The sequence below is a fragment of the Equus przewalskii genome, chromosome 13 (assembly GCF_037783145.1).
Source record: "Equus przewalskii isolate Varuska chromosome 13, EquPr2, whole genome shotgun sequence".
Classification (NCBI taxonomy): domain Eukaryota; kingdom Metazoa; phylum Chordata; class Mammalia; order Perissodactyla; family Equidae; genus Equus; species Equus przewalskii.
Genome location: NC_091843.1, coordinates 91,780,101 through 91,923,544, shown reverse-complemented (window position 1 = coordinate 91,923,544; position 143,444 = coordinate 91,780,101). Strand labels below are relative to the sequence as shown.

The 143,444-nt window shown below is 42.7% G+C and overlaps 7 protein-coding genes across 34 annotated transcripts in view; 4 read left to right on the top strand and 3 right to left on the bottom strand.

The window, feature by feature from the left end:
• LOC139075202 (olfactory receptor 2G2-like) overlaps window positions 1-965 on the top strand; it is a 1,176-nt gene extending 211 nt beyond the window's left edge. Inside the window, exon 1 of the mRNA XM_070569960.1 lies at window positions 1-965. This exon is cut by the window's left edge and continues 211 nt beyond it. Within this exon, the coding sequence (XP_070426061.1) occupies window positions 1-855 (855 nt within the window). The 3' untranslated portion in view covers window positions 856-965.
• A 566-nt stretch (window positions 966-1,531) lies between these two features.
• LOC103543782 (olfactory receptor 5AP2-like) lies at window positions 1,532-4,705 on the bottom strand. The gene has a single exon (XM_070569961.1). It carries the CDS (start codon window positions 2,962-2,964, stop codon window positions 2,029-2,031), a length of 936 nt encoding a protein of 311 aa, XP_070426062.1. The 5' UTR covers window positions 2,965-4,705; the 3' UTR covers window positions 1,532-2,028.
• A 15,400-nt stretch (window positions 4,706-20,105) lies between these two features.
• On the top strand, window positions 20,106-23,478 carry LOC103543781 (olfactory receptor 5AR1-like). The gene has a single exon (XM_070569959.1). It carries the CDS (start codon window positions 22,428-22,430, stop codon window positions 23,442-23,444), a length of 1,017 nt encoding a protein of 338 aa, XP_070426060.1. The 5' UTR covers window positions 20,106-22,427; the 3' UTR covers window positions 23,445-23,478.
• An 18,817-nt stretch (window positions 23,479-42,295) lies between these two features.
• Window positions 42,296-57,347, bottom strand: AK6 (adenylate kinase 6). 4 transcript variants are annotated; one of them, XM_008539822.2, is made up of 5 exons: window positions 56,551-56,709; window positions 53,818-53,910; window positions 45,846-45,904; window positions 45,597-45,742; window positions 42,296-42,795 (listed from the first exon to the last, which is right to left on the bottom strand). In XM_008539822.2, the coding sequence occupies exons 1-5, from the start codon at window positions 56,612-56,614 to the stop codon at window positions 42,603-42,605; spliced, it is 555 nt and encodes a 184-aa protein (XP_008538044.1). In that variant the 5' UTR covers window positions 56,615-56,709; the 3' UTR covers window positions 42,296-42,602. The 4 variants fall into 4 exon arrangements, with proteins under 4 accessions (XP_008538044.1, XP_008538043.1, XP_070426059.1 ...); XM_008539821.2 differs by lacking the exon at window positions 56,551-56,709 and adding an exon at window positions 56,231-56,544; XM_070569958.1 differs by lacking the exons at window positions 53,818-53,910; window positions 56,551-56,709 and having other exon boundaries at window positions 45,846-52,010.
• On the bottom strand, window positions 52,019-53,035 carry TAF9 (TATA-box binding protein associated factor 9). The gene has a single exon (XM_070569956.1). It carries the CDS (start codon window positions 53,033-53,035, stop codon window positions 52,238-52,240), a length of 798 nt encoding a protein of 265 aa, XP_070426057.1. The 3' UTR covers window positions 52,019-52,237.
• Window positions 56,898-89,231, top strand: RAD17 (RAD17 checkpoint clamp loader component). Of its 4 annotated transcripts, none has more exons than XM_070569955.1 (17): window positions 56,898-57,031; window positions 58,290-58,393; window positions 60,265-60,522; window positions 61,039-61,122; window positions 64,631-64,787; window positions 66,176-66,312; window positions 66,813-66,865; window positions 66,947-67,072; window positions 67,167-67,236; window positions 72,591-72,699; window positions 74,401-74,586; window positions 76,400-76,485; window positions 76,660-76,749; window positions 78,299-78,448; window positions 79,694-79,814; window positions 85,391-85,448; window positions 88,451-89,231. In XM_070569955.1, the coding sequence occupies exons 2-17, from the start codon at window positions 58,352-58,354 to the stop codon at window positions 88,713-88,715; spliced, it is 1,992 nt and encodes a 663-aa protein (XP_070426056.1). In that variant the 5' UTR covers window positions 56,898-57,031; window positions 58,290-58,351; the 3' UTR covers window positions 88,716-89,231. The 4 variants fall into 4 exon arrangements, with proteins under 4 accessions (XP_070426056.1, XP_070426055.1, XP_070426054.1 ...); XM_070569954.1 differs by having other exon boundaries at window positions 56,900-57,031; window positions 76,603-76,749; XM_070569953.1 differs by having other exon boundaries at window positions 56,903-57,035.
• Window positions 89,232-89,469: 238 nt separating this feature from the next.
• Window positions 89,470-113,075, top strand: MARVELD2 (MARVEL domain containing 2). 22 transcript variants are annotated; one of them, XM_070569908.1, is made up of 9 exons: window positions 89,492-89,540; window positions 92,382-92,463; window positions 92,606-92,709; window positions 93,331-94,494; window positions 96,623-96,658; window positions 104,649-104,797; window positions 105,042-105,213; window positions 108,606-108,656; window positions 109,240-113,075. In XM_070569908.1, the coding sequence occupies exons 4-9, from the start codon at window positions 93,346-93,348 to the stop codon at window positions 109,360-109,362; spliced, it is 1,680 nt and encodes a 559-aa protein (XP_070426009.1). In that variant the 5' UTR covers window positions 89,492-89,540; window positions 92,382-92,463; window positions 92,606-92,709; window positions 93,331-93,345; the 3' UTR covers window positions 109,363-113,075. The 22 variants fall into 22 exon arrangements, with proteins under 22 accessions (XP_070425991.1, XP_070425993.1, XP_070426009.1 ...); XM_070569905.1 differs by having other exon boundaries at window positions 89,512-89,619; XM_070569900.1 differs by having other exon boundaries at window positions 89,513-89,619; window positions 92,545-92,709.
• Window positions 113,076-143,444: the final 30,369 nt, after the last annotated feature.

The window sequence follows — 143,444 nt, the reverse complement described above, 5'->3', positions numbered from 1 at the left end:
ATCTTGATCTTGTATTTACTAACCATTGTGGGGAACACCACCATCATTCTGGTATCTCATGTGGAGCCCAAGCTTCATACACCAATGTATTTCTTCCTTTCTCATCTCTCCTTCCTGGACCTCTGCTTTACCAGCAGTGTTATTCCCCAGCTTCTGGTAAACTTGTGGGATCCCATGAAAGCCATCACCTATGGTGGTTGCGTGGTTCAGCTCTATGTCTCCCTTGCCCTAGGCTCTACTGAGTGTGTCCTCCTGGCTGTGATGTCCTACGATCGCTATGTCGCCATCTGCCGCCCCCTCCAGTACACTGCCTTGATGCATCCGTGTCTCTGCATAGCTCTGGCAACTTTGGCATGGCTCAGTGGAGTGGCCACCACCCTCATACAATCCACTTTCACCCTGCAGCTCCCCTTCTGTGGGCATCGCCAAGTGGATCACTTCATCTGTGAAGTCCCTGTGCTCATCAAGTTGGCCTGTGTGGACACCACTTTCAATGAGGCTGAGCTCTTTGTGGCTAGTGTTCTGTTCCTTATAGTGCCTGTCTCCTTAATCTTGGTCTCCTATGGCTACATTGCCCAGGCAGTTTTGAAGATCAAGTCAACCACTGGAAGAAGGAAAGCATTTGGGACCTGTTCCTCCCACCTGATGGTTGTCACCATCTTCTATGGAACCATCACCTTCATGTATCTGCAGCCGGCCAAGAGTAGATCCAAGGACCAGGGGAAGTTTGTCTCCCTCTGCTACACTGTGGTCACCCCCATGCTCAACCCTCTTATCTATACTCTGAGGAACAAAGAGGTTAAGGGGGCACTGAGGAAAGTTCTTGGGAAGATTCTGGGAGAAAATTTTACATGACTACAGGAAAAAATTTTGAAGTTCTAGCGCGATGAACATCTCTTATTTTGTGGTTAAAAAAACCAAATAACATCTTTTGATAGGAGCCCGTTTGGGTAATTTTCTTCTGATTACTTATTTATACAACATTCTGTAACATACTAGCTTTGCTATTACCCAGTAGTAACATAAAGTAAATCCTTTGGTTATCTATTTTTCAATGTTTTTTTTCTCCAAAATATGTTATATATGCATCAGATCTGAGACTCCTTTAAATAAATGCTTTCCCAGATTAAGACAAACATGAAAATATTCCAGGAATGTTTGAAAACAGTCATCTTCTTTTTCCCTCATTTGTGAACAACACATTCAGTCCCTCAGCCTTCCTGCATCTCTAGGTTGACTTATGGCTGACTTCTCTGTAAGGATGTGCCTGAGATGGAGGAAACTTAGGCAAGCTGTCATGAGGCAAATTCTTCCATTTCATCCTACACTCTATCCACATAGAATGTGGTAGACCTGTGGAGAGCTGCATAAACCACATGGGGACAAAAGCCACACGTTAACGGTGGAGGATTACGCAGAAGGAAAGAGCCTCATTCTACTATTTTGTAATTGAACAGATGAGCCAGTTGAACTGCCTAACACTGGAGTCTGATTCCAAAGACAAAGCACAGCTACGGAATATTCTGTGGATTTCAAGGACATATAAAGAAAAACATTTATTGTTGTTAGTATAACCCTACATTTCTACAGATAAAAACATATTTTCCTACTTCAAGATTTATTTACCAGATGAATACCTAATCAAACTCACTTCATTGTTTGTGCTTTAATACTGATTTATTTCCCATGACTTCACTCTAATGGCCTTGACCTATAATGTCCTCCTTCTGGAAATGAGGAACTTTCGCGTTTTTAGATTATTTTCTAATGGTTTGAATGGTAGTTTAAAAACCACAATAGATCTCTCTACATTGAAAAAAATGTATGTGATACCACATTGGTGAATGTACTTGATAGTAAAGTATAAGTGTATCTAGATGTTACTAGCAAACCTATATTAAAATATCTCAAAAAACCTGCATCCCTTCAACAAATATGTATACTTCAAATCTATCAAGTATTTGTATTTTTACTTCTCAAGCGGATTGATTTTAGACACTGTGGAAGAAGGTACCTTAACATAAGCTCTTACGCTTTTCTTCTCTGTAGTTGAAGGAACACTTTCTCAAGAGCTACTTTCATTTCTTTGTTCCTCAGACAATAGATGAGAGGATTCAAGGTGGGTGTGATGATGGAGTAAAACACAGCAGCCAGCCGCGCTTGGATGGGAGAATAGTCAGAGGTAGGTCTCAGGTACAGGGAACTCCCAGTTCCATAAAACAGGAGAACAGTGGTCAGGTGAGAAGAGCAAGTGGAGAAGGCTTTCCAGCGGCCCTGCACCTGCTGCATCTTGGCGATGGTGGAGATGATGCGAAGGTATGAGAGCAGGGTGAGAACACAGGCTCCCAGGATGATGCAGCTGGTATAAATGAAACTCACTTCTTCATTTGTGTGATAGTCAACACAGGAGAGCCTCATGACAGGAGGTATGTCACAGAAAAAGTGATCGATGACATTTGGTCCACAGAAAGGCAGGGAGAAGGTGTTGATGGCATGGAAGATGGAATAGAGAGCCCCACAAATCCAGGCGGTGGAAACCAGCTCCCAGCAGAGCTTCCTGCTCATTGTGACCCCATAGACAAGGGGCCTATAGATGGCCATGCAGCGGTCATAGGCCATGGTCGTGAGCAGGAAGCACTCGGTGGCTGCCAGGGTGAAAAAGGAGTAGAGCTGAACAGCGCACTCTAGGAAGGAAATCTCCTGAGAACCCAGGATGGCATTGACAATGGCCTTGGGCATGGTGACCGAGGTGTAGCACACATCCAGAAAGGACAGACTCTTTAGGAAGAAATACATGGGTGTATGGAGGTGGCCGTCCTTGGTAATCACTGTGATGACAGCAATATTCGCCAGGACCCCAAAGGCGTAGGTGACCAGGAGACAGCCGGTGCAGACAGCATTCACAGTGGGGTCATCTGAGAAACTCTTTAGGATAAATCGTGCCACGGTGCTCTGATTCCCCATCTCAGCAACATGGGCAGAAATGAAAAAGGGAAGGTGTGTTTAGCTTACATGGCGTGAGGTCTGATGCATCAAGCTGGCAATTCTTGGGAACTGTAATTCTTTCCTTCAAAAATACATTTCAGCCACTTTTCAGCAGTCTATATGCATATTTAAATAGAATCATTTATTAATGAATAGAGAAAAAGTCTAGCCCAGATGTAAATAAGCACAATTTGAACTAATTAGAACTGCTAGCTCTATTTAGTATTAATAAGTTCACTCTTGAAACATTTTGATTATTTTTCTAACTACAGTCCATCTGATACTTAAATTGCTACAGAGGATAGGCATTGTAAGACACAATATAGCTGGTGTCCTTTTTCATGACAATTCCTTGTTTTCATTTGGGCCAGTCACACCTACAATCTTCTTCCTTTCTTCAAATTCCATGCCATTTTTTTAGTCTTTTCTTTCTTAACTGACAGATAGAAATTCTAACCTTGGCTAGCCATTGGCATATGTGGATAGATGAATTTAGAGCTATACCCCAAGTTCAATTTTAAATTCCTAAAAATTCAATGTCTGTTAATTTGAACATTTATTGTTTCATGCCATTTAGGCAGATAAGTGTATTTCAATAAGTTATACAACTGAGTTTGTGTATACGTATTTATGAATACACATACAAGTATATAAACATGTACGTATATATAAATGCTTAAATATGTATAAATGCATAAATTTATGTATATGCACTCTTCACTGCTCATTTGCCCCTCTAGCCAAATATTCAATTAAGGAGTTATGGAACATTTTCACCTCTCTTCTCTTTCCCATATCAGCATAGATACAAACCCCAATTCTTTGAGACATCAGACCTAACAAGAATCTCTTTTATGATTAAAAGAGAGAGAGATGATATCTCAGTAAACTAGGAATAGAGAGGAACTTCCTTAACTTGATAAAGAATATCTACAAAAAACCTGCAGTTAAAGTCATTCTTAATGCTGAGAGTCTTGAACTTTTCCCCGTCAGATCAGGAACATGGCAAGCATGTCCTATCCCACCACTGCTTTCCGACACCACACTGGAAGTCCTAGCCAATGCAATAAGACAAGAAATACAAGACATACAGATTGTGAGGGAAGAAATAAAACTGTGTTTGTTTGCTGATGACATAATCATCTATGTGGAAAGTCAAAAAGAAGTAACAAAAAACTGTTACTAACAAGTGATTATGACGAGGATAAATGCAGGATAAATGATAATATACAACATCAATCACTTTCCTACATGCCAGAAATGAGCAAGGGGATTTGAAATTAAAATCAAGGTACCATTAAAATTAGCACCCCAGAAGTGAAAGACTTGGAGATAAATGAAACAAAATATGTATAAGATCTATATGAGAAAAACTGCAAAATTCTGATGAAGGAAATCAGAGAACCACACAATTGAAGAGATTTGTCATATTCATGGATAGGAAGATTCAATATTGTCAAGATGTTAGTTTTTTCCAAATTGATCTGTAGATTCAATGCAATCCCGATCAAAAGCCAAGCAAGTTATTTTATGGGTTTTTCCAATGGTCCTAAAGTTAATTGGAGAGGCAAAACACCCAGAACAGCCAACCAATATTGAAGGAGGAAGAATAAAATTAGAGGACCAAAACTACCTGACTCTGAGACTTGATGCAAAGCTACCATAATTAAGACAGCATGGCCAATGAATTGGCAAATAGATCAATGGAAAAGAATAGAGTACCCAGAAATAGATCCACATAAATATAGTCAATCCTTTGACAAAGGAGCAAAAACAATACAATGGAGAAGAGAAAGTCTTTTCAACAGATAGTGCTGGAACAATTGGACATCCACAAGCAAAAAGTGAATCTAAAAACACTGACCTTATACCATTCAAAACAATGAACTCAAAATGGATCATAGACCTAAATATGAAACACAAAAGTGTAAATCTCCTAGAAGATAATCTAGGAGAGAACCTAGATGACTTTGAGTTTGGCAATGCCTTTTTTAGACATAAAACCAAAGGCATGACCAATGAAAAAAGTAATTGACCAGATGGACCTCACCAAGACTAAAAACATCTACTCTGCAAAAGACACAGTCAAGAAAATGAAAAAATAGGGCTTACAGACTGAATGTCGCTCTCCTCCTAAAATTCATATGTTGAAACCTAATCCCCAATAGGATGATGTTTGGAGCTGGGGCCTTTGGGAGGTGCTTAGGTCATGAGAACACAGGCCTCATTAAAGGAATTAGAGTCCTTATAAAGAGACCCCTCACCAGGGACTGAATCTGCCAGGTCCTTGATCTTGGACTTGCCACCTTCCCAAACTGTGAGAAATAAATGTTTGTTACTTAAGCCACCCAGTTTATGGTATGTTTGTTATAGCAACTAGAATGAAGTAAGACAAAAAACCAGAAGCTGGGAGAAAATACTTCCAAAAGACACATCTAATAAAGGATTGCTATCCAAAATATACAAAGAATGACTAAAACTCAACAATAAGAAAAGAAACAACCTTATTATAAAATGAGCCAAGGACTTCAAAAACACCTCACCAAAGAAGATGTACAGATGACCAAAAAGCACATGAAAAAATCCTCCACATCGTAAGTCATCAGAAAAATGTAAATATAAACAGTGAAATACCACTACAAACCTATCAGAATGGCCAAAATCCAGAACACTGACAACACCAAATGCTGCTGGGGATGTGGAGCAACAGGAACTCTCATTCATTGCTGGTGAGAATGTAAAATGGTGCAGCCACTTTGGAAGACAGTTTGATGGTTTCTTTAAAAACTAAATATATTCTTAGCATACAATTCAGTAATCACACTCCTTGGTATTTACCCAAAGGAGTTGAAAACATGTCCAAACAAAACCTGCACACAGATGTTTATAGCAACTTAATTCATGATTGCCCAAAGTTGAAAGCAACCAGGGTGTCCTTCAGTAGATGAGTGACAAACTATGGCACACTCAGGCAATGGACTAGCATCCAGCACGAAAAAGAAATGAGCTGTCAAACCACGAAAAAACATGCAGCCAACTTACATGCATATTGCTAAGAGAAAGAAGTCAATCTGAAAAGGCTCCATAGTGTATGATTGCAACTGCATCACATTCTGGAAAAGCCAGATCTATGGAGACAGTAAAAAGCTCTGCAGGAGCCAGGGGTCTTGGTTGGAGTGATGGATAGGTAGAGCACAGGGGATGAGGGGCTGTAAAAATACTCTGTATCATGCTATCATGTGAATACAGGACGTTATACATTGGTCTAAACCCATAAAATATAGAACATCAAGAGTGAACCATAGTGTAAACGTGGACACTGACAGGTGATAATGTTTCAGTGCAGCTTCATTGCTTGTAACAAATGTACCACTGTGGTGTGGGATATTAATAGAGGGAGGAGGTTGTGCATGATGTGGGGGCAAGGGGAACATGGGAACTCCCTGTAGCTTCTTTTCAATATTGATGTCAATCCTACTGATCTAAAAAGTAAAGTTTATTAACTAAAAAAGGACAAAATTTTAAATGAGAGAAAATGTCTTGGGGTTGTTTTTTCACTGACAACTGGTCTGAACCTCAGGATTCAGGTGCCTTAGTTATTCTCTGAGTTTTTCTCTGCCTCTTGGTTAGGGGAGGGAGTCATGACATCAATGGAGTCACACATCCAAGCAAGAGTGGGTTCAACTCTGTACTGCAACACTTACATCGGCACCTCAGAGGTATTCCTTCTAAGCAGAAGTCATTATTAAGCAATGCTATTATCATACTTCGGGGGGAAATGCTATTATTGTACTTCTGGGGGAAATTGTCGTTACTACTGGACTTGTACAGCCGTATTGATGGAACAGTCACACTCAGCCCAGGCGTCTCCTTGTCTTCCCTGCTAATTATGTCAGAGATGCTGCCACTTTCTCAACCTGAAGGTTTCTGGAGCTGGCAATAATCAGCTTTCTAGTTATATCTGGTCGTCTTCTTTTTGACCCTGAAAATCATTCTGAAAACTTATCAGTTTTTCTCGTCCCAGCCCCACCCATCACCCCCAGTTTGGTTCCAGGTGCTCAGTATCTTTTCCCGAAACTTGAACCCTCTGGAATCTGCAGACATGCCTCATGCCTGTTCCTCAACCATCACACTCCACTCTTACCATGATATCAGGAATCAGCTCTCTTCCAGGAGCCATTGTCCCCTGGCGACCACATCTCCAGTCCCTACAAATGGGACAGTATTGATGACAGAACGTTAAAGGCTCATCTTGAGCCTTCACCTCCATGTGATCATGTAATTTAACATTGTCTCCTTCTGGAACGTCTGGCTCATCAGAGGGTGCAGAGCCATCATGAGGGAGTGGGGCGGGAGTGGGGCTGGAGGAGTCTCAAACTGTAAGCTGTGCAGGGTCACTACATTCTTCCACTCACTGGACTCACACATTGCATAAATTATTTTATCTTCAATTCATTCTATGAGTTAAATGGTACTGCTCCCATTTTACAATAAGAAAATAAAAGTTCCCAAAGTTTGAGAACTTCCCATGGTCAAAATCAAGTTTAATGATCTATAAAGTTTCAGTAACGCTAGAAGAACAAATTCTAGGGCTCTGCCGTGCACCACAGCTGACAGCAGAGTGCTGTGCATTCATAGTCCTGTCCACCATAGCTAACAGCAGAGTACTGTGCATTCATAGTGCTGTCCACCACAGCTGACAGCAGAGTGCTGTGCATTCATAGTCCTGTCCACCACAGCTGACAGCAGAGTACTGTGCATTCTTAGTCCTGTCCACCACAGCTGACAGCAGAGTACTGTGCATTCATAGTGCTGTCCACCACAGCTGACAGCAGAGTACCGTGCATTCATAGTCCTGTCCACCACAGCTGACAGCAGAGTGCTGTGCACTCATAGTCCTGTCCACCACAGCTGACAGCAGAGTGCTGTGCACTCATAGTCCTGTCCACTGGCAGATCCCAAGTGCTGTGGGCACACACAACACAAGGACACAAGGAATCTTTTGCAGCTGATGGGTATATGTATTACCTTGATCGTGGCGATGGTGTTACGGGTACTTGTATGTGTCTAAATCCATCAAGTTGTGTACATTAAACCTGAAATTTTTGGCATATAAATTATACTTCAATAAAGATCTTTAAAAAATTTAATGAAATTATATATGCCCTCAACAGTCCACAAGCTTTAAGACCTCTGAACAATTCCTAGTGTTGCCTGAATGTTCTGTCCCCTTCCTGGCATCTGTTTTCTTAGAGGGATACTTTTAAAAATTTTTTTAGGTGAAACCCCTTGCAAAGGCAGGGCTGTGTGTATCCTTGAACCCTTGTTGGATCCAATCCTCCATCTTTCTCACTTCTGACGTAAGTGACTGTGGATGTGTAACTCATACATCTTCCCATCTCCTTCCTGGAAGTCAGCACCACTTCTCCCGGTCTTAAAATCAAGGATGTTTGTGTGTCGATTTGTGTCTGAGCTTCCTCTGGTAAAGGTATGACTGTTGCTTTTGTTGTTTAAAATTGTAATTTACCATTATTTTGTGTAACATATTTCCCCAAACCTGACTTACTCTGGGGAAAATATCCCCTCTGAACTATTTCTACTTAAAACTCTCAGCATTGAAATTACATTTTATCTTATGTTCTTTCCTCATAGCCAAAACTGTGTCTAATGAGGAATAGGTGATGTATACCTAACTGTTGACTTAGGGAATATTAGGATCACCAGTTTATTGTTTTAAAAGCAAGTTTAAATCAACAAAACTTTTCACAGCTTGACATCAATATATCATCTTATTTCTTCCATATAACTTGTAAGATACTGGCATCTCATTGTTATATTATAGAGCTATTCATTTTCGTTGCATATGTACATTTTACCTAACTCTTGACAATTGGAGCAGCACACAGTCCATCAAAAACACATCATACCTGAAGGAAAGCGTTTGAACCGGATTCAGGAGAGCCTTTGTAGTCAACCTGAAGGAACTGACCTACCATGTATTCGAGGCAAGATCATGAAGAGTTCTGGGAATCAAGTATTGATGAGACTGGTCTTATCTTGAGTGGCTCCAGAATTTAAGTGATAAAGTAAAGGAGATGTGGGAGGAGAATGGATTTTGCATATGTGTCCAGGCCCCCTGGGCACCAGCACCAGTCCTCATGCTCCCGAGGACGATGCAGAGCTCCCTGCTGCAGACAGTCTGCTGGGAACCAACTGGAACATATTCCCAAGGTGAAATTTCAAGGGATGCATGCATGCTCCATATTAGGTGGTTTGACATGTAAATATGGTGCTCTTTGCTGAACTTTCCTAATCATGCACACCATGTAACCATAGAAATGGAAGTGTACCAGACTCTAACATGTTGATGACTCACCGGGGAGCTTGTTCAAATGCGGCTTCTCTTTAGTAGGTCAGGGTGTGCCCTGAGACACTACTTTTCTAAAAGTCCCACTGGACGCAGATGCTGCTGGTCTGAGGACTCACAAAGTTATGGGCAACAGAGCACAGCTTGCTTTCTAGAGACGGGCGTCAGTGTCCTTATTAACACGGTGTGTTTTCCATGTATCCATGCTTTCAAAACTGAAGACAAACCTCTTTTAGGACATGAAATACATCTCATACTCTGAAAGACACACCAAATTCCAGCATTTAGCTTTGTAGCAGACTAAGTAAACAAACTCAGATTTATCAAGTGTGGGAATACAATGCCTGCAATATATTTCAATGTGATTCAGTGTGGCTTTTAATCCGTCAGCCTAAAATAAGAAGGCAATGGGAGATGAAAAGTGACCCGATGATGCCATGCAGGAGTGTGGTCCCTAAACGACATTGTACAGAAAGATGTCTAACGTAATGCATAGTTAGCAATCCTGTATTATATACTTGAAAGTTCCTAAGAGAGTTGATCCCAAATGTCTCACCACAAAAAAGCAATGGTAATTCGGCGATGTGAGGGAGGTCTTAGCTAAACTTATGGTGGTAATCATATTGCAATGCATACCTGTATCAAGTCATCACGTCATATACTGTAAAGTTACATGATGATATATTTCAATTATATCTTAATAAAGCTAGGGAAATAAGAAACACAAATTAAATCAAGAGAATTGGTTGGGTTGAGTTGGTTTGTGTCTTTTTTAAAGTTTTTTAGTGGCAAAGAATGCGGAAACATATCACCATAGAGTCAGCTCTGCAACAGACGAACACAGCAGAATAGTGGGTTACAGGTGCCGCCTCGGCTCTCCCACAGTTCTCACAGAATGATGATTGCTCAGTGATGACACCCATTTGGTGACATTTCAAGTCTTTATTAGTAACATTGTTTTGCCTTTCTAATTATTTTAGTATACCTCTTGACACTCGAGTATTTGAGAGACTGCTCCATGGTTTCCTGATCATCAAGCAAGAGTGATCAGGTAGAAAATAAATTGAAGCACATTCCTGACCTTTGACTATGAGGTTGGTTGAATCCAAGGTCAGTTCTCTGGGGTCCCCAGTTTTATCCTGTATCAGAGTAGGATGAATCTCCACATTTGCCAAAATGTTAATCTACACTCTCCCCGTGAACTGAGTATTCAAGCAGGTTTAATCTTCTCTACTGATCTTTCAACATGAACTGCTTGATCTAACATCACCACACACCTATTTCTTAGCAAAGATATGCAGGATCAATTCATCGAATGTCATCTGAGCATAAATATTTTTGAGGGAAACTGAGCACAAAGCACTTGATTCCTACAGGTGGCAAGATGTACCTCAGGAGTCATTCCACCATTTTACTTTTGAGCATCATCCCGGAAGCTCGTAACTGCAACATCTCTACTTCTCTTCAGAAACAACCAATATTCTTTCCAATGTGCAAACATTTACAGTTTACAGAACCACTGGATATCCTCTAATTTATTTTGAGCTCTCTGAGTTCTTTTTCGTTTTTTTTCTTTAATTATTTTATTGAGGTCATGTTGGCTTATAACATTGTATAAATTTCAGGTATCCTTTGTATTAATTTACACATGTGACCACTTCCTTACTCTCAGCAACCACCTTGAGGAAAAGAATGTCTCCTCACTATGCACCAAAACTGAGCAGATGTATATCACGTGACCAATGAATTCCACTCTTTGTTCTATATGCCTCAGAAATGCACATCTGTTCACAAAAAAGGATGTGAAAGAATGCTCATAATGACACACTCTTATAGCCTCAAAGTGGAATTCCCAACTGACCCTCAAGAGTAGAATGGATGAATAAATTAAGGTGTTTGGGTTTTTTGCATTAGAATACCACACAGTGATTAAAAAAAAAAAAAAAGAGCCACCACACTGGACTTTTATAGGAAAGCGCATCTTACAAATAGAGGCCACAACAGGGATGAATCTCACATACAAAGTAAGGCAGATACGGATGAGGACATAAGGACATAAGGATGGATTTATCAGTCAGGAAAGTGGTTACTCTTGGGAGCATAATGACTAGAAGGAGTCAGGAGGGACATCTGAGTCTCTGTTCATGTTCTTTTCCTTTTTTTCTTTAGTTATTTTATTGAGGTCATACGGGCTTATAACATTGTATACATTTCAGGTGTACATTATTATATTTCAGTTTCTGTGTAGACCGCATCATATTCACCACCAGTAGTCTAGTTTTTATCTGTCACCATACACCTGTGCCCCTGTTGTCCGCAGCCACAAAGGGCAAGGAATGACAGGTACCGCCAAGGCTACTTGGTTGTTTAAGAAATCAGAGTTTATTGATAAAGGGAAACAGAACGAGGAGAACAACAAATCGGTACTTACAACATCCACACCACAATCAGCCAGGGACGTCCCAATAGTTTGTATGGCGCGTGGGAGTGCCAATTGTCTGGGTCTGAGGCAAAGTGTCCTTTCCTCAGTGAGACTTCCAATTGTTCTATGCTGTGACTCCCTTTTATCCTAAGGTTTCTCTAGGTTCTGACTCAGGGTTTCAGACATTTGGATACTTTGAGTTATTTCTTCTTGTTCCCACGGATGGGGTGCTTCTATCTTTTTTGCTCCCACGGATAGGATGTTTCTAAAGTCTAGTCAGGTACCCGTCGGGGTGGCCAGCCCAGACAAGGAACATGACGCAGGACATATTCTTTGTAACTTGTGCCTTAGAGTAAGGGCAGAAGTGGCCATCTTTGGCCCCGAGCCCAGACACATTCCTTCGTGTAGGGCCCAGGCCCAGTGTCCTTGGAAGGCGGGGAGGTCAATGAACTCTGTACAGCCCCTTTACCCCTTTTGCCTTCTCCCTACCCCCTTTCATTCTGATAACCATTAATCCGTTCTCTTTATCCATATGTTTGATTGTTTGTTTAGCTTCCACATATGAGAGAAATCATATGGTATTTACTTTCTCCATATGACTTATTTCGCTTAGCATAATACTCTCAAGATCCATCCATGTTGTCACAAATCACACCATTTTGTCTTTTTTATGGCTGAGTAGTATTCCATTCATATATATATATATACATACCACATCTTCTTTATCCATTCATCCAGTGATGGGCATTTGGGTTGTTTCCACATCTTGGCTACTGTCAGTTATGCTGAGATGAACATAGGGGTGCATATATCTTTTTGAGTTATTGATTTCATGTTCTTTGGATAAATATCCAGTAGTAGAATAGCTGGATCCTATGGTAGCTCTATTTTTAATTTTTTGAGGAATCTCCATACTGTTTTCCATAATGGCTGCACAAGTGTACACTCCCACTAGCAGTGTATGAGGGTTCTCTTTTCTCCACATCCTCTCCAACACTTGCTATTTCTTGTCTTGTTAATTACAGCCATTCTAACAGGTGTGAGATGATATCTCAATAGTTTTGATTTGCATTTCTCTCATAATTAGTAATGTTGAACATCTTTTCATGTGCCTGTTGGCCATCTCTATAATTCTTTGTTTCCCAACATGTGACCTATTTTTGATAATGTTCCAATGCACTTGAGAAGAATGTGTATTCTGCTGGTTTTGGATGGAGTGTTCTCTCTATGTATCTATTAAGTCCATGTGGTCTAGAGTTTCATTTAAGGCCAAAGTTTCCTTCTTGACTCTCTGTCTGGGTGATCTATCCATTGATGTAAGTGGGGTGTTAAAGTCTCCTACTGCTATTGTGTTCTGTCAATTTCTCCCTGGAGGTCTGTTAATAGATGTTTTATATACTTTGGTGCTCTTGTGCTAGGCACATATATATTCATAAGTGTTTAATCATTGCACATTGACCATTTTTGTCTCTTATTATCTTTTTTCTCTTGAAGTCCACTTTGTCTGATATAAGTATGCCTGTACTTGCTTTCTTTTGCTTCCCATCTGTGTGGAGTATAATCTTCCATCCGTTCATTCTGAGCATGTGTTTGTCTTTCAAGCTGAGCTGTATCTCCTGGAGGTACCATATTGTTGGGTCATCCAGCCACTCTGTGTCTTCTGATTGGCGATTTCAATCCAGTAACATTTAGAGTGAATATTGATACCTGAGGGCTTAATACTGTCATTTTATCTTTTGTTCTCTGGTTGTTCTATATTTCCATTGTTTCTAATTTCCTGTATTTCTGACTGCCATTTCAGTTTACCGGTTTTCTGTGATGTTTTCTCAGTTTTCTCTTTATTTATGATTTGTGACTCTTCTCTGATTGTTTGTATTGTGATTACAATGAGGTTTGTATAAAAGATCTCATGGATGAGATCGTCTTTTTTCTGATAGCCTCTTATCTCCATTAGCCTATGCAGGTTCCATCATTTTCCTCTTCCCCTTCTACATTATTGTTGTCACAAATTATTCTTTTTTGTGTTGTGAGCTTCTGACCAAATTGATGTGGTTGTAGTTATTTTTGATGCCTTTTTTTCCCTTTATCCTTTACGTTTCAATTAAGTGTCTGCTAACCTATTCTGATAGAGAGCTGCAGTGTTCTGATTCTGTCTGTCTATTTATCTCCTTGCTCAAAGCTTTGGAAACCTTTGCCTTTTTGTTTCAGGTATGAGGGCTCCTTTCAACATTTCTTGTAAGTCAGGTCTAGGGCCAATGAACTCCCTCAGCTTTTGTTTGTCTGGGGAAGCTTTTGTTCTCCATCATATCTGAAGGATAAATTTGCTGGATAGAGTATTCTTGGCTTAAACTTTTTGTCTCTCAGTGTTTTTAAAATATCATTCCACTGTCTCCTAGCCTGTAGGGTCTCTGCTGAGAAATCCACTGATAGCCTGATGGAGATTCCTTTATAGGTTATTTTCTTCTCCCTGGCTGCATTTAATATTCCTTCTTTGTCATTGACTTTTGATAGTTCTAATATTACATGCCTTGGAGCAGGTCTTTTTGCATTGATGTAACTAGGAGCTCTATTAGCTTCATCTATTTGTAAGTCCAGTTCCTTCTCTAGATTTGGGAAATTCTCAGCTATTATTTCTTTGAATAAGCTCTCTGCTCCTTTCTCCCTCTTGCATACCTATAATCCTTATGTTACTTTTCCTAATTGAGTCAGATATTTCTTGTAGTAGTTCTTGAATTTTAAAAAATCTTTTTAAAATCTTAGTTCTTGCTCCTCCACTGGAAGCATTTCTAGGTCTTTATCTTCTAGCTCACTAATTCTCTCTTCTAAATAGTCTGCTCCATTTTTAGTACTTTCTACTTTATTTTTCATCTCATTAATTGTGTTCTTCATTTCCATTAATTTTTTAGAGTTTCAATCTCTTTGGTGAAGTACTCCTTGTGTTCATTAATTTTATTCCTGAGCTCATTGAACTGTCTTTCTGAGCTTTCTTGTAACTTGTTGAATTTCTTCATGACAGCCATTTTGATTTCTCTGTCAGATTGTAATCTTAGGTGACTTCAAGTGTGGTTTTGGGAGAGTTACCACTGTCTTTCTGCTCTGCTGTGTTACTGTACTTCTTCCTGGTACTTGACAAACTGCTCCTCTGCATATGCATTTGTAGTTAACGACCTTTCTTATTTGGGTACAGCTTTGGTGACATTAGCTCAGAGCTGATTCTGGTTGAATTTGAGAGCCTGCACATCCCACCCTCCATTTCCTCAGCTAGAGGCAGCATCAATGCCCTCCTTGTGCCACTTGTGCCTCTGAGGTTGCTGGTGCCTTGCTGCTTATGATGTCATGGCAGGTGTTGCCACTGGGGTCACAGGCTGCGAGCAGTTGTACTGCCTCCAGGGTTTCCTGGGTCTCATGTTCCTCCACTGGCTCTCCACAGGCTCTGCATAGGTTTAGGTGCTGCTCCCTCATGCACCACCTGTGCTGCTACCTCTGGTCATCTGGAGGTGTTGGCATCACCACTACTAGGGCACTCGGTTCACAGGAGTCACTGTCACCCTTGGGGGCCTGGGTTCTTGTATACAGCCCCCAATGCTGGTAGGGCCAGTGTTGGGGACGCTGCCTCTGGGGGCTGAGTCACAAGTTCTGCTGTGGTTCCCAAAGCCTCAAGACACAGGTGCCACCTGCCACTGCTGGGGGAGGGGCAGATGCCAAGCCGCCAATGCTGTTGCTGGTCCTGCAGCCTCTGGTCACTGGTGCCCACTGGTGCCCACTGGTGTGCTTTTTGACCTCAGCTCAGGGTGCCCTCTTTCTGCCAGGGAAGTCCATGTTTTGGTTGCTGTCCTCGCTGCTGGAGAGACCAGCACCACTGCCAGGAGAGGGGTAGGAGCTGGTTCACCAGCACTGCTCTGAGTCCTGAATCCTCAGGATGTGTGCACTGTCTGCCACCACTGGTGGGGCAAGGGCTAAGACACAAACAAGTGTCATTCTTGCTCGTACAGCCTCTGGTTGCTGGTATGAGCAGATGTGCTCCAAAACCTCTGACAAGGAAACCCCACCCCTAATGGAAATTCACGCTTTGGATGTTGTCTCCACTGCTGGAAAGTCCTGCGCCACTGCTGATGGAGGGGGATGGGACAGGTCACAATCTCTGCTCTGTGTCTTGAAGCCTCAGGTCATGTGTGTCACCTGCCACTGCTTGGGGGAGCTGGGCTAAGTCGTGAGTCTCCTGTTTGCCCAGTCTGTGGTTGCTGGCATGGCACCCACGTTAGGATCCTCATTTTGAATTGCCACCTCTGGGGACAGGGGAGGTAGCTGTTCCCCTAGTTCCACTGCCTCCCAGAGGTCTTGTGCACCCACCTTCAGATTTATAGATGCATGCATTGCTGAAGCATTCTGGTGTGCTGTCCAGGGAGTCCTTTGTTGATCAATGGATGTCTGACTGGTTGTAACTTAGACGAGAGAGACAAAGGGAACAACTCACTCTGCCGTGATGCTGACATCACTTCCTCATGCTGTTTTTCTCAATCACACTTTTGGCTACATGAACATATTCATATAGTAAAACTAAATACAGCTTCAGGCTTCTAACTGGTGTACTCTATTTTTTTAACTAATATTTCCATTAAAAACTTTAACAGTATTCAAGAAACAAATTAGGTAGCAGATCAGACACAACTAAAAAAAGGAATCAATAAGTCAGGCTAGAGAGGTACATAGAGAGACAGATAGATAGAAGATAGGTAGGTAGATAAATGGATAGATAGATAGACAGATGTGTATGTATATCTCCAAAACACCTCCATTTCTGAAATCTACTAGACTCTTCATTCCATGCTCATGAGCTCTTATTCTGCCATCATCTGAATCTCCTATACTGTCAACCTCTTTCGTGGATATTATTTTCATTTCCTCGCACTAATTGGTATTCCCATGTCCCTCAGGAACTACTCTTATTCAAGATCCTTCAAATAATCCCTGAATGAGGCCCTGGGAAGTCTTAGACATTGGCACCTGGAAATAAAACTCTCCAGTGACAGGTAGCAGCAATACTCCAAGGGCAAACTCTCTGGGGAGCTGAAGCACATTGCCTCATTCCTCTAAATGGTCTTCCAGGTTCCACAATGCACATTATTTAGTTGACAGGCAAGAGGAAGCAGCTAGTTGTCCACACCTCCAGCCCTGGACTCACTAAGACCTGCTGACCGTTGTGACTGAGGAGGTTCTGCTCTCCATTTGACCACCTGCATAGACTTGGATGCAAAAAGCAAGCCTTGGTCCCTCAGGTAAGACCTGATTAATACAGATAATACTCATCTGGACCAATTGTAAGTTATGTACTTATTATGTCCTGGACTCCATTCCTTTAGAAAAGATGCAGAGCTAGAAATTAGGTAGAGACTTTGACAAAACAGGTTGAGTATTTCTACATCACACTGTTTGTGAGCTTAATTTCCTCACAGCCTCTCTGTTTTCAGTCAGTTATGTTTAAAAACAAGATATCTACTTCTTCCTTAACAGTCCTATTGATGTACAGGAATAGGAATCCCTGCCAATTCTTAGTTCTACAGCTATTCAAACATCTCCAAAATCTCAGAATATTGACAGAATAAGTCGGCTTATTCAACTGACGTTCATCTTATTTTCCCCAGTAACAATGCAAATGAAGAATCAGCAGCATATCACTATCATAATCAACTTGATTGTATCTACAAATGATATCCTGTTACCTTTCTGAGTTCCAAGGGGTTGTGAGTCAAGGTGTATTTCCTTTGATGACTATCTGTCAGAAGTAGAGGGTCTGAGGTACTTTCCATGCAACACAGTCTACTGTTTCTGTGGCAGCGAGAAGTAGATCTGTCTTCAGAAAATACGCAATTGACAGAGAAGAGAGAAAACAATTGCTCAAAGGTATTGTGCACGCATAGTGCATCAGCTGCCTAGAAGAAATGCCCACTAAACCCTCATAGCATTTCCTGGTTGTAGGAACTTAGTTATATCCATGATTAACATTAGAGAACTGAGGGCTTGGATCCTTAATTAACCGGCTGTGGCTCATGCAATGAGAAGAGGCAGAGATCGCCCTCCTATGAAGCCTGTGGTCAGGGTGTAGTCTTTGTGGGGACATTTGAGAAGAAAGAGTGAGAAAGAAAAACTGAGTGTGTCTGCCAATCAAGAATGTAAGCCTGATGTGGGAACAAAGGGCAGGACAAAGCCTGAGGAGTCTGAACGAGACTCAATCAGTTATCAAAGGTCCAGATCATTTGTCAAAGAAGAGTTCAGGCAAAACAGTGGTAGCTCAGACACCAGGGACAACTTCCTCCGCCAGAAGAGTCCATCTCTGCTCAGGGCCATCCACTTGGTCCTCCTCAAGCCCTAACAATACCCCAAAGGAAGGCGCACAGAGATGCTAGGGGCCCCAAGATCGTGAGTTCTACACTGTAAGTTCACAAGACTGCGAGTTTTATACATATTTATATATATAAATATATACACACTCACTATGATTTTATTTTCTTTTTCTGATTATAAAAGCAACACATTCTCTTTTTGAAATCATACACATCCAAGTTCAAAGGCCAGTGAATCTGTTGTTGATCTCTTGGGATGTGTGTTCACGCTTGAAAGCCACATCACACTCTATCAGGGCATTTCTATTGTTGGTTAGCACCCTATTTAAAAGTGTGGTATATGAGGAAACTGGGTTGAGGACCATAAAGACTTAGATTTAAAAAGAAATGTCTTCCTTCTCCTTTGATTTTAATTCTCTGCTGTGGCCTCTCTTTCCCAAGAAAGCCCTTTTTGACCCCAAGTTAATATATGGTCCCCTCTTCCTGACCTACAGGCATCTTTTGCTGCTTCTTTCTGTTCATTGACCATATTAAGCAGTATCCTCAGCTCAAATGATGGTTTCTCACACTACACAGTGACCTCTAGAAGGCACAGGCACTGAGTCTGTGAAACAGAAATCCTTAACACGGGCCAGATATACTAGTGTATTCTCAACACGCCCTTGCTAAGAAATTGTTGAAATCATCAGTGCAACCCAGAGAAGTTAGAATGTCATGTAAAATCCTGAAGGCAAAAGTACACCAAAATCTTGTGTGCTGAGTGCTTCCATGTCGTGAGCCTCCCGGGTCGGCCTTCATGGCTCCAGAGCACACGCAGCCCTCAGGTGACCTCAGCTCCATGGAGACATCTCCTGCGGACACGTCTAAGGTGCACCATCTCTCTGCAAGTCAGTGTCACCATGTCCAGAATCCCAACCAGTGAGTGATCATAGGAGAGCACTGCAGTAAAGGAAGTGATGTGAATGGTCGTGGAATTCACAGGATGCAGTCAACATCACCTTGGAGGGAGAAAGGTGGGTTCCAATTTCAGAGAGAATGCCTGTTGGGAGTTAAACTGTAAGAGTGAAATTCAGAAGATGAGAGCAGTGAGTCCAGTGTCTTTGAGTAACAAGCAGTGGCTCCTTGAAGTAAAACTCATATTTCACTATACTTTCTGGTTTTTTCTGAACATAAGGCCAGTCCTCCTCACACAGCCTCCAGGTGCTGAATTCCATACTCATAGACAATGAATATAAAATACTCGAAATCTGCCTTTTTAAAACACATCCTCTGAGAATTCAGATGATACATCAATTTGGAGGAAGCTAGTTCCCTAATCCCCCAAAGCTTAGGGTAAACCAAGTGGGGCAAAATCTGGAAACTCATGCACAGTCGAGCCACCCCCCAGGCCACAGCAGAAAGCGTCGCTAGAGGACTTTTTTTTCTCTGTTAAGAGTTTCACCATCCTCTCGGTAAGTGGATCCCCGACGTGCCCAGAAAAGCTTCAAGTAGCCAGCCTGCATGTCAAAACACCTGGTGGAAAATAAAAGAGCAGTCCACATTCTCACTGTCTTTCAAGGTTTTGATCTGGATGAGGTTGAACTGCTCCTCTTCACGTGTGCATTGCCCATTTCCGATCATTCAGTGAGCTGCCCGATTGCCTTTCTTCCTAATTTTATTAAGTAATTAGAATAAAACTATTCAATAATTTTATTGAATTTATATTTATTAGATAGACTAAATACAATTACATTGAATGTATTTGATGTATTATATTGAACATGCACTTATTAAACATATGTCTTCATGGGAGAGTTTTTTGAGGAAAATAATTTTTCTATTAGAGAGTGATTTCAATCATTTTAGTTAGTTACTGTTATTTAAAACCTTTAAATTCTACATAATCAAATTTTTTTCCTATGCTGTCTTCCCTTATATGTAGATTGCATTTACCCCTTCTGAGATGAATGAAATATCCTCTATATGTTTTAATGCTTTTTTATTTAATTTAATTATTTAACCCAGTTATACATTTTTGTACAGGAAGCCATCAAAGATCTAACTTGATCTTTTACACAAATTCAAATTAGGACAACAGCATTTTAATAACACTTTACCTATTGGCTTCAGGTTTTTTGAAGAACTCACACGTGGTTTCCCTACAATCTAAAAAGTAATTTAGAATCACTTAATCTGCTCAGTGTGTGTTAGCACCAGTGGTATCAATATTGAGGCACTTTGGTTTGTGTCTACATTCTTCCAAGAAGTTTCAGAATTATTTGTTCAGTATAACAAATTTGTTAGAGATCTTAACTGTGATTGCGTTAAACTATGATGTAACGAGAGAAGAGATTATACTTCGAAAACAATTATCTTTTCGCGGGGACGCAGGACATGACGTCAACTGATTGAGGTCTTCTGTAAGAGATCCTTGAATCTCTCACGCAGCTGTGTGGTGTCCTTGCACTTTTCTTAATAGAAGGTTTCAAATATGTTTTTGGTGTTTTTACTACTGTGAGTTGTAGATTTCAACATCTTCAAATGTTGGACAGTTATTAATTGTTTCGATTAAATATGTACACAACCCATGTTAATAATACACTTTATGGACTTTTAAGATGTAGGAATGTGAACATAGTCTGTTTATATCAAAAAGTTGATTTATTTTGCTTTTGCTTTCCTATATTCATATATTTGTTTAATTTCCAGTGCATTGGCCAGGGCAGATTTGAATGATAATAATGAACATCTTTATTTATTCCTAATTTTAATGGGGACCCCACTATTGGAAGCCTAATTGTGTTAACAAAAATTTTTTATTGTTTAAGTCAAGTTTTCACAAGCCAGAAATGCAAAAGTTGATAAATATACCTTTAGCTTTCCACAAAGAATCTTAGCCAATATCTTCAAATTCAGTTACTCCTGATGGGACAAACCGTATTCCATCCACTGCCAGGAATGCTTGGTGATGATGGGTCTTGTCAGTTGTTTAAACATAGATGGAAGCCCATCAGCATTTGACACGTGCTTCTTCCAAAACCCAGGCCCGGGGTCTATTGGGCCTTCCTGGACAAGGGGCCGATTGGGGAAGGGGAGGGAGAGGGAGGAGACGTCAGCCCGCAGCCACCCGGGCTTAGCTTCAGTCAAGGAGCACAATCACCTCCTGGCCTTTGCACCAGGAACCGGTAGCCACAGGCTTGTCTGTGTCTCGCTGGCTCCCTCCATCGTGCATGTCCTGTTGACCACTGTCACCTCGGTGACCACCTGGGAGCCTCTTCTATTGAGAATGAGGAGGCTCCTTCCTAGTTCCATCCGCTTCCTTTCTCCAGGGGAACGAGATTGTGCTGGTGGCGTTTCTGTGATATTTTATTTTCAGAGCTGCACACAACTTGGGGTTTTCACCAGGCCCTCTTTGCCCACTCCCCCAACACCATCCCTTCTGCCACCCCTTCCATTTGACAGGAGCCATATCTGGTGGGCCAGATCAGGACTGCCAGGTGGGAAAAGACCCAAAGTCCCTTCTACACCACTGAAAGAATTCCACATGGTAAGCTTTCTACAAACCTTGCCATTTCCCGGGACATGGCACAGATCTCGCTGTTCCCAGGAAATCCTAACACTGCCCCAACAGCTGCCCAGGGACGTGCCTGCAGCACCACCCAGCCTGCCTCCTATGCTCTGGATCATCCTGCGAGCCTGGGTTCCACTTCCCCACCTGGTTGGCACAGAGTTAGTGAGAGGACAGTCTCAGCCAATGACACTCTTTCCAATTTTCATTAACCCTTAATATAGACAGAAGCTTTGAGAATCAAAGATGAGCATGCAATGCCCAGGCTCTCCAGTTCCGTATTCCCTCTTCCCTGGCACATCGTAGATGCTCTAATCATAGCTGAGACAGACAGGAAACAATTGCGAGTATACGCCTAGGAATCAAGTATTTTAGATTCAATATATTCATTTAAAAGAAGACATTTTTCCGTGGGTCTTACTCATTTTAAAGTTGATCAGAGGAAGATCCCTCAAAAGATCAGTATTTTAGGAAGGTGAGAGGAATGGGCACCAGTGGAGGAGAGGCTGAGAGAGAAGGTGATGTGGAGGAGAGAAAGAGTCGTCCTCTCTTTGCCAGTCGTCCTCTCTCTCAATCTCTCTCTCTGTTTTCTGTACAAGATAATTATCAAGCAATGCAGTCAGACTCGGCCACTTGGAGCAAATACAAATTGGTTCATCAGCATAATCACGTGATTCATTGAAATAGTATCATTTCAATAAGCTGCTCATAGGTCTGATGTTTCCACTGTTAGAAGACAGAGCTGTGTAGACAAAGTGGATCTGCATGGATGTGGTTCAAGCTGGTTTCCTATGTGCTTCCTCACTCAGCGCGATGCAGCCACCACATCTGAATAAAGCTTCAAGAACAGTGGGAATGTCCAATCAGACAAGAGTGACTCAATTCATCCTCAGAGGCTTCTCAGATGTCCCTGAACTGAGATCTGTGTTCATCTTATTCTTCTCGTTTGTCTACCTGTTTGGCCTCCTGGGGAACTTCTCCATCATCACAGCTGTGATTAGGGAATGCCAGCTCCACTGCCCCATGTACTATTTCCTGAAGAACCTGTCTTTTCTGGACATATGCTACACCTCGGTCACGATCCCCAAGGCCCTGGCCACCTCCCTCACGGGGTCAGGGGTCATTTCCTACCTTGAGTGTGTAGCTCAGCTTTACATGTTTATTACGCTCTGTACCACCGAGTGCTTCCTGCTCACAGCCATGGCCTATGACCGGTGCTTGGCCATCTACAGGCCCCTGCTCTATGGGGCCATCATGAGCGAGAAGCTTTGCTCTGTGCTGGTTGTCACAGCCTGGGGGAGCGGGGCCATCTACTCAGCCTTCCACACACTCAACACCTTCTCCCTCCCCTTCTGTGGGCCCAACCTCATTGAACATTTCTTCTGTGACATTCCTCCTGTCATGAGACTTGCCTGCACTGATTACCGCCTCAGTGAGGAAGTGGGCTTTGCTGTGAGCAGCTGCATTGTCATGAGTTCCTTCGCCCTAACAGCCCTCTCCTACGTCTGGATCATCTCCACGATTGCCCGGATCCCCTCTGTGGACGGGAGGTGGAAATCCTTCTCCACCTGCTCCTCTCATCTGACCACAGTTGTTTTGTTTTATGGAACCGGAAGCCTCGTGTACTTGAGGCCTGCCTCCCAATACTCCCCAACCCAGGGTCGCCTGGCATCTGTGTTTTACTCCATTCTCACACCCACTTTGAATCCTGTCATCTACTGTCTGAGGAACAAAGATATGAAGGTTGCCCTGCAGAAACTGTACTGTCGAAGAAAGCACTGAGTCCTGGAAGCGACACTTGGTGGCATTTTTAGAAGTTCTGTGACTGGTAGTTAAAGTCAAATATCGCTCCGTCCCTCATCTCCCTTCTGCCTCCTCTGACACCATCTACTGTTGGCCTGGCCAATGGCAGGTGTCTTCCCACATCACAATGGAGCTGTGTCTCTTCTCTCTCCAAAGAAGGTCCACCAGCCTTTGCTGGACTCTTCTAACTCAGCACCACGTAAATTTTGATATTTCTCCAGGTTTTATCATGAGAGTCTTCTTGTAAAAGGACAACCTTCCCATCCACTATACCTGGAAGAATCCGTGTATTTCCTGAGCTTTCATTATGACTCTCATGTTTGTCATCATCCTCATGTAACGACCCTACTCTTGAATTTCCAACTTTCTCTTGACCACATTGACCTGATGTGCCACAAGCCCTTCCTTTCTAACATTTCTAAAATCTGCTTCTTCCTTCTCAACCATCAAACTGTTCTTTCTATTGCTCCTACTTCACATATTTGTGCCATCTTCCGCTCAGCTCCCCAGGCTGAAACTTTTGAAGTTGTTCTTATTTCATCTTTGATCTTTGTCTTTCGAAACGTGATTAATCCCAGGTTCTCATTTTTTCCCTACGTGTATCATTGATCCCTTACATGCCTTCTCTTCTTAGCCCAGGGTTTCACGATCTCTTTCCTGGAATCAAATCTACTTATTCAATTCAGTGGTTTTCCAAGTTTCCTTTTTTTTTTTGAAGGAAGAACACTTTCTTCAAACAACATTTTACATGGTAGCCCTCCAGATACAATCCAAGTGGTGATGAACGAGGCGTGGAGGGTGGTCTCGGTGCCGAAGCATACGCCCTCCTCCTCCCCCACCACCGGCATTTTCCGTGGGTAAAGTCGTCAGAATCCACGGTGCTCTGTTGAATACTGTTTGCTTCCATATCCTACCTCCGCTGCTCCTTGAATTCTTGTCAACAAAGTAGCAGTTTATCTTTCCAATATATAGATCTTGATATGATCTTACAAGAAAGAAAATCCTACAGTGACTCGCGCCACTTCTGTAATAAAGACCAAGGTTTGTAGAGTCGCTTGCGTTACCTTTTATCACAGGAAACTCGGTTATACGTATCCTCACCGTTAGCTACCCCCTCAAGCCATTTGACATTTCAGACGTCCAGGACCTTTCCTTCATTTTCATGCTTTGTAATGAACACTCCCCACTACTGTCTGCAAGTTCAATGCCACTTCCTCTGTGACATACAAAGACTTATCTGCACCGATCAGCAGATCATTACTCTGCTTTCCAGATATTATTTTGTCTCCCTGTTCTGAAACTTTCTCTGTCATATATTTCATATTGAATGTATTTTTGTGCATTAAAAGATCACAAAATGTTGACAGGTCGGTATCTTCATCCAAGTGTCCTGCTACACCATTGCCACGTTTCCTGACTCTGTATTTTCTTGTGTCTAAATACTTGACACCTTTGTATGTATTTCTAGCTACCCCATAACATGGTCAAACTTGGTAGCCCTTTTCAGTTTCTTCCACTTTCAGAAGCCACCTTCTGCTCTCTTTATGTTGACTCTCGAGCTGCCCCTCGAGCCACCTTTGTGTTTGCACCCCCGTCTCAAATACCCTTCTCCCGTCTCCTTCACTCGCTCCACATCCACCAGGGTTCTACTCAACTGTGAGCTCTGGCACAGATTCCCTACGCAATCATGGGGCGTAGTTTCACTCCTGACGTCATGCCTTATCTCACTCATGTCTGATTGGACTGAGGATCAAATTCCCCAAGATATTTAAACCCTAGATACTACTGCTGAAAGTCCTGTAAAAGGGCAGGACTTCCCCAATGCTTGTCCTGTCTTCTTTCTGATTAGGATTAACTTCCCTATTCACTCTCCATGAGGCCTGCGGGAAGATTTCTTTCCTGTATCTGAATATTAATTCCATCACTCCCACAGGGGTGAAGCTCCATATGGATGCTTGTCCCCCTGCAACATTTTTTGGATATTGAGGATACTCTAAATCTCCAACTACGGGTCTTCCTACCTGACTGCATAAACTTCAGAGTACCAAAACACAAAAAAAGGAAGAAAGACCAACATTGAATTTCTTCTGAGGCAAGAAAGTAAATGAAAACCAAGACCAGCAGTGTTTCTGCAAACTAAACTAGAATACATTTGCCGTCAATCACTGGGTGCACGATCAGACACAGTCACATAAACACTCGATTTCCTCATCTGGGAAGTGAACTTAGTCATTACTACCTCACAAAATTTCATAAAATCATTGTGATTGTACATATGAAAGACTTAGGCAGTGCATGCCACGTAGTATGGTTCCTCATCACATACTTTTCTTATGGTTGTTAACATTATTAGATCATGAGGAGTCAGTTTAAAGGGTGTAGACGATGGCTATCTCAGTTTTATAAGTGTTTTGCAAGCGTCAATTGAATATCAAAGAGAGATAAATAGAACATCAATAGAATAGAAATGGAATTAGCGGATTCGCTATTGGGATGTGAATCCAGTCTGAGTTTATCAGAGAATCATTTCCTTGGATGTGATAATACATGTATTCCAGCACCATCGACTGTGGAAAGATAAAACGACTCAATGACTATTTCCTAAGTGAAGGAATGAAGGGCTAACAGAGAAAACAAATAAATGGTCGGACAAACAAAAGAACAAAGGAGCCCCAGATTCAGAGAAGAGAAAGGAGGGAGTTGAAAGATGGTGCAAATGAAAATAATCTCACTCATCAGCTGTGGTCCCTCATTCACAGCGCATCGAGCGTCTCGGGAAAGATGCAATAATCAGACAGTTACAAAATCTGAAAATCCGAACTACAAAACAAAAATGAAACCCAGGACCTTCCAATCAAGAACCTAAAAATAATTCCTGTTTATTTGGAGTCCATATTTATACTAGTAAGGGTTTTTTCCCATGATCTCTTGCTCAGTAACAACATGTTATGGAGCTTAGAGTGTTCTGTCTACATCTAAGCAACTAAAAACTGAGTCCTTTCAGTCACGTGAAACACAAAACCAAGAGCTTTATGCCTTGTTAGACTCTGGGGCTAGACAGACAAACGTAGAAATGTTTCAGGCCACAAGGTACTTAGAGACCATGATGTATAGCCAATTAACACACATTATGTCTGCTCATTAATGTGAAATTATAAGGTGACCTCTATCATTTTTGCCCAATTTGAATTTTGCTATCCTGACTCGTGTTGACTGGACCATTCCCTCTGACTCTCACCTGCATTTATAGAACCTGAATTTCACATCGAAGGACATGGCCAACTAGACAGGGCTGCCTGAATCCCTTTTCTCAGGCTCTAGAGCTGCGACAGGTTTAGAACTCTTACAAACACTGTTGTTGTAGTGATTGATTGGCAGCCTCACGTGGAATGTTCTTCTTGACCAGGTCCTTCATGTCTCCATCCATTTCATTGTGAAGAACGTACGGTTTGTAGATTTCTGCTTAAGGATTCCCATTGATCACAGAAATAATTTTAAGACATCAATCCAAAGGATCTCTGTCTTCATGCTGAAATGTCCCTTTGGGGTTTGACATAATTTCAGAGCAGCTACTCTTATCGCTAATGACACAGTCACCGCCAACCCTGCGATCGGATTTCAGCACGGACCATTGTCTCTAGGCCCAGAGCTTCCCGTTCTATTTATTTTCTTCTTCTGGTCCAACTTTGTTCATCTCTTTTCAGTGAAGTATTTCAATCCCTTTCCACATATGAATTTGTTCAGATCAACTTATCAGAGACATGTCTTCATCCTACATATTCCCGGGTTTACTCCTCAGTAAAAAGTTCGTATTCCATTTCTTGCTTAGTAACACAATCATGGCACCCTGGTTCAACATCTGGGAGTAATTATTAACTTTTCTTCTTCAAAAATTATATATAATGCAATCAGAACTTTTCACCCACTTTGTGCAGTGTTTCTCACACATACCTTCATATTTCAACTCCATTATCCTTATTTTTTACAGCTCGTGTCCTCTTTATCTCACAACTGGATCATCTCTCGTTGCATCTCAGTTTGAGTTCCTGACGCCCTTCTTGTTCCCTTCCCTGCTGACCTACCTAACTCCAACTAGAATGATTTTATTGAATACGACTCAAAATGCTGTACGTCTAAGTGAAAACCTTTCTATTATTCATTTTTATGTGTAGAATAAATCAAAACTACTTCCTTTACCAATAAAAGACGTGTCCACAATTTTTTAGTTCAAACATTTCCTGGTTTTTGGCATTTCCCTCTTGTTAAGCATCATTGAAGTAAATGGAAACAACAATGTTTCTGTGTGATCTGATGACACAATCAAATGGAATTTATAAGTACACAATTTGATGTATAAATAATTTACAACTTTTTAAAAGCCAAAAAATAGAGAGAGTTACCATTTTCTGTACAAGTAACCACTCGTCAGCCACCAGGAAAATGAAGTGAAGGTAAATAGTCTCCTATCAACTGCCTCCACTACACGAGTGGTTACTGCTCTTTGAAGGTGACTGAGATCAGTTAGAAATGTGTTTCAGAGACTTAAAGGCAAAGAGTAAATACTTATAAAAATAAGCATAATTGATATACTGAGAGAAGGAAAAATGAAATCATATAAAACTCTCAACAAAAAAACAGAGAAGGGAGAAAAAGGAGGAAATTTAGAAAAGAAAAATTGCGACAAATAGACAACAGTAACAAACATGATAGATATAATCTATGTCAATAATCACTTTAAATGCGAACGGTCAGACCAACTGAATTACAGAAATTGTCAGAGTGGGTTTAGAAACATCAACATCTGTATGTTGTCTACGTATAGTTACAAGAAACCAACTTTAAATATAAAACATTGATAGATTAAAAATAAATAAATGGGGGAAATATATCATGTCAAAACTAAGCAAAAGAAAGCTAGACTAGCTCTATTAATTTCAAAGAAGACTTTAGAACAAGGAAATTAATCAGGAATAAAGAAGGACATTATCTAATATTAAAGGGGTCAATTCTCCAAGAAGAAACAAAATCACTCAACATGTATGCACTGGATCACAGAGCATCAAAATATTGGAGGCAAAAATTGACAGAACTGCAAGGAGAAACAGACAAACCCACAGTTAGAGTTGGAGAGTTCAACACCTTACTACCAGTTATTGACAGAGATTGCAGGGAAAAAAATCAGTAAGACCTGAAACTCGCTATCACTCACTTTGGTCTAATTGACATGTACAGAAAACGTTGGCCGGTAAGAGGAGAATACACTTTCTACAGAAGATGACATGGAATATTCTTTGAGACAGTCCATGGTGTGGACCATAAAAGAAAAATGAAAAAAAAATTTTAAATTAAAAATTATGCAAAGTATGTTCTCACATGACAATGACATTAAAAAAGAAATCAATGATAGAATGATAGTTTGAAAATGCTCAATATTTGGAAATTAAACAATGTTCTTCTTTGGGGTGAATATGATGTAGTCTATACAGAAGTTGAAATATAATGATGTACACCTGAAATTTTAATGATGTTTTAACAAATGTTACCTCAATTTTAAAAAGTTAAAAATAAAAATCTAAAAAAAAAAGAATTTTTAAAAAAGTTTATATAGAGGCCCTAACTGAGTTCAGTCACGCACACAGGGGGCCTTAACTGGGTTTAGTCAGTACCCATCCAGATGGCATCATCACCACATTACTACCTTAAGGCTGTATCCTCGGGGCAGCTTCTGGCAGTGGGGAAAGAAGCAGAACCCACATTCCAAAGATGGGGGTGGCCAGCTCCAATGATCTGGGGTCAAACCTGTGGTTGTGTCTTCTGGATGGCCTTTCCCAACAGACTCCAAATAGCCAAAGCAATCTTGAGACAAAAGAACAAAGATGGAAGCCAACAGGCAGCCATCATGCCCACGCAGGACCTGGGGCTCATGACCACCTCGTAGTGCAGGGGTGGCAGGTGACAGCAAAGCAGTCATCGGACATGGCAGCGAGGAGGAAGAGCTCCATGGCTGCGACAAACTCATGGAAGATATCTGTGAGGCACAACCTGGCAACAGCATGGAGATGCCCTGAGGCAGAGCATTGTGGATGGTTTTACAGATGGTAGCGGAGAGGAGGGAGAGCCAAGAGACAGGTTCTTCAGGAAGAAATACCTGGGAGGGCAGACAGGCTGGTCCAGGGCAGGCTGGGTGAGGAGAAGGAGGTTTCCCAGCACAGTGGCCAGATACATGAGTAAAAGAGACCCCCTGAGGTTTCCTAGGGACTTAAGTCAAAACAGATGTGTGCCCATCAGCCAGAAAACAGGTTTTCTGTGCTCAGTTTTAATTTTTCCATTGCTTGTGAACTACTGTTTTATAAATACAGGTTTTTTCCTCCACATTTATTTTGGCCCCGTGTTGTGTTTTCCTCTCTCCCTCTCTTGCTCTCCTCCTTTTTTCATTCATTCTTTACTTTCTTCATACATTCATGAAAGAAGCACTTAAATATAGCCTGCTTATTCACTTATCGAGCCACTCTTAAAATGCTTATGATCCCTCAGAAGCAACTTATTGAATAGGTAAAATTTACACTCCTATCTTTTATTAATATTTGTGTTACATTGATCTAATAGGTAGATAAAAATGCTAAGCTATTAATATAGCTTCCAAATGCAGAAGTCTTAAATATTATAAGATAGAGCATGAGGATTTAAGTCGAAAATAGCACATTAGGCCCCATCTCTATTTTATAGCCAATAAATAGAACATTATATTTAATATTGTGGAGAGGTATTAACTTTGATCAATGGTATCTCAGCGTGGACAGAGATTCTTACATTTTTTTTTTCCATCACGGTGTTCACCCAAAGAATCCTCACATTTAGGCACTACCTGTCAGACCCATGCATGTGTATCCTGTACTAACCAGACTTCTCAGTGCAATGCCTGCAGAAGCAGCTGAGACCATCCACTGCTCCACCAGGGGTAGGATGTGTGTGTCATGCAAGTGTATTCTGTACACTCTGGATTTTTGAAGGTCAGAGGTTAACAGGAAAAATAAGCTGATTATTCTCAGAATCTATCAGCAGGAAGGACCTCTGGAGAGATGTCCTCTGAGGCATGGGCACCTCCCATTGGGACAACATCCCATGCCATTACCATGCAGAGAAACACGAGGACCCAGGACATGGTTTTATAATTATTGCATACTGAATACATCTACTGGAGACAGCGAAGAAGCTGAGCGAAGATTAATTAATCCAACAAATGTTTATTGAGCTTCCTCTCCTTGCCAGATTTTACCCTGGATAAGAGCTGTGGATTGAGACATGAACAAATTAGCCATGTTCTCTGGACTCAGAGAGATTAAAACAGACAGTTACTCAAAAGCTGTAATTAAAGGAGGATCCAAGATGGCGCCGTGAGTAGTCCTCTTTGCTCTCCCCCTTCGAGTTTACAATTATTTGGACACTCATCGCTTAACAAAGGATATCCAGACAGCATCTGAGGACGTCTGAGAGACCCACACGACTATACATCGGAAGGCGGACAGACTTCCCTCCAGGAGGATGTGGAGATAGGTGAAAACTCTCCGAGCCTGACTGAACAGGCTCGTACCTGCAAGCGGCTTTCTTCCAATGGACACCCCCAGAAGATCAACACACACCTAGGGCAGGAGCGAGCACATACCAGAGGAGCGACATTGGAAACAGGTGACCAGAACCCTTCCTAAACCCCCCGCAATTACTCCTAAATGCAGAGGGAAACTCTAGAGTTATACACCTGAGCCCGCGGGGAGAGTCTCGCCCCACCATTGGCAGGGAGATCCCGCCTAGTGTTCACGGCGCCCGGAGGGTCCCAGAGAGAATCACTGAGGGTACGGAGGTCCCCCAGCTGCCACTGCCTGCACGGTGGGGCTAGGGATTGCTGGAGATCTCGGAGCGGACTGGAGCTGGGTGAAGCTCCAGAGGCTGGCTCCGCGCCCCGGAGGGGAAGCTCCAGAGTTCCACCCGGGCAGCAGACAAAACTCTCTGTCTGCCATTAGCGGAGGGGCCATGCCCAGCATTCACAATTCCGGGAAAGTCCCGGAGAGAATCCCAGAGGGCGAGGTGACCCCCAGCTGCCGTTGCCCGCCCCGTGGGGCAAGGGATTGCGGGAGATCTCGGAGAGGACTGGGGCTGAGTGAAGCTCCAGAGGCCCGCTCCGCGCCCCAGAGGGGAAGCTCCAGAGTTCTGCCCAGGCAGCAGACAGAACTCTCTGTCTGCTATTAGCGGAGGGGCCACGCCCAGCATCCACAACACCGGGAGGGTCCCGGAGAGGAGAATATCAGGCAGGGCAGCAGCTGACCAGCTACCACTGAAATCAGGATCTCCAGCTATCCCCCAGACAGGGCAAAGCACTCCCCGAGTTCCTGGAGAACAGGACTGGGGCTGGGTGATGTTCCAGTGACCCAGCTCCGTAGCCTAGGGGAAAACCCTACAGGCTCACAGCAGCCTCAGGGAAAGCCTCTGCACAGCACTAGTAGAGAGCACCCATCTGGCAGCCACAAGGCTGGAAGATCCCGGGACAAAAGTAGCATAGCTAGGTGAGCTAACCACAGACTGTAGAAGATGCCAATAGCTCTGCTGCGACCCATAGTGGACAAGTGAGATTTTGTGGGTACCGACAGTGACCGAGCGGCAAATATAAGTGATCCTACCCCTGGCCGCTGGAAAAGCCCATAACACCGTTGCAGACCCCAAGGAGGGAGAACGTCTAGGTGGGCTGCAACAGTAGGCACCAGCAGCCTGAAGCCCCCCCGTGACGGCCCCCACGGCAGAAGAGGGAATCAAAAGGACCACTGTGACTATGAGGAGGGGCCCAGGCCCAGTTAGCAACTGCGGATAGGGTTCCTGGTTGGTGCAGTATAAACAGCTGCTCCCCCACCACACCAGCAGGAACAAGTGGAAGGAGCAACTAAACTCTATCTCTATGTGGAGGCACAAATCAACAACATCAAGCAATATGAAAAAATACATTAAATCTCCAGAACAGAAGGAAAATAACAAATACACAGAGAACAATCCCAAAGAAAATGAGATATATAACCTAAATGACGATGACTTCAAAACAGCCATCATTGAAATACTCAATGAGTTAAGAGAGAATTCAGATAGACAACTCAACGAGTTCAGGAGCTATGTCACAAAAGAGTTTGACATGATAAAGAAGAACCAAACAGAAATACTGGAAATGAAGAACGCAATAGAGGAGATTAAGAAAAATCTAGAGGCACTGAACAGTAGGGCCGATAATATGGAGGAAAGAATTAGCAACTTGGAAGATGGGAATATAGAAATGCTGCAGGCAGAGGAGGAGAGAGAAGCAAGACTAAAAAGAAATGAAGAAACTCTCCGAGAATTATCAGATACAATTAGGAGATGCAACGTAAGGATTATAGGTATACCAGAGGGAGAAGAGAAGGAGAAAGGGGCAGAAAGCCTACTCAAAGAAATAATGGCTGAGAACTTCCCAAATCTGGTGAGAGAGATGGATCTTCAGGTGACAGAAGCCAATAGATCTCCAAACTTTATCAATGCAAGAAGACCAACCCCACGGCATATAGTAGTGAAGCTAGCAAAAGTCAACGACAAGGAGAAAATACTAAGGACAGCCAGGCAAAAGAAACTAACCTACAAAGGAACCCCCATCAGGCTATCAGCAGATTTCTCAGTAGAAACTTTACAGGCTAGAAGAGAGTAGAATGATATATTCAAAAATCTGAAGGACAAAAACCTACAGCCGAGAATTCTCTACCCAGCGAAAATATCCTTCAAATATGATGGAGAAATAAAAACTTTCCCAGATAAACAAAAATTAAGGGAGTTCATTGCCACAAAACCCCCTCTTCAGGAAATCCTCAGGAAAACCCTCATTCCTGAAAAATCCAAAAAAGGAAAGGGACTACAAAACCAAGAGCAGAGGAGATAAGTAGAAGGACAACAACAGAGAGTAGCAGCTCTTCATCAGAACAGATTAAACCATGGGACGAGAAACAAAGGAAATTGAAGAAAACCGGAAAACAAGACATAAAATAACAGTGGTAGGCCCCCACATCTCAATAATCACTCTAAATGTAAATGGATTGAACTCCCCAATCAAAAGACACAGAGTGGCAGGATGGATCAAAGAACAAGACCCAACAATATGCTGCCTCCAGGAAACACACCTCAGCCCCAAAGACAAACACAGACTCAGAGTGAAGGGATGGAGAACAATACTCCAAGCTAATAATGAACAAAAGAAAGCGGGTGTCGCTATACTAATATCAGACAAGGCAGACTTCAAAGCAAAACAGATAAAGAAAGACAAAGAGGGACAGTATATAATGATAAAAGGGACTCTCCACCAAGAACACATAACACTTATAAATATATACGCACCCAACACAGGAGCACCAAAATTTGTAAAGCAACTCTTAACAGAACTAAAAGAAGACATCAACAACAATACAATAATAGTAGGGGACTTCAACACACCATTAACACCAATGGACAGAACATCCAGACAGAAAATCAACAAGGAAATAACAGAATTAAATGAAAAATTAGACCAGATGGACTTAATAAATATATATAGAACACTTCATCCAAAAACAGCAGGTTACACATTCTTCTCAAGTGCACATGGAACATTCTCAAGGATTGACCATATTTTGGGAAACAAAGCAAACATCAATAAATACAAGAGAGTTGAAATAATATCAAGCATCTTTTCTGATCATAATGCTATGAAACTAGAAATCAACTACAAGAAAAAAGCAGAGAAAGGTGCAAAAATGTGGAGGCTAAACAACACGCTTCTGAACAAACAATGGATCATTGAAGAAATTAAAGAAGAAATCAAATATTATCTGGAGACAAATGAAAATGAGAATATGACATACCAAATCATCTGGGACGCAGCAAAAGCAGTCCTAAGAGGGAAATTCATCGCAATACAGGCTCACCTCACTAAACAAGAAAAAGCTCACATAAGCAACCTCAAACGACACCTAACAGACTAGAAAAAGAAGAACAAACAAAGCCCAGAGTCAGTAGAAGGAGGGAAATAATAAAAATAAGAGCAGAAATAAACGATATTGAAACAAAAAAGACAATAGAAAGGATCAATGAAACAAAGAGTTGGTTCTTCGAAAAAATTAACAAAATCGACAAACCTTTAGCCAGACTCACCAAGAAAAGAAGAGAGAAATCGCAAATCAATAAAATTAGGAATGAGAGAGGAGAAATCACAACAGATACCAATGAAATACAAGGGATCATAAGAGAATACTATGAAAAACTATATGCCAACAAATTGAACAACCTGGAAGAAATGGACAAATTCCTAGACTCCTACAATCTCCCCAAACTGAATCAGGAAGAAATGGAGAATCTGAATAGGCCAATCACAAGTAAGGAAATAGAAATGGTAATCAAAAACCTCCCCAAAAATAAGAGTCCAGGACCAGACGGCTTCTCTGGAGAATTCTACCAAACATTCAAAGAAGACTTAATACCTATTCTTCTCAAACTATTCCAGAAAATAGAGGAAGATGGAGTACTCCCTAACACATTCTATGAAGCCAACATCACTCTGATCCCCAAACCTGACAAGGACAACACAAAGAAGGAGAACTACAGGCCAATATCACTGATGAACATAGATGCAAAAATCCTCAACAAAATTTTGGCAAACCGAATACAGCAATACATCAAAAAGATTATACACCATGATCAAGTGGGATTTATACCAGGGACACAGGGATGGTTCAACATCTGCAAGTCAATCAACGTGACACACTACATCAACAAAATGAAAAACAAAAACCACATGATCATCTCAATAGATGCAGAGAAAGCATTCGACAAGATCCAACACCCATTTATGATAAAAACCCTCAATAAAATGGGTATAGAAGGAAAGTACCTCAACATAATAAAGGCCATATATGACAGACCCATGGCCAACATCATACTCAATGGACAAAAACTGAAAGCCATCCCTCTGAGGACAGGAACAAGACAAGGGTGCCCACTTTCACCACTCCTATTCAACATAGTACTGGAGGTGTTGGCCAGAGCAATTTGGCAGGAAAAAGAAATAAAAGGAATCCAAATAGGCAATGAAGAAGTAAAACTCTCGCTGTTTGCAGACGACATGATCTTCTATATAGAAAACCCCAAAGAATCCATAGAAAACTATTAGAAATAATCAACAACTACAGCAAAGTAGCAGGGTATAAAATCAACATATATAAATCAGTAGCATTTCTATACACTAACAATGAACTAACAGAAAAAGAACTCAAGAACTCAATCCCATTCACAATCGCAATGAAAAGAATAAAATACCTTGGGATAAACTTAACCCAGGAAGTGAAGGATCTATACAATGAAAACTACAAGACTTTCTTGAAAGAAATTGATGACGACATAAAAAGATGGAAAGACATTCCATGCACATGGATTGGAAGAATAAACATAGTTAAAATGTCCATACTACCTAAAGCAATCTACAGATTCAACGCTATCCCAATCAGAATCCCAAGAACATTCTTCACAGAAATTGAACAAAGAATCCTAAAATTCATATGGGGCAACAAAAGACTGTGAATTGCTAAGGCAATCCTGAGCAAGAAAAACAAAGCCGGCGGAATCACAATCCCCGATTTCAAAACATACTACAAAGCTACAGTGATCAAAACAGCTTGGTACTGGTACAAAAACAGGTCCACAGATCAATGGAACAGAATTGAAAGCCCAGAGATAAAACCACACATCTATGGACAGCTAATCTTCGACAAAGGAGCAGAGGGCCTACAATGGAGAAAAGAAAGTCTCTTCAACAAATGGTGCTGGAAAACTGGACAGCCACATGCAAAAGATTGAAAATTGACCATCCTTTTTCACCACACACCAAAATAAACTCAAAATGGATCAAAGACCTAAAGATTAGGCCTGAAACAATAAGTCTTCTGGAAGAGAATATAGGCAGTACACTCTTTGACATCAGTTCAAAAGAATCTTTTCGGACACTATAACTCCTCAGCTGAGGGAAACAATAGAAAGAATAAACAAATGGGACTTCATCAGACTAAAGAGCTTCTTTAAGGCAAGGGAAAACAGTATTGAAACAAGAAAACAGCTCACTAATTGGGAAAAAATATTTACAAGCCACTTATCCGGCAAAGGGTTAATCTCCATAATATACAAAGAACTCACACGGCTTAACAACAAAAAAACAAACAACCCGATCAAAAAATGGGCAGAGGACATGAACAGACATTTCTCAAAAGAAGATATGAATATGGCCAATAGACACATGAAAAGATGTTCATCATCGCTAATCATCAGGGAAATGCAAATCAAAACTACACTAAGATATCACCTTACACCCGTTAGATTGGCAAAAACATCCAAAACCAAGAGTGACAAATGTTGGAGAGGTTGTGGAGAAAAAGGAACCCTCATACACTGTTGGTGGGAATGCAAACTGGTACAGCCACTATGGAAAACAGTATGGAGATTTCTCAAAAAGTTAAAAATAGAAATACCCTATGACCCAGCCATCCCATTACTGGGTATCTATCCTAAGAACCTGAAATCAGAAATCCCAAGAGTCCCTTACACCCCTATGTTCATCGCAGCATTATTTACAATAGCCAAGACGTGGAACCAGCCTACATGCCCAGAAACTAATGATTGGATAAAGAAGATGTGGTATATATACACAATGGAATACTACTCAGCCATAAAAAAAGACAAAATTGGCCCATTCACAGCAACGTGGATGGACCGCGAGGGTATTATGTTAAGCGAAATAAGCCAGTCAGAGAAAGACGAACTCTATATGACTCCACTCATAGGTGGAAGTTAATATACTGACAAGGAGATCTGATCGGTGGTTAGCAGGGAAAAGGGGGGGGTTGGGGGGAGGGCACAAAGGGGGAAGTGGTGTACCCACAACATGACTAACAAAAATGTACAACTGAAATCTCACAAGGTTGTAATCTATCATAACATTAATAAAAAAAAAAAAGCTGTAATTAAAATAACAAGAAGTGTAAAAAGGAAAAGGTGCAGAATTTGACATTTTGTAACAGGAAAAAAAATCTATTCTGGTTTCAGGAGAGGCTTCCAAGAAGAAATCATATTTAATCTAAGCCCTGAGGGTAAAGCCTGGTGAATAGGATCAGGAAGGATGGCAGCCCTGACTGAGATTCCATCTAAGCAACAGCACATGCAAATGCCCCGGGGCTGTGATAAGCTAGTTTAAGAGAACTTGGGAAAAGAAGGAAAGCACACAGCACACGGGTAGGAAAGGTGGGCAGATTATGCATGGCATTAAACCATGTCACTGTGTTTTCCCTCTCCTTCCTTAGTCTTTGTATACACACTTCCATTCATACTCTAAGTATGTTACCAAAGTTCTCTAAGATCCAGAAGACAAAATAGTATCTTAAAGTGTTATACTTTCCAATTTAATGTCCTGACAATTCCTGGATTTGAAAATCAGTTTCCCTATTGTCAAATAGTGTATCTGAATTGACTCGTGTATTGACAAAATTAATGTCATCAATAAATAACACTTTAAGAATAATAGTGTTTTATCTGATTATATGACACAGCTCCATGATCCAGACATACCATAAAAATGATAACTAGTAAATCAGTTATTCTAAAGATATATAGACTTCTCTGTGTGTGCACATATAAAAATTTTAGAGAAGTGATGCCAGCAATGTGGCAGAGTGAGCTGTTGCCTTTATGTCTCCCCTTCTGAATTATAACTAAACAGACATTCATTGACCAACAGAGGATACCCACAGAGCTCAGCAGGGCACCTGAGAGACTCATGCAGCTACGCATCTGAAGGTGGATGGACTGGGTCCCTGGGAAGCAGTGGAGATAGGTGAGCACTCCCCTACCTCCCCAGCAGCAGTGAGCCAGGTCGTGGGTCTTCACACAGTGGCCAGTGCTACTCTAAGAGGAGGCAGGGACAGCCCAGACTGCAGGTGAACGCCATCCTGGCCAGCAGGAGCGCCTGCCATGGCACCAAGGCCCTGCCAGCGGGAACACAGCTTGGCGTGACTGTGAGAAGAGGTGGCAGCAGCCCTGCACGAAAGCACAAACACTTTCCTGGCTGGTGGGAGCCCCCACTGTGCCACCACGGCCCCACAAGAGGGAACGCACCTCGGCATGACTGTAAGAAGAGGAGGCAGCAGCCGTGTGCATGTGCGTGAATACTTTCCTGGCTGGCAGGAGCACCCACCATGCCACTAGGGCCCTGACAAGTGGCCCCAGCTTAGACCATGTGAAGAAGCCCGCTCAACAAGCACGGCAACTGGCACAAGTGTAAGCGGAGGCAGTGGCAATACGGTATGTGTGGGAACACCACCCCAGCTTATGGGAGCACCCACCATACTCACACAACTTCCAGTAGACAGAGTGGGATCAGAAACACAGCTCCTGCTTCCCCCCAGTGGTAGCAGGAGGAATCTGTGACCTGATACTACCACAAATGCAATAGCAAAGGATAGCTTGATCAAAAACCGTGAAAAACAACAGTAACACTTCAGAGGAGAAGAAAAAAGACAAGTCTCCAGAAACCAACCCTGAACTCCCAGAAATTAACAATCTAAGTGACAGAGAATTCAAAATAGCTGTCAAAAAGAAACTCAATGAGTTATGAGAAAACTCAGAAAGACAGTTCAATGAAATCAGGAATGAAATTAATGAGCAGAAGGAATACTTCACCAAAGAGACTGAAACTCTATAAAGAAACAAACAAATTCTGGAGGTGAAGAACACAATCACAGAGATAAAAATAATCTAGAATCCTTAAAAAATAGAGCTAAATTATGGAGTACAGAACTAGTGATTTAGAGGATAGAAATATAGAAATGCTTCAGGTGGAGAAGAGACAACTAAGATTTTTTTAAAATGAAGGAGTTCTTCGAGAAACATCTAACTCAATTAGGACATGAAAAATAAGGATTATAGATATTCCAGAGGGAAAAGTGAGGGAGAAAGGAGCAGAGTTTTTTCAAAAACAATAGCTCAGAACTTCCCAAACCTGGGGAAGAAATTGGACATAAAAATACATGAAGCAAATAGAACTCCTAATTACATCAATGCAAAAAGACCTTCTCCAAGGCATATATCAGCAAAATTGGCAAAGTAAATGACAAAGAAAAAATACTAAGAGCAGCAAGGTGGAAGAAGAAAATCTACAAAGGAACCCCTATCAGGCTTTCAGTGGATTTCTTGACATAAACCTTACAGGCTAGGAGAGAGTGGAAAGATACGTTCAAAATACTGAAAGACAAAAACTTTCAGTCAGGAATACTCTATCCAGCTAAACTATCCTTCAGATATGATGGAGAAATAAAAGCTTTCCCAGATAAACAAAAACTGAGGGAGTTCATCGCCCCACCTCCCCTATAAGAAGTGACCAAGGATGCCCTCATATCTGAAACAAAAAGGCAAAGGTCTACAAAGCTTTGAGCAAGAAGATAACTAGACAGACAAAATCAGAATACTGCAGCTCTCTTTCAGAACACGGTGGCAAACACTTAATTATGACTTAAAAGATAAAGAGAAGGATAGCATCAAAAATAACCATAAACACTTCATTTTACTCACAAACTCACAACACAAAACAGCATTGTTTGCAAAAACAATATCTCAGAAGGGAAAGAGGAAAGGGGTGGAACCTGCTTAGGCTAATAGAGATAAGAGGCTATCAGAAAATGGGCTATCTCATCTACAAGATCTTTTATACAAACCTCATGGTAACCATTAAACAACAACAAAAAAAAAATCAGAGCAAAGCCACAATTTGCAAATAAAGAGAAAAGTGAGAAAACCACCACAGAAAACCACCAAACTGAAATGGCAGTCAGAAATACAAGGGAAGAGAAACAGTGGAAACATAGAAAAACTACTAAACGAGACAGAATGGCAGCATTAAGCCCTCATATATCAGTAATCACTCTAAATGTAAATGGATTTAATTCTCCAATCAAAAGACACAGAGAAGCTGGTGGATTAAAGAACAAGACCCAACAGTATGCTGCCTCCAGGAAACACATCTGAGATCTAAAGACAGACACAGGCTCAGAATGCAGGAATGGAAGATGATATTCCTCTTGGTCAAACTAGATAAAGCTTTCCTAATTTTGTTGATCTTTTTAAATCAAGTTTTTGGTTTTCTCGTTGTTTTGAGAGTTCCTTATATATTCTAGATACAAGTCTGTTTCATATATGCATTTTGCATTTCTCCCAATCTGTGGCTTTTGCTTTTATTTTCTCAATGTCTTTTGGAGAGAAGAAGAGCCTGCTAGGATGGAATCCTGATGCTGATGCTTCCTAGCTGTGATCCTGGGTAAGTCACTTAACCCTTCTGTGCCTTAATTCCATCGCCTGTAATGGAAATAATAATAACACCTACCTCAGACAGTAGTCATGTGGATTAAGAGAGTTCACTTTTGAAGTGTGTTTAAAAGAGTGCCTGGCACATAGTAAAATACGTGTTATTCTTTCCTGTCATTCTTGCATCATTGTTTGTAATAGTAGAAAGCTGGAAACAACCTAAATGTCCATCAATAGGGGACCGAGATGAGATAAAACCAATCACAGCACATGCTTAATGGAATTCTACACAAATATTAACAAGGTTAGGGATCCAAAGATGTACAAATGACTAATAGGCACATGAAAAGAGGCTCAACATCATTAGTCATTAGGGAAATGTAAATTAAAACAAAATGAACATGGCTGTGCATCCACAGGATGACTATTAGATGAATGGCATTGGCAAGGATGTGGAGAAATTAGATCCCAATACATGGGTGGTGGGGATGCAACATAATGCAACCACTTTGGAAAACAGTTTGGTATTTCCTCAAAAACTTAAACTCAGTTGCAATATATACCCTTGTGGGTATATACCGAAGAGAAGTGAAAACATACATCCACACAAAAACTTGTATTCATATCATGAATATAAACACACATAGTCATAGCAGAATTCATAATACCCAAAGTGGATACAACCCAATTGTGCAACTGATGGAATGGATAGACAAAATGTGGTAGAGCCATACAGTGGAATTTTAGCCATAAAAAGGAATGAAGCACTGACACATGCTACAACATAGATGAACCTTGAAAACATTATTCTGAGAGAAAGAAGCCAGACACAGAAGGCCACATATTGTATGATCCAATTTATATGAAATGTCCAGAATATGCAAATCCATAGAGACAAAGTAGATTAGTGATTGCCAGGGGCTGGGAGAAGGGACGAATGGGAAGGGGCTGCTAATGGGTACGGACTGCTTTTGGGTGGGGTGATGAAAATCTTACAGAACTAGATACTGGCGATGGCTGCACAATCTTGAGAATATGATAAAAACTAGTAGATTGTATACTTTAAAATGGTGAATTTTATGATACATGAATTCTACCTTAATTTAAAAAAAAAAGAATAGGGAGGTATGTATTACCTGACATGGTATAATCTCCAAAACACATTAAATGGAAAAAGAAAACACAGAACAGTGCACATGGTATGCTACCATATGCATAAAAAAATAATGTACACACACACACACACACTTTGCAGGCACAAAATCTCTGAAAAGGTACACAGGACCCAGTACACTACTCCCCAGAGCGGGGCATCGGGTGGCTGAGGCACAGGCAGCTGGGAGGGAAGCCCACCTTCCCAGCGCACCTTTGTACCTGTTGAATTTTATACAGAGAGCAAGTACTACTCCTTCCTTTTTGTTCAATTTAAAGGAGGAAATAAAAATGGAAAACTCTGATGCTTTATCTTTAGTCAAGCTTTATTTTAAGAGATCATCTTCATATTCTTCTGTAATAAACTTAAAAGATATCCACCCATTTGGTCAGATTTATTTATTTTTTAGCAATTGAAGCATTAAACGATGAGCTTTTACTCTCAATCCTTAGCAACATTATATTCATTATACTTGAGATTGTTAGAAACCTTTATACCGTCCACCTAACAGACCTGCAGTGCTGCTTAATAGGAAAGCTTTACTGATAATCGGACAATGCATACGACGTGGGCAGAGACATCAAGAGCGACTGCAAAGTGGCCAGTCCTGGAAGTCAAGAGCTATGATCTTTGACCCACTGCTCGATCCATTTCAATATCTGATTGATATTATCTTCCAGATCTTCTGGGGTATTGCTGGGCAGCTGATGCACTATTTCTTCCTTGTAAGATGCTAATGCTTCTTCATGAAGAACTTGAAAAATTTCACACTGAATATTGTCTTTCAGCTTCTTCTCATTATAACCCCTAGAAGGCAAAGAGAAGATGGGCAAACCAAACGGCATGAACAGGAGTGTCAGGAACAGACCAGAAACTGGACACTTTTGAATACATGAAAAACCATGCAAAAAGACTTCTTGTGGTCTCTTTACCTGGAGAAAATAGACGGGCCCCTGTAAATATAAGAGACGTCTTTGACAAGAGGGTTAAACTTAGGACCAATGTATCGATTTGTCTGAATTTTTCCACCTATAATTTGTCAGCCACTCAATGAACAAATATGTCTAGCTACTTCGAGCCAGATTCTAAGCTGAGATGGTAAGAGATCTATAGCATGGTCTTAGATTTCAAAAGAGGCAGAGAGTTAAGATACAGACAGAGGAACAAACAGATGGCGGGTAATACGACAAGATGCATGCGACAGGAGTACTACAGACTAACCAGGCACTTGATCACACAGATGGATCCACACTTTACCAATCCCAAAGACACTGAAAATAATTTATGTAATCTTTAGGGAGATATGTAAACTAGCCAACTAATTAGCTAGTGAAAAAATAAAGAAAATCCAAACTCAAATTAGTTAAACCTTGTAACAATCAAAATTAAATTGAACTACTTAAAAAGTGATTACTTTATAAAAAGACAACCCACAGAATAGGAGAAAATGTTTGCAAATCATGTATCTGATAAGGGACTTGTACCTAAAATACACAAAGAACTTTTGTATCTTAATAAAAAAGGATGCATAACCCAATTAAAAACTGTGCAAAGGATATGAATAGATATTTCTCTAAAGGAGATATACAAATGGCCAATACGCACATGAAAAGATGCTCAACATCATTAGCCATCAGGGAAATGCAAATCAAAACCACAATGGGATCCCACTTCACACCCACTAGGATGGCTACAATCAAAAAGACAGACAATAACAAGTGTTGGCGACGATATGGAGATAAATAGAGCCTTCACACACTACTCTGGGGAATGTAAAATGGTGCAGCCACCTTGGAAAACAGTCTGACAGTTCCTCAAAAGGTTACACATAGAGTTACCATATCAGCCAGCAATCCCATTCCTAGAGAAATTCCATACCCAAGATAAATGAATATACAATGTCCACACAAAAACATGTGCACAAATGTTCCTAACAGCATTATTTATACCAGCCAAAAAGCAGAAACAACTCAAGTGTGTATAAGCTGATAAATGGATAAATAAAATACGGTAAAGCCATACAATGGGAATATTATTTGACAATAAAAAGAAATGACATACTGGTACATGCTAAAACACAGGTGAACCTTGAAAGCATTATGCAAGTGAAAGAAGCCAGACACAAAATACCACATATTATATGATTTCACTAATATGAAATGTCCAGAACAGGCAAATCCACAGAGACAGAAAGTAAATCACTGGTTGCCCAGGACTGGAGACTGAGGGAAAATGGGGAGTGGCTACTAATGGGAATGGGGTTTTTTGGGGGAGTGATGAACATTTTCTAAAATTGGCTGTAGTATGCACAACTCTGTGAATATACTAAAAACCATTGAACAGTATAGTTCAAATGGATGAATTGTATAGTATATGAATTTACCTCAATAAAGCTTTCCTTTTTTTTAAAGGTGATTACTTTGTAACTTTTTCCATGGCTAAAAACAAAAAGGACTAGCTCTCTCCTAGTTTTTTCATACCTTAGTCAATCTTTGGCTATTTACATAAAAGAGTAATTTTTTTTTATTTTTTTTTTTTGCTGAGGAAGATTTGCCCTGAATTAACATCTGTGCCAATCTTCCTCTATTTTCTATGTGGGTCACTGCCTCAGCAGGTCACTCCTTGCAGGTCCACACCTGCAAACTGAACCCGAGCCACTAAAGTGGAGCACACCAAACTTAACAACTAGGCCACGGGGCTGGCCCCAAACAGCAATTTTTAACAAAAATTTTAAATTGTCTTGTTTGAGAAGAGGCATACGTACCATATGGTCTCTATGACTTCAAATTACTGTTCAAATACTTTTAATGGCTTTCACTGCCTAAAGAAAGATAGTGAACGTTTTAGGTCTAGCTCCAACCTAACTTTCCCTACATATATGCTATTTTCCTTTAGTGCACGGATTTTGTGAGTATCCCTTCCAATGGTGGTTAGCCAGAGATAACCAGTCAGTGAGAAGCACAAAATTCCAAACCTGACCTTAAGCAAACTTCTGGAGCTTTCCTTCCTGAGACTGCCCTCAAAATTCCTCTAGAACCCCCATCTTCCCACACTTTGAATCAAAAGACAGTGGGAAAACGTTTTCCATAAATTCTTTTTTTTTTTTTTTTTTTTTGGTTATTCTGGATTAAATCTGATACTCTCTCAGAGGGACTAACTCAAATAAGTTTGAAAGGTTGTGAAAGGTTGATTTATCTTGTTGGTTTCTCATAGGCTTTCCCATTCCTGTTGTGAGGATCATTTCAGTGGGCAATGTTCATTCAATAGCAAAGAACATGTTACTGGCGTGTCTGTTTTCCTAGCAAGGTCTTACACTAAGAAAAAAGCATGACCACATAGGGCGGCCATATAGTACACTGCACTGGGCCCACCTGTCAGTCGAGGCATTCATCACTCAGTCACAAACCACTGCCTGTGTTTTACAAATGCATCTTTTTCTCTCAGATGCAGAATGTTGGTACCATATAGACTTGGTTTATAACAGAAGACCAAATAAAGTAGTCACATTTTCAAATAGAACCCTTTATCATGGTAGTATTGGCCAATTTCAGGAATCTGAATGAAAGTTTATATTAAACTTTAAGAATTCAATGTTTCCCCTTTCTTACCTTGTTTCAAGTCTTTTGTACAATACACTGTTATCTGTTTTCAGCACAAAAACTATATGAAACCAGCGTTCAGGGAAGAAATCACAACCATGGTAGTCAACAATAACTCCACCTTCACTCATTTGGTTTTCTAACTCATCAACCACCTGTAAGAAAGCGGGGGAAAAAAGATATTCCGTAAAAAAAACTGGGGTCAACTTTCCTATTAAATTAAAAAAAAATGTATACTTTATAAGAAATTGCACTTACTCTATCTTCATCTAAAATGGGACAATCATACTCCTCATCATAGCCATCATACAGCTCTCCTAGAAGAGATTTATGTGCCTTGTGAAAGCAGTATTTTCTAAGTAATTGATTTTCAATTAATTCTAGACTGTAGGATAGGAAATACACCATCAAGTACTCTTCAGAGACAGAGGGCAATAACACAATAGATGTCACACGGACACCAAACATAAAGAACAATGCGGGTAAATCTGAGTTTTGTCTAGAGGGAAACTTGGATCGCAATGTACCTGAGACTGTCTTAGCTGTCAAAATTGAGGCCGAGTAGAAAGAATGAGTAACAGCCAAATGCAGAATTTGTGGGCTATTAGCAGAAGAGGACTGCATTATTCCAGTAAGCTACAGATTGGTGGGAAGAGGGGACACATGGATAGAAACCCTCTCAGGCACATTAACAGCAGAGTAAGTTCCAAATTTATTAGGCCAAGGTATGAAACCTATTCAAGGCAACAATGGGTTCTCAATTCCAGAAATGAACGCTCTGCCACTGAGGTCACACCCCCATGGGGTTTGGGGAAGGAGAGTCAGTACCCAGATGCTCCTGAACAATATCTTTACTTGTATTTTTCCAGCATCCCAAAAAGCCAAGAGTTAACTATCTTATTTCAGAAGGCAAAACAAGAACAATGGGCAGTTATAAAGAAGGCAGACTTAAATCTAACATGAGAACTTTCCAACAAATCGGAGCTGGCTTTCAGAGGAAGTCTTACTTCAGAAGGCGCGCATGTCAATCCCACCCTCCCCTGAATCCCCAGGAGGCTGTAGTGAGGCAGGCTTAGGTCATCCTTGTAGCCATCTCTAAAGGCACCTCTTTTCCCCTAATATTTCAACATAAGTTGAAACTAGGTTAAAGTGAGCTTGAGTTCTGAAGTGACAAAGGGCAGTCCTGAGGGCTAGTGGACGGCACAGAGGCAGGTGTACCTGTCCCACCTGGGGGTCTGTGGACTGATCGCGGGCACGTGTGCCACCTCTCCAGCCCTGCAGTGTGGCCTCCGCCTCCTTGGGCTCCTGCTCAGCTACCAGAAACCCTATCAGCCTAAGAAAGTAAACGGTCTTGGTGTGGGGACAACTGGTCAACAATTTAGAAAGCAATCTAAATCCTTACTTCGTATCACAAACTCTAGGTGGAGAAGGGCTAATTTCTTAATTCCAAAGATAACCAGTGAAAAATTTATCTAATCTATAAAGCAGTGATTCATTTGAGCTTGAAGAAATAAAATGACTAAAACAAACAAAATGTAAATCTCCGTTCCATGAAAAATACTACGACTTTAATAAAAAAAAAAAAGAACAGACTGGGAGAAATATTTCATAGTAGGACAAAGAATTGAAATGTAGATTATATAAAGGCCTTAAAAATCAAAATAAAAATAAGTAGTTTAACAAAGAATAAGAATTCACACAGGACGGAAAAGATAATTCATAAACAAACATGAAAAGAAGTTGGACTTTCCCAGCTATTAAAGAGATGCAAATGAAAATGAGCCTTTTTACGCCTGTTATATTAGTTATATATGTAAATAGTAAATTGCCTCTGGAAATTTATCATAAAAATAATTTTTAAAATGTTATACCCATTCAGAGATTTCCTCTACCATTTAATTTCCAATCAGAAAAAAATTATAAGTGATAAAATGATAAAAAAAAGTTCAACAATAGGGAAAAAGTTAAATCTTGGTTTACTAACTTGATGAAATATTACGTGAGTAAAGTTAAGGAAAATAAGGATTAGGTAGTTTAAAAACACTACGTAGTACAGACTAGGTAGCAACATGATAAATGCTCATGATACAAGCAGTAAAACATAAAAAGCAGAATTCAAAGTTATCTGCAACAGGGACAAAGATTAGAAGAAAAATGAAAGATGGAACTAAGTTAGTAGGATGTGAAGTACTTTTCCTTTGTATTATTTTTAAAATATTGAGTTTTTTTACAATGCCACAAAATCCAAGACTACCTATAGCTGATTCTGTACATGCGGCAGTCTGGGGTAGATTATGTTGAATCCCTTCATCTTTTACATCCTGGACTTAAAAGAGTAGTGAAATCTTTAAAAACATACACTGTCTAAAATCTAACTATTGCAATATTAACTTTCAGAACTAAGTCTTTATACTGCAATGCTGAAATGCAGCATTTCTTGAATCATGTTACTACGTTTTAACATAATACTGTAATGCAAGCTTTCAAACTTTTATCAAACACCATGTGACTGCAGGGTAATGAGGACATCACAGAGAACAAATGAACGGAAGACACACACAGTCCTTCCCTCAGAGCCTACAACAGGATGAGAGAGGAAACTACACTATGGCAATACTGTAATGTCACGCTCCGTGCTGCCATAGGAGCAACAGGATGGGCAGCTAGTACGTTAGGAACATAAACCTGGGCTATGATGGGAGGCTTCCTGGAGGAAATGGCTTCTAAGTGGAGACCTGAAGCAGTTAACAGGGGAAAAAAGGTAGGGAAGACTATTCTCGACAGAGAAAACACGCTATTCAAAGGTAGAGGGACTTCCATGGGAGGGAAGTCTTTCAGAACAACTAGAAAATAGGTGGTAAGGGGTCAGGTAAACTGAGGCCAGATCAAAAAGGGCCTTGAAGGCTGCATGGAGTTGAGACTTTTCCTAAGGCAAAGAAAAATCATTAAAGTATTTTTAGCAGGAAATGACATGATGAGTTTCAAATTTTTAAAAATCATTTTGGTTTCTGTGGGAGAATGAGTCAGAAGAAAGCAAATCCAGAAGCCTGAATATGGTATCAAGGTAGCAGAATTGTAGCTCGGCGAGGACCCTAACCTGTGCTGAAGGGAATGGAGAGAAATGGATGGATTCTAAACTTCGCTTCAAATTTCCAAAGAAAGAGGAAAAAGTTACGCAACTTCAGAAAGTTCCCATTGGAATTCAAATTTATAGTTGTCTACACATAGAATCTTAATCTAGCAAAGATGAAAGGGCTTGATTTAATTACCAAAAGCTTAGAAAACTTAATCAATTTTCTAAGCAGTTTCAGGATTTCTTTAAGGATGTATTACTTGCAGGAAAAAACCAATTGTGGTGCCAGAGTTGAAAGGCTAAGTTGTTACCTCAAAAGACCTGTCCAGCTACTCAGTCAAGCTATAAAACTGCGACGTTTTCTTTAACTGCTATCCTAGAAGTTATTACACACTCACGTGAAAGCTGTTCTTTAATGATACTAGGGTGCTGGTTATCTATTTTGATGCCGTTCCAATACTTATAACGTTTTCAGATTCCTTCCTTTGGAAACTCATTTGCCACATTTACCTCAATCCAACAAGAAGCTTATAACCATAATGCAATTAGTACAAGACGTTAATTGGTTTAGTATTGAGGGCTTTGACACCAGCCTTTTACGTAGAGAGAACAGCAATGAATTCTGCTCAGACACATTAGAGGGCACCAGAGATGGGACAGCTGAGCTGGGCCTTTCAGAGTTGTTTGTAAGGCAGACAAAGAAGGGCATCTACAGGTGAAGGGAACAGCATGCCCAAAGGCGGGGAAGTGGGAAATCCAGCATTTGAGGAACAGTGCACTGTGGGTGGGCTGAAGGGACACAGGGCAGAGGGGCTGCAGGTAAGGCTGAAGGTAAACTGAGGTCAGTTCGTAGTCTCCTATGCGTACGGAGGGTGGACTTACCAGCAGAGTTCAAGTCAGGCAGTCCGTCTCCTCCTTTTTAAAGGACATAATGATGATGCAGGAGGGAAGAGACACTGAAGAACAGGAAATTCAGCCCCAGTAGTCTTAGGAAAAGGATGGGGCACCACAGGGACACAGCCCCAGTGGTCTCAGGAACGGGATGGAGCACCACGGGGATTCTTCAGACAAACGATCAAGATTTAGAGAAAGTGGATCTGTGCATTATGTGAATGTGTTTGTACATGGAGGGGTAGGAATCAGGAGTGGGGTAGTCAGAGATGACTTCAGAGCATGTACTTTCTAAACATATTAATTTGGAGGCGTCTGGGAACTACCCAAATGGTTATGGTTAGTAGGTGTCTAGAAACCGGGCTAAGTTTTAACTACAAATTTTAAGAGTCATCAGCATAGGGAGTGACTAGTCCTGAATGAGTGAGATTACTAGAGGGAGGGGCAGAATTACAAAACGGCTGCAGTGAAATCATGGGGAACAAGGTATATGGTGGGAGACACCCATGGGGAAGTTAGTTTCAACGGCTTCCAGAGATAGCTTCCAGTTGAAGGGAAAAAATGGGATACAGCAGTTAGGGCGGGGAGAGCAAACTTCTCCTGTGAAGGGCCAGACAGTAAACACTTCAGGCTTTGTGGGCTAGTCCTAGTTAGTGGTTCCTATAAGAAGAACAGATGTAAACCCCTGGGTTAGAAACAGATCCAAGATTCTAAGTGTTGAGGGCCAGCAACGCTTTGCAACCTCTATTGAATGGATCCAACATCAATATAGTTATATTACTTGTCTAGACCTACGGGCATCCTGGAGTAGGATCAGAGGCTGAAGATGATAAACTGGAGGCAGGAAAGTTAAGAACGCTGGTGAAGTGTAATTGACACCTGCACAGGGGAAGGGCAGCAGTGAGGAGGAATCTGAGACTGCACGAACAGGGACAGAAAAGGCATTCTTAGTCACACCCCTTAGGACTCCCAACAGTTTTATTAAGCTAATTCCCCACCTAATTTTTCCTGCCTTGGTCCCAAATGGCATAGGATAGCCTCTTACAAATACAGCAATTCAACATGATTACTAGGATGGCAATAAACTCCACTTAGGCTTATTTGTTTAAAACCAGTTTCGGTTTTTTTCAGTCTCATTTCTGTAGAGCAGGGTTTCTCAATGGAAACCACTACTGACATTGTGAACCTGGTAATTCTGTTATGGGATGGAGGGCTGTCCTGGGAATTGTAGGGTATTCAGCAGAATCCCTGGACTCCATCCATTAGATGTCAGCAGTAACTCCCCTAAACGCAGTCATGACAACCAAAAATGTCTTCACAAGTTGCCAAATGTCCCTGAAAGGCAACCCCCCCCCAGTTGAAACCCACTGCCTTACAGATGATTGCATGCTTTCCCTCAAAATATATCACCACTGACAAAAAGGAGGCTGGATGTCTCAGAATCTTTCCTAGTAAGATCTTCAGATATTCAAATAGCATCTGGGAAAAAAATCTGGTACATTGTGAGAAACCTTATAAAGTACCTCATCTAACACCATGTCAAATCAGACCACAAATCTTTCATCTGGCATTATGGGAAGGGAAGAAACTAATACTTTTCCTTTAAGGCTTACATTCCATCTCATGAAATCATCTCATCAATAAAACACAAAAAGGACGGTTGGGACTAAACACCATTAGGTGGACATACGACTGGCTCAAACGGTGTGAGTACAGGCAGGAGAGGACCCAGCTGTCTAGTGCTGCTGTTCCTCTCAAGGCTGCTCATGACATATTAGACAGCAACTTCGCTTAGAAGCATTAAATCGAGTGGGAGATATCAGAACTGGGACACATGATGGAAACCGACTACAGCATGTGACTCTGAAATCACTTGTCAAAATGGTAAAGTTCAACAGGCAAAGGAACACCAGATTTCATAAAGGTATAAGGTGGAGACTGACTAGCTATGTACAATAGCAACAAAGATCTAAGATTTATGAACTATAACTTAAATGCCAGACCCAAATTAAAAATAGGAGCATGATACTGACTTACATAGTATCAAGAATACAACAACAAAGATGCACAAAACTGACCTGCAAAAAGGGATATAGGAAAAAAATTTTTAATTTCTTAAAGTGGGGAGATACTGGAAGACACATTAAGGGTCCTTAAATATAACCAAAGGGATAGAAACTCGGAGCTGGGAAGAAGGTGGGCAACTGAGGAAGATAAATCCAAACAGATGAGGATTCACTACGAATAGAAATCCTGACTGAGTGACTACCCAAAAAGGAGACACGGTTAGAACTTAAAACTTGCAGTCTGAGAGAACGGACCAGAAGAGAGACTCGGCCGAAGACAGCTGATGACACTGAAGGTGATGAATTGACGGCAACAACTTCAAGTCGTTGCAACTGTTACTCCTGTTGTAATAATGAGGGGGACAGTGCTTCCAAAAATATAAATGCCAAAGTACCAACAATGAAATTGATGAATGACAACTTTATTTTTTACACTTAAAGGCTCATGAAAAACCATTACTAATCCTATTAAAGAAAATCCAACATCTCAATTGAAAAGTATGGTAACTATATTTACTCATTAAATACTACTTAAGTTTTCTAACACATCAGCATGCGTGTTTAATCTCAGTACAGTGGATTCAAGACCAAGTATCCACATTACAAGCATCAAGGCTAGATTACAAATTATCATAGTCATCATCGTCGTCATCATCGTCATCATCATCATCTTCACGCTTTCTTTTCGATGTATTTGATGATTCACTGGCAGTATTCTGTGATGACACCATGTTAGTGGTAATAAGAATGTTTTTGGACCCGATTAATGACGGATTAATCAGAACATTCTGAACTGCTGATGTTGCAGGAATGGACGCTTTTACAGCTGGGGACTGCGAGGTGGGCATCTGCACCGTAAACCTCTGCCCTGTGAGGGATACTGGAGTCCCTACCTTGGTTGAAACAGACACGGTCTGTGGGGTTGGTGTGCCAAGAGTGGGAGTACTTGGTCTGCTAGTAACTGAACCAACACTTAACCGCGGAACTGTTATTCTTCCCGCAGAAGTAGATGCCTTTTTCTGTAAAGACTTAAGTCTATAATTTGGAGCAGTCAAACAATATCTATCAGGTGGCAACCTAGGGCCCGAATAGGGCTTGATCAATGGCAAAGGGGTTTGATTTCTTTGCCGTGCAATATCCAATAAAAAATCTCTTGGGGGAGGAGAGGTAAAAGACTGGTCAGCACGACACTGGATTGCCAATCGCACATCATCGGCATCAACAGTAGCTTTCTTAGCATGGCTTGAATAAATTTTTGCATCATCTAGAATTGTGGTCACATATCGGAAGGCAAACTCCAACATCTGATTTATAACTCTTGGCTCGTACTCTGTAATGCCCATATCCTTCAGGATCTGTGCCATCATCTGTGCATCTTTCGGCATGCTCTTGGGAGAAGCCATCTTGCCAGACTCCATGCTATCCGTTGATCAGACTTCAGATCATTTGAAAGAAATATGTATATTAGATCAAACCTGAAATTATTACTTTAGTAGCAACTGTCAGGAATTTAAAAAATTTTTCAAACATATTAAATTTTTTAAGTACATTTCAATTCTTTAAACGTATATTAAGTCTTTTAAATTTTAATGAGGCTCATAAAGTTCCCTTTAAATCTACTGAGTTTCTGCCCCATACAAATCATTATAGAATAGAAAAAGATGAAGACACAAACAAGGGAGTGATAAAAGATTGGGGGAAAACAGGGTAAAATCACTTTAGAATACGTGCAGTTGCGTGCAGGCATGCAACTATCAAACTAATCTAAGAAAACACCACAGGACAGTCATGTCCTACTGCGTGAGTTCAAAATAACCAGTCCTTCCAGCGAGACCAGTATCCTGTCTCCACAGATAAGCTGAGCACCAGCCGAACCTTCACGTGTTCACCCATCCCAAAACATGCTCCCTCTTCCTCAGACTCAGATTCTATCTACCCTAAGTCCGGTCTCCTCACAGGAGCCTTCCCAATTACTACTGTCCACAGCAACTGCTAACCAATTTGGGGGGCGGGGGTAGCAATCTAGTGGTCAACATAACTAGGACGTAGCATTCAGACACACACTTTCTCTTTCTATTGGTCCCCAACAGAGCATAAATTCCTTCATGGCCACCTTTCTCTGCTTTTGTCCCCTCCAGCAAGTATAGTACTAATACTCCATTCTTTTTTTTTTTAAACAAATCTAACAAGTGTCCCTTACCTTCTCGAGCTAAATCACCCACATTAATGTATTTCAGTCCTGATCTTGATGCAAGTTCTTTGCCTAGCGTGGTTTTTCCAACCCCTGGCGTACCTGTAAGACAAGCCACAGAAAAATACTGTTTATGAAATACTTATTAGACTTTAGCCACCTATCTACCCTTCTCAAGGTTCCTAACAACTGAAATGAAAAGTTTCCTAATTAGTAATCCTTTGTGAATTAATATACACTATGACCTAATGAAAACTACCCAAAGCATGTTCAAGGTCAGACTCTCGCCCAGTGTATCTGACTCCACCAGGAGTGGGGCTGCGGGTGATTCCGATGCCACTTCAGACTGCCTGCCACCACCATGGAAATTCCCAGAATAAAACAGCCATCTCAAATAAATTACCGTCATTTATGTCAATTTCTAAAAAAAAATTACGAAATCGTTCATAGAAAAATTTAAGCAGCATGAAAGATAAATATCATTTCCACTACAGACCCCCATGCTCTTCCTTAGAGGCAACCAATGTAAACCAACTTCTTATATATATTTCCAAAGAACTCCTAAGCATGTGTTTGTGTACACACACGTATATGCACATGTATAATAGCATACAATTTATGTATATATACACACATATAGGAGCATATGTTTGTGTGCACACGCGTATATGCACATGTATAATAGCATACAATTTATGTATATATACACACACATATAGGAGCATACGTTTGTGTACACACGCGTATATGCACATGTATAATAGCACACAATTTATGTATATATACACACACATATAGGAGCATATGTGTTTGTGTACACACACGTATATGCACATGTATAATAGCATACAATTTATGTATATATACACACACATATAGGAGCATATGTGTTTGTGTACACACACGTATATGCACATGTATAATAGCATACAATTTATGTATATATACACACACATATAGGAGCATATGTTTGTGTACACACGCGTATATGCACATGTATAATAGCATACAATTTATGTATATATACACACACATATAGGAGCATATGTGTTTGTGTACACACACGTATATGCACATGTATAATAGCATACAATTTATGTATATATACACACACATATAGGAGCATATGTGTTTGTGTACACACGCGTATATGCACATGTATAATAGCATACAATTTATGTATATATACACACACATATAGGAGCATATGTGTTTGTGTACACACACGTATATGCACATGTATAATAGCATACAATTTACGTATATATATACACACACATATAGGAGCATATGTTTGTGTACACACGCGTATATGCACATGTATAATGGCACACAATTTATGTATATATACACACACATATAGGAGCATATGTTTGTGTACACACGCGTATATGCACATGTATAATAGCATACAATTTATGTATATATACACACATATATAGGAGCATATATACATAAACACACTGTATATCCTTTTACACAAACAGCAATACAATACGCTGTTCTTCACTTTCCCTTTTTTACATCTATTATATTTCAAAATAATCAAACGCATAACTTTCAGCCATTCAGGTTTAATACCACTGATATTATAAAAGTTAACCATTATAATTAAAGACAAGAGGGATAAATCAAGTCTCCATATAAAAGACAACAACATTTACCTCAAATCCACTATAATGCGCTAAGTTTGAACCTTGGACTCACCAAGTTTTCAATAAAATGCTCATATTTAGATTTTTTACAATATGGCCTAATATTAAATAACCAGACCCAAACAAGTCGGATGTTGTAAAATCTTCCCCTAAAGGAATTTTAAAGGCTAAACATTAATTTGTTGAGAGGCTGATCTGCAGCTCTCAGAAACAGACGAGACTTGTGCGCTGTCAACGAGCTTACGTTTTGCTAAGTGATAAAACTTTATTGCTTCGTTTCCACAAAGAATGTCTCATTTTTTCTGTGTTGCAATAACATCTACACCTATTAGATCTGATTAGATTTCTAACCAGATAAATTAGAAAAACCCATCAGATTTTCCTATGATGCTATGAGCTGCTACAACTCAATAAACATTTCCAGAGTCACACGACCAGCAATAAGATTCTTTAAAGCCGTTAGGCGGTATTTTAGTGCCCCTCACATACACCAAGCGCCCTGAGGATGGATCCAAAGACCCAGACGGGCCCCCACGGTCAGCCCGGGAGCTTCACAGCATCTCTACACGACAAACGACCAGAGGTGCTCAATAGATGCCTTTTCTTCTCGAGAAAAAAGCTTCGGATGCTAACTCAACACACGTACACAGTAAATTAACCACCCTCCGCCACAAACACGCGAACCCTTTCACCGACGCCTGATTCTCAGCACGGAGAGCAGACGGACGGCCGGGAAGGCCGAGGGCCTGCGCCACGAACAGACCCACCGGGGCCAGCCGCCCGACAGGATCTCGCGGAAACCCCAAAGGCCACCCCGCCCGCTGGAGAATCGGCAGCCATTTCAGGAGCAGGAGCCGGATTCAGAGGCCCAGCCGCTCTCCGGCCGGCGGACGTGGACTGGTCTGCCGGCCCTCCCTCAGCGGGCGGCCTCGGCCCACCGAAGCGACGCGCCGGCCCTGTCCCGTATCCCGCCGCGGGCGCCAGCCCGTCCCAAGGCCGCACAACCGCCAGGCCGCGCGAAGCGCTCCGAGCCCGAGGCCCGCGCTCCCAGCACCCCCCGCCCGCCCCTCCGGCCGCGCGCCCTGACCCGTGAGCAGGATGTTGGGAAGCAACATGGTCCTCGCGCGACGAGTCCGGGCGCCTCGACCCATGCGCCTGCGCACAACAGGAGGAGTCGGAAGGGCGCCCTGCCGCGAGTGCCTGTGGCAACAAGGTCTTCGAGGCCCCGCGCGGCTCTGCCCGCCCATCCCCACCTCCTAGTCACAAACCATTGGTTAACGTGGCCTTCTCTGACACGCCTCCATCGCAGGGTCCGAGGCAGGGGCAGAGGTCGGGTTCGCGCTGTGAGTCGGGCAGGGCGCTGGACGCCTAAGTCACTCGCGCCGTTGGCGGCCCCTGCCTTTCGGGCTGCGTCGCGGAAGCGCCCACCGGTCTGGAAGGTCCCCGGGAGGCGGGTCCTTCGAGAGGCTCGGCGCTGAGTCTGGGTAGGGCCAGGTGGTTGCCCGTCCACCTGGAGCGGGACTTGGGCTCCTCCGCTCATCTCCGCCCGTGAGGGGATGCAGCTCCTGGCAAGTAAGACCGCCGCGGCTGTGGCTGTGGTGTCTCTGTGTCCTAGAGGCGCGAGTCCATCTCTGCCTGCACGCCTTCCCGGACCTTGTCGCTCCTCCCCCCGACCTGCCCATCCCATTTGGGGACGAGACGGGTGGGGGTGTAGATCGCCGGCCTGGAACCGGGCCCGCAAACTCATCGCGGTGCTCTGCTGATTAGCAGCCTTACGTTGGACGAATGTCTGAGCTTAGTGTCCCCTGTGCAGTGCGTAGGGTGGTGGTGGGTCTGCTGGAAGTATTCTTGAGGTCTTTTCGACCTCTGACGTCTCATTTTGGGAACCTGGCATCATCGGGGACAGTTACGTGCTTTTTAAAGGAGGTGACTGTCAGTCTTGCTTTCAAAGAGCGACTGGAGTCCTGACCTTAACAGTCTGCGCCTTCTGTTTCGACCTGCCAACTGTGTTTACTCAAATCCGTGTTTTTTCCACCTGTGTACGTCTTTGAAACTCCAAAGCAAAAGCGCTCCCTAATCGTACACGATTTGTATGTGTGTGTGTGTACGACCTGTTTTCTAGTGTGTGGAAGTATTTACATATTGTAAACTATGTGTGCCTCCAAATAAAAAAGTTCGATACACCTTCTAATTTATGTTTGTAGACCTTAAAAAACTTCCCTTCTGGATAACTTAAAATTGGTGAATTCATTAGTTTGTATAAACATTGAAGAATTATGAAAGTCGGAAAACACACTGTTGCCAAAAAAATTCTAATATATTCAAATAAGAAAAGCATCTTATAGGAAAAATTTACAGTAAGATTTAAAGTCTTTGACCAAAGTAAGTGATAAGTCTGAATTCATTGTATGGTGGAGGGTTTTTTTGAAATTTTGGTAATGAAAAACTGCAACTAATTTGAGATGAGAGAGATCTTAATTTTTGGTATAAAAACTGCACAAATAGAATGTAATTTTTTTAAATCAGAAAAGGTACGTACACACAAATATGTGGTTTTTCTATTTTCTCTAATATGTTATTGAGTTCATATGAAAAACTTTACATTTATAACACCACAAATAGATTGACACAGTTATAGTCGTTAAAAGTAAAGTTTACTTTGGCATTTTGGCTTCTTGCTTCACCTATGTTTGCTATGTTCTCTTTCACTAATTCTTGAGCTTTAATTTATTATGCTATTGATTATATCGGTATGTGTTAATTACTGTACTCCTGGTTTACAGTCTTTCTTAATTTGAGATTTTTTTTCTCTCTTGTTCTGCCTAGGTGAATTATACTTTAGTGTACTACAGGTTGTATACTACGGATGGGAGCTGTCAAAGTTTATAATGTCAAAAACTTTTCTTAGACCAAAGGTATCTTCCACAAAGGTATGACACACCAAAATGGCCGTGTAATAATTGCCCAAAAGAATTATGATTTTTGTATGTGTTCTTAATGACATGACTGCTGTCAAAGCAGTGGTGCCCAGTATCTGTTGTAATTATTGATCTAAAAAGCCTGACAATAAGTTGTGAAACGATGGTATGCTAAAAGCACAACCTTAATTTTGAAAAAGCGTTTACAATCCCAGTCACAAAGAAAAGGCTGAAAACTCTTGATGAAAAGAGCATTAGAAGAAAGAGAAATCTATGAGTTGTAGCTGGTGTTAAAGCTTAACAACAGGCCCTGCCTCCTAGAAACCATGTGGTTCAGTGTGCCAGCTGCTCAGCAAGGCTAGGGGTGGAGTGCGATGGGGGTCAGATAGTATCACTCTTAGATGCAAGGGAGCTGTTTTCCTAGTGGTGGATCCAATTTTTCTCTGATCTTAAGTAAATTATTTAACTTTGCTGTTTCTCTTTTTTTTAGTAAATGGGAGACCACATTTATGTAAGAAATGACACTATAAAATATATAAGTAACATGCAGATTAGAATTACCAAAAGTTTTACTATAACAGATAATATTTTTATGTACTTTTAAAAATAGAGGAAAGGAGCCGAAATTACAGCACTAGTGACAGTCTTTTGAAGAGAGAAAATGAATTGGGTGTCTATGCCTGAAACTTTGTCCCGGAAGTCTCCATTTTTTTACCCACTGCTGATAATATTCCTAACCCTCTCCTTAAAAGAGGAGTGAAGTGTGACTTTCCATTCATAAAATACTTATACACCCCAACGTGCTTCTTCTGAGCCGCCTTTCAGCTCCAACTTCTGGTTCTTTTTCTCCCAGAAAGGAGCATTGGCTAATAAATGGCTCACAACTGTGGCTGAGTCTTCTTCAAGGAAAATATAATCTCGGTTCCCTCTTATTAGCCAGTCAGGGAATTTCAAAAGCCAGGTACTAAGCTAGACTTTTCTAGATTTATTCTGTTGGAAAGTAAAGAAAATCCGTCTTAAAATTTTTAATTATTAAAAAAATTTTTTAATACTCCTAGATATTTTTAGGTTAAAATTGCTCAATTCATCATCTTTCTCTGTGTATACTTACCAAGGATTTGAAAGAAAAGGAAATGGTGGAGGGAAATGTAGAGAGGTGAGCACGCTCTACAGACCAGAAGAGGATGAAATAGAACTCACTGATTGCCCAGCTTGGTTGTCCAGTACTCTTTCTCCTAGACAAAGCTGACAAATCTTCCTTCCTGGAAAGCCTGCCTCCCTTTTATAAAAACATTATTTGCTTCACAGGCTGAAGAAAAATATAATCAAGTCATGACTGCAAATTGTTCATAGCATCAGGATTCTTAGACTGTGTCTTCACGAAGTCTTAAGGCGGAGGGGGATTATTTGGATGTACGAAATGGTTCTTAGTTTGTGAACATAGTAACCTGGTCAAGGCAGAATGTTACTCTTACCTTTGTACATGGTTAAAGTAATGTCAGTTTATTTATTTTGTTTTGCTTCTCTTTTGGTAGGTAATTTTAATATTTATGTTTCAGTCCTACAAATGAATTTTTAAAAAATCAGCCTACTTTTTATCCTGGGAAGATTATGATTGATAAATAGAATTAAGTTTGTATTCTTTATTCCTTTATATGGCATTCATCGGTACCATGGTCAAGTAGACAAGTATGCATTTGCATTTAATGTAAAGTAGGAAAATAACTAGTATATGTGGAGCCAGTTTTGTTTAAAGAGCTAATTTGTGAGATTTTTATTTTAAATGTTACAAATATATGAATTTTTTTTTTGCAGAGTAGTGCAGTTATATAACGAATAGGTGCAAAAAATGTAATAGCATTTACATGATTTCTTTTTTTCAGGTAACAGACTGGGTAGACCCATCATTTGATGATTTTTCAGAGAATACAGGCATTTCTACTATTACTGCCACATCGTTTGGTCTGAATAACTCAAGTCATAGAAAAAAAAATGTGCCTTCCACATTAGAAAGTAGCAAATTTCCAGCTAGGAAGAGAGGAAAGCTGTCTTCCTCAGAACGGATTTATGGTCTAGAAAATTCAAAAGAGTATCTGCCTGAAAATGAACCATGGGTGGATAAATACAAACCAGAAACTCAGGTACTAAATAACATGCCAACAAGTCTGTGTATTTAATTTCAAGAAGGAGAGGGATGTGCATTTTCAGATTATTACTCATAAAAATCTTTCTGTCTAAATGAGTTAGAAAAAAATAATTTCTAAGTTTTTTATGTTCTGAGGCTGATTTTCTCAACTTATTCTGAAGCTGTCCAATTGGATATTTATCTTAGATTTAATGTAACCACAGCATAGAATTGATCTCTTTGTTTTTTGCTAAATGTAATATCCGTCCCCAAAATGTATCTTAGGATTTAAAAAACTTTACAGTTCCAAACCTGCCCAGAATTTTCATACAACAGTGTTAGCTTAAGAACAGAATTCATAACAGAATCCATAACGATATAAAAAATTAAGTATAATCAAAAGGACCTTTTTTATTACTCATCGTGTTACTTGTTTGCTATTTTTTTGCATTAAAAATGTTTAGATTAATCTATGCTGTTGTACCAAAAATCCTTGGGTTAAAATGTTTTATTTTAAACTTGAAATTTTTAGCATGAACTTGCTGTGCATAAAAAGAAAATTGAAGAGGTTGAAACCTGGCTAAAAGCTGAAGTCTTAGAAAGGCAACCAAAACAGGTAATTAAGTAAGAAAAGTGTCTTAAATATTTAACATCCAATGCTTCTCTGACTTGTAGTTGGTTGTCTTTTGTGATGACTTTGTTCCGTTACATCTAGATCACCCTCAGGAGGATGCTCTCTGGCCTTGACTTCTGGCCTCGGTGAGACTCAGGGCCTTGAGTTTTCCCTTCACTGCACTTCTTTTTCCCTCTTATGTCCTGTCATCAACTTAAAGCAAAGTAGACCAGTTAGGGTGCTGGTGTGTATAGCACATCCAGTTATCTCACACCAAAGTAAGCAGGCAAATTACATACTAATTTTTGCACTAAATATAGCCTAAAACAGTCATCATTCATTTTACGCTCATGTTTTTTGTTTCACTTCCTAGTTCCTTGGCCCCCAAGCTAGAATATTCTCTCTCTCGTTTGAAACTTTTTTTTAGAGATTCTTCAAACATAAGGGAAAATAGAATAGCAAATGAATACTCATATACCCGAAATATACCCATCATTTTCCCCCTTAAATATTTTAAAGTAAATTATAAACATATGACATTTGTCAGACTTTTAGAAGTTTCAGTATGCCCCTGTTAAAAAAAAAAAGCATTTTTCTGATTAACCATATATACCATTACTCTGTCTAAAAAAATTATCTGTAATTCCCTAATGTTGGCTAATGCTCAGTTTGTACTCACCTTTCTCCAGTTGTCCCCAAAATGTCTTTTACAGCTGGTTTCTCACGCCAGGATCTAATCAAGGACCACACATTGCATTTGATTGTTCCATCTCTTAGGTCTTTTTGAATCTAGAAATCCCCTTCACGCCCTTCTTCTCTCCAAGACATTGACTTATTGAAGACGCAGGCCGGTGGACTTGTGGCAGCCTCACACTCGGGATTTGTCAGACTCTTTCCTCCTCATGATGACTGACTTGTTCTTCTGCCCCGCGTTTTCTGTAACCTGGAAGTTTGAATCAAGGGCTTGATGAGGCTCGAGTTGAACATTTTTGCAAGAATACTATATAGGTCGTGGTATATATTGTATATTGCATCATATCAGAACGTAAGTCTGGTTCTGCTGCTGTCTTTGCTGTCCAGTTTGATCACTAGGTTGAAGAGACTATGGTTTTGAACTGGCAGGTCATCTGTGGGGACACTCGGCAACGTGTAGGTGTCCAGCCCCCAGCAGTCTTTCACTTAAATGCTTTAGCATCCGATTTCAGTCCTTGCCTGAATCAGTTATTTTGTTAAGATTGTGAAATGGTGGTTTTTAAATTCTATTATTACTTCTATAATTGTTAGCTGACATTTTTCCATAAAGAAAAGTTTGCCGTCACTAGCTGGGGCTATTTAGTTACCTTTAAATACAGTTCCATTTGGAAGGACAGGATAAATTTTCAGTCATTCCTGTTAATTTTCAAAGTTCAGATGAAGCATTAGGGGCTCTAGTTGCCTCCAGTGGTAACAGGTCCTTCTCTTTTGAATCAGGGTCCTGTCTGTCTGGCTGTGGATCTAACCCTTGGTTTAGGGTGTAGGTAACGTATTCAAGGTGGATTTTCAGTGTCAGCATTGGTCTTCCTCCTCCAGCTCATAAAAATCTCTCCTCTTGGGGTCAGCCTGGTGGCACAGTGGTTAAGTTCGTACGTTCCCCTTTAGCAGCCTGCGTTCACTGGTTCAGATCCCAGGTGCAGACCTACGCATCACTTGTCAAGCCATGTTGTGGCAGGCGTCCCACATATAAAATAGGGGAAGATAGGCACAGATGTTAGCTCAGAGCCAGTCTTCCTCAGCAAAAAGCGGAGGATTGGCAGTGGACGTTATCTCAGGGCTCATCTTCTTCTTCAAAAAAAATCTCTCATCTCTGAGTGCAGATTCTTGGGCAGTTACCCTGATGTGCCTCTTGCATCCAGGCTTTTTCTCTTTGATTTGTTTGGCTAGTCCAGCCAATAGTTTATATTTTTCAGTGTCCACCGTGTTTTCTCACTTATCTGTACTTTTTGTCGTGTAAACATTATCATGTTTTAAACCTGCATGTGTGTTATTATTCTACCAATTGGATGAACTAAGGTGTGTGTGTACATGCATAGGTATTGGGGAAATATTTCTTTTAAATATTTTTAAAGCTTTTAAAACAGGTCTTAAAAGCTTCTTCCCTCCAAGAAGTTGGACTTTAACCAATCATATACTCATTATACAAAAGTTTCAATAATGTCAGTAATTACAAGACATTTTTATTGAAAAAAATTTGGTGATTTCTCTGTGAGCAAGCTAAAATTGTTATTTTTAAAAATTTGTTGTAAGTACTTCAAATATTTGCTGAGTTTCATTTTTCAGGGCAACTTCTTTCCTTCAAAATATTATAAAACTGTTACAGTGTAGGCAGTGGGAGGATTATGTTTTAGTGTTGCAATAGACTACCTCCCAGTTCTCTTACTGGAAGCACAACTTTTGTTCTGTGACTCTACTCACTGTGACAAAAAACAGACACTTAACTCTATTATGTGAGAAAAGTGCATGGCTGCCATGCTTGATCATCATCTCCTTTTTTTAAAAGCTGTCTGCTTGGAAGTAGTCAGTTCCCATTGTTTGCATTAGTTATGTTCTGTAAAGTTACTGCAAAGAATTAGCAAATAGCAAACCATTGATTGTCCTTAAGAGAAATACAGGGTTAGGTTCCTGCGAAAACTAATGTTTCTCTGTCACATTTACGTCAACCCATCAATATATAATCTTGTTTTGTATGTGTTTCTGTTTAAAGATACCATATTTAATATAGACCTTTGAGTTTTTAACATTAAACTCATAGCCAGTAATACTATAACTCATGCACACATCCATTTAAAAAGTGGAACTGATTCTTTCCTGGGTCTGAGTATGCAGGCCCACCCTACACTAGTTCCTAAAGGTAAGCACGTGAGCAAGGATCACAGCCCCCTGCTGGAGGTAGGAGGTCTTCCCCCAACTTATTTGAGCTTTACCTTTTTCATCAGATTGACTGTAAGGGGGAATATTACTGGGACCTACAACCTCTAGTCTCTTGTTAGAGTCCTATCTCTGGTGAATATATGTCTTAATACACATTTCTAAGAGAATCTGATATCCAAACTGAGGTCTCCCATAAACAGATTATACTGGTATAGTATCAAAGTGTATCACCCAGAGAGATGTCTGTGTTAAGATTGAATTGAATGAGTTCATGTAACCGCTAAAAATATTTATTTCAGACGTTACCTTTTAGCCTAGCTGGAGAAGAGTTGTTTTAATTTGGCTGCTCAGTAGTCCTTGGGAGGGACATAATGCAGGGATGAAGAAGTATCAGAAGCTACACTTAGGTTCAGGAAGTAGGATTGTCGTATTTTATCTAAAGCTGGTTTATTCCAGCTAGCATCATTGTGAAATTTAGTCTGCTTATTCCAGACATTTAGTAAATATTTATAGAAGTAATTAATATTTAGAAAGAAAATTCATACGTAATATTCTAGCATTCCAATGATTTTGATTTTTAATTAATGTTTGTATTTGGTTTCAGGGTGGATCTATTTTATTAATAACAGGTCCTCCTGGATGTGGAAAAACAACGACTATAAAAATATTATCAAAGGAGCATGGTATTCAAGTACAGGAGTGGATTAATCCAATTTTACCAGACTTCCAAAAAGATGATTTCAGAGAGATATTTAATCCTGGTAAGATTTGCTGTGAAGGTAGTGGGAATAGTGGAGAAAGTCTGAGCTTAAAGGAGTTTGGAGACCAACTTCCCATGTGTATCCCTAAGATCCCTAAGATCCTCTGGGTCTGTGTTTCCGAGAGGAGGGTTTTGCCTTCCTGTCCTAGATTGGCATCTGCCTGGCGCCACCTGCCTCACAGTCCGAGCAGCAGAGGAAACCGCACGGGTGCATTTTCTCCCATAGTTCCCGTGCAGAGAGCAGTCAGTTCAGGAGAAGGAAGGGAAGGGAGCCTGCTCTAGAGGAGACGGGTGCTTTGAGGAGGACGTCCCCACTGCTTTGTTAGATAACAAGCTGATCTGTTTGTGTTATGTATTTACTTTTTTCCAGGCTCTGGCTAGGAAATTAGACAGTGCAAATAAAATCTTTTTGTTTAAATGTAAATCAAGCCTTAAGATGTGTTAAAGAAACTTACCTTCCAACTAGAGAGCTTAGATCAGACCTCTTAGAATCAAATCACATCAGAGCATAAGGCAAAGACTGGCTTTGAAATTTGGAAGGAGGCTTGAAGACAAACATCCAAAAGTAATAATGGTACCAATTTAAAGATGTGGTACGTTATAACCAACATATATAGTTGTAAGCTTAATACTCCAGCACCAGGATTTTTTACTTTGATAGTTTTTCTTATTGCTACTGTAAGTAACTAAATGAGGGGTGGCCAGATCTCCTGGGTCACTTTGAAGTGAAAGGGGTTCTGTAGAGGGGCGATTTTCTTTCAATGTGGAATATTCCTCGAAATCTCTTTTCTGAGACCTTCTTTAATATGCTCTGCATACTGTGTCTTTAGTATGCACACCCTTATGCTGCTAGTGTCCTGTGCTCCTGAAATTCCTACTCCTTTCTAGACAGTGACGTTACTTTGGACAATCTAGCAAGTCTTGTAAATAGTCTTCTATGTAAAACATGGCTTCAAAGAACTTCCCTTATTCCCAGGCTCACTAATCAATCATTCTGTTTTTGTCATTAAACATTTGTTACTGAAAATAATTCATTTATAGTCACACACTCATTTGGAGAGACTTCATTGTGTAGGCAAAGTCATAAGTATTTTTACCAGTTGTGTGAATGTTACACGGGCAGCTGTGTTCTGAAGTCAGTGACTCCATGTTATAGCCATTGCTATAGAAAAATTACTGTTGTCCATGACTCTTGTCTATTGAAATTAATATCCTATTTTAAATTTGAGCACTTTTGCTTATTCAGGAAACAGTCTACAGTATTGTAAGTTCCTTCACGTATATGTAAATGTATTTATTAATATATATGTGTATATTACATACTTACGTGTAATAGTGATGTGTATATAATTCATTGAAAATAAAGGTGTTAAATATGTTTTCTTTCAGAATCAAGCTTCCATGTATTTCCCTATCAGTCTCAGATAGCAGTTTTTAAAGAGTTTCTACTAAGAGCAACAAAATATAACAAACTACAAATGCTTGGAGATGATCTGAGAACTGATAAGAAGATAATTCTGGTTGAAGTAAGGACAGCTTTTGAAATCCTGCTATAACTATTCAGTAAACAATTGCAAGATATATCTCATGGGATAATGGCATTAATTCTCGGTGGTATTAATAGTGGTAAATATTAACGTAAATATAAAGTATAACGTAAAGGCTTTGTGATGGTAGAAACCTGTCTTTTTCAGTAAACTTGAATGGAGTAGCTACAGGTTAATGAACTTGAAAGGTTTAATGACTTGTGTATCAAAGCAAAAGAAATATTTGGAAAATGATGTCTTAGTGAAAATACGAGAACTGGTAGTGACCCTAAGAAATTTGCTCTGAAAATCGGGTTTCCCATTGATGGGTATTGCTGTTTAGGATATCAGCTATTTCATGTTTCCCCTAATATCTGTAAGAGTTCTAGTTATAATACATGGAGTAGATAACATTTTTTCCTGTCTCAGTAAATATAAATCTAAAAATAAATTTACATGGGAATAAAACTGAACTCATATCCATCATGTGTTTTCGATAGGATTTACCTAACCAGTTTTATCGAGATTCTCGTACTTTACATGAAGTTCTAAGGTGAGTTTCAGTGAAGTTTTGTAAAACTCCAAATTAAATGTCAAGTGGCTTAAATTTCAGCATTGCTGTATTTTATTTCAGGAAGTATGTGCAGATGGGTCGATGTCCTCTAGTATTTATAGTCTCCGACAGTCTCAGTGGAGACAGCAATCAAAGGCTGCTATTTCCCAAAGAGATTCAGGAAGAGTGTGCTATATCAAGCATTAGGTGAGAGTGAAGTTTCTGCTTATGATGTTCACATACACGTTGCATTTTTAAATTAATCCTTTAACCACTATCTTTCCTTATAAAACTTTGACAGTTTCAACCCTGTGGCACCAACAATTATGATGAAATTTCTTAATCGAATAGTGACAAGAGAAACTAATAAGGTAAGTCTCTTAAGCACTGATTAATTTGAATCTTATATTGTAATTACAAAAAGCCAAACTTAAGTGATATTATGTAAACTTGAGTTGGAGACATCTATTATTTTAGTTTTTAGAATTAAAAAATGTTATTACACTCACAGGCATGTCATTTTAGAAAATGTAGGAAATAGTGATTTTAAAAATCCTTAACCTTTTTCCACTATTAAACTTATGAGGTAAATTTCCCTCTGCTTGGCTTAGAATTTTAAATTGTGTCTATTATCAAGAAACTGTTTCCTAGCTTCTAGATACGTTAGCCGTCAACAGTCCAACTCCACTTTAGTCCTTCGTCACTTTTTTAAAATTTGATATTGTGGTAAAAAACGTGAAATTTACCATCTTAACATTTTTTTCTCGTTTTGTTGAGATACAATTGACATATCACATCATGTCAGTTTAAAGTGTACAGCTTGTTGAGTTGATACACTTATATGTTGGAGAATGATCACCACCGTAGCAACACCTGACACCTCCATCATGTCGCATAATTACCGTTTATGTTTTTGTAGTGAGAACACTTAAGGTCTTCTCTTAGCAACTTTCAAATATGTAATACAGTATTGTTAACTATACTGTCAACCATTTTTAAGTATACTGTTCAGTAGCGTTAAGTATATTAACGTTGTGAAATAGCTGTTGTCACTTTTAATGCATCGTTTTTTCTATCTTTCTTATCAAGATGATGTTAAAATAAATTGATGAGGGGCAAGCCCTGTGGCCAAGTGGTTAAGTTCACGCACTCTGCTTTGGTGGCCCAGGGTTCACAGGTTCGGATCCTGGGCACTGACCTACACACTGCTCATCAACCCATGCTGTGGCAGCCTCCCACATAGCACAACAAGGCTGACCTACAACTAGGATATACAACTGTGTGCTGGGGCTGTGGGGAGAGAAAGGGGGGAAAAAAGGAAGATTGGCAACAGATGTTAGCTCAGGGCCAATTTTGGTCACCAAAAAATATTAAAAAAATAATTAGTGAATGAAATTTTCCTCCTGGCAGCATGGTTCTAGGGGGCCCTGCTGCTGCAAATCAACTAGATGTTACGTGACACAATTCTTTGTTGCACTGCTGGCATCGTAGGAACTGAGAAATCTCCAAGGAAAAAGTTGTCTTGAGGATTAAACAAAACAGAATGTATGTAGAGCACTTAGCTGAATAAATAACAGCTATTAATAGTGAAAAGTTAGAAACAGAGTCCAATGATGGAGCAGTTACCATGGTGAACTATTATGTCATTAATTAGTGTTTTGTGAACATTTAGTATCACGGGAAAATACTCACAAGTTACTGTCAAGTTAAAAGTAACAAGATGTGAAGTTGCATGATGATGCTAACAGTAGAAGTGGTGTCTTTAGCCTTTGATGTGTGTCAGGCACTATGCAAAGTGTTTTTATATACCTGATCTTATTAACCCTCACCACAGCCATACAAAATTAGTACCTTATCCCCGTTTTACAGGTAAGGGAACTGAGCTTTGGGAGGAAGTAACTTACATGCTATCCCACAATACTATTATCAGATCATCCCGCTGTATTAAGTATCAAATGGGTTTGAAGTTTTGTTCTGACTCCAGTTCACTATGCTAAAACAAAACAATTGTCAGTAACAGGAGAACGCACAGATGTACATGAACCTAAATGTACTAGAAGAAAGTACATAAAAATGCTAAGTGTGATGAACTCTGGATGGTAGGATTACTTGTGATTTTTTTATTGTCTTTTTGAAAAACATCTCCTATATTCTCTACTATGAGCATGATAACTACAAATTACAGTTTTAAGTATTTAGTCAGTAAACATTAAGATATAATAAAAATGATCAACATTAAACTACTTTATCACATTAAATCAAAACTTCTTTTAAGACTAAGTCATTATAGAGGGCCAGCCCTGTGGCCAAGTGGTTAAGTTCACGTGCTCTGTTTTGGCGGCCATGGTTTTGCCAGTTCGGATCCTGGGTGCAGACCTAGCATCAAGCCATGCTGAGGCCACGTCCCACATAGCAGAGCCAGAAGGGCCTACAACTAGAATATACAGCTCTACTGGGGGGCTTTGGGGAGAAGAAGGAAAAAAAGGAGAAGATTGGCAAGAGATATTAGTTCAGGTGCCAATCTTTAAAAAAATAAAAGACCGAGTCTTTACATTACAAGTGGTATTTACTTTAGCTAGTTGTATTCTACTAGTAGAAGGTCCCGTCACTTCTTCGTCGTATGGTGTGCTGTACTTTAAACAGCTGACTGCAAGAGCATGAGGGCTCGTGTGCTGTGGGTGTTGCCGTTGATATGTTACGTCACAGGGGCAGCAGCAAGCACTCTGCCAGGCCCTCAAGCTTTTATAAAATCGGATGTTGTGACACTGGGGTCCCCAAGGATGCTAATGATGGTATAGCAAGATCTAAAGAAGAGTTCAACCTCTGGTGTTCTGTAGCTTAGTGAATTCTGCTCGTTCTGTTAAGAAAGAGTGTTGACATCTTAAGTGAACCAGTTATAATAAGAAAGAGTGTTGAATATCTTAAGTGGCTTTTTTTTTTAGGGTTTGGCACCTGAGCTAACATCTCTTGCCAATCATCTTTTTTTTTCCCTTCTTCTCCCCAAAGCCCCCAGTACATAATTGTATATTCTAGTTGTAGGTCCTTCAGGCTGTGCTATGTGGGACGCCACCTCAGCGCGGCCTGATGAGCGGTGCCATGTCCACACCCAGGATCTGAACTGGTGAAACCCTGGGCCACCAAAGCAGAGAGCACGAACTTTACCACTGAGCCATGGGGCCAACCCCTTAAGTGGCTTTTTAAGTTTAAATAGATATTTCTCTGTTTTTATAAGAAAAAGATTTTTGGTCTTATCTAATATCATTAAGTGTATAAAATGTGGAAGAGGGGCTGGCCTGGTGGCGCAGTGGTTAAGTGCGCACGTTCCGCTTCTGCGGCCCAGGGTTTGCCAGTTTGGATCCCGGGTGCAGACATGGCACCGCTTGGCAAGTCATGCTGTGGCAGGCGTCCCACATATAAAGTGGAAGAAGATGGGCATGGATGTTAGCTCAGGGCCAGTCTTCCTCAGCAAAAAGAGGAGGATTGGCAGTGGACGTTAGCTCAGGGCTAATCTTCCTCAAAAAAAAACGTGGAAGAAACTGCTGACACACATTTCAGCCATCTTGCATGTTCATAGTACTGAACATCATCATGTTTCCTTCAGCCAGCAAGGATTGTGATTCCAAATTACATTTCCATTTTGGCAAGTAATCCCTATCTAGGATTTTTCAAAAACAAATACTCCTCTCAAAACAATTTTTAAATAACATGTATTCACAGTAAGAATGAGGTTAATCTGGAAGAGAAGTTCCCAGGGACAAGCAAGAAACTTTGTGAAAGGAAATGAAGAGAGACTTGTTCTCTGGGTATTGGGACACAGTATAAACTATAGAAATTATAGCCATGTGTGTTCAGCCGTGATAGACCAATGGAAGAATAAAATGAGAAGACAGCACAGAAATAGAGCAGTATGTGCCAGTGGGGATTTTCTGTAAAATGGAAGTGGCGTTTTCCATCACTGGGGAAAGAGGAGACTGGTGGAGGCAGTGAGCGGTGTTGGACAGTTGGATAGCCCCATGGAGAACATAAGGCTGCTTCTTTATTTCCTATGGTACACAAAGTACCTGCTAGGTGGGCTGAAGGTTTCGGTGCAAATTCAAAATTAGAAGAGTATTAGGAAAAAATGCTTACTCTGGGTTGGAGGGAAGTCTTACTGAGCAAGAGACAAAAGCCTGAAAGCCATAGATTTACTTCAAAAAAAGAAAATCAGGAAATGACAAGATGTGGTTAGCGAAGTAAAAAGACAGGAATGAGAATGGAAGAAAATATTTGCAATTTATGTAACAGAGTGTTACCACCTGAATGTGTAAACAAAAGGAGGCTAAAAACAGAAGCCAGCACACAAGAGATACCAGTGCAAGTAAGTAGGAGAGGTGTTCAGCCTGCGGGCCATCAGACAAAGTCACTTTTAAACCAGGGACCATTTTTCATGTATTGGATTGCAAAAAATTTTAAAGATTGATCAACAGGATTGCCAAAGATATGGAAAAATGGGCATTCTCACATACCATTGGTAAGAAAAAGAAAATGGGTAGTTGTCAGAGACACTGGAGGGCGCTCTGCTTCTACAGAAGTGTCCACGTGTGGGCAGAGATACATATGTAGGGTTGTAATGGTGGAAAACTGCAAACAGTGGAAATGTCCCTTTACTGGGGGAATATTAGTTAAATTATGGTATGCCCGTAACATTTTTTAAAATGAAATAGGTTTAAAGGTACTAACATAGAAGGATCACAAAGAATGATGTCAAGTAAAAACATCATCATAGAATACATATAATATGATCCCACTTGTGTTTAAAAAGTAACTGTGTGTCTACATATACTCATAGATATGTATGCACAGAAAGTGGTCTGGAAGGGTACTCACTAGAATGTTAACAGTTGTGACAGTTTAGGATTTGGGGAGGCTAACAGAAGACAGTAACCTTTCATAGACTTCTGAAACAGTGTTGGTTAATGAAGTTAAAATAAAAATGTATATTGAAGGATTGTAGCATAGTCCTATTTTTCTGTTTTAATCAGTTTTGACCAGATCTGAAATGGGATGATCTATGAATAGTTGCATGAATTCAACTTGAGTCATGTTGTCAGTAAACCATTTGGTTTGTGAGTGGGGAGAGGAGATAGATAAATTTTTCCTGCCTTATTCTTGAACTACGAAGTGTGTGATATGTGATCTGTCGTATCTACATATATATGCAAGTATATGTATGTGCATCTATATTGTTAAATTTGCATACATAGCTTTTAAAAATATATACATATTTTATATAAAATATCTGTATGAAACTTAGGCTTTAAATATGAGTTGATGCAATTGTGGCTTTTTTATACTCAACAGACTGTATTAATATGTTGGAAACCCCAGTGTAGGGATTTTCATGTAAATTTCAAAGATTTGTCACATTTTTGTGTATACTTGATTTTATTGCATTATTTTGGTTTTTGGCTCTGTATGTATATATATGTTTGTATATGTAATTAGAGATAGAGAGCCTCAAAATGTAACGCAGTCCAAGTAAAACAATATTTTATACTCTTGAAATTTTGCCTTAGACTATAAGTCCCTGCCTCTTGTACCTTCATAAGGAGACTGGTTTTTTGGAAGGTTTTTAGCTTCAAATTTGAAAGATTCTAATGTACTTCCACGTAGTTTAGAAAATAGGGGGATTTGGGGGGTTTTTTGTTTGAGAAAGTAGTTTTTAATTTTCATTTTGTCATTTCAGAATGGAGGAAATGTCATCGTCCCTGATAAAGCTTTCCTCGAGGTGCTCTGTCAGGGGTGCTCTGGCGACATCAGAAGCGCAATCAACAGCCTCCAGTTTTCTTCAAAAGGTAACGGGGAGGTACATTCTGTAGCATTGTGTAGGTAATGACTTTCTCTTAAGTGTTCATGAAATGAAATCAAACTAAACGTATTTTAACCTGTAATTGATATGTACCTCTTTCCACTTAACTGTTTCTTTAGAGACATTGTCATAAAATTCTGTATGTACGTGTGCAACACACTCCTCTGAAGACGTCATCATACATATCCGTGTGTCTGAGACAAAACCCGACTCGTTTCTGTGGTCACTGCTTTCCCTTTCAGAGTTAATTTGGGATGAGTCTTCTTGGGTGGAAATCCTGGCTGTGCCACTTCCCAGTGCCTTGGCCTCCTGTGCCTGTTTTCTCACTGTGTGTTTATGTGAGAGCCTGTTTCATGAGTGTGAACAGGAAGGGACGTGACACCTGACACGTATTAAGGGCTCCATGAATGGCCCGCTGTTGATGCGTTTACTAATACTGTGCTAAGTAGGTTCACTTTCGAGCTTATTTCATGCTGACTTGCATATGGTATGTTTAATCAGGTAACTTCTCCTTATTACTGTATAATAAGGGTGCATAGCCATGCTGGATTAAAGGGGTGGCCCCACTAATGGTAGTGACTGTGGTTGACTGCACACAGTCCTCGTCAGAAAACCTTTAACAGGTGACCTGCTTGATGCTTAACATTGAGGAATTGGCCTTAATAATTAAAAGCCATCTTTGGAGCTCTCAAAATCCACGTGAAATCCTGGTTTCTACCCACAAGTCTAACCTGTTCATTTAGTTTGCATCTTCGTTTGTCAAAATAGCTGTGGAGAAGTAGGCAGCCTAACACAGCTGAAACCAGAATTCTGCCAATTCCTGTAGAAACATGAATGTAAAGGGTGCTTAGGGTCACTGCTGGAATTATGGAACAGGAGGGCTGAAGTGGGCCACTTTGGATCCTAACTACGATTTATAACATTATTGCTCTGAGCTCAGAAATTTTAAAGAGAAGAAAATAATTTTTGAGTGGGTCAGGAACTGTGTTAGCTACTTATATGTTTTTCCATTTAATTCTCAGACTAGCCTAATGAGGTAGACAGTACTAGGATCCCAACCCAGATCCGGTGTTCTTTCTGCTATTCCAGGCTGCTTTCCTTAAGTGATGCATTCTGAGTGTTAAACATAGGTTTACGAGTGAAATTTGGACACAGGTATTTCATAAAATGGAGCCCGCCCGCGTCAGTGGAGAGGTGACGTAGAGTAGCTGTGAGGCACGGCTCACAGAACCAGACTGTCAGTTGCAAATCGCTCACCCGTGATGGCCGGGAGCCAGATCCTTCACCTCTGTGGCTTATTCCTTTACTCTGTATGGTAACAGTTCTCCCTAAGAGAGTCGTCGAGAGGATTAAGCTAGTTAGTTCGTACCATGCACCAGGAACGGTACCTTGCACGTAACAGCAGGAGAAATCAAGGTGATAACGACTATCTGAGAGTGCGTCATTTGTGTGTGTGAAATTTGAAGTCTATGTCATGAGATACTTTCAGATGACATTTTATTCCATTTTAATAGTTTAGTAACCCAAAGAGGATTCCAATTCAGTTCACATATTTTATAATTAATTGTTTATTAGAGAAACATTTTAATTAGAATAATTAGTATAACTATATCTGAAATGTTCTCAGTTTTAATTTTCATATTTTAACTTTATTTTAAATATTGTCACTTGGGTGTCTGTTATTTAGGCGAGAACAGTTTATGGCAAAGGAAAAAAGGAATGTTTTCATTAAAATCAGATGCTGCGCTGTCAAAATCAAAACAAAGAAAAAGACCTGATCAAGTTTCTGAAAGTCAAGAGGCCCAAGCTGTTGGTGGCAAAGATGTCTCTCTCTTTCTCTTCAGAGCTTTGGGGAAAATACTGTATTGCAAAAGTAAGAAAACCTTACACATTTTTTTTTAATCTATTAAATATCAGTCTTATAAGTGAAATAAAATACCACATTTTCAAAACTGTGATGTATTTGGTTCTGTTCCCAGAAAGAGCTGGGGCTAGGTCAGGCACTGCCGAGCAAGGCCTGAGACATGGCGGGAAGTGTTGTTAAGTGAGTGTTTCCGACAGCGAGTGGGGTTCAGTGTAAAACTGGCTGTGGGCCTTCACCACGTCTGCAAATCTTCCCACTTAGTTTGTGAAGGGAAGGCACTGGTCCATCCGGACTTAGTGGCGAGTGTCGGTAGCCCAGAGCCCTCCCAGCCTGAGCTCCGGCCCCAGGCTCCGGGCGGGTTGCCGAGTGGCTGCCCGTTTCTTTGGATCCTCTGTCGCTTCTCTTCTCTTCACCAGCTGCTCTCTCCCCTGCTCATGTTCCACTCACCCCTTCTGTCCTACGGCCTGCTTTCCCTCAGCCCCTCCACCCCCATCACCGTCTCTAAGCTGCCACATTGTCTCTCCTTTCCATAGAATCCTGAACTCCTGTTCAGGCTTATGATCCTGCAGGAAGAAACCTAGGATTGCTTTTTTTTTCCTCATCTGACGTGCTTTTTATATAGATAAAACAATTTACACAAAACTTTGAAGGAAGACCATTGCCGTAGTTTAGAATAGCTTTGTGTGTTATAACAAAAAAAGTCCTGTGTGGGGCCAGCCCAGTGGCATAGCTGTTAAGTTCACACACTCTTCTTCAGCTGCCCAGGGTTCGCCAGTTCGGATCCTGCGTGCAGACATGGCTCCAATTGGCAAGCCATGCTGTGGCAGGCGTCCCACATATAAAGTAGAGGAACATGGGCACGGATGTTAGCTCAGGGCCAGTCTTCCTCAGCAAAAAGAGGAGGATTGGCAGCAGATGTTAGCTCAGGGCTAATCTTCCTCAAAAAGAAAAAATATCCTATGTGTACAGTATCCTCAATTTTCTCTCCGTTTTTCAGATCTCTTGTAAAGTAGCTGTGTCAGCGAGTTGCAGTGTAAACAGACATTCACTGAATCTTCATGCCTGTTACTCATTTCTGGTTGCCAAAAATCCAGTTGTTTCAAACTCCAGTTTTTGTCTTCCTGTAAAACTCTGGGGCTGCCTCTCATGCCTGTTCCCCACCTTTTCTCTCCTTCCTCTTCTTGTCTCTATATTTCTGCTTCATTCTCTCCTCACTTCAGCGTCCTTCCTGTTTTAGGCTCATGTCTCTCAGTTCCTTCTTTCCATGGTCGAAAATTGGGATTTCTAAGTGGGAACCTTCACACAGCCTGAGGCAATGAGGCAGCGCCACTTTGGTGGGACTGAAGCCCCTCCTGTCCCTGGCTGCTCTCCCCTCAGACCTCGGTGACCATTCCCACCGATTCTTCCCTCCTCAACACTCCTTTATCACCTCTTGCCTTAGGGAATGGGGTTCCTGTTCTCTGGTGCAGAGAGCAGCGTCTTCCCACACAGCAAATAAAGCAGTAAAAACCTGTACTGAGATGAGAATCCAAAGAAGCAAGCAGCGCAGAGCTGGCAAGTCAAAATGCAGAGTGCTTGGGAACGGAATGGTTTAATTCTAGAAGAGCCGTGATCCAGGCGTCAGGATTCTCCCCGTCGTTCTCGCTGAGAGTGATAGTAGCCAGCTCGCCTCAGCTCCCAGTTGTTGTGGGTTTTGTTTTTAACACCTTGCTTAGTGTTTTTGGCATTATGCGCCTAAAGCATTGAAAACCCTTCAAATGAGAGGTGCTCTATGGTTATAAATATGGTGTTATTTGTAATAATTACAGAACTGTTTTCACAGGGGCATCTTTAACAGAGTTAGACTCGCCTCCCCTGCCTCGGCATTTGTCGGAGCATGAACGGGATGCGTTGCTTGTCCAGCCTGAGGTAAAGTCTCTGATGGCGCTCAGCCTCCTTACGAGATGTGTACCGTTGGCTTTTGTGGGCATGTGCGTTGACCACTGAGTTTTTAACAAAACGGCACACGTGTGCTTCTCTTTGTAGGAAGTCGTAGAAATGTCACACATGCCAGGAGAGTTATTTAATTTATATCTTCACCAGAACTACGTGGATTTCTTCGTGGAGATGGATGACCTTGTGAGAGCCAGTGAATTTCTGAGTTTTGCAGATACCCTCAGTGGCAACTGGAATGTAAGATCATTTGACTTAAATGTTTTCGTTTGTGAATATTTCCTCAGAATTGAGAAAGCAAGTTTACTTTTATTCCTAATTATTTGACATTATCGTATGTAACGTCTTTTTAACTAGGATAAAACTAATTCTTCCAACCCAGTGTTTGTAATGAAGCTTCAGCGGTTAATCTGATTTTCCTGGTGATAATATAGCACTCATTTTTTCTGAAGTTATTTTTGATTGTAAAATTAATATATATTCAGAAATTTTGACAATCATTGAAAAGTAGATAGAAGGGAAAGAATGTGCTTCTTTCTAGACTTTGCTAGTTTTTCAGTTTTTTTTAACAGACTTGAAACTATTCACTATAAAATTTGTATTTTTTCTTAACATGTTAACACAGCCCTGACCAGCGTGGTAGCCACTAGCCATATGTGGCTATTTAAATTAAATTAAAATTCAGTTCCTTGGTCACACTAGCCTCATTTGCAGCATTTAATGGCTACGTGTGGCTAGTAGCTACTGTGTTGAACAGCCCAGAATCAGAACATTTTTATCACAGAAAGTTCTCTTGGACAGCACTGTTGTGATATGTTAATATTTCTCTGTGTTGAAATACTGAGATAGCATTAATAATTAAAATTAGGAAAGCTACAATAAAAAACATTTATGTTTTATATATATTATGTTTTACATAGTTTCTGCATTATATTGAGGTTCTTCATTCAGCAGTTGCATTTGCTTAGTTTTTTATATTGCTCCTTTTTAGGTTGAAGTTTTCCAACCTATAAACAAGTTGGAAGAATAGTACAATGAATACCTGTGTGCCTCTAACTTCTGTTCACCAGTTTTGCACATTTTGCCACATTGCTTAATCTTTGTGTCTTTGCACATTTGTCTCCGCTGAATAATTGGAAATTATGGCAAACATCGTGACACTTAATACTGAAGCCTGCACAGGGACGTTGCTCCATTACAGCCACACAGCATTAGCACGGATGAGGAAGTTGACATGAGTTCAGTAACAGACTGTCCTTATTCTCATTTCCCCTGTTGCCTCAAAAATATTTAAAGTTGTTTCCCCCACCCCCATCCAGGATCCAGTCAGAATTCACATACAGCATTTGATTATGTCTCAGTTGAATTTGCTTTTAATGATTTTGTAGCCTTTTTTTTTTTCGGTGAGGAAGATTAGCCCTGAACTAACATTCATTACCAATCTTCCTCTTTTTTTGCTGGAGGAGATTAGCCCTGAGCTAACATCTGTGCCAGTCTTCCTCTATTTTGTGTGTGGGATACTGTCACAGCATGGCTGATGAGTGGAGTAGGTCCAGGCCCGGGATCCGAACCCACGAACCCCAGCCATCAAAGCAGAACACGTGGGACTCTAACCGTTACTCCACATGGCCAGCCCCGTGTTGCACATTAGTTTTAGGGCTGTGGTGATGTTGAGAAGAGTAAACAATACAGTAACTTAATACGACTAGTCTTTTTTTTGGTGTCAGCAGTACCGATACTGCTATTTGATAAATCTCTTACTTATTTCACGTCTTGTGTCCTCTTTTAGACACGCTCTCTACTCAGGGAATATAGCACGTCTATAGCCACGAGAGGCGTGATGCATTCCAACAGAGCCCGAGGCTTTGCTCATTGCCAAGGAGGAGCATCAACTTTTCGACCTTTGCACAAACCCCAGTGGTTTCTAATAAATAAAAAGGTAAAAAAAAAAAAAGAATTGGATACTTTCAGTAGGTGAACTTTATGGTGTGTGGACTATATCTCAATAAAGCTGTTATTTAAAAAATTAAAAAAGAAAGAAAAATGATGTTTCATTCTTAAAAATAATTGCTAAGTCTTAAAATTTTTGTAGAATTATGATAAAACATAAAAAGGACAGTCTTCTTAAATGTGTAATCATTTCTTTAAAAAAAAACGTGAAATTTGAAAGCACATACCTATTTTATTTATTGACTATAATTGGAATCAAAGTATAGTTATAATTGTACTTTAGTTTGGTTGAAACTGAATCCTGACTTTGCCCCTAACCATCTGGACAAGTTATTTCACTTCATGTGCACTTAGTTTCCACAGCTGTGCATTTGTAGAGCCTGGAATTAGAGGCCAAAAACAAGTGTCACAAGTTGAATACAACACTCACACAAATTTTTTTAAATGAATTGCCAATCTTTAAAATCAGTACAATGCTTAAAACTCAGATGTGAATTTCTGGCTTCAGAGTTTCTGGAATCTCCCGAAAAAATGGAAAGTGAGGCAGCCGGGAGCGGTAGGTAGCACTGGGCCCTACGGCTCCACGCAGGATTTGTGTCACCTGCCTGGCTCCTGTGGCACCTCAGTTTGTGACCCCTGAACCAGGTCGTCTCTAATATGTCGTCCAGTTGTAAAAACCTGGCTAACTAGGAGCCTAATCCATTACCTGAGAGAGTTTCCCAACAGATTTCTTGGAGAATTTCCTGACTTTTAAGCAGTTGGTGTCCCTCGTTGCACGTACGCTAAATTTGCGTTACAGTTGTGTGTGAACTCTTCTAAGACCGTGAGCTCCTCTAGGCAGACGCGCCTCCCTCCTTGTCAGCCTCGCCGTGTGCCTGGCCTGTGTCAGCTGAAGAACAGTGACTCTTTCTGTGAGAAACAGTATCCTCACATAATTTGTGAAGTGTATATGCTCATGAACAGAATTCCTTTGATTTTTAAGGTTTTTTTCCCCCACCTTAAGTCTCTCTTAAAAAATTCTTATTGTTGTTGTATGTCAAATGTGAAATAGTTATGTAGGTAAAATTTTTGTTAGATAATGCTAGGACAGTTATAAAGGACTAATTAGATAAACTCTTAAAAGTATATTTGTAGTGTATAAACCCACACACTTTTGTGATATAGTAAACTTAGTTTGTCTAGGAATACGCAATTTTATGTTTCATTTCATCCTTTTTTCTTTTGTTCTGTATAGTATCGGGAAAATTGCCTGACAGCAAAAGCACTTTTTTCTGACTTCTGCTTACCAGCTTTGTGCCTCCAAACTCAGCTGTTGCCATACCTTGCTTTGTTAACCATTCCAATGAGAAATCAAGGTAATAACATGGGTTTTTATTTTCCCCAAGGAGTAGTGTTTTATAACATCATCTTTTTGTGGGTCAACTCATTGCTATTACTAATGAGACTAAGTTTTTTTCCCTTTATTTTTTTGATCCAGAATTAATATGTGCTTTTTGATTAAAAAAGAAAGAAAGAGGGGCCGGCCCCGTGGCTGAGTGGTTAAGTTCACACGCTCCACTTTGGTGCCCCAGGGTTTCACCAGTTCGAATCCTGGGCGCGGACATGGCACCGCTCATCAGGCCATGCTGATGTGGCGTCCCACATGCCACAACCAGAAAAGACCTACAGCTAGGATATACAACTATGTACTGGGGGGCTTTGGGCAGAAGAAGGAGGAAAAAAAGGAATCCTTTGAGAAGATATTTAAAAAAAAAAAGACAAATCAAATAATACAGAAGTATATAAAGTAAAAATTGAAAGTCCCCTGTAACCAAAGGTAATTCCTTTTGACAGATTGGTGTGAATTCTTCCAGACGTTTTCTGTGCTTATCCAAATATTAGATGTAAGCTTTAATTTGCTTACGTCTCATACCATGGATAGCGCTCCATATTTTATAAATCTGTGCTGATGCAGCTCTGGAACCTGGGAGGTCCCAAGTCAAGGGGCCAGTGTCTAGTGAGGACCCGCTTCTCATTTGCAGATTGCTGTCTCCCCGTTGTAGTCTCACATGGTGGGGAGCAGAGCAGGACAGAGCCCTCTGTGAGATCCCTTTTGTCAGGGCACTAATCCCATTCATGAGGGCTCCATCTCCTGGTGCCATCACATGGGGGTTAGGATTTCAACATATATAACAGCAGCAATGCTAAAGTATATCAAGTCTAACTCATATTTTCAAAATTTGTAATAATTTTATTTAACCTTATTGGTAGATATTTTTGTTGACTTCAATATTACAAGCAATGTCCATTAATAGTATGTTTATATTGTCTTTCTAAGTTTTGAAATTATAAATAATGCTAAAAAACATGAGTATACCTTTGGCAGTGCACACTTGTACCATTTATGTCTACTGAGATTTGCCTTGTTATGAACTTTACCAATTTTTCCCTTTTTCAGTGTGTATTTTAAGGACCACATTTCATTAACAGTCCTAGGGCACATGTCTGTGATGCTGATCTTCCAAGTAGAACAGAGAATTTGTGTAATATTAAAAAAATTGATAATCTACCACGTAACTCATCAAACTGCTCAGAAATTTTAAAGATAGGGTTGCCTTCTGACTGAGCGGAAGAGAGGATTATCGAGAAATGCCTACTTTCATAACGCTGAGTCACGTCTTGCGGCTTTTAAAGAGTATTGGTACTTAAAGATTTAAGTATTGTGCATCCACAGGCAGAAGTGGGATGGCTTTCGAACAATGGATATGATTAGTCTGTGGGTCAGATTCCAGAGATTTCCCTATCTTTACCTGTTATTCTTAGGATTATCCTAGTTTTTTTAACTTGGTTTTGAAACAATTTCAAACTTAGAGAAAAGTTTCAAGAATGGTACAAAAGAATTCTTATCTGTCCTTCGCCAGGATTCCTCAGTGTTCAATTCGTACCATTTCTCTCTCTCTTTTTCTTTATACACACAAGGACACACGTGTATTTTTTCTGAACCATGTTTGACTAAGTTTCAGGCACGATGCCCATTCTTCTTAAACACTTCAGCGTGCACTCTAAAAACAAGGACGCTCTCTACATAGCCACAGCGTGCACATCAAAATCGGGAAATGAACCATCTGATGTATAGACTCCATTCAAATGTTGCCAGTTGTCCTAGTAATGTCCTCTGTGAAATAACAACAAAAGCTCGTTGTCCGTCTTGTCTAGAATCCACTGCAGGACCACAGGCTGTACTTATTTAGGTGCTGTGTCTCCTTACTCTCCTTTGATCTGGAGCAGCACCTTAGTCTGCCTTTGTCCGGGACACTTCTGAAGCATCCAGGACAGTTACAATGTAGACTGTCCCTCACTTTGGGTGTTTCTGATGATTCCTCACGGGTGGATTCAGGATATGGATTTTGGTGGCAATACCACAGAAGTGGTGCTGTGTTCTCAGTGCATCATAGCGAGAGAGTCTGATGTCTGTTTATACCATTACTGGTGACGTTAACTTTTATTATTTGGTAAGATGATATCTCTCAGGTTTCCCAGTGTAAAGTTATTATTTTGTGGGGAGATACTGAGACTATGTAAATTTCACCCAGTATTTATAGCATCTGTTGATGATTGTTTCCTGACTGTGATGGTTGGTAAATGGTGATTTTCTGATGGCGTTATTCCTGCTGGACTTGTGTTGTGAATTGTGCTGTAAAGGTGCTGCTGTGTCTTCTCCCGCTTTGTCTTTTTGTGTTAGGATGGACTCTGCATTGTTATTCTTTCCATCGTAGCTCCTCACTATCATTATGTATTTTGGTCTCACATTGTCTAGATTTGGCCAGTGCAAGCTGCTTTAAGGTAGCTCTCTGCCTTTCGATGTGTTCCCGTTACTCGGAGTACTTTCTTTCTGATACAAGATGTTCCAGGATCGTGTTTCACTTTCACTGCCCCAGGACTGGAATCAGGAATTTCAAGGAGCTTCTGGTTCCTTTTAGTGGAAATGGTGTTTAGAAACCAGGATCTGGGCACTAGGTGTGCTCATTGCTACTGGAGTGTCATTGTTTCTAGGCTCTTTCAATGGGACAAAGCTGGGAAAGGGTGTGTGTGTGTAGACTGCAAGTTCACACCAGTCCCTTCCATCCCAGTCTAACACCGGAGAGCTTGTTCTAACCTTCCTCTTTCAGTACCTGGACCTCCCTTCTGGGGCAATGAAAAACCTGGCTCCCATTTTGCTAAGTCTGTCCACTTGTTTGCTCAGTTCCTCTGTGTATAAGCTGTCTCCTGACAACACCGGCTGTTCCCTCAGAGCCAGCCCTACTGCTACCAGCTCATGTTGGCGAGCTGGCCACATTCCCGGTCCCCACTCCCAGCTGTGGGACCAGGAATCAGTTTGATTAGCAAGAGTCTCCTTGGACCAGGAGCATCAGCATTGCCTGGAAGCTTGAGAGAATGCAGGATCTGAAAATGTGCACTTTTAACATGATCCTCCAGGTGGTTCCTGTGGGTGTGAGATGTTTGAGGGGTGTGAGAAGTACTGGTTTAGCTTCCTTACACTGGAGTCTGGAGAACTGTTTATCCACCAGTTAAAAATTCAGATTCTAGGATCACAGCTCTCAGTTTTCATATCAAAAAGCTGTTTTATAAAAATCCTGGTTGTATTGTGTAGTGGATTCTTAAAGAGGTGAGTATCCCCAAACCCCAAGAGTGTTGTATTTGCCTACTTTAGAAGGTTTATAAAATTTAGTCAAAAGTAGGATATTTTGGCTTTTCCTTTTTATTATCAACTTTATCCTGTTTCATTTTATTTACTATGTCATTTCAGACGTTATTTTTGTATTTTTTCTGCTTTCTCCCAGTCCTCTTTTCTAGTCCTCCATTAGAGCTTGTGGAATGCTTGAAGGAATCCCACATTCCTCTGATGACTTTGTTCACTTTTTTTCATTCTCTTTTCTTCGATTGCATGAGCTCCGTCGTTCCGTGTTCAAGTTGACTGACCCTCTCTCCTGCCAGCTTACATCCACTCTCGAGCCCCTCTGGTGAAGTTTGCATTCTGGTTATTGTACTTCTTGGCTCCACAGTGTCCGTTGGGTTCTTTTTGTAATTTCTCTCTCTGTTGATCTTCTCCATCTGATGAGACACTGTCACTGTAGCTCCTTTACTTATTTGAGCATGCTTTCCCTTTGTTCCTCGAACGTAATTTAATGGCTGCTTTTTAATGGCTGCTTTGCGTCTTCGTCTGCTAAATTCCCTGTCTGGGCCCTTGGGCAGCTTCTGCTCCTGCCCTTCTCCTGTGAGTGTGTCACACTTTCTTGTTCGTTTGCATAGTCTCATGATGTTTTGTTGAAAACTGGACGTTTTAGGTACTATATTTTAGCAGCTCTGGCTACTGATTCCCCGTAGCACCCCCACCCCGGGCTTGTATTCATTGTTGTTTGCGTGTTTGCTTGTCTAGTGACTTGGCTCAGCTGTTTGAATGAAGGCTCCTCCCCTGCAGTGTGAAGCCCTTGTCGGGGTGGCTGCCCTGGGGTGACTGGTTTCAGCACAGTTCTCTGCCTCTCTTTCCTTTATTTCTCTGTTAAACTGCCTGCCTCGTTTGTTCTCACACCAGCCTGCTGTGCTGCTCTCATTACTGTCTGATTGCTCCATTGTTTTCAGCCATGCCATGGGGCATAAATTATTCCATGTTCTGGTCCCATTAAGTTTGGCCAGGTGTAGACTTCCAGGCGGTCTCCTGTTCTGACCACTGGAGGGCTCTTCTTAGCTGACTTTCTCTGGTTCTTTGTGATGAACTAGCTGGCTTCTGTTAGTCTGTTGCTTTTTAAGAGGAGCCGTTGATTTCAAGAGGGCCCTTAGACTTGAGCTCCCACACTGTGGGTAGACTCAAATAGACTCAATTCCTGTGGGTAGAGGTCAGCTCTCTTTTCCTGGAGAATGCCTCTTCCTCCTGGACGGAAGCCCTGAGCCCCTGTTCCAGGTCCACTAGAGGTGGCCTCTGCCCATCTTGGCTCGGCCTCTCCCAGCGTGGTCCCTGCGCCCTGCGAATGAGATGGGGAAGGGCCATCGTGGGTGGAGAAGGAGGCAGTGTTCTCAGCCTGCTGTGCACTGGGGTGGGGCCTCCATCCTGTGGGTGGGTCTGGCTGGGCACACTTAGCGGGAGGGAGCCCTGGGTTCTTGGCTGCACCCACCTGGAGGGAAGTCTCCCTAAAGCTGAGGAAGGGATGGAGCCGGTCGTGGCCTACGTGTGGCAGGCTCTTGCTGTTAGATTTTCTTGAACACATGTTTCCTCGCAACATGAAATTTACCATCTTAAACCATGTTTCAGGATTCAGTTCAGTAGTGTCAAGCATGTTCACCTTGTAGTGCAGCCAGGCTCCAGAACTTTGTCAACTTGCAAGATTGAAGCCACACACGTGTTTATCAGGGTTTATCCATGTTATAACATTGCAGAATTTCCTTTTTAAGGCTGAATAGTATTCCATTATATTTCTATATACACACCACATTTTGTTTATCTCTTCCTCTGTCAGTAGACTCTTAAGTTGCTTCCATGTCTTAGCTGTTGTGAATAAAGCTACCATGAACATGGGTGTACAAAATATTTCTTTAGACCATACTTTCAGTTCTTTTGGGTGTATACCCAGAAGTAGAATTGCTAAATCATATAGTAGTTCTATTTTTAATTTTTTGAGGAGCTGCCTTACCATTTTCCACAGCAGCTACACCATTTTATGCTCCCATCAGCAATGTACAAGGGTTCCAGTTTCTCCACGTCCTTGCCAAACCTTGTTCTTTTCTGTTTTTTTTTGATAATACCCATCCTAAGGAGTATGAAATGGTATCTCTTGGTTTTGATTTGCATTGTCCTAATGATTAGCGATTTTGAGTATGTTTCCTGTTCCCATTGGCCCTTTGTATATCTTCTTTGGAGAAATGTCTATTTAAAGGTTTTTTTAAATCTCTGTTTCAGCTCAGATTTCTTTTATCCAAGATATTGGAAGGCTTCCTCTGAAGCGACACTTTGGAAGGTAAGCTGATCATTTTAATTTTCAAAGAGCTGTTACTGTAATATCCACTGAATATATCTGTTTGTTCAGTATACAATCAATCAATGTTATCTGAAAATTACAATCCAAGAAATACATGTTGTACCAGTGATTGAAGACCATGACTGCATGTAGACCCATCATTTTATTACATATGACAGTGCATTTCCACCTGCTCACAGGGGACTATCAGATGTGATTGTGTTGTAGACCCCTCATTATATTACATATGACGGTGCATTTCCACCTGCTCACAGGGGACTATCAGATGTGATTGCATGTAGACCCCTCATTATATTACATATGACAGTGCATTTCCACCTGCTCACAGGGGACTATCACATGTGATTGCATGTAGACCCATCATTATATTACATATGACAGTGCATTTCTACCTGCTCACAGGGGACTATCAGATGTGATTGCATGTAGACCCATCATTATATTACATATGACAGTGCATTTCCACCTGCTCACAGGGGACTATCAGATGTGACTGCATGTAGACCCATCATTATATTACATATGACGGTGCATTTCCACCTGCTCACAGGGGACTATCAGATGTGATTGCATGTAGACCCATCATTATATTACATATGACAGTGCATTTCCACCTGCTCACAGGGGACTATCAGATGTGATTGCATGTAGACCCATCATTATATTACATATGACGGTGCATTTCCACCTGCTCACAGGGGACTATCAGATGTGATTGTGTTGTAGACCCATCATTATATTACATATGACGGTGCATTTCCATCTGCTCACAGGGGACTATCAGATGTGATTGCATGTAGACCCATCATTATATTACATATGACAGTGCATTTCCACCTGCTCACAGGGGACTATCAGATGTGATTGCATGTAGACCCCTCATTATATTACATATGACAGTGCATTTCCACCTGCTCACAGGGGACTATCAGATGTGATTGCATGTAGACCCCTCATTATATTACATATGACAGTGCATTTCCACCTGCTCACAGGGGACTATCAGATGTGATTGTGTTGTAGACCCATCATTATATTACATATGACGGTGCATTTCCACCTGCTCACAGGGGACTATCAGATGTGACTGCATGTAGACCCATCATTATATTACATATGACGGTGCATTTCTACCTGCTCACAGGGGACTATCAGATGTGATTGCATGTAGACCCATCATTATATTACATATGACAGCGCATTTCCACCCGCTCACAGGGGACTATCAGATGTGATTGCATGTAGACCCATCATTATATTACATATGACGGTGCATTTCCACCTGCTCACAGGGGACTATCAGATGTGATTGTGTTGTAGGCCCATCATTTTATTAAAAACATATCACAGCGCATTTCCACCCGCTCACAGTGGAGTATCAGATATGATTGCATTGTAGACCCCTTATTTTATTGCATATCAGAGCGTATTTTCACCCGTTCACCATGGAGTATCAGGTATGTGCATTGTAGACCCATCATTTTTTTACTATTCACAGTGTGTTTCCACCCACTCACAGTGTAACATCAGACTAAATAGAATCCTGCAATCAGAGAGGTGGAGGAATCTCTGAAATCCTCTAGTTCACCAAATCTTGCATATCCGGAAACCCCTTTTTAGCTTTCCTGCCAAGGTTTGAAGCCTGTGATGATCAGGAACTACCTCAAAAGCACTCTTTTTATTTCCGTATCATAGAAAATTCAGATTAGGAAAAATAGAGGTAACTGTATCTGTACTGTTCATTTCATTGCACAGTTGCTTCTGGGCTCATATCCGTGATTAACACATATATTTCATTTCCACTTAGCTTATTTGTATGGTCAAATTATGCGCTCAGGCATTTTAGAAAGCTTTGAAAAGGGCCCTTTAACCCTTTGTGACCGCTATTGTTGGTTCATCTACTTGATCTGACTTGCGAGGCAGGATGTGTCAGTGCTGCTTATTACAATGACTAGAACTGTTGTCTTTCATTTATGACGGTCATATTTAACATCATCTTTGGTTCATACTGATAATGTTAAATACTGATATTTAATATTAATATTTAATAATAGCTGCATGGTTTCCTATAATTCAACCTGCATCATATTTTTATACATTTAGCTTGTTTCCAACTTCTATTATCCCAGCCTTCCTTGTAGCTAAATCTGCGTGCACATCAAATACTATTTATGTAGGGTGTTTTCCTAGAAATGAAATTGCTGAATCAGTGTATACACCTTTCTAAGGCCTTTGCTCTATGTTGCTAGTTGCTTCCAAGACTATTTTGCCGGTTTCATGTCCATTTACAGTGTATCAGCTTGTTCTTTTCTCCTAACTGTTGCCACCACTGGGTTTTATTATTTTAAAAGATGCTAACTTGTTTAAAAGATGACAATAATAAGTCATTATCTTAATTTCCATTTTTAAAATTACAAATTAGATTGAACAGTTTATTTAGTTATTTGTGTTTTTTCTGTAAGTTGTCCATATTTGATGCCCATTTTCCTTTTTTTTTTTTAAATATTGGCACCTGAGCTAACAACTGCTGCCAATCTTTTTTTTTCTTTGCTTTTTCTCCCCAAATACCCCCAGTACCGAGTGTATATTTTCGTTGTGAGTCCTTCTAGTTGTGTCATGTGGGATGCCGCCTCAGCGTGGTCTGATGAGTGGTGCCATGTCCATGCCGAGGGTCCAAACCAGCAAAACCCTGGGCCGCCGAAGCAGAGCGCAGGAACTTAACCTCTCGGCCATGGGGCTGGCCCCTGTCAGACCAAAGACATTAATCAACTCCTTTGTATTGTGAGTTATAATGATTTATTCAGTTTGTCATTTACTTGTACTTTTGTTTATATTGTTAAGTGAACTAAAGGGCCTCGCTAAAGGTGAGCTCAGTGAAGGTAAATGAAGGACTAGAGGTGGCGTCGTAATCCTCACTCTCACCGTGTGATTTAGAGGCATCCCCTTGGGTTATTATTGACGCCTGCCTTATGAATCTGCAGATTGAAAATGGAAGCCCTGATGGACAGGGAGCCTGCAATGATAGGTGCCGACAGTGGAGATGAAGCCCAGCTCAGTGGAGGGCAGCCTGCAGAGGAAGCTCTGGGTGAGACCACTCAAACCCCTGAACCCGAAACCTGGTCTCTTCCTTTGAGTCAGAGCAGTGGGAGTGAACTGCCTGCCAGCCAGCCTCAGCCCTTTTCAGCCCAGGGAGACATGGAAGACGACGAGCTGGTCATAGAAGACTATGAGAGTGACGGGACGTAGAAACCAGCCCGCCGGGCACGCTGCCACTGGATGGGGCCGGATGAGTGTCCCTCCTTGGTGCTTGAACAGAGGTGAAACACTTCTCAGGTGAATCACGGCTCGTCAGTTCTTCACTCTTGTTTTCCAGCACAAGGAGCTGCCCCTCTCATCCTGCAGTGAATAGAAGATCAAGCTTTCAAATAAGATCTCCATTTTGTTCTCTAGTATTTATTTAGTCTTGTGAGTGGTGTTGGGAGAGGAAGTCAGTGTGTATGAAGTGTGTTTGAACATTATGCCAAATATCAGAAAATGTGAAGGAATAATTGAGAATACAAAAACGTTATGGGGTTGTAAATATGCATTATGAAGCAGTTTAGCATGCAGTTGTAAGTGTAAATAAACTTGGTGCCTTATTCGCAGTTTCTCTATGGTCTCTACCTTCTCAGATACTGTTTTCCTATGTTGTACAGTGGAATATTTTAGATATTTTTGGAAAGTATTTACGTAATTTATATCAAAATTAAAGTGTTGAATCTCTTTGTTTCTCCCATCTGTAACATTTCCTAACGTGCTGTCTGCCGTGTGTCATTGGGCATAGTCCACGAATCTCCTTCATCCCTGTCCAACTTTTCAAACACTAGAGTAGGAAGCGGATGGCAGCCTTGCGGGGGTCCCTGCAGGCAGGGGGGATGCGTCAGGGTAGTCGCCCGCTGGGCTCTTTGCCAAGGCTCGCGGGGCGGGGCGGGGGCGGGGGCGGGGGGCGGGGGCGGGCCCTGCTCACCCACCCGCCCCGAGCCCCGCCCGGCGGCGCCGCGGGCGTGCGCGCTCCTCCCGGCCGCCGCGCAGGTGAGGGGCCCGCGGGCTGGACGGCGGGGCGCGCCTCGGAGTCCCCGGGCAGGTGCGGGGAGGAGGGCCCGGCGCCCGGGTAGGTGCGGGGCGGGGGTGCGCTGGGAGGAGGGCCCGGCGCCCGGGTAGGTGCGGGGCGGGGGTGCGCTGGGAGGAGGGCCCGGCGCCCGGGTAGGTGCGGGGCGGGGGTGCGCTGGGAGGAGGGCCCGGCGCCCGGGCAGGTGCGGGGCGGAGGCACGCTGGGTGGAGGATCCGGCGCCCGGGGCGGGGGCGCGCGGAGGAGTGCTCGGGGCCCGGGCAGGGGCGGGCGGGGAAGGGGCCGAGGCTGGGACGAAGTGGGGCCCGGCGCCCGGGCAGGTGTGGGGCGGGGGCACGCGGAGAGGAGGACCTGGCGCCCGGGGCGGGGGCGGGGCGGGGAAGGGGCTGAGGCTGGGACGAAGTGGGGCCCGGCGCCCGGGCAGGTGTGGGGCGGGGGCACGCGGGGAGGAGGACCCGGCGCCCGGGGCGGGGCGGGGAAGGGGCCGAGGCTGGGACGAAGTGGGGCCCGGCGCCCGGGCAGGTGTGGGGCGGGGGCACGCGGGGAGGAGGACCCGGCGCCCGGGGCGGGGCGGGGAAGGGGCCGAGGCTGGGACGAAGTGGGGCCCGGCGCCCGGGCAGGTGTGGGGCGGGGGCACGCGGGGAGGAGGACCCGGCGCCCGGGGCGGGGCGGGGAAGGGGCCGAGGCTGGGACGAAGTGGGGCCTGGCCCCGCGGCAGGTGCGGGGCGGGGGGTCCGGGCGCGGGCCTGGGGCGCAGGCAGCGCCCGCCTGGCTTCACCGGGACGCAGGTGCCGCGAAGCCGCCGCGGCCGGCGGGTCCCGGGACGCGGAGCTGGACGTCCGGCCCGACTCAGTTCCGGCGGTTTGGGCGGGGCCTGGACGGGCCGAGTGGTTCTCCCGCCGACGCGGGCGGCGGGGGCTCCGGGGCCCGGCGAGGAGCTCGTGTGGCCCCGCGCAGCCGCCGCCGCAGCCCGGCCGGCCGTGGGCCCGGGAACGTCGCGTCGCCCCCTCCGGGCGGGCGGGAGCGGAGCCCTGCAGGCCGACGGCGCGGGGCGCCCCGGGGTCCGGGCCGCGGAGGGGGCGCCGGGTGCCAGACGGGGCGGCGCGGCCCAGCGTTCCTGCTCGAAGCGCCGTGTGCTGCCCCGCGGTCCTCAGACACGTCCTCTCCTGTTTGTTTGAGCGTCAGTAAGGTCTCATTCGAATAAGCCACTTTTCACAGGTGAAGGTGAGTTAAATCCATCCCTTGCGCCGGTGAGAGAGGTGAAGCCACCGTGTCCTCCAGATGCGTGTGGACCCCAGATGCTGGTGGAGATTGTGTAAAGCTTGCCAAAGTTGTTCGCGGTGCTCTTCCACTTTTCTTAGGAAAATGCATTTCAAAACCATAGTGCTCTGTGCATTTCTAGAATTTAAGCTCTTTTAGACAACAGAGATAAAAGACAAAAATAACTGCTAATTGCTATCATTTTTAAAGCTCCTGTTTTGCACTGGGCACCGTGCTGGGACTGTCGCAGTTAATTCTCTAAAATCGGAGGGCGCGGTCAGAAGACCCGGGAGCGTGGACCCGGCCTCCATCTCCACTCACCGCCGGGACTCTGTCTGGTCTCTGGCGGTACCGGGCCTCTCCACGTGGGTCCCTAACCGGTCTCTCAGACCCTCGCAGGCTGCTCTCCCCAGGGCTGAGGAAGGGGTGGAGAAGGCTGCAGACGAGCGGTGTGTCTGCGATTTGCTTCAGAGTAATCCATTGGCAGAGAGAGTAAGGTAGGAGTAGAGGAACCGAGACCCGTCGTAAGTCGATCCTTGTTGAAGCTGTTTGGTGGGTACATAAGGGTTCATAATTCTGTTCTTTCCACTTTTTGTTGTTTGAAAATTTCTATAATAGAAAACTTTAATTCCCTTCCTCTAGCATTGGACCTCTTCTTGCTGTCTGCATTGCCACCAGCGTGGTCCACGGGGTTCTCTCGGTGGGGTCCTAGCCCATCCCCCCTGCATCCGCCCTGGTCTCCTGGAGGGGCCTCTCAATTCTGCACCCAGAACGAGTCACTCCTCAGAATCCCCCAGAGGCTTCTCCCCTCCCCCAGTAAGAGCCAAAGTTCTCTCCAGTGGTTTTCAAGCGCTGATGAAGCAGACGGCCTCAGTTCTCCTGCCGTGGCCCGCGTGCTATGCCGCCACGTTGGCCTCCGTGCCTCAGTTGCTCCTGGCCGGTGCCGGCGCTCCTGCCTCAAGGCTTCTGCACTCGCCATTTGTCTGCCTGGAGCACTTCCCCCTGGGACCCGCCTAGTTCCTCCTTCTCCACCTTCGTTTCTGTATTCAGATGTCACGTTCTCTGTGCAAACTTCCCGGGTCATTCTGTTTAAAATTGTAACACCCTGCCCGCAGTGCGATCCGCATCGTCCAGTGCATTTCAATCCCCGGTCTGTCGCGTCACCCCACGGGGATTTAAGCTCCACAGAGGCAGGGACTCGGGATACACTTCAGCGTATCTGGTGCGAGGCAGGTGCTGGGTAAATATTCGTGGAGGAATAGGTCTCCATTTTACAAAGTAAAATAAAACAAAACCTTAGGAATTTCTGACTTGTTCCACACCATAGAGGTAGGGTTATCCGTGTACATTTTGAGACCGGCACGTTGCCGTGTGCAATGCGGGGTGCCTGGTAAGTCTTCAGAGAGCAGTTTGTGGGGGAGCCTCAGCGTGCCCTAGACCCGGTGGCTGCACTCCCCACTCCTCTGGGTGCTGCCCAGGTCATCGAGGTCATGACGGGAATCAGCAGGTCTAGTAAGCGTGCTTTCTCTGTGCTTTGTTTTTAGGTGGATGGAACCCCCTCTAGGACACTGTCTGAGTGTCTTCTTTGGGACAGCAGGCCCCTCTAGATCACAGCTCTGCACAGAGGTGGGCACTCGGCCGTTGCTGCTGCTCTGGGCTTCGCCTCCCGTGATCTTTTTCTCTGAGAATTCACTTTTTCAAATCTAGTACAAGTGTTGGTATTCAGAGTGGAAGAGGCCACCCCATTGAAGTGACTTCCCTGGTTTAGGCAGGAGGGGCCTCACCCGTGTATGAACAGACTGCCTCTCCTGGGCCGCCGGAGCAGATTCGAGGTGAGGAGAAGAGGAGGATTCTCTGACCTGTCTGACTTCGGTACGCTCAGACTCTTAAATACCTGGGATGTGTCAGCATCCTGTATTGTTAACATTTAGTCTTGTTTTTGGTTTTTACATTTTGTTGTTTATAGGGCTCATAGATAAATTAGACTTTTAATATTTTAATTCAGAGCCAGGATTTAAATTTTGATGGCCCTTAAAATCACATAGAGGGGGCTGGCCCCGTGGCCGAGCAGTTAAGTTTGCGCGCTCTGCTGCAGGCGGCCCAGTGTTTCGTTGGTTCGAATCCTGGGTGCGGACATGGCACTGCTCATCAAACCACGCTGAGGCAGCATCCCACATGCCACAACTAGAAGGACCCAGAACAGAGAATATACAACTAAGTACCGGGGGGCTTTGGGGAGAAAAAGGAAAAAAATAAAATCTTTAAAAAAAAAAAAAAAATCACATAGAATGTCGACTGCCTCCCTGGCTAACATAATTGTTGAACATATGTTTAAAACATACATATTTATGTTATCATTTTTACGTATCATAATAATTAGACATGATTATGTGGGCTTCCTAAATATCATCATTTGCTACTAAGTGAATAAAGTCAGCATCACTGAAAGGATAGGTAACTGAGCGTAAGTGATAACTTCAATCTTGGCCATAGGTGTGAAGATCACAAATGTCGTCAAATGACGGGAGATCCAGGAATCGGGACAGGCGGTACGATGAGGTCCCGAGGGACTTGCCCTATCAGGATGGCACCGTGAGAACCCTCCAGTCTCTTCATGATAGCGAGCTGGCCGACAGCGCTGATCCCCTGCCACCACCGCCTCTCCCGTTACAGCCGCCGTTCGGCCCGGCCTTCTGTTCAAGTGACACAGAGGAACCGGCCATAGCGCCAGATCTCAAACCCGTGAGGCGCTTTGTCCCCGAGTCCTGGAAGAACTTCTTCAGAGGGAAGAAAAAGGACCCCGAATGGGAGAAGCCGGTGTCTGACATCAGATACATCTCCGATGGAGTGGAGTGTTCCCCGCCGGCCTCTCCAGCGAGACCGGACCCCCACTCAGCGCCCAGCTCCTGCAGAGGTCCTTACACAGGGTTGGACGGAGCATCCGGTCCCCTGAGAGAGGCCGAGGCGATGTTCCCCCTGGAGGCCTGTGGGTCTCTGGGCCGCCACACGCAGTCGGCGCTGACCTACAGTGAGCGGGTGGCCGAGTACCACCTGAGATACTCGTACATGAAGTCCTGGGCCGGCCTGCTGAGGATTCTGGGCGTGGCGGAGCTGCTCCTGGGGGCCGGCGTCTTCGCCTGTGTCACCGCGTACATTCACAAGGACAGCGAGTGGTACAACCTGTTCGGATACTCGCAGCCCTATGGCGTGGGGGGCGTCGGCAGCCTGGGCAGCATGTATGGAGGCTCTTACTACACTGGCCCCAAAACCCCTTTCGTGCTTGTGGTTGCGGGATTATCGTGGGTCACCACCCTCATCATTCTGGTTCTGGGCATGTCCATGTATTATCGGACCATTCTTTTGGACTCCAACTGGTGGCCCCTAACTGAATTTGGAATTAACGTGGCCTTGTTTATTTTGTATATGGCCGCAGCCATAGTCTATGTGAACGACACCAACCGAGGGGGCCTGTGCTACTACCCGCTCTTTAACACGCCCGTGAACGCGGGGTTCTGCCGGGTCGAGGGAGGACAGATCGCGGCAATGATCTTCCTGTTTGTCACCATGATGGTTTATCTCATCGGTGCGCTAGTTTGCCTCAAGTTATGGAGGCATGAGGCAGCTCGGAGGCATCGGGAATGCGCAGAACAACAGGAGGTGAGGAATTTCAGTCTTGCGTTTGCTTTTGGTTCTTTTCTGTTATTCACTTCCTTGTTAATATGTTTACTTCTCAAAACCAATTTTATAGACGCCTTTTTCTTTTAATCTCAAGTTCAAAAGTCTGACGTACTCGCTAGCTCAGTGTCTGACATACTTGGGGATAACTCACTGGTGTGTCACCGTTGTATAACATGGGAAGTAGACACCAGACGTGTAATGCAATATATGGTTTGTTGTCTGATGCCTAAGGGGAAAACACAGCTACTGAATTTCTGCAAAGATGAACAATAACATATTCAGTAAAATAAATGTCTCATCGTTAAAGTAAGTTTGGGAACAGTCTTGATTCTTTAGTATGGTAAGACTTAAAAAACCATAATTTTTCAGTTACAAGAGGAAAGTGCCCATTTAAATCTGTTATCTGAGTCTCACTTTCTTTGAGGGAGTTAAATAAAGTCAAGAATATGGTGAGCCACATTTGATGTTTGTAAGTATTGAGAGGGTGAGTTGTAACAAACATACTCTGTGAAAACCTGCATGTTGATGTTTCATCCTTCTTTGTGGAGACAAGTGTTCCAGTGTTAGAGTGGGAGGCCTGCTCTTGTTTTTATTACCAGGATTTCACTAATTAAGTGTAAGAAGAAGGAAGGAGGAGAATTAATAATATCTGAAGGAGATCTCGTAAAAGCCCTATTTAAAATTAGTTTATTTGAATGGTAGCAAAAATGGTAGAGTCTTTTCTACCAGCTTCATTACACCCTGAAAGAAGATAATGTTTTTCTTTCTTCTAAGGAGGAGTATATAGTAGAATTTCCTATGCCACTGAAAATGTCAGTATTACCTTAATTTTTTTCTTAATTTTAAGTCAACTATCATTCATTTTTCCTTTCCCACTTTTGCAAAGACTTCCTAGATACTATCTAATTGCACATGGTATGTATTTGGCCAAACTGTAAAATATGATCAAATGAAAGCCCTGTGCTTATTTACTCAATAACCTATTTATTTACTCACCGACCTGTGTGTTTTGTTTTGAATCTTTTACACGAATCCTATGCAACAACGAAAAGCTTGATGAATTTTATAACAAGTCCCTTACGTGTCACACGGGAAACCTCAGCATGATTCACTGTGATCCGTACTCTTATCACAACGTAGATTTATCGCACTAGAACTCAACATAGATTTAAGTTATTTCTAAAAGTTTGTCTCAGCACATTAAGCCTATTTCCTAAATTTGCATCTGTGTATACAAAGAACTGTAAATTCTATTCAGTGTGAATCCAGATAGTGAAACATACACAGTTCCTCATAATTTTATATAAATTTAATAGAGTTCTTAATGTCATTTCAGAATTCTACATGAATATGACTATAATTATCAATATTATACTTTCATTTCTTTTCCCTTTCTCAGCAAAAACCTGTTTCTACAGGATTTTCATATCGGTCGATTAGACTTGAATCACCTCTGATGTTGGGGGTTGGGCCTGTTTGTGTGTTGCTGTAACTTCCTACAATTTAGAAGATGTGATGGCCCATGGCTTTTTTCTGTTAATTTTGTAGTATAACTATCCCAAACCCTATAATTGTGCAAGGTAATGGGAGCCAAGAATAAATAAAATTTATTTATTTAAATAAAACGTATCTAGGTAGTTCAGACCAGCTTACCTGATAGTCTTCCCCTTCTCCCTGTTTCCAGCTCTGTTCTGTGCTCCTGATTGACAGGGAATTAAGTTATCCCTTCTCCTCTCGTTCTCCACTGGTCCACCTAAATGTGTTCAGGAGGAACAGCCGTCAGGTAGAGTCTAAGGCCAGCCCCAGTGGCCTAGTGGTTAAGTTCAGCAGCTCGGCTTCTGCAGGCTGGGTTCAGTTCCTGGCTGCAGACCTGCACCACTCGTCTGTTAGTGGCCATGCTGTGGAGGTGGCTCACATAGAAAAAGAGGAAGATTGGCTGCTGATGTTAGCTCCAGCAAATCTTCCTCAGCAAAAAAAAAAAAAAAAAAAAAAATAGTCTACCTCTGTAAAATTGAGATTGGGCTACAAATGCAAATGGATGAAAATATTTGCAAAGTAGCTTCTTTGACATGCCTTTGAAAAATCATTTTAACTCTTTTTGTTCCAGATAAGTGAGCCATCATTGCCATCGGAAAGGAAAATGGTAAGAATCAAATTCACATTGTATTTTATCTCTAGATTTGTTAAATACTTTTCTCCCTTGTCTGTTTATCTACAGAGTAGATTGTCTGTCTGTGAAAGTGTATCTGTAGGACTTTCAGCTTTTTCCTAATACTAAAAGGACGAAATTAGATGAGGCTGTTTATAACTTTCTAGTCTTGTTAGACGAAAGCTTATGCCAGTCAACAGGTTCTCCTTACATGTTTAAAGTTTAATTTTTTTTCGTGAAGATGATCCTTCCAGACTTTCTTCAGTCTCTTTATCTTTGCCACTTTTTTCTGTCCCTCTCACCTTGCTTTCAGATGCCAAATGTTGTCAGGAAAGAAATTCGTATTCCACAATTTAGTAATTATGAGACAGTAGGCACAGTATTGTCAACTTTTAAAAAGCAAATTTGCCTGTTATTTTACCCTCAAAATGAGTTCATTCAGGAATAACCGAAAGAACTGCAATTCAGGCCGTGCAGGCAATGGAGAACCATGGGCAAATGCAGAGAGCAAGAGGGAGCTGCTTTTAGAGAAGGGGGGGCTGTCCTAAAGGGGAGTCCACTGGGGGAGAGGAACAGATCAGGGCGTCAACCTTCTCATTGGCTGGGCTGCGGCATTTCTCATTGGCTGAGCTGCGGCGCTTCTCATTGGCTGCACTGCAGCATTTCTCATTGGCTGACCTGTGGCGTTTCTCATTGGCTGGACTGCAATGTTTCTCATTGGCTGCACTGCAGCGTTTCTCATTGACTGGGCTGTGATGTTTCTCATTGGCTGGGCTGCAGTGTTTCTCATTGGCTGGACTGCGACGTTTCCCATTGGCTGGGCTGCGGCATTTCTCATTGGCTGAGCTGCAGCATTTCTCATTGGCTGGGCTGTGATGTTTCTCATTGGCTGGGCTGCGACGTTTCCCATTGGCTGGGCTGTGGCATTTCTCATTGGCTGAGCTGCAGCATTTCTCATTGGCTGGGCTGCGACGTTTCCCATTTGCTGGGCTGCGGCATTTCTCATTGGCTGAGCTGTGGCATTTCTCATTGGCTGGGCTGTTGCCCTTGGGGAGAGAAATCTTCCCTCCTAGTAAAGTAGCTGCACTTGCTGTGGAAGGTGCTCTGTCTCTTCCTTGGTCTCATTGCCTCTTTGGTGTGATCGACAGCATGTGATGGGCTGAGCGCTCCCCCCGCAGGCCTTCCCCATCCAGTTTAGTTAAGGTTTCCTTAATTTCACAGCATTTAACCTTCCAATGCCTTAATTCTTCATCAGTACAATTGGAATAATAGTAATTTCTGCCTCAGAGGTTTGCTGAGAGTATTAAATGAGATGCTGTTACTGTAAGTGTTTACATATGTGTAATAATATATTTTAATAATCATAATTTTACCTCCTTGGAAAGTTCTTTTTTAAGGAATTGGGCATTATTTCTGATCAAGAAGTTGAGCATCTAGCCTTTGGGTTGGTTTCTTTGAGAAGGAAGTACATTCTCTTGGTTCAGAGTTCACGAGGTCTGGTCCAGTCTTCCCTCACCCCCAGCCCTCCCATGGGGACCAGCGTTGTTGCGTCTGTTTCCATCAGAGAGTGTTGTGTGCAGAGTCACTTCAGAGAGTGCTGTGTGCAGAGTCACACTCCCCACTTTGGCTCAGGTGGGAGCACAACATCTGCACCGGTGGAGCCTGTATCTTTTCACTCAACAGCACATGTCTGAGAAGTTTCCTCTTTAGGACGTGCAGGACTCCTGTGTTCTTCTGTAGCTGTGTGGTGTTGCCCCTGTGTCGATGCACCATCATCTGTTTGACCGTAGATGGGCACGTGGGCCGTTTCCAGTCTCTCACTATTAAACACAGGATTACGGCGAATAACGTGGTATGTACCCGTGGGTACGTGTCCACACTGCCTTCCGAGTGGCATGACTGCCATTGCCCAGGACAAGTGTTAGCAGTTTCCACACACAGCCCTGCACACAGCCAGCCTCCCCACCCTGACCAACAGCATGTGTGAGACGTTTGCTGACCTCTGTCAGTCTGATGGGTGAAAACAGCATCTCAGGTAGTTGTAATTTGCGTTTATCAGGAGTGAGGCTGAGCATTTTTCGTATGTTGTGTTTGCACTTCCTTCTCTTTAACTGTCTGATCGCTTCCTGTCCAGTTCTTGTATTGGATTCCTCATTCGTACGTGTCCTTCGTCAAGTGCATATGTGCTGAAAATACCTTTTATGAGGTTCTTTTTAACTTCATTCTCTATGTTATAAAACACAAATGCTATTTGAAAATGTTTTGTCGTGGTGAGATAGGGGTTTATGAAGTGGATGAACTGTCTGTCCACGGGATCGTGATTACTGCATCAGTGTCATCATTAATTCAGTCATTGAACAAACATGTACCAGTGAGGCTGTGGGCCAGTGATATGAATACTGCAAGGAGTATCGTCTCCATCTTACAGGGGCTTGCAAACCTGGTGAAAAAGGAGAGCACAGGGGCCGGCGTAGTGGTTAAGTTCACACGCTCTGCTTGGGCAACCCAGGGTTCACCAGTTCAGATCCCGGGTGCGGAGCTACGCACCACTTGTCAAGCCATGCTGTGGCAGGCGTCCCACATATAAAGTAGAGGAAGGTGGGCACGGATGTTAGCTCAGGGCCAGTCTGCCTCAGCAAAAAAAAAGAGGAGGATTGGCAGCAGATGTTAGCTCAGGGCTGATCTTCCTCAAAAGAAAAAAAAAAGCACAGACGAGATTGGTAGGGTGTGATATTGTAGGGAGGGAGCTCCAGTATCGAGAACTATAAAATTAAATAATTTCCTGAGAGATGTGTCTTTCTCTGACATTTCCTGGGGAAATCAACTTATGGATGATAATGTCTCAAGTTCAGCTTTAATTGGCCACACTGTCCTTTGGGATCTGTAATTAGACATGTTTTTTGAAAGCGTCAGTTGCATTGAATTATTTCTGACATATATGTGGAGGCGTCTGAATTGCAGGTGAGATGGCTCAGCAGCTTTGCCAAGGTTACTTTGATGTCCGTAAGTCTTTAGAAACCGAGAGACGTGTGACCAGTCCAGACTGACCAGGCATGGACGAGCGAGGCTGGGTCAGCTGGTCCACAGTGGGTGGGCGAGTCTCTCACCGGGCGGTGTGGACCTAGTGCTACAATCTGTGCACTTTAAACATCGTTCACAGGACTGGAGAGACCCTGCTTTGGGGAGGGGGGTGCTTTTTGTTTGCTTTTATTGGGCTTTGTTTCCACTTCCTGATTCCCTTGTGTCTAGTGAGGTTTTTGTTCACTATTCGGCATTTATTGCTTCGGTTAGAATTTTCTGACAATCAGAGTAAGCTGCATGGCCGCCCGCTCTCCAGCTGACCTGGGACGGATGGCAGCTGTTGCCTTTAGGAGGCAGCTGGCTTCCTGGGGGGAGACTGACTTTTCCTTGTGTTCCCTTCTGCACCTTTTCAATTATATAGCGTGGGTATATGTTACCTAATCAAAAATTTTTAAGTTTTTAAAAAATGAACTTAGTCCTCCTTTCAAGTACTGAGATAAGCGATTGAAGGCTGATGTTTAAATCAGTAAGAGCTCTGGCCTTTTGTTTGAGACTTGAGTGCACCTTCCGGCCTGCCCTGTGGCGGACGTCAGCCCGTCCGGCGTTAGTGCAGAGGTGGGAATGAGTTTGACCACGTGGAGGGGGCGGTCTTCCCAACTGGGCGTCATCAGAGGGTGGCTCAGGCAGGTCGCTGCCAACTCTCGTTCAGGATTGCCAGTGTTGCCTGAAGACACTGGTAAATCCTGCTCCTCCGAGGGACTGACCAGGAGACACAAATGCCGCCCTGGCCGGGAAGCGCTGCCCTTGCTACCTCTCATCCCAGTGAGAGTTCTAAGATGTGCTCGCTGCATGGAAAATATCAAATTTAAAGGACTTTGCTTTAGAAGATGGATCAGGATTAGAAAGACTGTTTAAAACGGAAAAGGGCCCCAAAACTTAGAAAGGAGGAAATTCACTTTCTGAGAGCTGATGCTCTTGGTAACGGGTGATCTCGAAATATGATGTAAGGGTTAGTGAGTCAGTGCTCATGTCAGGAGGTGTGTTTCAGGACATCTTTGGGGGTGGAAGACTCTGTTTGCCTTGGTGACTTCAAGGCCGCGCCCTTGGTAGATGCCGATGGCCCAGCGCCAGGCTGGACGGGGCAGCTCGCTGAGCTGCGGTGGGCCGTGGCGTGGCAGTGGTGGTCATTTTTGGCCAGGGTGGGATTTATGGGCTTCCGGGTCAGTCCCTTTGAGGTGGTGGGATTTCCCACTGGGATTAGGGGCAGAGTAGCGTCAACCTGAAAGGCTTGGCCCAGTTGGAGGAAGTTGCCCCCGATGATGGGGTGGGCAGTGTCATCGGTGAGAATGCAGCTGACACAGCTTCTCCCGGTGGGACAGGGCTAGGAAGCGCTGCCAGAGAGCTCTAGTGTCCTTCTTTCAGGCCGCCCTAGAGGGTGGTACCCAGCACATCCAGGGTGCATTGCCGGTCCCAGATCCTGAGAGGTCCTGGAATAGTCCCCAGGAATAACCTTAGCGGATTTGGAACCCCATGAATCCAGTGAACCTCCACTTTCAAGATATGGGAGCTGAATGCAAAGTGCACCCTTTCAAAGGCCTCTTTTCCTGTGGATCAGCATGTTTAGGAATATTCTAGAGGCAGACCTCCACGAGAGGGGCTCTCATGACTTAACTGAGGAATCTCTACTGGACCTCTCAACAAGAAACCTTATAGAAAATGCTGGAGGGGCCAGCCTGGTGGTGCAGTGGTTAAGTTCATGTGCTCCACTTTGGCGGCCTAGGGTTCATCAGTTTGGATCCCGGGCACAGACTTACACAGCGCTCATCAAGCCATGCTGTGGCGGGCATCCCACAAACAAAATAGAGGAAAATGGGCATGGATGTTAACTCAGGGCCGATCTTCCATAGCAAAAAGAAAGAAAGAAAAGAAAATGTTGGACCTCCAGCTGCTTGTTGGGTATAGTTTTCACCTGCTACCTTCCTGGTGCTTAGTAGGGAAGAACTGGCGGACTGTCACAGGAGAGGCTGTGCAGTGTAATGAAGAAAAAATAAACCTCAAAATCAGGCAAATCTGAGTCTGAGTACTGGATCAGCTGCTCAGTAGCTCTGTGACCTTAGGGAGATCACTCACCATCTCTGAACGTGTTTCCTGTCCCTTGTTTGGAACCATCTACGAGGCTGTCCCTTCTTATTTGGTATTTTAACAAACACAATTTTTAAAAAGCAAATAAGATGATTTTATAAAGAAATAATACACAGACGTAAACTAAGATCAAATAGAGACAGAAACAAATTCTAATGAATCCCCAAGTGCTGAGCAGACTTTTTTCCAAGCTAGAAAAACCAGAATCAAATCGGGCATCAAAAGTGATGGTATGTGTTGGGATGAGGGCCTGTGTGTCCCACCTTGCACACTCAGTGTGGGGGGCGAGGAGAGGTCAGAAATGGGGCATGTGGTCACCAAAACGCCTGTCTCCGGCTCCATTTCTAACTGGACATTGTATTCATTCAGCCCGTTTTCAGTTTGGAAAGCTTAGTAATTATATCCATAGCATTACTTATCCCGTTGCTTAATTACTTTCTCTTGCCGCACAGTGGAGCTTTTCTGGTATTTGCTGACAAGACTGGTTTTTGCCCGAAGCAGAGAAAGGTCACCTGGGGTCTGGGCCGCGGGTTTGTGACCAGGAGGCGCTGGGCGTGGTCTGTCCCCGCTGGCCCACCACACCCGTGCACGAATCCCTCAGCAGGGCTGGTTCATTGTCTCATGTCTAGTTTCAGATTTTTTTTTTCGCAATAGGGTTTTCTGAACTGATGAGCAGTGAGGTTTACCCCAAAAAAGTGGGGGAAAATATTAAGAGCATAAAAACAAAAAAATGTAAAGCAGATGAGACAGTCTGTGTGGAAATATCCTGACTTCTTAAAACACCCTGTTTCTATGGCATTCTGGCTGGGCAGGTAAGGAGAGTGAATAGCTCCTCTGGGGAAAACCTTCCCTGGGCGAAGCCTCAGATGGCACGCCCTGGGCGGAGTTCCTGTTGGGAACCAGGAAATCTGAGCCTGACCTGGGCTCTGCCGAAAAGATCCGAGGGGAGCCTGTTCCCGCTGCTTCTTCAGCAGCCGTCGTTAGCTATTTAGAAGCTGAAGACGGATGCCGTGAAGTAGAAGCCCATTTATTTAAGACAAAGGAGTTTCCCCTAATGTTGAATACCGGGATTCTTTCCAAGATTGAACATGTAAGAATTCATCTTGTCGGCGCAAAATAGCCAATAACCGTCCTACAAATAGGAGAAATAAGGTGAATTTACTTGAGCAAGAGCGAGGATTATAACCCAGGCAGGCCCTAGTAGGCGTTCCGGAGAAGCATGGGTTTCAGTACAACCATATCTTTTTAGAACAAAGAACATACATTAACACACCCAGGATACGTTTTCATCAAAGTTTCAAAGAGGTGTTCAGTTGCAAATTCGCAGGTCAACGTGACCCTGATGCCGGAGAGGGACTAATCTGGGCGTCCCCAGTAGGGCGTTAGCAATAGGGAGCAGGAGGGGAAGTCTGCGTTCTTATCTAGAGAGACAGCGTTCTTCGCTTTCATGGTTAAGCAGGTGTGCAGTGTGTGTTCAATAGGCCACAGGTCAGGCTTGTTAGTTCAAGCTGAATCAGTTTTGAACCCGAATAGTTACCCCATACACCTCGATGTGTGAAACTCTTGTCAGTCTGGGCGGAGAACAAGGCAGAATAGACACGAACTCGGGATGGTTCCCCGACTCCTGGGAGGCCTCGTTGCCTCGGGGTGTTCAACTCCACACACAGCATTCTGCTGCTGGCCTGGGAGGCGTGCTGTCTGCAGCCAGGCCACCTGGTCCCCTCCCACCCGTCCGGGCTGCAGCCTCTCCTCTTCATGACCTTCCCTGGGGCTGATCCGTGGGCTGCGCCGTTTGTGAGCTCAGAGCTGGTGGTTTTGAGAACGAGCTGGTGTTGGACCAGACCTCAAAGGCAGCCTCCGGCAGGGAAACCAGGGAGCAGGGATGGCAGAAGCCGCCTGGCAAGGTGGAGGGCAAGGTTTCAGAGCCGTGTTTGAGATTTTGCTTCAGGGAGGAGGCCCCTCACCAGCACCCTGAGCTTAGCTCGGAGGTTAATGAATTCAGCCAGTGTGTGCCGAAGGCTGGGGCCGGTGGCACAGATTCGGCTGCTGCGGGAACTAGAGGGAACTTGAGGATTGACCGATACACGCTGAAGTAGAGTGGTTTCCTCGTGTGACTCTCATAAAGCATCAATGAGGCAGGAAGTTCTGGGTTTGCGTCGTGGTTTTTGCACTTCATGGCTGTGAGACCTTGGAGAATGTACTTAACCTCTCTGAACCTTACTCCGTTATGTAGAGAATGGAAACCCCTCTCCTGGCATCCACCAGCCTCACCAGCTGGGCCGGTGTTCTGGGCACTGCCCACGGGGCTCCCCAGCGGTCACTCCCCAACCCTACAGCCTGGCATCCACCTGAGCCTGCCCGTTCTAGGGGCTTCCCCCTGGGCCGCTCCTGCTCCCCGAGGCTCGGCTCTTTTAGCTGTTGAGGCCTGTCCCCTGCTTTCTCTATGGGCCATTTCGTCTCCTCTTCCTCCCCTTCTTCCAAATGCACCACTTTTCACTGAAAAGGCCCCTGGAGCTCTCTCGGCTGACCTAGACCTCCCCGCGCATCCTAAGTAAACAGAGTCCTTTAGACGCCATGTTCCCCTTCCGCCATCCACCTGTGACAGCTGCACGCGTGGGTCCCTGTCTCGTCCTCCCTGGTTCCCTGCGGCTCCTACAGGCACGTCCGGACGGCTTTGTGACCAGCCGGAGTGAAGTGTTGGTTGCTGTTTCTGCTTTTCTTCCTCCTGCCCCTCCATTTGCTTCTAAAAGTAATTGTGGGTGGTGGTTGTTTTCTTCTGCTGCTGTTTATAAATAAATCCTCTTTTTCTCCCTAACCGTAGTGTGAAATGACCACCGGTGATGACAGACGGAGGGACCAAGAAGTTAATTTCAAAGACTTGAGAGCAACAACAATGAAACCTGAGCTGCTGAGCGGCCACATCCCCCCGGGCCACATCCCCAAGCCCATCATGATGCCCGACTATGTGGCGTGAGTTCTCCCGCTCTTCCAGGGTGGAAGTTGCGAGGTGGCGTCTGGGCCTGTCGTTTTCCTGATCGTCTCCCAGTTAGCAATCTGCACTTAAATTCCTGTGAACGTGAACAGTTGTCTGTGATCCGAGAGGCAGGGTGTTGAACGGAAGCTGCGACGCACTCAGTGAGGACCAGGCCCAGCCGACTTCCCATTCAGCTTGTTGACATGACAAAGTGATCACTGTGGTTTATCTCGCCCTCAGAAAATACCCCGTGATTCACACGGACGGTGAACGGGAACGCTACAAAGCCGTGTTCCAGGACCAGTTCTCGGAGTACAAGGAGCTCTCTGCGGAAGTCCAGGCCGTGCTCAGGAAGCTCGACGAGCTGCACGCCCTCATGAGCAGGCTGCCCCGTCGTGCGGAGAACCAGCAGGTCAGTGCCCGCAGCCGCCTGGGAGGAGCTCCCGCAGTTGGAGGAAGGATAGACCCTTTTGAAGTGCAGAGAGGCCATAACCGTCCATGTCTGCTGTCTGTGTCTAGGAAGGCCATTTGAGGTCTCCAAGGTCACTAGTCGGGATTCCAGCTCAAACTATATGACTGAAGGTCTTTTGCCTTCAGTTATTAAACAGTGTTTTATTTTCTTGTGTAAGTAAAATATGAATTTGCCCAAGATACACACTGAGTCAGTCAGGGTCCAGAGCAGACGGGTGGCGCCCTCACGCTAAGATCACGTGAGGGCTTCGTTCACAAAGGGGTGGGCAGGTGTAGGCAGCCGCTGGGGGCTGTGCATCCTCCAGGGGTGGGTAACAGCCAAGCGGGCACCAGCCAGGCCCAAAGGCACAGTGGGGAAGGCGGGAGGGTGGATCTGGAGCTGCACACACGCGAGCTGCCAGGCGCCTCCGTCAGATGACAACCGTGCTTATGACACCAAGGACCCCGGGGTGCGCATGGCGGTCACAGAGGACTTAAGCCTTTTCTGTAATCATCTTTTTTTTCACATTTTAATATCTCTAAAATTGGAATGCCCTCATAATCGGGGGCACTTTTTATCAGACATACTTTTTCCCCCCCTGGGAAAGATTCTCCCCAAGCTAACATCTGTTGCCAATCTTCCTCTTTTTCCCTCCCCAAAGCCGCAGTGCATGGTTGTATATCCTAGCTGTAAGCCCTTCAAGTTCTTCTCCGTGGGATGCTGCCACAGCCTGGCCACTGACAGACGAGTGGTGTAGGTCTGTGGCCCAGAACCAAACCCGGGCCCCCGAAATGGAGCGTGCCAAACTTAACTTAGGCCATGGGGCTGGCTCAGACACATGTTTGTTATCGAGATATAATTCACGTGCCACAAAACCCACCCTGTTAAGGGTACTGTTCAGTGGGTTTTAGTATATTCACAGAGTCATACAACCGTTACCCCTCGCTAATGCCAGAACGTTTTTGCCACACAAAAAGAACCCCATACCCATTAGTGCTCACTCTGCGTTCCCAGCTCACCAACCGCTGACAGCTGCCGACATCCTTTCTGTGGGCTGTATTTGCTTATTTTGAACAGTTCATATAAATGCAGTGATGGAATATGTCGCCTTTTGTGTCTGGCTTCTTTCATTTAGCATAATGTTTTCAGGGTCCATTGATATTGTAGTGGGAGTCAGTGCCTCATTCTTTTTTGTGGTGGAATAATAATATTCCGTTGTGTGGATAGACCACATTGTGTTTATCCATTTATCAGTTGACAGGCATTTGGGTTGTGTCCACTTTTGGCCATTACGAATAATGCTGCCGTGAGCACTTCTGCATAATGCCCTGTCGTTTTTAAAGGGGTAGGTTAACCTAATCTATTACAGTCGTGCACCGCATCACGACGTTTTGGTCAACGATGGACCACAGACACAGCGGTGGTCCCATAGGGTTAGTACCCTGTGGCCCAGGTGTGTAGGGGGCTCTACCGTCTAGGTGTGTGTGTGTCACTCTGTGATGTTTGCACATGACGAAATTGCATTTCTCAGAACATGGCGCATGACTGTGCTTGTGTAATTAGAATTTTAAAAGCTCATACAGCATTTTCTAATAAATGTGAAGCAAGTTAATGTATGTGTGTTTAATATGTAGACATGTTATGTATCTATTCTTCTCCTGAGACCCGTATTCGTTGACCATCTTTGTTTCAACTGCAGACTTTTAAGCGCACATTTAAGTCGGTTATCGTTATTGTGGAACAGTGACATTCTCCTGGTCCAGGGGTGAGGGGATGGTGTTGCCTAGGAGACCCGATACCAGGGGATACTGCAGGTCAAGGGTCAGGGGGTACCATCTGGACAGCAAGCAAGGTGCAAGGGTCCAAGAAGGGCCACCGGGTCCAGAGGCCCTCAGGGCAGTGAGGAAGGAGTGAGGATGGGCACAGGGCGGAGCAGCGAGCTGGCTGGCAGATGGAGGCTGAGAAGCCCGGCCGTGACGGGCAGCCTGAGCCCAGCCCGGTGGTCTCTGGTTTGAGGCTTTGCAGGAGGGGCCAAGGGCTCAGGCTTGGGAGCATCCCGATTACGGTGGAGCTGAGAGACTGAGTGCCATGGTGCTCCCACACGCTGTCCACAGCAGCATTTCCTCTGCCCTGGCGTGGCGAGTAGGTGGCCAGACAGGGCCGCGGGGGTTCTGTGGCTGCCCAGTCCTCCCCTAAAGTGGAAACACTCACCCTCTCGCAGGCTGAGCTGTGCCATGTGCAGGAGTCCCCAAAGGTTGGCTGGGTTCCCAGCACGGCCCCAGGGCATGTGTGAAGCCCAGTGGGCCTGCGGGAGGCACGGGTCCTCTGTCCAGCCTGACTGTGTGCCCTTGGAAAATGAAACAAGCACATGACTTTTCTAACCCTATAAAACAGGAATATTGCTCAAAATAACCCCTCTGGTCCTCACCCTCTCCAACTCAGTTTCTCTCCTCTGCCCCTCTGCCTCCGTCCCCAGCACAGCCCCCCACCCCCGGGCAGCTGGTTGACCCCCAGCCCAGGACCTTTCGTAGAGACATCGGCTGAGTTACCAGGGGGCTCTCGCTGCTGGCGAACACCCAACACACGGTGGTGCTCAGGATCTGAGTGCGTAACAGACATCGAAGAGTTGAAAGATACTGGGAGGAGGATGTGGGTCACTGATGGAAAAGGTCCTGGGGGGAAGCCTTTAGAACAACATGTTATTACACTTGATGTTTTATTTAGCGTAGGTTTTCATGGATACATGAGGGCCTTGCTCTAGTAAGCTGTTCCCTTTGTATGGACTGTTCGACATCTTAACAAATTTCACATTTATTATAAAATCTAGAATAAAGTTAGAGGGAACCTTAAAGTACCTATTTTCAAAAGTCAAATACTCTCAACCTCTTAATCCCAATACCCAGTAACTTGAAAAAGAACTTTCCAAAGGGGCGAAGGTGGTAATTACAGCTCGTGTGCTTATCCTGTGCCCGCGCTTAATGAGGGTGGTTTCAGATGCCCGAGCGTCTCGGCCCTCTGAGGTACCACGGTTATTGTTTCCGTTTTACCCTCGAGGGAGCCGAGTCTCGGGGTAAGGAGCTGCCCACGGTCACGCGCTGGCAGGCAGCAGCCCAGCCTCGGTTCTGGGTTCCCGCAGCCCTTTCTCTCGCCCCCACGGGCCCCCAGTGGCCGGCAGACAAGCCCGCAGATGTTCGTCCAGCGAGTTGAATCTGTGCGTGTGAACACGCTCATTATATAGTCTTCGGCAGAAACTGCTTCCTATTCCAATTCCCCTTGTCCTCTGAGACCACCTTGAGATACGATTTGAGTAAATGCAAGTGTTTTAATTCAAGTATACGATATGTCACTTCTAGGAACATGAGAGAATTTCGAGAATCCACGAAGAGTTTAAGAAAAAAAAGAATGTGAGTAAAACCGTTTTCTTCTTCCAAGTACGTTCCCATCCAGGTACAGTGGTGACAACTGACAGACTCTAGATTCTTTTAGCTGAAGAGGTACTTAGTTTGTATTTCTTAAGATGCTGCTTGTCAGGGAGGGAGCACGGGTGCCCGTTCCGCTCGTCTCTGTCCTGAGTTCGTGCTGCCTCCTGACTCGGCGCCCACAGACCTCCGCCCCCACAGTTCCTTCGGGAAGAGTGTCAGCTCACACGCCTCCAGCCCCATCCTTGACTGCTCACGTCCGCAGAGCTGGAGAGAGCTTTCCTGCAGCTTTTCTATGCGTATTAGTTATCTTTTTATGTCTTTTACTAAAGTTAAAGGTGCCTCAGCTGTCTGTACTGCCCACTCGAGTTTGCCATGAACCTAAAACTGTTCTAAAAAATAAAGTCGACTATAAACGTAGGGAGCTCCCGTGTTATTCTTATTTGGCAGATTTTGAAATCTGCAGGAAAGTGGGCCTTGAGAAGGGTCATTTTCTGGGTGATAATGTATGTTTCTGTGTTTGACGATGAAGCCGGAGGCTGAAGTGATGGCTGTGTTTCTTTTCCAGGACCCTACATTTCTGGAGAAAAAGGAACGCTGTGATTATCTGAAGAATAAACTTTCTCACATAAAGCAAAGAATTCAAGAATACGATAAGATAATGAATTGGGATGTCCAAGCTTGTTCTTAAACCTTGTTTGAAACCACTTTTTTATACGAGACTCGATATTTATGTCTCGTCTTTTCCGTGCTAGGCCCTGGGATGGAGGAGCTAGTGCTTCTGGAATCCGCTCTGATGGGGTAGCTGGTGTGCTGTGTTCAGACGTTTCAGAACACATTCCGACGTCCTAAGAATGGGAGGAATCCCGCACTCGGCTCTGCACAGTTTCATCTGTCTCGTTAAAGATGAACGTGATTGAGAGGCCGCATCCTTGAGGCGTGACGAGCAAGTGGACTGTCGCTTCTGGTGCTGCTTTCTCCTTTTTCACTCAGGCGGTTCCTAGGATTTTTCTAGGCCGAATTTCTCTCCCTAGCCAAAGGCGTCATTTCTTCCCTTGAAAGGGGTTTGAATCCGAAATCAGCACTTTCCAGCCTCGTGACCTTGGGCAGCTGCCTCGTCGATCCCTGTGCCTCTCTCCTCCGTGAAACCGGCTGATCGTAGCTACCTCGTGGGGTTGTGAGGAGGATGACGTGAGGTAAGACTCGTAAAGCACTTGAACAGAGCCTGGCTCGTTACGAGCACTGCGTGAGTGTCTGTGAGACGTACAGAAGTGTTTGTGAGATGAACACCACCAGAGAGAGCTCGAGGAAAGGCCGGCCCTTCCCGAGCAAGCCCACCCAGCGAACCGACGAGCCAGGCGTCTCGGACTTCTTCTTTGTGCTCCTCATGACTCCTGCCACACGGAGCCATAGGCTGATGCTTCCCCATGGTTCTGTGCCCACGGGGGTCCAAGGCAGCCCTGCTTCCTTCAGTCAGTGTCGCTGTGTGCCTGCCTCCACGTCCCCGGCCAGCCGGTCCTGCGCACACCCAGCGGGAGGGTGGTGTGAGTTTGCGGCCTTTTAGGTCCATCCTAGGCCCTGTGATGTCAGTTACTTAGAATCTGCCTTCGATTTATTGGGATGCTTCATCCCCCCAAGAATTACCTTGGCTTTGGGGCTATATTCGTGAGAAATGTTTTATTTTTATTAGTATGAACAATAAACTGCCTAAAAAAATTGTTTTTAAAATATCATTGTTATAGGATCCTATTCAGCATCATCTATCTCGTTGATAATGTCTCAGGTGTAGAAATACAGTTTCTCCTTAATATAACTGCCATTCAGTCAATTAATGTTCATAGAATTTTCTAGAGTGATGAAACCATAGAAAAGCATGTGGAAAAGCAGAGGCTTAAAAAGTGTTGTTACCAAATGAATGTCCTAGTTTTTCTTTGTCAATGAAATTTTGTTTAGTGTTTATTGTTAATATTTTAATTCCTTGGTTCTCAGCGTAGGGCCCAAGAGTCTTAAGAGGCGACACCTAGGGAAGCGAGGCCCCTCTGGAAGCTGGAACAGCTTCACTTGCTGTCCCCACGTGAACATTTCACTTAAGAAGAACGCCAGTCTTAAAAGAAACAGATGAAATAATACCATTTTGGTAGACTGTAAAAAGTTAGATTAATATTGAAATGAAGTATTAAGGAAATTTGACTTTTTGAAACTTTATTTTACTACAGTCATAAATGTGGATCTTTGAAGACCAAGGTTGTAACGCTGATTTCAGTGTTGACGTTTCAGTTACTGTAGTTGTGTGTGTGTGTTTATCATCTGCATTTCTAGCATTCCCTAGAATGGGCATGTTCTTGAAATAGTTTCCATTTATCAGAAAATAAACTGGAAGTCATTGAAAACCTGTAGGCCGTGCTGTCCAGGTGCCTGTCTCCTCCCCATTATTTGCCAGAATTCAAAGTCAAGGCCACTGTGTTGGTACAAAGTGCCACGAGCTGAGCGGCTCACAACAGGAGACGTTTCCTGTCTCTCCCTTCTGCAGACTGGAGGCTGCAGCCAGGGCGTCGGCAGGCCCTGCACTTCCGAGACCTGTCGGGGAGCCCCTCCTGGCGCTGGGGGTTTGCTGGCAATGTCTGGCTTATGTGTCACCCCACTGCTCCGTCTCCACATGGCCTTCTCCCCGTGTCTCCGTCTTCGCGTGGCCGTCTTCTTATAAGGACAGAGTCATTGGGTTAGGGACCCACCCTACTCCAGTGTGACCTCATCCTAACTAATTACTCCTGCAGAGACCTTGTTTCCAAATAACGTCACGTTCTGAGGGACCAGAGGTGGGGACTTCAACATATCTTTTTTAGGGGGACACAGTTCAACCCATAACAGGGCCCCTTTGGCAAGTTGTGAGATTCAGAAGCAAAGATAGTTCCTGTGCATTCTCTTTCTTCCACCTGACTTTAACCCGTGTGCTAGTTGGACGTTAATGTGAGAATATGCCTGGATGTCTGAAACGTGAGAAGAGGAAAGTGCGTATCTTCCACTGACTCATTTGCCAGTTATGTGCCAAGTGCTTTCATTGGCCAGGTGCCGTCCTGGCATTGGAGATGGAACTGTCAGTGGGACAGGTGGAGCCCCGGAGGTTGTGGTCCAGCAGGACATCCGGGTGAGGAGACGAGGGGTGGTGAGGAGAGCACATCTTGTCTGCGTTGCCGGAGATGGTTTGTGTCGTGAACCTGGTATCGAGATGCACCAGCGTTCAAAAGACAGACTGTATAGGAAAAGTCTATGACTTTTCTGACTCTCATCTTTTTTTAAAAAACTATTATAGAAAATTTTAAAAAGGAAAAAGATAAATATAAAAGCTTAGAAAATAAAAGTCCCAGCACTATCAATTCCACTCCCTGGCCATATATACCATTTGGAGCATATCCTTCCACTCTTTTTATGATACATGTAATCACTTAAAAACCGTCTACTTTAGGGGCCAGCCTGCTGGTGTAGTGGTTAAGTTCATGCGCTCAGCATCAGCAGCCCAGGGTTCGTAGGTTTGGATCCCGGGTGCCGACCTAGCACTGCTCATCAAGCCGTGCTGAGGTGGCGTTCCCACATGTAAAATAGAGGAAGATGGGCACGGATGTTAGCTCAGGGCCAGTCTTCCTCAGCAAAAAGAGAAAGATTGGCAACAGATGCTAGCTCAAGGCCAATCTTCCTCACAAATAAATAAATATTTTAATACTTTAAGGGTATTTTTAAAGAAGGGGCTCTGAGAGGCTGCGCCGGCTTGTGAGAGCAGCTCCCCCGCAGGGGAGACGCTGGGGGTAGCTCCCCGAGGGAGGAGGGGAGAAGGCGGGCCTTGGAGCACACCACAACCAAGGCCCCGGTCCTGACGGTGCAGTCTCGACAGAGGAACCTCTCTGAGCATCAGCCGCCGCCTCTGTGACGTGGGGATAATGTACCGCATGGTGACACTTGTGAAAGTTAATGGAATCACGTATGTGAAACAGCAGGGAGACGCTCAGGAAGTGGTGGCTGCATATTCCAAATGCGCTTTCATTGAGTTAAACCATGAGGTGGCTATTTTAAAAGTAGAATATCAAAATGACTGTGTAACAGTAAAATGACAAAAGGCTCTTTTAGAATGTATATAGGTCATGCATATATTGTAGAAAATGTAGAAAATGGAGACAAGCTCATCCTCTTCCAAACACACACGAAATTGCCGATAATTCGACCCCAGAGATAGTCACTGTTAACATTTCAGAGCGTATCCTTCCGTTCATGTCTTACTCAGGTATATATTTATATGAGCATATTATATAAAGAAAGAGTTTGGGTATTTACAAAGTAAATTTTTTTATATAGTATGTTATATTTTGTGTTTTAATGAAGGATTAATAAACTAGATCATGTAATTTTTCTGCATTTAGAGTTTTTGTTTTCTATTTATTTCGTTTTAATGCAATTCAGTTATATTACCATTGTTTTTAAGTTACTGCTGTCCGTATTGTGTGGTGGAAAAAGCACAGGATGGGAGTTAGTTCTAGGTTCAAGCTGTGTGGCCTCAGGCAAGTCACTTAACTCCTCTGAGCAATGGGATCAGATGAGATAAAAGTACCTGGAATCGTATTGTAAACCATAAATCTCTCTAAAAATCCTTACGTTCACTTGAACCTTTTTTGTTCTGATGCCGTTGATACGAACCTTTCCTTAGAAGACGTACAGCTCGTTACTAATGAGTCTATTTATTACACAATCACGGCTTCTTTGAAGGGCTCTATATCACGGTACGGCCTCCCAGCTCCACAGTGGCATCGACGTACTCAGAGAACACGTTTCCATCCAGCTGCCTGGCTGGACAGGAGCCCCAACGTCACACGCCAGTGTGAGAGGAGGAGGCAGCAGGGTGACATCTTCCCGTTAGCAGGGTGCACGCTGGGCACCTGACTTTCTTCTTTATAAAGAGGGAAAAAGGGGGCCTGGTGATGTAGTGGTTAAATTCACATGCTCTGCTTCAGCAGCCCAGGGTTCACAGGTTCGGAACCTGGGTGTGGACGTGCACACTGCTCATCAGGTCACGCTGTGGTGGCGTCCACATAGGAGAAGTAGAAGGACCTACAACTGGGACGTACAACTATGCACTCAGGTTTGGGGAGAAAAACAGGGAAAACGGCCCCAGATATAAGGAGCGTAGCATGCACCCTTCCAGGTGCGTAGACTTCATTCTCTGTCCTGTAACTGCTCGGTGGCTAGCCTACCATTTCATTGCTTTGGAGGCGTTAAAGTTACTGCGAGATGTTAGACCATGGTAGGCACTTAGCAAGACGGTCTGAATTGTCAGTGGCATACAGGGTTCCTCTGCTTACACAACACAGCTTTTTATGCTACCAATTAAAACAAATGCTTGTAATCATCATTTATGGGGGAATTTTGGTGGAACGATGCTGAACAAAAGCCAGGCAGGTGTGCATCCTGCACAGTCCCGTTTATGTAAAGACCCGCACGGGCAGCGGTAAGTGACGGTGATCCAAGAAGAGGGCTTCCTGCGGGAGACAGCTCTTAACCCGGAAGGGGCTGAGGGAGCCTCCTGGGGCACGATGATTTCGATGCACTGCTCTGGGTGGTAGTCACGTGGGTGTATACAGACTTAAGTATTTATTTCACTCGACCTTGAGATCAGTTCACTTTCTGCACTGAACATGTCTGTTCTATATCAATAAAAAAGTTACCTTAAAACGCTAGTCTCTGCTGGCAGAATTCAGAATAGAGGTTACCTCACCTCTGAGAGATGGCTGATGTCTGGGAAGGGGCATGAGGGAGCCTCCTGGGTGCTAAACCGTGATCTGGCTGTTTACACCTATGTAAAAATCCATCAAGCTGAACCCTTAAAATTAGTGCCTACAGGGCCGGCTCCGTGGCCGAGTGGTTAAGTTCGCACGCTCCGCTGCAGCAGCCCAGGGTTTAGATCCTGGGCGCAGACATGGCACCGCTCGTCAGGCCACGTTGAGGCGGCGTCCCACATCCCACAACTAGAAGGACCTGCAACTAAGATATACAACTATGTACAGGGTGGGGTTTGGGGAGATAAAGCAGAAAAAAAAAAAAAAAAGATTGGCAACAGTTGTTAGCCCAGGTGCCAATCTTTAAAAAAAAAATTAGTGCCTTTTTCTGTGCATATGTAATACTGCAATTTTTAACAATCATACACATGTTCAAAGAAAAGTATGTTCCCAGTTTAAAACAATCTGTGAATTTAGCCACACAGTCCTTTCATAAGTTGAGAACTGCCGAGCATTCTCATGGTCTCTGGAGAACACTTACGAAGTTACAGCTAGAGCTACACAACAATCTTACACATGTTGGTTTGAGTCATATTTGAGACCCAAGATTTTGTGTGTTTGTGACTTTATACCAAACCCCACACCTGAGATGGTCGATGACAACCAATTTCTTCCCCTTTTCCTCTGTGAGCAGTCCCAAAACAGAAAGTCTGCGAATGACTGGTCCTGAAGGTGATTTAGACCTGTTTCCAGGCCTTTGTTCTAACGTCGCTGCATTCTTGCCCATGGATGCCCTTTGTTGTGACAGGGCAGGAGGCTGAAGGATGCACGACAGGTGAGGAAACACAGCGATGCGCGAGAAACAGCCGCGCTTCCCCAGGCAAACCCTGTGTGTGGCCGGGACGCCTGCCAGGGCTGTTAATATTCCAGGGTGCTGGGACTGTTATTGCCAAAGGGCAAACCCGAGTTACACCGTGGGCCGACGCCGCAAGGATGTGGAAGGTGCTCGCCATGTGATGCAGCCGTGGGCTGGAAAAGCTCCGTAGGTCTGCTGCTGCGCATATCATTAGTGGTGATATCCAGGATTTTCTTAGAAGCCCTTGGGATTAAGGGGTGAAATCTGAGACGGTGGAGAGACGACGCACTGCCGGAGTGTTCCCGTGGGTGCCTGATGTCAGCATGCTGCGCGTCCGTGAGGCGTCCTCGTGAGTCACGTCACAGGGTTGCTGTCTGCTCCCTGATTGCCCCGCTCTCCTGATGAGTGACGGGGACTGACGGCTGGTCTGTAGAAGCTCTTCCTTCTGTGACCTTCAAGTGCTCAGCGGCTCCTACCCAGGCTGGAAGAGGCACCCCGCCCCCAGTCTTCATCCTGCGGTGTTAGCTGAGCTTGCACTGAGCACTCCCGTGTGCAGAGCAAGTGTGTTGCTCATGGTACTTGTGCAACCAACCTGCTCTTTCTGTCACAGAAGTCACTGGTGGGGCACAGCCTGTGAACTCTGTCAAAGCTGCAGTGGTTAAGACTACAGGCTCTGAACCAGACTGCCTCAGTCCAAATCCTGGCAAAGCCACTCACTGGCTGTGTGCCCGAGGCAAGTCACATCCCCTCTCTGTGCCTCAGGTTCCTTATCGAATAAGGGGAATAATAATGTCACCTACCCCCTAAGGTTTTTGTGAAGATGAAGTCAGCTAAAACATGTAAGGCACTCAGAGCAGTATCTTAGCACACCGTAGCACAGCAAACATTCGCAAATTACTAGCATTTATTTATAAAATATGCTTTTATTCTAACATGGTTGCATTGATGCCAGCGAATTCTCTTTGCTTGTGATAGGGGAGGAGGCTGAAGGATGCACAACAGGTGAGGAAATGGCGTTAGCAATGTGGGGCAGACTCCAGCCCTTCCCTGTTTTGTGGCATAGTCATTCAACAGGATGCTACAGAGCAATCAGAAAGCATGAACCACTGCCACCTGCAAGATAGGACATCAGATTGAACAAAACCAGACAAGAGTACACATGCACAATCCCATTTCTATAAAGCCCCGAACAGGCAACACAAAACAATGGTGATCTAAGTCAGAGTAGGATTATTTTTCTTTCCCTTTCCCTGACCCACTGCCTTTAATTCTAAACTGCCAAAGACCAGGGACCATGACCTCATCATTTTGTACCTCTGTTTGACCCCTTGAAATGGTTGGCCTGATTCTGATCCCTGGGATTCTGTTATCAATTTAGATTCCTAGTTCCCTCCCTGGGATGTTCTGACCAGTCTGGAGTGGGGTCTGGGAATTTGTGATTTGTGAAGTCCAGCCTGTGGGGATACCCAGGGAAGAGACCCAGGGAACAAATACTCCAACTTCATTCTCTTCCTCCCTCCACGTCTGCTGGTCCCTCCCATTGGCTGAACCCAACCAGAAGGAGAGACAAGGAGCCTGGTGGTGTTGTTTACCCAGGTCAGCCCCTTGGTCAGGGTGGAGAGCGGATCTGGAGGAAAACATCCAGCACCCATGTTATCTCATTGAGTCCCAACCAACAACAACCCCATGATATGAATGCTCTCATTATCCCATCCTACAACTAAGGAAACTGGAGCCCAGGGGCAGAGCCTCAAGTTTCCCACACAAGCAATGCTCGCTTCTACCTCCAGGGCATTAGTCTGAACAGGATTTGCATTGATGCTCATATGGCCTGGATGCCTCCCACTGAACACCCAGGTTGTTTAACTCCTCACCCCTCACATCTTCACCCTCCTTCTGCTGCACCATTTATAGTCAGAGCTGCAGAGGCCACAGTTCATTATTCTCCTAGTTCCATAATACATAGAAGGTTGGAGTCGGAGAGTTCAAGGAGGCATCATCCAACTCTCTCACTTTATAGAATAATCAGCAGCCCAAGATCTATCTCATGTATTCATTTCCTGTTCCATGGCTGGACTGTAAGTTGCAGGAACCAAGCTTTTTACATCATCTCCATCTTCCACACCCATTAGCAGAGTGGAACACACGCTGATACTCAACAAACTCATGCTGATTGGTTTGGTTGGTTAATTATTATTACTTGAATAACAGATGAGATATTTGGGCATTGAAATCATCTGTCCTGAAGGTGAGAGAGAGACGAACATCCTCACTCACAGATTTTGAGAGTAAAATTTGGTAAACCATCAAAATGTTCATCGCCAAAATGTTGAAAATTAATACCCATCCTTTACAAAGCAATTCTGACTTAGTAATCTCACTTCAAGTTCAATCCTAGGACACATTCATAGATATGTGCGAAGAGGTAAGGACAAATATGTTCCTCTCAGGGTTGTTTATAATAGTACACATACAGAGAATGACGTCAGCATCGTGGTGGAGTGAGTTGCTCCCTTTGTCTCTCCCCTCAAAGTTACACTTAGATGGACATCCATTAACTGGTAGAGAATTGCCTGCACAGCACAAGGGGACATCTGAGAGATCCATGCAACTGTGCATCTGAAGGTGGGTGGACTGGATTCCTGGGAAACAGTGGAACTAGGTGAGCACCCCTCCCCTTCGCCAGTGGCAGCCATCTAGGTTGTGGGTCCTTGGGCCAGCCTAGTGGTATAGTAGTTAAGTTTGTGTGCTCCAGTTTGGCAGCCCAGGGTTTGTAGGTTCACATCCTGGGCATGGACCTAGCACCACTCATCAAGCCACCCTGTGGTGGCATCCCACATAAAGTAGAGGAAGGTTGGCACAGATGTTAGCTCAGTGACAATCTTCCTCAAGCAAAAAGAGGAAGCTTGTCAACAGATGTTAGCTCAGGGCCGATCTTCCTAACAAAAAATAAATAAATAGGTTGCAGGTCCTCACACAGAGGCCGGCAGGACTGTAAGAGGAGGCAGGGGCAGCCCAGCCCAAATGTGAATGCTCTCAGAACTGTAGCCTGGTCTGTGGAAGCACCCACCTTGCCACAGCCGCCCAGCCCATGGGAATGCTGACCACTGAGTGGCACAGCCCAGCCCTTGTGAAGGAGCCCCCACCAAGCGTGGTAGCTCAGCTGAGCTGCCTGTGAGCACAGAACCACCACATGTTAAGACAAGCACCCCTCCCTCCCACCTAGTGCACTAGCTCAGCTGGTGCCCTGCCCAGTGCAGTGGTCCCACACAAGAGTGACCCACCAGCAGAACACAGGAGCAGTGCCTGCATGTCCATGCGTGACCCACCAAGTGGCTGCAGCCAGTGCACAAATGCAGAGCAGCCCTACCAGCACAATTTGCAGCAGACAGGGCAGGATCAGGAAACACAGATCCTGCTCCCCTCCCCAGCTGTGGCAGGTGGAATCTGCAACCTGATACCACAAATGTGCCAGCAAAGGGTCACTTCATCAAACACCATGAAGAACTACAGTAACACTTCAGAGAAGAAGGAAAATGACAAGTCTCCAGAAACCAATCCTGAACTCACAGAAATTTACCATCTAAATGACAGAGAATTCAAGACAGTTGTCATAAGGAATCTCAACAAGTTACAAGAAAACTCAGAAAGACAGTTCAATGAGCTCAGGAATAAAATTAATGAGCAGAAGAAATACTTCACCAGAGACACTGAACTCTTAAAAAAAAAAAAAAAAATGATAGATATGAAGAAAAAAATTAATGAGATAAAAAATAATCTAGAATCCAAAAAAAATAGAGCTGACATCATGGAGGACAGAATTAGTGATTTAGAAGACAAAAATATAGAAATGCTTTCGGTGGAGGAGGAGAGAGAACGAAGATTATTTTTAAATGAAGAAATTCTTTGAAAAATGTCTGACTCAATCAGGAAAAGGAACATAAGGATTATAGATATTCCAGAGGGAGAAGTGAGGGAGAAAGGAGCAGAGAGCTTGTTCAAAGAAATAATAGCTGAGAACTTCCAAAACCTGGGGAAGAAATTGGACTTACAAGTACATGAAACCAATAAAACTAATTACATCAATGCAAAAAGACCTTCTCCAAGGCAAATACTATTAAAACTGGCAAAAGTGAATGACAAAGAAAAAATACTAAAGACAGTAAGGTAGAAGAAAACAACCTACAGAGGAACTCCTATTAGGTTTTCAGTGGATTTCTCAGCAAAAACCTTACAGACTAGGAGAGAATGGAATGATATATTCAAAATACTGAAAGACAAAAACTTTCAGCCAAGAATCCTCTATCCAGTAAAACTATCCTTCAGATACGATGAAGAAATAAAAGTTTTCCCAGATAAACAAAAGTTGAGGAAGTTCATCTCCCCTAGACCTCCCTTACAAGAAATGATGAAGGAACTCCTCCTACCTGTAATGAAAAGGGAAAAGTTTACAAAACCTTGAGCAAGGAGATAAGCAGACAGATAGTATAGAAAATTTGAACTCTATATCAGAATAGGTTAGTGAACACTTAATCATAACATAAAAGACAAAGAGAAGGAAAGCATCAAAAAATAACTATAAACACTTCAATTTAGTCACAAACTCTCAACACAGAAAAGAACAATTTGTGACAACAATAACTCAGAAGGGGAAGAGGAAAGGGGTGGAACCTCCTTAGACTAATGGAGATAAGAGGCTATCAGAAAATGGACTATCTCATCTATGAGATCTTTTACACAAACCACATGGTAACCACTAAACAAAAAATCAGAGTGGAGCCACAAATCGAAAATAAAGAGAAAACTGAGAAAACCATCACAGAAAACCCCCAAACTGAAATGGCAGTCAGAAATACAAGGGAAAAGAAACAAGAGAAATATAGGACAACCAGAAAGCAAGAGATAAACGGCAGTAATAAGCCCTCATTTATCAATAATCACTCTAAATGTAAATGGATTTAATTCTCCAATCAAAAGACACAGAGTCGTAGGATGGATTAAAAAACAAGACCCGGCAATATGCTGCCTCCAGGAAACACATCTCAGCTCTAAAGACAAACACAGGCTCAGAGTGAAGGGATGGAAGATGATACTCCAAGCTAATGGCAAACAAAAGAAAGCAGGTGTTGTCATACTTCTATCAGACAAAGTAGACTTCAAGACAAAACAGGCAATGAGAGACAAAGAGGGGCAGTATATAATGATAAAAGGGACATTCCACCAAGAGGATATAACATTAATGAATATATATGCACCTAACACAGAAGCACCAAAGTATATAAAGCAAATATTAACAGACCTAAAGGGAGAAATTGACAGCAACACAATAATGGTAGAGGACCTCAACACCCCACTTACATCAATGGATAGATCCTCTGGACAGAAAATCAACAATGAAACCGTGGCCTTAAATGAAATACTAAACCAGATGAACTTAATAGATATATACAGAACCGTCCATCCAACAACAGCAAAATACACTTTCTTCTTAAGTGCGCATGGGACGTTCTCAAAGATAGAATATATATTGGGCAACAATGCAAGCCTCAATAAATTTAAGAAGACGGAAATTATGTCAAGCATCTTTTCTGACCATAATGCTATGAAACTAGAAATCAAGTATAAGAAAAAGACTAGGAAAGTCACGAATCTGTGGAGACTAAACAACATGCTACTGAACAACGACTGGATCAATAGAGACATTAAAGAAGAAATCAAAAACTACTGGGAGACAAATGAAAATGAAAATACAACATACCAACTCTTATGGGATTCAGCAAAAGTGGTTCTAAGAGCAAAATTTATAGAAATACAGGCCTACCTCAACAAGAAAATTCTCAAATAAATAATCTTAAACTACACTTAACAGAACTAGGAAAAGAATAAACAAAGCCCAAAGTCAATGATAGGAAAATGATAAAAATTAGAGCAGCAATAAATGAAATAGAAACTGAAAAAAAATAGAAAGGATCAATGAAACCAAGAGCTGGTTCTTTGAGAAGATAAGCAAAATTGACAAACCCTTAGCCAGACTTCACTAAGAAAAAAAGAGAGAAGGCTCCAATAAATAAAATTAAAAATGAAAGAGGAGAAATTACAAAGGATACCACAGAAATACAAAGGATTATAAGAGAATACTATGAAAAACTATATGCCAACAAATTGGACAACCTAGAAGAAATAGATAAATTCTTATACTCATACTACCTCCCAAAACTGAATCAAGAAGAAATAGAGAATCTAAGAAGACTAATCACAAGTAAAGAGATGGAAACAAAACCTCCCAAAAAACAAAAGTCCAGGACCAGATGGCTTCTCTGGAGAATTCTATCAAACATTCAAAGAAGAGTTAGTACCTATCCTTCTCAAACTATTCCAAAAAATTGAAGAATACAGAATACTTCCTAACTTATTCTATGAGGCCAACATCACCCTGATAACAGAACAAGACAAGGACAACACAAAGAAGGAAAATTACAGGGCAATATCACTGATGAACACAGATACAAAAATTCTCGACAAAATGCTGGCAAATTGAATACACCAATACATTAAAAGGATCATACATCATGATCAAGTGGGATCTATACCAGGGATACAGGGATGGTTGAACATCTGCAAATCAATCAATGTGATACACCACATTAACAAAATGAGGAATAAAAATGACTTGATCATCTCAATAGATGCAGAGAAAGCATTTGATAAGATTCAACATCCATTTATGATAAAAACTCTCAATAAAATGGGTATAGAAGGAAAGTACCTCAACATTATTAAGGGCATATATCAAAAACCCACAGCCAGCATCATACACAATCGGGGAAAACTGAAAGCCATCCCTCTGAGAACAGGAACAAGACAAAGTTGCCCACTCTCACCACTCCTATTCAACATCATACTGGAAGTTTTGGCCAGAGCAATTAGGCAAGAAAAAGAAATAAAAGGGATCCAAATTGGAAAGGAAGAAGTGAAACACTTGCTCTTTGTGGATGACATGATTCTATATACAGAAAACCCTAAAGAATCCACCAGAAAGCTATTGGAAATAATTAACAACTTCAGCAAAGTTGAGGGTACAAAATCAACTTACAAAAATCAGTTGCATTTCTACACACTAATAACAAACTAGCAGAAAGAGAACTCAAGAACACAATCCCATTTACAATTGTAAGAAAAGAATAAAATATCTAGGAATAAATTTAACCAAGGAAGTGAAAGACCTATACAATGAAATTATAAGACACTATTGAAAGAAATTGATAATGACGTAAAGAAATAGACAGATATTCCATGCCCATGGATTAGAAGAATAAACATAGTTAAAATGTCTGTATTACCTAAAGCAATCTACAGATTCAATGCAATCCCAATCAGAATCCCAATGAAATAAAACAAAGAATCCTAAAATTTATATGGAACATCAAAAAGACCCCAAATAGCCAAAGCAATCCTGAGGGAAAAAAAAGCAAAGCTGGAGGCATCATACTCCATAACTTCAAAGTGTACTAGAAAGCTTAGTAATGAAAATAGCATGGTACTGGCATAAAAACAGACACACAGATCAATGGAACAGAACTGAAAGGGCAGAAATAAAACCACACATCTGCGGACAGCTAATCTTCGACAAAGGAACCAAGAACATACAATGGAGAAAGGAAAGTCTCTTCAATGAATGCTGTTGGGAACACTGGACAGCCACATGCAAAGAATCAAAGTAGACCATTATCTTATACCATACACAAAATTTTACCCAAAATGGATTAAAGACTTGAGTGTAAGACCTGAAACCATAAAACTGCTAGAAGAAACCATAGGCAGTACATTCAGACATTGGTCTTAGCAGCATCTTTTCAAATACCTTATCTACTCAGGCCAGGGAAACAAAAGAAAAACTAAACAAATGGGACTACATCAGACTAAAAAGCTTCTTCAAGGCAAAGGAAACCATGAATAAAACAAAAAGACCACCCACCAACTGGGAAAATATATTTGCAAATCACTTATCAGACAAGGGGTTATTCAGTGGCCCAGGGTTTGCAGGTTCGAATCCTGGGCATGGATCTACACCCTGCTCATCAAGCCTTGCTGTGGCAGTGTCCCATATACAAAACAGAGGAAGATTGCCACAGGTGTTAGCTCAGTGACAATCTTCCTCAAGGAAAAAGGGGAAGATTGGCAACAGCTGTTAACTTGGGGCCAATCTTCCTCACCAAAAGAAAAAAATGGGCAGAGAATATGAACACACACTTTTCCAGAGAAGATATACAGATGGCCAACAGGCACATGAAAAGATGTTCAACATCACTAATTACTAGGGAAATGCAAATCAAAACTGCAATGAGATATCACCTTACACCTGTCAGAATGGCTATAACTAACCAGATGAGAAATAAGTGTTGGAGAGGATGTGGAGTAAAGGGAACCCCCTACACTGGTGGTTGGAATGCAAACTGGTGCAGACACTAGGGAAAACAGTGTGGAGATTTCTCAAAAATTAAAAATAGAACTACCATGCGATCCAGTTATTCCACTGCTGGGTATTTATCCAAAGAACTTGAAATCAACAATTCAAAGAGATCCATGCACTCCTATGTTCACTGCAGCATTATTCAAGATTGCCAAGACATGGAAGCAACCCAAGTGCCCACCAATAGATGAATGGATAAGGAAGATGTGGTGTGTATATCTACAATGGAATACTAGCCATGAGAAAAGACAAAATCGTCCCATTTGCAACAAAATGGATGGACTTTGACAGTATGATGTTAAGCAAAATAAGTCAGACAGAGAAAGACAAACACTGCATGGTTTCACTAGCATGTGGAAGACAAACACACACATGGATAAAGGGAAGAGATTAGTGGTTACCGGAGGGGAAGGGGGTGGAGTGGTGGGCACAAGGGGCAAAGGGACACGTGTGTGCTGACAGATAGAAACTAGACTAGTGATGGTGAACACAATGCAGTCTATACAGAAACTGATACATAGTAATGTACACCTGAAATTACACAATGTGATAAACCAATATGACCTCAATACGATAAAAAATAAATTAAAAAATAGTACACATCCGTTGTGAGAGACTGATGTACAGACAACGCTCAGACCGTATGCAAGAATAGAGCTCTGACCCAACCTGGCAGCGAGGAGTCCGGGAAGACTGACCACACGTCTGTAGCCATCAGCCCACCAGCAATGACTCCACTTAGACTGCAGCTCCCCTGACTTTTGCCCTCCATCCCCCAGCTTCCAATTTAGGGCCAAGCAGAGAAAGCCAAATATGCTCCCCTAACCAGTCCATCACACGATGACGGATTCTAGTTAGCCCACCTCCAGCTTCCCAGCCAGCGCCCTCCTAGCAGGCGGTGCCTGACGCCTGTCCCATCTCTGCCGCCTTCGAGTCTCTGCGCAGCCTGTGACGGCACTGACACCCTCGCTGTAGCCAGCTTTGAATAAAGAGCCTTTGTGTGTCCTCGTCTGGGTGGTCTTCATTTATTTTCACAACTGAAAACAACCAAAGGGTCTGACAATAGAAAATTTAAATAACTTATGGCAGATCTATATGATGGAATATCATACAAGGATTAAAAATCAAGTTTTTTTAAGAACGTTAAATCAATTGGTAAAATGCATGTGAAATAATATTGAGTGGAAAAGGGAGCATAATTATAGATACATAATATTATAGATACATAGATATGATCTATGTACAATTATACCTTGCTTATATATTATGTATGTATTTTATATATATATATACACTACATATGTACACACCACAGAAAATATAATTTAAGGAAATCCATTAAAATATTAACAGTTGTTTTCTCTGGGTTGGTGACACTATGTATTATTTTCATTTTCTTTATGTTTTTCTATAATTTCCAATTAATATAGATTGAATATGCATTTACTTTGTAAAAAGGAAACTTTTAACTTAAAAAAAATTACCTTTAGTTTTAAAAAGCTTGCAAAGAATTGGCGATTACAAACTAGAAACCGGGCATCTTTCCTGCCCCTTCTCCTGTCGGTTCCCCAGTCGTAGAACCTTTATATCTCTTGAGAAAACCAGACTGCGAATCGGGCGTCAGATTTTCTCCTACCGCTCAGGTTGGTTAAGTCACTTCACCTCCTGGGTGGACCACCTGATGCTGAGCTGACCAGCTGGGGCCAGGCCCCGGCATCAAGAATCGATTTGAGAAGGGGCCTACCGCATTTGAAATGTATTAAGGCATTCGAGAGGAGATTCATAGGTCTTGTCTGGTTCTTTTTTCTTTTTTTATTGTGGTAAAATACTCACAAAATTTGCCACTTTCACTATTTTTAAGTGGCACTCAGTGGCATTAAGTACATTCACAGAGTTGTGCAGCCATCACAACTATCCATTTCCAGAATTTTTTCATCATCTAAACAGAAACCTGGTACCCACTACACTATAACTTCTCATTCCCTCCTCCCCACCGTCCCTGGTAACCTCTAGTCTACCCTGTGTCTCATATATATGAATTTGACTATTCTGGATACCTAGGAGAAGTGGAATCATACAATATTTGTCCTTTTGTGTCTGACATTTCACTTAGCATAATGTGTTCAAGGTTCATCCATGCAGTAGCATGTGTCAGAAGTGCATCCTTTTCTGGCTGAATACTATTCCATTGCATGTATATGCTACATTTTGGGTATCCAGTCATCTGTTGATGGACATGGGTTGTTTCCGTCTTTTGGCCATTGTGAATAATGCTGCTATGAATATTAATATCTCTTTGAATCCCGACTTTCAACTGTTTGGGGTCTATACCTGGGAGTGAGATTGCTGGATGACGTGGTAATTCTCTGTTTAACTTCTTGAGGAACCACGATTTTCCACAGCAGCTGTGCCATTTTACATTCCCACTGCAGTGTATGAGGGTTCCAATTTCTCCACATTCTCACCAACACTTATTTTCTCTCACTCTCTTTTTTTTAAATAGCCATGGTGAGGGGTCTGAAGTGATATCTCATTGTGGCTTTGATTTGTGTGTCCCTAATGATCAGTGATGTTGAGCATCTTTTTATGAACCTATTGGTCATGTGTACATCTTATGTGGAGAAATGTCTATTCATGTCCTTTGCCCACTTTTTTTTTCTGTAATCTTTTTTTTTTAAGGTTATGATAGTTAACAACCTTGTGAAATTACAGTTGTACATCATTATTAGTCATGTTGTAGGTACACCACTTCACCCCTAGTGCCCTCCCCCCACCCCCCTTTCTCCTGGTAACCACCGATCAGTTCTCTATGTCCATATGTTAACTACCACCTGTGAGTGGAGTCATACAGAGTTCGTCTTTCTCTGTCTGGGTTATTTCACTCAACATAATACCCTCAAGGTCTATCCATGTTGTTGTGAATGGGACGACTTTGTCCTTTTTTATGGCTGAGTAGTATTCCATTGTATATATATACCATATCTTCTTTATCCAATCATCAGTTGCTGGGCACTTAGGTTGGTTCCATGACTTGGCTATTGTGAATAATGCTGCGATGAACATAGGGGTGCATGGGACTTTTGGAATTGCTGATTTCAGGTTCTTAGGGTAGATACCCAGTAGTGGGATGGCTGGGTCACAAGGTATTTCTATTCTTAACTTTTTGAGGAATCTCCATACTGTTTTCCATAGTGGCTTCACCAGTTTGCATTCCCACCAACAGTGTACGAGGGTTCCTTTTTCTCCACAGCCTCTCCAACATTTGTCACTCTTGGTTTTGGATATTTTTGCCATTCTAACAGGTGTAAGGTGATATCTTAGTGTAGTTTTGATTTGCATTTCCCTGATGATTACTGATGATGAGCATCTTTTCATGTGTCTATTGGCTATCCGTATATCTTTGGAGAAATGTCTGTTGGTGTCCCCTGCCCATTTTGTAATTGGGTTGTTTGATTTTTTGTTGTTGAGCTGTGTGAGTTCTTTGTATATTATGGAGATTAACACTTTGTCAGATAAATAACTTGTAAATATTTTTTCCCAATTAGTGGGCTGTTTTTTTGTTTCAATCCTGTTTTTCCTTGCCTTGAAGAAGCTCTTTAGTCTGATGAAGTCCCATTTGTTTATTCTTTCTATTGTTCCCCTCATGTGAGGGGTTATGGTGTCTGAAAAGATTCTTCTGAAGCTGATGTCAAAGAGTGTACTGCCGATATTCTCTTCTAGAAGACTTATTGTTTCAGGCCTAATCTTTAGGTCTTTGATCCATTTTGAGTTTATTTTAGTAAATGGTGAAAAAGAATGGTTGATTTTCATTCTTTTACGTGTGGCTGTCCAGTTTTCCCAGCACCATTTGTTGAAGAGACTTTCTTTCCTCCATTGTAGGCCCTCAGCTCCTTTGTCAAAGATTAGCTGTCCATAGATGTGTGGTTTTATTTCTGGGCTTTCAATTCTGTTCCATTGATCTATGCACCTGTTTTTGTACCAGTACCATGCTGTTCTGATTACTGTAGCTTTGTAGTATGTTTTGAAGTCAGGGATTGTGATGCCTCTGGCTTTGTTCCTCTTTCTCAGGATTGCTTTAGCAATTCGGGGTCTTTTGTTGCCCCATGTGAATTTTAGGATTCTTTGTTCAATTTCTGTAAAGAATGACATTGGAATTCTGATTGGGATAGCGTTGAATCTGTAGATTGCTTTAGGTAGTATGGACATTTTACCTATGTTTATTCTTCCAATCCATGTGCATGGAATGTCTTTCCATCTCTTTATGTCGCCGTCGATTTCTTTCAAGAAGGACTTGTAGTTTTTGTTGTATAGATCTTTCACTTCCTGGGTTAAGTTTATCCCAAGGTATTTTATTCTTTTTGTTGCGATTGTGAATGGGATTGAGTTCTTGAGATCTTTTTCTGTTAGTTCATTGTTAGCATATAGAAATGCTACTGATTTATATATGTTGATTTTATACCCTGCAACTTTGCTGTAGTTGTTGATTGTTTCTAATAGTTTTTCTATGGATTCTTTGTGGTTTTCTATATATAAGATCATGTCGTCTGGAAACAGCGAGAGTTTTACTTCTTCGTTGCCTATTTGGATGCCTTTTATTTCTTTTTCCTGCCGAATTGCTCTGGCCAAAACCTCCAGTACTATGTTGAATAAGAGTGGTGAGAGTGGACACCCTTGTCTTGTTCCTGTTCTGAGAGGGATGGGTTTCAGTTTTTGTCCGCTGAGTATGATGTTGGCTGTGGGTTTGTCATATATGGCCTTTATTATGTTGAGGTACTTTCCTTCTATACCTATTTTATTGAGGGTTTTTATCATAAATGGATACTGTATCTTGTCAAATGCTTTCTCTGCATCTATTGAGATGATCATGTGGTTTTGTTTCTCATTTTGCTAATGTAGTGTATCACGTTGATTGACTTGCGGATGTTGAACCATCCCTGTGTCCCTGGTATAAATCCCACTTGATCATGGTGTATAATCTTTCTGATGTATTGCTGTATTCGGTTTGCCAAAATTTTGTTGAGGATTTTTGCATCTATGTTCATCAGTGATATCGGCCTGTAGTTCTCCTTCTTTGTGCTGTCCTTGTCAGGTTTGGGGATCAGGGTGATGTTGGCTTTATGGAATGTATTAGGGAGTGCTCCATCTTCCTCTATTTTCTGGAATAGTTTGAGAAGGATAGCTGTTAAATCTTCTTTGAATGTTTGGTAGAATTCTCCAGAGAAGCCGTCTGGTCCTGGACTCTTATTTTTGGGGAGGTTTTTTATTACTGTTTTTGCCCATTTTTTAATTAGGGTTTTGTGGGGGGTTTTTTGTTGAGTTGTAAGAGTTCTTTATATATTCTGGATTTGATTTAGTTTTGGCCCAGACTAAACCATCTGACTGTTAATCAGAAAACTTATGAATATAGACACCAGAAAATAATCTCAACTAGATTATCTTCAGAAGCAAAAATAATATAATCCAGTGGGGGCTTAATGACGGTGGGGCAAACTGAGGTCAACAGACATTCCTGCTGGATGGCTGGCTGGCCAGGCTGGCCAGATACGGACAATAGGTCACAGATTTGTAAATGTCAAGCAACAAACGCCAAGACTCCTTTCAGACCTGTGTTTTGTGTCCCTTGGTCCCCAAGCCTGCTGCTGGCCTCTCCACTCCAAGCCTGGGTGTCTGCAAATTGGTGGGAAACGGAAGGGACCGGTTTCAGGGGTGTCTGGGGCTTGTAGCGGGGAAAGGAGTGATCCAGCAAATCACTGGCGGATCTTCTAGGTCAAAAGATCCTGAAGAAAGTGGAGCACAGAATATACTTGGTGAACCTATTATGAGAGAGAGGACTGAAATTTGGGGTATGTTATGGGAGAGTGCTTCTTTGAACGAAAGGGAAGTTAGATAGAAATACTGAGGAAGAGAATATGAAAGTAGATACTCAGAAGTTAATATTTGGGGCCAGGGTTTTAAAATTAAAGCAAACCGCCCAATTATGCTTTTCACCTCCAGAGCTAGGTTTAGAAACGCTATTTTATGGGAATATTGCAGCTGGCAGAGTCATCTCAAGAGGCAACCTAAATATTGACTGTCACACTGGAAACTTCTCTGTAGTCAAGTTTGAGCCTTTAGACTGGACACCAGAGACGTGCACTTCAGTCTTGAGACAGGTACATGACTGTTACAAGGGACTGAAGCACGTCCTAACAAAACCGACATTTTCAAACAGAAACTGGTTCCATCTAATTTTACGGAAAACTATTTTTATCTAGTTATTTCATTATAACTGTTCACATATGTTCCAAACAAGAGGAGCGAAAACTATTTAAAAATTCTACCAAAACCAGTTAATAAATCCTTTAAATAATATGAATAAATAAATAGTTTTAAAATGTCTGGATTTTATTAATCTATAAAACAGCTTTTAAAAAAGGACCTAAATCATGTCATATATTTAAAAATCATATGTATGTGTATGTATAATATATACATTTAACTTAATATAGAGAAAAAAGTGATTTAACATGGAGAGAAAAGTGGTGTGGGGTTTTTTCTTATCGAGAATGGAAGAGGACAGAGTGTAAATATTTTCTTATTAAATCTTTACTGGAGGAAGCCGAGAAGAGAAAAAAAAAAGGTTTATAAATGTTTGTTTTGGTTTCCGTTTTAAAAACCAAACTTTGTTATTTTGCCAGCTTTGAAAGTCTGCCTTTTCTTTTCTGAGGGGCTGGGGTGGTGCAGGTGGGAGGGTACGGCCACCAGTTCAAAGGACCCGAGGGTGTCACTTCCTCTTCTTCACAAGCTTTAAAACCCGTGGAGGCTGAGACCAGCTCCCAAGGACGAGGAAGGATGTGGCGTCACTCGCTTGGTGACTTCGGGGGCAGGGCCAGATCAATGGAGTCCTAGATTCAGTTAGTGATTATTTGTAATCCGGGAGGCAGGGAAGGTGAGGGGTCTGTGGCTCTGATTTGTGACTCTCAATGTCGAAGGACATGACCTGCCAACCCAGACTCCATCTTCCCTCAGGAAAACTGATTTTCTGCAGGCTCACAGTGGCCGACTTCTCCTGCCCGCCCCCCGGCTGCTCTGAGATTCCCCTACCAGGAAGTGGTTCTGTCTTAATCCCATGGGAAACCGAAAGAAGCGGGTGCAGAGGTCTCAGAGAAGCAGACTGCGCCCTTGAATTTAGGAGCTGGGCGGGTCAGGTCTAGTGTCCTTCTGGAGGCTGCTGCTAGACTTTGGAATTGTCCTTCCAGCAAAAAGGTTTTCAACCGGGAAGCCCAGGTCAAGAGATTTGTGTTTTCTCTCAGAAACCTGGGCACATCCTTTACTCTCCCTAACACCCGATTCAGTACCAGGTTTTACACCATCCTAAATGTCTCTCAAAACCCTTGCCTCCGGAGGCCTTCCATTCATTTATCCGGCAAATTTGGTGGCCACTGCGGTGTGTCAGGCTAGCCCAGCTCCTGCGGATGCAGCAGTAAGTCACCCAGGAGAACTCACCGTCTGGTTGCTTCCTCTAAATTCTAGTTAAAACCAAACCGAACCAAAAAGCTAGGCCAGCCCCCCAGAGCACCTGTCACTTCTCCTTCCTGACTCTCAGCACATGCGCTTCTCCTCATTCCACGGATGCAGACTGAGGGCTGGAGCCACTCCCTCGCGCCCTGAGTCAGAGTCACCGATGGGCTAGAAAGCTCTAAGAAGCTCACTCATTCGTCATCCAGAGAGCGCTGCTGGGTTACCGTCCGCCAGGCGTGTCCTCAGAGTAGAGTGGACAGGAGAGAGAAGTCCCTCTGTCACGCAGCTTCTACATAGTGAAGGAGACACACAGCAAGTGAGAAAAATACCAGGCAGGAAGTAGGATGTCAGAGACTAGCCGACGGCTTGAAACCTGGCTGCTCAGGGAAGGCCACCTTTGAAGTCTCTGTGAAGTCATCTTGTGTTTTACACTTCCGTCCATCTGCCCAGAGGGACTCACAGCAAAACCTGTAGGAGGGTCAGGCTAAGTTTCAGGAGAAGAGGGAAGAGAGGAAGCTGGTGCATTGGCTGGCCCCTTAGAGGAAGCTGGGGCCACTGCAACAGAGTACCACAAACTGAGTGGCTTAAACAACAGAAATCCACTGTCACAGTTCCGGAGGCTGGACTCTGAGAACAAGGTGTCAGCAGGGCTCTGCTCTCTCTGAAACGTGACCGGGAGGATCTCTTCATGCCTCGGCTTCCGGTGGTCTGTGGCGAGACTGGAAGCTCCTTGGGGTCCCTGCAGCTCGTCCGTCTCTGCCCCCGGAGTCACACGGCGTTCCCGCGGCGTCTCTGTCTGTGTCCCTTCTCTTCTTAGAAGGACTCCCGTCATGTTGGATGAAGGGCCCCCACACTCCAGTGTGACCTCATTTTAATCTAATTATATCATCAAGGACCCCGTTTCCAGATAAGATCACATTCTGAGGGGCCGGGGGTTAGTTCTTCACATGTTGCCAGGAAGACATTTTTTTATTGCATTTAGTCAAACTTGTCAGTCTTTTTTAGGTTATAAGTCATCCTTTGGAAGGCCCTCCATACTCTGAAACTGCAAAAAATTCTCCCATTGTTTCTTCTAGATGCTTATGGTTTCAATTTTTATGAGTAATTCTTTGACCCATCTAAAATTTACATGAGTGTACAGCACTTCAACATACGTCTTCGTGGCAACGCCCCATGCCCCCGTCGCCCACACACAAAACAAACACACACAGAAAAGCAAAGACAAAAGACAAATGACAAACTAGGGGAAAAAATGTCTCAGTCATACTGCAAAGGACCGATTTCTTTAATATATAAAGAGTTCCTATAAATCAATAAAGATGTACAATCCAATAGAAAAACAGCAAAGGTTTGGGACAATTCACTGAAAAAGAATACAATTGGCTCTTAAACATAGGAAAATATGCTTGACTCACTCATATCAAGTAAAATGCAAGTTAAAATTACATAAGAATGCCATTTTGTCATCTAGTAGAGTGCCAAAGATTTGACAGCCCACTGTTGACCAGAGGTTGGGAAGCTGTCACTTACATTTTTACCAGTAGGAGTGTAAGGTGGTTCATCCTGTATAGACGGCAATTTGGCAACATCTATGAAAATTAAAAATAAACATATCGTTTAAGTGTGTACTCTCACTTCAAGAAGGATGGCCTCCCAGTGCCAGGAAGGAGAACACTCTTATCACTGGAAACAGGGATTTGACACCAAGGTGAGTCTGAACAAACAGGCCTTACTAAAATAACCCTTATCTTCCATTACTTCCCATATATTTCCTAGTCACTTTCCCACAATTTACCACCCCTAGAAACCCAAGTCCCTTTCCTTTGTCTAGTCACTTCTCCACAATTTATCACCCTTTGTTGAGATGGTCTATAAGCCCCCTAGTCCCACCACTTCTTTGGAGTTTTCACTTCTTTTCTGTGAAGCCCCATGCCATGTAAAAATATTAACATCAAATAAAATTTGTACACTTTTCTCCTGTTAATCTGTCTTTTGTCACTGTAATTCACAGGCCCTCATAACAGAGTCTGACAGGGTAGAGGAAAAGTTTTCCTCCCCTACCTTGGGCCATATGGTAATTCTGTTTAATTCTTTGAGGAATCATTATACTTTTTTTACTGTGGCTGCACCATTTAACATTTCCACCAACAGTGCACAAGGGTTCAATTTCTCCCCATCCTCACCAACATTTGCTCTTTTCTGGTTTTTTGATAATAACCATGCTAATGGGTATGAGGTGGTATCTCATTGTAGATTTGATTTGTATTTCCCTGATAATTAGAGATGTTGAGCATTTTTGCATGAACTTGTTGGCCATCTGTATATCTTCTTTGGAAAAATGTCTTTTCAAGTCCTTTGCCCATTTTGTTTTGTTTTTTTGTGAGGAAGATTGGCCCTGAGCTAACATTTGTTGCCAATCTTCTTCTTTTTGCTTAAGGAAGATTGTTGCTGAGCTAACATCTGTGCCAGTCTTCCTCTATTTTATGTAGGATGCTTCCACAGAGTGGCTTGATGAGTGGTGCTAGATCCACGCCCAGGATCCCAACCTGCAAACCCTGGCCTGCCGAAGTGGAGCTCACAAACTTAACCACTACATAGCAAGCTGGCCCCCCTTTGCCCATTTTTTAATTGGATTGTTTGTTTTTTTACTGTTGAGTTTTAGGAGTTCTTTATATATTCTAGATATCAATCCCGTATCAGCTATATGATTTGCAAATATTTTCTCCCATTCCATAGGTTGCCTTTTCACTCTGTTAATAGTATTCTCTAACGCACAAAAGCTTTTAATTTTGACAAAGTCCAACTTATCTATTTTTTCTTTTGTTGTCTGTGCCTTTGGTGTTGTGTCTAGGAAATCATTGCCAAATCCAAAAAGTCATGGGACCTCCCTCTATGTTTTCTCCTAAGCATTTTATAGTTGCAGCCCTTATTTGAAGTCTTTGATACATTTTGAGTTCATTTTTTAATCCTGTGTAAGGTAAGGATGCAACTTCACTTTCTTGCATGTGGATATCCAGTTTCCCAGCACTGTTTGTTGAAAAGACTGTCCTTTCCCCACCAAATGGTTTTGGCACTCGTCTAAAATAGCAATATATATTTTTTTTAAACCATAAATGTGTTTCAATATCATATCACAATGCAGCCTAGGGATATCATTAACACGCTTTTCCTCATAAACAAATTGAGGCCAACGTGTTGCTGGATACATACTATAAATCACTTGGGATTTACTTGATCACAGAAGAACATGAGTTGCCGCATGATTTTATATCGTAAAACAAAGCCTTATAAGTTTACAAATAACAGGTGGTTTCATTACACTTAATATGGATTCCATGCTATAAGTTAGTAATAACTTACAGTTAATACAAATAGCACAATTTCATGAGCAGCACATAACCAGTGAAGTGTCATAGTTCAAGCATATTCCTGGGGAATTATAAAAATATCTGACTTAGTCATAGGGATAAAAGAGAGTCCTATGAGAATATCTAACCAGGCACCTTTTAGAGCCTAGTTCCTTGAAAATTATGGCCCCAAACTCCTATTGATGCAAATAAGCATCGCAAAAACTACGTAGTCAGCAAAGCAAAGTGGCAAATTGATAAAAATGAAGCTAAACTAACAATAATTGACATTTAAAGGAAAGACTAAGCCAACCTAACACCTGAAGACCAGCCTGAGATGACATTGGGAACGCGCGTTTCACAAAGCCTTCCAGCTGGAAAACCGAGGAATTCCAACTATCTGGGTACTTGCAGAGTGGGAGCTTCACAAAGCGGCTAACAGCTCAGCTCCTCAGGACCAGGCTGAATCACCGTCTGTGTAAACTTGAGTCAGGGGCCACCACTCTCACTCACGAATAGCAAAAATGAACAGCAAACGAATAGCTGAGTTACCCGTAACACTTCTGTAGAAGGTGATCAGTAGTTCTCAGTGTTACCTAGAAATTTACTCCTTACAAAGAAGAAAAGAACTCCTGCATGTTGGAACCGAAGAACCAAGGGAAAGACTTGGGATTTCCGGTTGGTGGCCAGCCCCTCAGGGGGCGCACCAGAGGCCAAAAGCCCCCCTGCGAGGGTGTGTGGTGTGGGGAGGGGTTGACTCCAGAGAGCCTCTGAGAAGGAGCAAAGTGGGCCAGGCTTTCTCAGGAAAGCAGAGCTCCCCAGCAGAGCCTGGAAGAACGCGAGGTCTAGGCAGGCTCTGAGAAGGACAAATCGCGCTGGCTTTGACCCCACGCTAAGTAGAGTGCCCTTAGAATTCAAACTTGAAAAGTATTTTTGGCCCTTCAGGAATTTTCCCCTGAGCGGAGGATGGGGGACACGTTCATGTGTGAGTAATCTGAGAGACGCTGTGCTTTTGCATTTACATAGGGCTGATCCTTTCCTAAACACTTGTCTCAGGACTGACAGAGCCCAAGGGGCAGGGATTCTGGGGAGGGGGCGTTCTGGAGAGACTGCGGCAGGCTGGAAAGGCTAGAAAGTGTTTGGATAAGGAGGTAAAATCAGAGTTAGCTCTGAGCTGGGTTTACAGAACGGGCCACATTAAGAGGCTCTGAGAAGTTGAGATTGACTGAGTTGGGGGCAAGTCCGAAAGAAGACAGACCCAGGGGGTGGAGGGTGGGGCAGGCTGTGCGTTGGGTTACTCGGACCTCAAAACCCTTGCTGACTTTGGAGGTCTGGAAATTGCCAGGTCTTGGAAGTACCAAGCCTAGCAATCTCATCGATCTCAAACCCCCACACCTCCAATCCCTTCTCCCCATGGTCAGCAGGGTCTTTCGTCTTAACACAGTTCTGTTCGTGCAGTGTCGTTCAAACGCCCCCTCTCCATGCCCACACCCGAGCTCTACAATTCCAGCTCATGGCGCCTCATCTCAGGGGTGTAAGGGTGGAGTGGGGAGAGAGGCTGTCCACGGTGGGGAGACGGGCTTCTGTAAATGCTCTTCCTGGTTTCTAGAATGCCCCTTTACCCTAGCTAGGTTTCTGTAAATATTCTAATGCATTCACCTCTACAGCGCCAGGTATTCTGCTCAGCCATGAAAATATAAACGTCAAAATTATATGACTTACAGGCAAAATGGTATTAAAAATAAAGGTAGTTAAATATTTCATAGCAAGTGTACACTCAGCTAATGTATTGATCATCTTGAAGTTTTGTCATCTTGAAAGTGATAAACAAATGGCAAACAATAGGACATTGGAGTACATGAGGAAGCCATTTGGTTTAAACGTAATTCAGCCTAACCCTGTTTTTTCCAAAAGGGCCTGACATGGCCATTGAGCACGCATTGTATATCTGCTTTAAGCATTTGTTATGTCCCAAAGACAAGAACAAATGGCCTTAAGAGAAAGATGCAACTTCCCTCACGTGGGCATTTCCTTAAGGATTAGCGTCCCTCCCTAGGCTAGGAATCTAGTGCTGTGCTCGCCTGTGACCACCCAGCTAGAGACAGCAAACCTGCCACCTGCTATGTGAATAGCCATGCTCTGCCAGCTAGGCAATCACGTGACTGTGGTAAAAGGGACATTCCTATCACATATGATGGATGCTCTTTGTTCCAAGAGGGTATATAACCACTCTGTACACCCCACTTCGTTGGTGCCTTCCCTTCTTTGGGGAAGGAAGGCCCTGGGCTAAGCTAGTTCTCAGGTCTGGCTCATAATAAACTCCCCCAATTTTGATTTATAGTTTGGCTATGGATTATTTGTGTCAACATTTCCAGACATAGTCAGCAGGATTTCAGAGAAAACCACCAGAGACCACCTGGAATCTACACTGAACCAGCATTCGGTACCACAGGGGCCCATTGAACCTCCCGGATTGCTGCATTCTTCAGGTGACCCTGGTGAGTTCTCCTGAAACCCAGACCTCCTTACTTTAAGGTTAATGGTCCAAGAGTTTATATGAGCTGTTTAGAACCTTAAGACTGGGTGTCTTGGGGGGTACCGGTACACACCTGAGGTAAGCAGAACCTAGGGGGGAATTCCTAGGAAAGAGAAACCTGGGGGAATTTCCCAGGCCAGGGGAGCCTAGGGAGAAATTTGGAGAGAATGGGGAAGGCTGACCTTTTTAATTTGGCTTTAAATTGGAAAGAATTGTATTTATAAAATCTGAACAAACTGCTCGACAGAAAAATGAGAGATTGAACGTGTTCAGCTCTGAAGAAAAGGGACACTGCTCCTCGCGGCCAAAAGGTGCTCTCAGGCAGCTGAGGACCCTAGCGGGAGTGTTGGAGGGTCAAATGCCTCAAGATGTGTAGTGGTCCCATAGGGAACTCCACCGTCATTCACATTAATTAATTACAGGCTCATCCAGGGAAGCTCACATGAGGGTGGGTCGCCTGAGCTCTGAGCCCTTATGGCGGTTTTAGACTGCCAGCAGGAGAAACCAAAGCACGTAAGAGAGTGTTACTCGTTAAGTAACACTCAATAAGCAGCACGTTTTCTGACCCATGACAGTGTCCTTAGAAGTTGTTCAGACTTTATAGCAAAACAAAATTAAAAGAAAAGCAGGAAATCAAGCTTCTAAAAAGCCCAACCAGTTCCCAAACAGGCAGCCTCTCCTCTGAACTCTGGTTGGCTTCATGCCGTGACTTGCAATTGCTTAACAAGAGGGGGGATGTTCCCATCCCAGATTCCTAAGACAGAAAGAAAAATGGGAAAAGAAGTTTTTGCAGACACGGTCTGCTATGCAGTCACCCTTGCACAAAAATCTAAGGGAAATCTTTGCTGCACCTGTCTGTTGTTTGTGCGTGTGTCTATATATGTATGTTACAAATGTGTGGCATTTTACCTCCGGATGGTATGATGCTAAAGAGCTCTATTCAATTGCCTTAAAGTAAGTGCTTACAAACATTTTTCTAAATGCTACTAACCCAAACGTCTTTCCAAGTTAAGGTGAGAGGCAATAATCTTTGGTAAATGAAAACTTGTTTAAGTTTCTTGGTTTAATTAAAACAAACATGTCCTCAGAGTTATCAGCTTTGGATACGATGCAGACATGTGGCCTTTATTGCATGTTTATTGGTCAGATAAGCTTATGTTATCTCTATTACAAAACTGGTTAACTAAAATAATAACTTAAAATGATGGCTAATTTTGCCTAAGTCTCTCATGAAGTCTTGTAGGCAATCTAAATAATTATTGGGAACAAGTAACTAAATAGATGTGGAAAAGAGGAGTGCTGCATGAACTTTTAACAATAATTATGTGTTATAGTGTATGCTTAAAAGAGTTTCCAAAATCTCTTTGGTAGCTTGAAACTTTGAAGTTTTGCTGGATTAACTTAAATGATAATAATTCATTCACTATCTAGGTTATTTCCAAATAAGATAAAATATTAGACATAAATTGTTAAATATAAGTTTATTTATTCCTGACTTCTTATCACAGAAAAACTAAAAAGTGATTGGGTCTATTGGTAAAAATGTCTTGTATTTTATTAAAGATTGTACTATGAAGTAATATATTTTTAGAAATTATCAAAGGTATTTATAAATTTGCCAAACCACAAAATGCTAATGTAGAAAAAGTTCATAATCACTTACTTCTTAGTTTTCACTAAAAATTAAGGGTTCTAAGCACTAAAAATTCTAATATGTCATAAAGTCTACTAAAAATTAAGGAAAATTTATTTGTATTCAAGGAAAGATATATGTTTTCAGTAAAAATGGTATAAAAAGTGGAAATATTTTGTTTGGTTGGTCAAGAAAGATAAATTTGTCCCAAAGTACTAAAAGGGGGAAAAAAGGAAAGACATGGGACAAATTCTGAATGTAAAAGAAAGTGACAGAGTTGGTGAAAGTAAAACCCTGAGGAGTTTTGTACATGGTCAAGTTGGCTAAGATTGAAATTAATCTAGGTAAGTAAAAGAATTTTAATATAAAAAGTAAGCTGGTACAAAAATTAGAATTCAGCTTTCTTAATTTTCTCTTGAAAGGGATAATTTTGGGGGCTGGCCAGTGGTGCAACAGTCAAGTTCACACGTTCCACTTTGGCAGCCCGGGGTTCACCAGTTCGGATCCTGGGTGTGGACATGGCACCGCTTGGCATGCCATGCTGTGGTAGGCATCCCACGTATAAAGTAGAGGAAGATGGGCACAGATGTTACCTCAGGGCCAGTCTTCCTCAGAAAAAAGAGGAGGATTGGCAGATGTTAACTCAGGGCTAATCTTCCTAAAACCAATAAAATAAAAGGGATAATTTTCTTAAGCTCTTAGTCTGCTCTTGATAAAGAGGTTATAAAAGATTCTCCTTTACCTTCTGTAAGTTTACCAAAAAGACAGAAGATTTATGTTTTGTTAATTTCCTGGGACCGGCCCCATGGCCAAGTGGTTAAGTTCACATGCTCCGCTTCAGCAGCCCAGGGTTTTGCGGGTTTGGATCTTGGGCATGGACATGGCGCTGCTCATTGGGCCAGGCTGAGGCAGCATCCCACATACCACAACTAGAAGGACCCACAACTAAAAATGTGCAACTATGTACTAGGGGGATTTGGGGAGAAAAAGCAGAAAAAAAAGATTGGAAACAGTTGTTAGCTCAGGTGCCAATCTTTAAAAAAAAAAAGATAATTTCCTATGTCCAAAAAGACTGAGGTCTCTCTATAAGGTTTTCTGTTTGCCCTTGACTGTTTCTGTTGTCACTTTGGTTAAATGGATAACAAAGCCTTGTTTCCCAGTGACCCTTGTTTCATAGCGACAAGATCAGCAACCCTTTGATCTTGTTTAAATAAGTGTTTTAAAACCTTTTGATAGTTTTGACAAGCTCCTCATAATTCATATCCTAAATAAAGTCCTTATTTTGACCTTCTTTGAGAGTTTTTAGAGGGCCCCTGGGACTTCTCAAAGAAATTCGTTCTGTCTTCCTATAAAGGGGGATACTAGTTATTCTTGTTTGATATGCTAAACTGCATGGGAAGCATTGTGAAGTAAATGATGATAAGCCTTCTTAGGTTACATTGTGTAGGTAAATGTTATTCACTATTTTAACCCTGCTGCCTTGCTTCCAACCGAGGTCATGTTGGTAAAAGTACCTTGGTGAAGTGTTGTGCAGGGCTCCATGAAATTTGTAAGCTATAAATTCTACATTATTATGATTTCTTTTAAGAATAAACATGAATACAGGCATACTCTACTGTCTATATAACCAATTGTGGGGTCATCACTGCTGCTCACAGATGACATACCCAGTCCTCATCCCTCTCCAGGCACGTGGACACCATGGCTGACTGGAGGCATATGTCTAGTTCTGGCAATAGGTTGCTCATGGAAGTGACTTGCATCGCTTCTGAGTTAAAGCATTTAATTGTCCGTGTGAGACCCTCCAGAACTTTCTTTTCCTTTACTATGTCTGGCAACGTTTGAAATGGCGGCTCCTCTGACAACCTGACTCGTAGAGTAAGAAAATTGTGAAGCAGAGCCCCTAGTCATCTCTCTTTGGACATGGACCATGAGCAAAAATACACCTTTGTTGTCCTAAGACATCAAGATTTTCTGAGGTTTTTGTTCCCCCAGCATAACCCAGCCTTTCTTAACCGGATCACCATGATTGGCTTGGCCATTTTGGACATGAACGTTTTGGTCTACGTATGAAGCTTTATGGAAATGTCTGTTTAGCAAAAGAGGCAGAAGAAATTAATCGTGCCACGTAATGGTTTTGTCTCTTCTTGTGAGTTCTCTGCTAAGCAAAAGGGTGTCAAAGGGCATCACACACTAATGTCTTCATGAGCATGGTGGGTAAGGGAGCCACGAAGTCGAAAGATTCTAGTTTGATTGCCAAGTTCAGTATCCACCAGCTCTGTGACCTTAAGCAAATCCTGGAACCTGCTGAGTCTTAATTTCCCCATCTGTGAAATGGGGGTGATGGTAATGCCCACCTTGGAAAGATTGTTTGGAAAGCGACTAGCCTTATTCCTGGCACAAAAGAAATATTACTCAATTGACATTTACTAAGTGCCTATACTTTCTATATGAGGTCGATTTCAGATCAAGGTAATAAAAACCAAGGGTAAAGTAGTTGAAATAACAGGAGCTTATTATCTCTGCACTCTGGGGGCGGGGTGGGGAGCCCAGAGGGCTCTGGGCTCTGGTTTTCCTTCATTCTCCTGCTCTGCGGTCTCTGGGTGTGGCCTTGACCTTTCCTCTGTTTCCCTGCGGTTGTCAGGCCGTCCAGCTGTGCACTCATTGGTTTCGGGGTGAGTTCCTGAGCCAATCACTGGCGAGGGGATGAGGATAATCTGTAGGCCCTAAGCCTCTCCCCTGCAGCAGGCATGTGGTCAGCCTCTGCTGAAGCCCCCGGGCTGCGTGGGGAGGGTGAAGGTAAGAATGAAAAACTGAGTTTCGGCGAGATAGGGAGAAAGGGGTAATAGAAACTAGGAGATACTCGGTCGTACTCAGTACTCGTGTGCCACGCCCTGGGGTGAGTAACCTGGACACAAGGACCTTACCGCTGGTGCAGGAGGCGGACATGGAAATAAGCACCATCCTAGGAGGATGGCATGGATCTGGAGGCGGAAAGACATGTGTTTTTAAACCCCAGCTTTATCCTGTACTAGCTGTGCAATTTGAAGCAAGTTTTTATCATCCATGAAACTCAGTTTTCTTAGCTACAGAATGGAGATTATATTTAACTCGTGATGCTGCAGTGACACAGAGAAGTTATTCAATAAATAGAACCTTCTGTTTCTTTTCTTACAACATACAAAGTGTCTGGGAGCACAGAGAGGAAGCAAATTACCTGCTGGCAGCATCGGACCAGGTTCCTGGATCTCAAGTTTGATAACAAGCACAGCTTCCAGATGGCGACCATGGATACTTCGAATAATATCTACTTACTTCTGTTAAAAGGCTATATTTTAACTTTACTTCATTTAGATGACAACAGCCAAATTGCTGTACTGGAAATTCTTCAAGCTCAAAGCAACTTCGATTCTTTCAAGTGCTGCTATGATGACGTAATACTGTGCATAACTCCTCTTATCCGGAAAGGAACAAATATTGATATTCATCTTCATTGTTTGATGTGGGTTGGTTTCCTGTTATTTTTTTCCCTCTGTCTAGAGGAAGGCAGTAAAGGAAACTTCCTGTTAACCGACTACTGTAAGGAACACGTTTGAAAAAAATAAGCACAGAAGGCAGGAGTAGAGTTTCTCATCGAGATGATCACCAGCCTAACTCAACTCTCATGTATGGAGGGGTAGTTTATTGAAGACTGACTGTTGTTCATTTACTCAATTAAAGTAACAGAAGTGCAAAGCACCAGAAGGAGGGGTAAGGAGGGAGCCCCGGCAATTAGGAGAGCTCACCCTCAGAGGGAGGGCAGTCTAGGAGGAGACCCACACGCCTACGTAATCCAGGTTAGAAAGTGATTTAACATTGGGCATCAAGATTTAGGGAACTTGTTTGGAATATGTGCGGAATTGAGAGAAGCCAATTGGTAGAGAAGAAGAGAAATTAAAGAAGGTTTGGGCTATTTAACAGAAGTGGTAGCTCAGTGCTGAAGCAGCGGCAATATTTCAGTACATGAACATTTACTATATCCCTTTAGGATATTACCCTTTACATGGACCTTTCGTATATGAAGCAGACCCAAAGGTGGATGAGAACATTCCAGGTAGAGGGCCAGGTGTGAGCAAAGGGCACATCCTGTCCAGAGAGGAGAGGGAGGACACTTGGCAGCCAGGGGAGCAGCTCCACTGCCAGAGGAGAGACGATTCTTATCTCCACCATGCACCCAGCTCTTATCTGCCCTCTCATTTTATTACTTTTTTATTTTGATGAGTGTACACCTCATCTCCTGGACTACGTGTGGGAAGAGTGCTGCACGAAAGTGTGCTGTGATTTCTCCGCATAGCACCTACCCTCCCGAGTAAATAAGCTGGCCGTACGTACATCACACAGACGAGGGGACTGGCTGACTCCTTAAAGGCAAGCAGAGAGAAAGGGAGTCAGCAAAAGGAACATTTTTTCATGTAAGGTCAATATTTCAATGAATTAGAATGTTTTCCACTTTCTTTGTCCGACGCTTAAAAATTACCTGTTTTTTTTTCTCTTGATAGTACTACACAGTGTTGATACTCATGTTTGATAGAATTAGAAAAAAGCATTATGCACCAGCTGATGCAATGCTTGAGTCAGGCAAGAATCCGCGCTGGACGCAGAAAGCTCTCGCTGGATGTAAGTTTGTTGTGCA

What these genes read in the sequence shown, in the direction of transcription:
- LOC103543782 (XM_070569961.1), bottom strand. Translation starts at nt 2,964, where the DNA reads ATGGGGAATCAGAGCACCGTGGCACGATTTATCCTAAAGAGTTTCTCA.
- LOC103543781 (XM_070569959.1), top strand. Translation starts at nt 22,428, where the DNA reads ATGGATGTGGTTCAAGCTGGTTTCCTATGTGCTTCCTCACTCAGCGCG.
- AK6 (XM_070569958.1), bottom strand. Translation starts at nt 46,211, where the DNA reads ATGCAGTCCTCTTCTGCTAATAGCCCACAAATTCTGCATTTGGCTGTT. An exon ending in CCATTTTAGATGAAGATAGA is followed by an intron (nt 45,743 to 45,845) that starts GTAAGTGCAATT and finishes GCTTTCTTACAG; the next exon opens with GTGGTTGATGAGTTAGAAAA. An exon ending in TACAAAAGACTTGAAACAAG is followed by an intron (nt 42,796 to 45,596) that starts GTAAGAAAGGGG and finishes TTTGCCTTCTAG; the next exon opens with GGGTTATAATGAGAAGAAGC.
- TAF9 (XM_070569956.1), bottom strand. Translation starts at nt 53,035, where the DNA reads ATGGAGTCTGGCAAGATGGCTTCTCCCAAGAGCATGCCGAAAGATGCA.
- RAD17 (XM_070569952.1), top strand. An exon ending in TAGAAAGGCAACCAAAACAG is followed by an intron (nt 61,123 to 64,630) that starts GTAATTAAGTAA and finishes ATTTGGTTTCAG; the next exon opens with GGTGGATCTATTTTATTAAT. An exon ending in TGTGCTATATCAAGCATTAG is followed by an intron (nt 67,073 to 67,166) that starts GTGAGAGTGAAG and finishes AAACTTTGACAG; the next exon opens with TTTCAACCCTGTGGCACCAA.
- MARVELD2 (XM_070569890.1), top strand. Translation starts at nt 93,346, where the DNA reads ATGTCGTCAAATGACGGGAGATCCAGGAATCGGGACAGGCGGTACGAT. An exon ending in TGCCATCGGAAAGGAAAATG is followed by an intron (nt 96,659 to 104,648) that starts GTAAGAATCAAA and finishes CCCTAACCGTAG; the next exon opens with TGTGAAATGACCACCGGTGA. An exon ending in ATGATGCCCGACTATGTGGC is followed by an intron (nt 104,798 to 105,041) that starts GTGAGTTCTCCC and finishes TCTCGCCCTCAG; the next exon opens with AAAATACCCCGTGATTCACA.